General features: G+C 47.0%; 3 protein-coding genes and 2 long non-coding RNA genes across 7 annotated transcripts; 2 read left to right on the plus strand and 3 right to left on the minus strand.

The window, feature by feature from the left end:
* Positions 1-3876: 3876 nt before the first annotated feature.
* Positions 3877-42216, minus strand: Gad1 (glutamate decarboxylase 1). Of its 2 annotated transcripts, none has more exons than XM_021639257.2 (17): positions 42026-42216; positions 40248-40390; positions 37099-37161; positions 31989-32147; positions 30578-30820; positions 25655-25745; positions 19033-19145; positions 17495-17610; positions 17331-17410; positions 17043-17097; positions 15125-15241; positions 13877-13941; positions 11431-11509; positions 10202-10351; positions 7767-7874; positions 5952-6041; positions 3877-5295 (listed from the first exon to the last, which is right to left on the minus strand). In XM_021639257.2, the coding sequence occupies exons 2-17, from the start codon at positions 40324-40326 to the stop codon at positions 5122-5124; spliced, it is 1782 nt and encodes a 593-aa protein (XP_021494932.1). In that variant the 5' UTR covers positions 40327-40390; positions 42026-42216; the 3' UTR covers positions 3877-5121. The 2 variants fall into 2 exon arrangements, with proteins under 2 accessions (XP_021494932.1, XP_021494933.1); XM_021639258.2 differs by lacking the exon at positions 42026-42216 and adding an exon at positions 40973-41108.
* A 43-nt stretch (positions 42217-42259) lies between these two features.
* LOC132655947 (uncharacterized) lies at positions 42260-42995 on the plus strand. Its single transcript, XR_009593923.1, has 2 exons — positions 42260-42439; positions 42551-42995. It is a non-coding gene; the product is annotated as an uncharacterized LOC132655947 (long non-coding RNA).
* Positions 42996-56945: 13950 nt separating this feature from the next.
* On the minus strand, positions 56946-89468 carry Erich2 (glutamate rich 2). The gene is made up of 12 exons (XM_060390536.1): positions 88964-89468; positions 88812-88857; positions 83349-83384; positions 82289-82319; positions 81323-81371; positions 80540-80576; positions 77834-77920; positions 68743-68888; positions 66182-66360; positions 63618-63675; positions 58066-58137; positions 56946-57138 (listed from the first exon to the last, which is right to left on the minus strand). Exons 1-12 carry the CDS (start codon positions 89466-89468, stop codon positions 57014-57016), a joined length of 1371 nt encoding a protein of 456 aa, XP_060246519.1. The 3' UTR covers positions 56946-57013.
* Positions 89469-90687: 1219 nt separating this feature from the next.
* Positions 90688-99130, plus strand: LOC132656073 (uncharacterized). The gene is made up of 3 exons (XR_009594020.1): positions 90688-90869; positions 93576-93783; positions 98935-99130. It is a non-coding gene; the product is annotated as an uncharacterized LOC132656073 (long non-coding RNA).
* A 19136-nt stretch (positions 99131-118266) lies between these two features.
* Positions 118267-121638, minus strand: Sp5 (Sp5 transcription factor). Of its 2 annotated transcripts, none has more exons than XM_021639222.2 (2): positions 120701-121638; positions 118267-119971 (listed from the first exon to the last, which is right to left on the minus strand). In XM_021639222.2, exons 1-2 carry the CDS (start codon positions 120749-120751, stop codon positions 118823-118825), a joined length of 1200 nt encoding a protein of 399 aa, XP_021494897.1. In that variant the 5' UTR covers positions 120752-121638; the 3' UTR covers positions 118267-118822. The 2 variants fall into 2 exon arrangements, with proteins under 2 accessions (XP_021494897.1, XP_060246465.1); XM_060390482.1 differs by having other exon boundaries at positions 120175-121638.
* Between the last annotated feature and the right edge of the window lie 20731 nt (positions 121639-142369).

Consider the following 142369-nt stretch of genomic DNA (forward strand, 5'->3'; position numbering starts at 1 on the left):
GGCTGCGCAGTGAGGCATGCTGGACCCGTCATGTCAGCTTCACCAGTGAAGTTCAAGTGCAGCATGACCCAGCCATTTCCTTTCTAGATTAATCTAAGCAAACAAACAAACAAAAAACACCTTTGTACATGTGCTTCAGGAGGCAAGAATACTCAGAGCAACATCCGCACAAAGGCAAAAAACAAAACTGGGGAAACTCATGGTATTTATTTCCAAAAGCATGCTCAAGCCAACCGACCTATAGACTATGGTGCAAATAGCAGTGGGGTCATGAAAATGAGTTATCAGGGCCAGAAAGATGGCTCAGTAGTTGAGTACTTGCTGCTCTTTCAGAGGACCTGGGTTTGATTCACAGCACCCACGGGACCACTCCCAACCATGTGTACCTCCAGTCCCGATCTGGCTTCTGAGGGCACCAAGTCTATGCTGCACATGGTTCACAGACGTGCATGCCGGCAAAACACCCGTACACATAAATGAAAAAAAAATACAGTTAGTTAGCAGGAGCTGGAGAGATGGCTGGAGAGATGTGCTCAAGAGCACATAGGACTGCTGCAGGAAACCCGAGTTCTGTTCCCAGCATCCACATTGGGTGCCCACGACCACCTGTGACTCCAGCTCAAGCAATCCGACAGCTTTGGCCTCCCCTGACACCTGCAGACACAAGTACGGATAAATAAAAAGAGTAAAGCAAAGCTTAAAAGAGTTACACCGGTAAACCACAAACACAGGAGGCCTCCACAGAAAGCTGCATTTGCACAGCCATGAGCCAAGCAGGAGCCCAAACCGATTCCCTAGAGATTTTGTTTAATTAGTTCAACAGATCCTTATAAAGTTAAAAGTGTGCGCTCACCATATGATCTGGGAATCCTACACCTACGTAGGTAGCTGCTTACCCAGATGAAGCGAAATCTGTGTTCCCACCAACATTAGGCCTCAACTTCCTTTCCAACCTCCCGACCCTAGGTTGGTGAGGAGAGAAGGTGAGCGGGGAGAGAGGGCCCCTTTACTTTTCCTGGCTGTTTAGGGTCAGAGGGTCTTCCAGGGCTCTGCCAAACTTCATCGACAGCAGGCGCAGCAAGCAGTCTCCTCCAAGCCACTGCTCCCTAAAGCATTTCTGTCTGTCTGTCTGTCTGTCTGCCTGCTTGTTCCAAACTGCCACACTGTCTCGGGTCTCTGGTCTCTCTAAACTGCCACATGCCACATGCCAATACCAAATGCCAGCCACACCATTCAAATTTATATCCCTCGGTCCTAAACCATGGCCCTCTTAGTGCCATGAATGGCAGAACTGTTCCCAGCTGGCAAAAGACACACCCTGCACGAGACCATTAACAGGTGTGGATGAGCTATAGCCCAATTAAGATCCCACACTTGGGATCAAAACAAAAGCATATTTACACAACGGGACCGAATTTACAAAGAACCCAAAACTTCCACCACACTGATGTTTATGATAATTTAATTGCCCCAAACTGGAAACGGAGAGGTGAGAAACATTTACGCAGACAAAGTTGGGTGGGTCTCAAAGGCTGTAGGTAGAGCAAGAGGAGCACACTTGCAGGCTACATGCAGGAGCACACTTGCTGTGCTCCATGAATGCGGACTGGAAAGACAGAACTAAAGGGCCAGCAAATGCTCAGGCCAAGGGCACAAAGGGAACTTTCTGGGGTAGATTCTGATCATTCCATCACTGATGTGACAAGATGGGTTTGTCAAAATTCATAGACGATCATACAGTACACTCTAAAGAATGAATTTACCTTAATTTTAACATGTCCTTTAATTCTACCCCTAAAATGTCCCATTAAACAAACAAACAAACAAACAAACAAAATGCCCTTTGTGTCCAGGAGACCTAATGTTAGATGTCACTTTAACAGCTTGGTAAAATTATGCCCTTGGAAGCTGGAGAGATGACTCATTGGTTAAGGGTGAATACTGGTGTCTATCGTGTTTTCCCTTCAGAATGAGAATTAAGCCTCTTTCCTAGGGTCCTCCTTGTTGTTTAGCTTCTTTAGATCTGTAGATTTTAGTATGTTTATCCTACGTTATTTGGCTAATATCCACTTATAAGTGAACATATACCATGCGTGTCTTTCTGCTTCTCAGTTAGAAGAGAGGGAACAGGACGGTGGCCTACCACAGGTGTCCTCTAAGAGAGTCCATCCAGCAGGGGGTTAAAGCAGATGTAGAGACTTACAGCCAAACTCTGGATAGTGCACAGGGAGTCTTAGGGAGGAAGGGGGAGATAGAAGGACCTGGAGGAAACAGGAGCCCCATAAGGAGACCAACAAAGCCAAAAAAAAAGCTGGGCCCAGCGGTGACTGCAGAGACTGATGCATCAACCAAGGACCATGCATAGTGAGGACTTATAAACCCCTGCTCAGATGTAGCCCATAGACAGCTCAGTTTCCATGTGGGCCCCTTAGTAAGGGGAGAAGAGACAGTCTCTGACAGGAACTCAGTTGCCTGCTCCTTGATCACTTCTCCCTGGTGGGGCCACCTAGACAGCCCACAGAGGTCCTGATGGGACCTGATAAGCTAGGGTCAGACAGTAGGGGAGAAACACCTCCCCTATCAGTGGAGTATTCGAGGGGAGGTGGGGAAGAGGAAGGGAGGGTGGGACTGGGAGGTGATGAGGGAGGGGACTACAGCTGGGATACAAAGTGAATAAATTGTAAAAATAAATAAATAAATAAAAATGATGATAATAATAAAGAAAAAAGAGTAAATACTGTTTTTTATACTACTTGAGTTTTCAACATTCACACGGTGGGGCTGGGAGTCTTACAGTTATCTGCAACCTCAGTTCTAGAGCATTCTATGCCTTTGACTTCCTTTAGCACTTACTCTCTCATGTGTACAAACTTACACACACACACCCCTACACATGATTTAAAATTATTTAAAATCTTTTAAGAATTATTCCTTTGTTATTTTATCTATTTCTTCCCAGAGACCCAACCTCTTTGAGAAAATACAGCTAGAAAAATGAGCTGAAAGAGGTTCTCAAGAGAACACACCACCAGCCTCCATCACCTTTCTGCTGGGAGCTGGAAGCCTGAAATGATGGCAGGAGGAGGCAGCAGAGAGGAGTAACGCTGCATAAGACCTGGAAGACACTCTTATTTCCTGGAGCTGGACTGCTGAGTGCCACTACAAGGCACTTCTTATACCTGGGAAGCCAGAAAAGCTATGGGGAAGGCCTGAACTCAAATATAGATGCGGGAGAGAAAAATCACAGTAAGGATTCGAAAGAATAGCAAAAAAAAAAAATGAAGTATCTTTCTGGTCACTCCTTATGGCCCAGTTTGTTTGCTCGATCTCAGTGCTATGTCCCCTGTAGGTGCCGTTGACAAAGCCTTGTAGTCTGATGAATAAGGCACTGTTCAGAGCTTAACAGAGTAGTGCAGAGATCGGTCCTCTGTCCTGATGCCCCAGCACCTCAGCATCTTACTTAAGGGAATAAATTGGGACCATTGTACAAGCACTCCTAACAAGGAGCTGTGATTGTGTGACTGGCAGATGATCTCAGGTCCAAAGCAGGAGTCTGTCTGCCACACTCACCACTTCAGCCTTGGAGCCACAACTGTCCCTGAGGTGGAGGATGGAGGTATTTAGTTACTGATGAGGCATGCAACTCCAAGATGCAGCCAGGAAGGTGAGAAACAGGGCTTGCTTTTGTGTGTGTGTGGGGGGGCACAAAGAGGAACCCGCAACAGTTGGGTAAGGCTCAACTTTACCAGCAGACGGAGCATCACCTAAAACCAGCCAGCTGGGAAATGGATGGGTCATGGATGAGCCCAAGTAAAGGTTCCTGGAACTCTACGTATAAAACACAGACTAGAAGAAAAAAAGAAAAAGAGGTTCAAGTTCTTCACAGAGAATATTTTTTATTTTATTTAATATTTTCTTGCATACTCTAGAATGCACAGTGTGGGTTTCAGTTCTTCAAAAACACTTGTGGGACTGGTCAGTGTGTCGGAGGTCTTCGGAAACGTTGCCTTAGGTTTCAGCAAAGCGAGTCACAGAGATTGGTCATGTACTACTACAAAATTATGGGAGATCTAGTTATTATTCAACGGTCACTAGAAAAGCATAGAGAACACCTGACGTACAGCCAGACAGGCGAAGAGAGGAGGCTACGAAGCAGGATTTCCATGTACATGGCTCTATGTACAGGGTCAGGATTCTTTTCCAGACAGTACACGTATGTTTAAACCATATGTTAAGGGCACTCTAATAGAAATGCGATTCTCACTACTTTTCATCTTTTCTCTTTGGCTCACAAATGCACGAAAATACCATAAACAGTATTCAGAACTTACTTCATTGATATATAAATATGATACATTACAAATGGGAAGAAAATACAAGATGCCTCTTTAACATAGTATATATATATGTATTATAACATGAATATAATAAGCAGATATTTCACTGACGTACAATTAAATCATCATATGTACCTCCCCCTGCCCAAAGACAGACGACGCTAATTAATATACACAGTCTACACAAATTAATCTCTAAAGACACAGCAACAGCACAATAGTGACAAAGACTGTGCTACTGTTTCCCCTAGCGGGGTGCTAAGAGGGAGGGGGTGACGCCCATCATCTGCTGGTGGTTTCTGTCATCCTTCATGCCTTCAGGTGGGAACGGCTCTGGCAGGGAGGTAAGCTCCCACCAGCACCATTTCCCTGGGTCCCTAGGACACGGCAGTGAGGGCGTCATCTGCCCCGTGGCTGCTGGCGAGCTGTTTAGCCTCTCAGGAACTGCTGGAGGTGAGGCTGGTTCTCTGGGGACAGGCGACATGCTGTGGTCTAGGACTAAGCCACACTCGCTATACATACATGTATATACATGTACATAGAGAGAGGTATATATATATATATCTGTACATATATACTGTGTTTCTAATGTGCAATTTTTTTAAAAGAACATTATTTCCTGCTAACTCTAACGAACAAGCTTACGTGAGGTTGTGACAAATATTCTTCAAGAGGTTACAATTCCCTTCAATGAGATGGCCTAGGCGTGCCAGCTACCGACAGAGCTGTGTTCCAGGGTACCGGACAGGAAAGAGGTTGGTGATTCTGTTTCTCCAAGCGGGGATTACAGATCCTGGCCCAGCCTTTCTATCTCCTCGATAAGGAAATCGATGTCAGACTGGGTGGCGGCTGGATTGGAGATGACCATCCGGAAGAAGTTGGCCTTGTCGCCTTGAGGCTGGTAGCCAACCATGGTTGTGCCCGACTCCATCATCAGGGCTTTGATCTTGGGAGCCACCTAGAGATGGAGAACGTAAAGCCAAGCTCAGCACCAAGGCTGAAATGCTCTCTCTCCTTTAAACAGTTCAACACAATTTGCCCTTGACTATTTGTCAAAAACAACCAAAACCGTTTTGGCACCACGTGTTTTTCATAGCTAATATCTAAATTCACCCAATCACGAGTTTCTTTAGAAAGCACTGGGCAAGGTTCACTATAAGTTACATGACTGTGTATAGCCTAGAGTCCAGGAGACTGCCCGGCACACAGACCGAGTTTATCAAATATCCGTTCAATGGTGGCACGCCTACAGTGTTACAGAAACATGACAACAGCTATGAATGCATAAACTAGATGTGAAAATCAACAGGGAAGATGAGTCAGCGCTCACATAGGCTTGGACTTAGTAAGATATCACGGACAGAGGAGAATGTGGGATGTCCCAACAGAGCCTGCTTAATGAAGAGCTCCAGTCCAAGTGGGATGCCATCTTTTAGAGGTTCCCGTTTTATCTGAACCATAGCCAGGGGCAACACAGACCCCAGAAGTATAAATTAAGATGGCTTCCTAACAGCCCATTTCCCACAAGCCCACCCTGACACTTTGGGGCTTTTTATCCTTCCCCTTCCAGAATGGCAGCGGGGCCCTTGAGACAGACCTTGCGGCTCTGCTTACCCTGTGTAGCTTTTCCCGTCGCTCAGGGCTATCTGGAACCCCTCGGAGACTTTGTGGAATATACCAGAAACAGACGTTTGTGTGCTCAGGCTGCAGAAATTTCAAGAGACAACCAAACAAACAAAAACAAGACGATTAGAGCTTGACGGAGGGCCAGAGAGGTGTTTTTGGAGGACGTTTTGTTGTTTTCTCGGTCCAAAAGGAAGAGGTCTGAACGGTGCCTCTAAAGCAATGTGGCACATGAACACCCCAGGCAGGAAGCACTGCTTCCCCAGTCTTGCCTGTCAGGAGCACTGACTCCCCAAGCTCCAGAGAACTTTCTAGATCCCCAAACCTACCGCCTTTGGGCCTTGAAATGCTAAAAACAATGGCATGTGAGTCATTCAGAAAAGGCTGTTGCTTTGCGGTTGCTGGGCTCTCGCAGACGGAAGCTCATTTTGTGGACACGGTGTGTTGGTGGGTGAGAGAGGTTTGCGGTTTTCCTCCGCTGTGGCTAGCACTGTGCCTGCATCTAAGCCGTGGTTCTCAGCCTTCCTAACCCTGCGGCCCTTTTACAGTTCCCCATGTGGTAGTGACTCCCCCACCACCACCAAATTTATTTTGTTTCTACTTCATAACTGTAATGAATCGTCACGTAAATATCTGTGCTTTCTGGTGGTGTCAGGCAACACTTGTGAAAGGGTTGTTTGCTTCCCACAGGGGGTCACAACCCGAGGGTTGGGAATCTCTGTCCTAGGTGGCTGGAGACATCATAGTTGTCAGTTCAGTCTCCATGGAAACCGGTGTAAAAGAAAGCGTCACAGAGGAGGTGGGCACTCACTCGGTGACTCTCGGGTGGTATCTTGTGAAGGGTACTGCCTGGTAAATAGACACATACCAGCTAAGGGTGGAGCTTGCTTACAGGGGCCTATGAACAGGCTGCCTTACAAACAGGCTTTTTTTCTTTTTTAACTGAGACTGGCAGCAATTCCGTATTTCTTAATTCAACTGTGAACTCGACCAGGGCAAACACACTATTTGTTTTGGCCAATAATACATACCCCAGTGTCTGGCATATGGCTGCCACTCAGGAAACACTGGGCTGACAGGTCCTTTGCTGTGTGAAATGGGGGAAGCGTGTGAGCCTAGGTAGAGGCAGTTACCTGGCTGTCTTCATAATTAACCCATGCAGGGCAAACCCTCACTTAGAGCCAGTCTTGGAAGATGAGGATCTGGCTGAGCTCTAAGCCTCTTGAGCCTGGGAGATATTTCTCATGGATAGAGTCCAACTCAAGATAGAGCCAAGGACAATGAAGGGTTAGGACCTGCCACCGGAAGCACTCCAGGCCCAAGGGCTGGCTAAGGGCTAGATAGTCGAGGGTTCAGAGCCTTTAACTGTGCGCTGCTACGTCATAGAGGTTTCTATGATGGAGTGTGGGGGGGTTGCAAGAGATTCTTGTTTATAGACGGGCTTAATCTTAGCCCAAATCAAATGTATAATGAATCTGGGGCTTGCTGGCAGCGCTGGCCTGTACTTCTTTGTGTAAAAATAAACAAGAGTGCCCATCTCATTAGTGTGTGAACCTACTTTAGTCTTTAATAAACGGCAAAACTGTCTACCAGAGAACTGCTTTAGAATGACCATCTTTGCTCTTCATCCCCAATATGTCCATTTCATGTATAATATACAAATACCTTGGATGAAGGGGGCCGTGAGTGGGAAAAGTTTAAGTCCTGTTTTGGATGAGGTGAGGAGACATCGGTCATCTCAAGCCCCAGGAACTTCCCTCATGGTTTTTCTGGAAACACCATTTGTCCAGTCCACGGACAACCTACCTCACCATCGAAAACCATCTCAAATTCTTCTCTGGTTTTAATCTTGGCATAGAGGTATTCAGCCAGCTCCAGGCATTTGTTGATCTGGTTTTCAAATCCCACAGTGCCCTGTTCCAAAGAAGAAAATTGTGTTGGTTGATATCAAGTTGCATTTCCCTGTGACGGTCATTTGGGAAGGCTACTCTGGCCTTGTGTATGGGCCACATAAAGAAGTGTAGTCTTGGAGGTGGCTAGGAAGGACCAGCTAACCAAATGTGCACAGTTTCTTCAAAGGCCTGAATACTGGGCTGAGGCTAGTCTCTCTCTTTCTGAGTGTGTGTGTGACGGTCAGAGGACAACTAGTGGGAGTCAGGTTTTTCTTTTCACCATGTGGGTTCTAGGACTCAAACTCCACCTGCTGAGTCACCTTGCTGGCTCTATTAAGAAACTTCTAGAACAATTAAACATACCTGTTGATGGGATTAACAGGTAACGACTTTGAGCTTATTTCACATTTCATTTTTCTAGCAGTTTCATACTGGTCCACACTAGGTAAAGGGACTACTGACTAGTTCTCCGTCACCAATACTTTAAAAGATGCTATCATAGAATGCATCTTCCCCGGTCACATATCCTGGCCAAACCTGCCCAGTCCTCCCCAGCAGTTCACCTTCCACAGGACGGTGCTGCTCCCGTCCAGCAACAGGCCAGCAGGCAGGGGTAGAAGCCTTAGTGCTCAGCGCATGCCCAGAGACTGCACTAGCTCTAACTGTAGACAAACTGGCTGAGCACAGTTTTGAGAGCCAGCATGGCAGATTAGCAGAGCTGCAATCAGGTTGCTGATTGGGTTGTTGTTAATGAGCACAGATGCATGGGTTGGCCTGTGGATGGCTCATGACCCCAGGCAGGATCAGGAGCTGGCAACGCAGGAGCTTCTATAAGTGCTGGCCCTGGGGGAACTCTCCCTGGCAAAGGATTTCCACCCCCAGGGTCTTCCCTTCACAGCCCAGGGGTTCAGCCTCCTGGGGACAGTTCGAGAGGCCATTGTCAGACAAAATAAAGACGTAATTATGGAGACTGTCCATATGGTAATTACAGCAGTGCAAAATGATGGGGCTCTTTCTCCGATTGCGGCGAAGGCATTTATATGCCCAAAATGCCTGCAATTTCTTTGTGGGAGAAATCAAATCCAGACTCTCCAGTAAGGCAAGATGACTGGAGTCTTCTTGAGGGAAGCTGAATCATCTGCCAGCTTTCCCCATAGAAGAAATAGATACCAGGCTAGATATTGCTGGAGAGCCTTATTGTTCAGAGGAAAGTTAGTCCAAATCTTTACTGTGAAAATTATTAAAACGAACAAACAGTTAGTAAACAGAAACAGCAGGTGGGATTGCAAGGCTGTGAAATCCAAGTTGCCTTTAACATGGCTGTGTAGAGCTACTGAAGAAACACTCATGGGTAATCTCCCGTTCATATAGTGGAAATTCCACTAGCTTTATCATAGATACAGAAATGCAACCCAAGAGGACGACGCATGCAAAGCACAGTGTACTTCAGTCCCGTGTCGAGTTCTAATCCCTGCACCACCACACACACACAACGTTCCACAAACACACACAGAGAAAATATCATATATACATATACACAGCATCTCACACACACACACACACACACACACACACACACACACACACCACTACACACACCCATTTACACAGGGACCACACACAATGCACACACTATGGGACGGCCATTATTTAAACAGAACTTTAAACTTCAGTGTTTGTGTATATGTATACACATATGTACGCATACATAATCTACACGTATACATGTATTTTCCATGATGAGACGTCCCATAAAGGAATTCCGTATTCCTCTAGACTAGCATAGTAGTTTTATATCTTTTTCCACATCTGCACAAAACAATTTTAGAGTTCTTGAGAATTACTGCGAAGGACAGCAAGATGGCTCAGTGGGTGAAATGCTTGCTGCTTCGCCTTGTAGTCCGAGTTTGACCTGGGAACCCATGTGCTGGCACGAGGGAACTAACTTCTTCAAGTTTTCCTTTGACTTCCACATGCACACTGTGGCCCACACACACACACACACACACACACTCATAAACACACACATACACAAAAGAGATTGAAACTTTTTTTTTTTTTAATTTAAGAGCTAGTATGGAAGTCCTTATCTTGGCAAAATTTTTAGTAAAAAGAGAATTATAAGAACAAGAAATTTCCACGGTGATTCAAACTAGGGAAAATGAGCTGAAGAAGAAAGAATCGACGGATCCAGGGAGGAAGTTAGTCCATCCACAAAGAAAATACAGTTATCTCCATTATCTAGATACAGCTCCATGCTCAGTGACTTGTCTGCGACACATCGCCGCCTCTCCTTCACCTGTGCTAACCGGCGGGCGGTCCCTGCTTCTGCATTTCCCCCTTTCATACCTTTGCTTTCCACATCAGCCAGAACTTGAAGATGTCCACGTGGCGGCCACACTGGATCGCCTTGTCCCCGGTGTCATAGGAGACGTCATACTGCTTGTCAGGCTGGAAGAGGTAGCCTGCACACATCTGGTTGCATCCTTGGAGTATGCCCTGTCAGGGAGATCCAGATGCGAGCGACCGCACTCACCAGTCAGAGATGCGGACGGGCGCAAAGGACGGACTGGGGGCCCACGCCTCCTTCCTGCTGAGACCTTCCAGAGGTTCGGATGTCCCTTAAAGCTGCTCTTGGCAAAACCCCTGCCTGCCTGCCCCAAACCCCTGCCTTGCCTTCTGTCACTTGGGTTAGAAAATGTTCTCCCGTGTCGGATGCCTGCAATGAGGGCCTCGCTCTTCCTCGAAGGGACGTTTGGGCAGGGTTTGGAGTCAAAGCCTCAATGGGTGGGGAGGCTCGGGCTGTGAAGAACTTCCTGTCCCCCAGATGCCACCCCTGCACCCCAAGTCTTCCAGTCTGTGCGAGACCTCCTCTGACTCTGACGGAAGCAGTGGAGCCAGTGTGGGTTCTGACTCCCACGAGAGGAAGGCTGTATCGGGTCTCTCCTGCAGCGTCAATGGACCGCGTGTGTGAAGGGAAAAGAAATCTGTCTCCAACCTACTCACAGAAGCTTTTTTTAAATGACATTTTATTTTGCGTGTGCACGTGTGTGTGTTAGTTACTGCGTGCACTCATGTGTTCCATGGCATATATGTGGGGAGCAAAAGACTCTTGAGAGAGTTGGTTTTCTCCTTCTGCCATGTGGATCCCAGGGATAAACATCAGAGCCCATGCTTGGCAGCAAGCGCCTTTACTCACTGAGTTATCTTGTTGGCCCTCACAGAAGTGTCTGGCTAACGGTCCCTGCTGCCCTAAGCTGGCATCTGTACTTATAACCCCTCTAACTTTTCTTCAGCTCTTGAGACTACAAATATCTGAAAAGGACTCAAAGTATGCTGCAGTGAGCACACTTTGTTCTTACTGATTCATGGCTCAGCGCAGTCACTTCCAGGTCTGCGCAGCCATGAAGAAATGCTCAAAGAATTTCACTTAAGGGCCTATCACTGATAGGGTCCCAGGCACTGAACGAAGATGGAGCAAGGGGCAAGAGCCAAGAGGAAAACCAGTGTGAGCAGGGACAGTAGGGAAGGGCAGTCCGCGGGCTCACCCCAGGGCTACAAAACCAGGGAGTACGAACCTTTTCCTTGACCAGAATGGCTGAGCACTGAAGCAGCACACCCATCATTTTGTGAGGGTTCCAGGTGACTGAATTGGCCCTGGAAGACACATAGGAACCTCTGAGAAGATGGGTGGGAGGGAGAGAAGAGCCCGTCCTCTTGAGGAAGACCTCGCCCCACTCCACCAAAGTCATAGCTGCTTTCCTTGCCCAGTCTCCTAAATTGACCCCCAAAAGGAAATGCACGCTCCAGGCAGTCTCTCAAGGCACCGTGCTGCAGAATCGTACATAACTGCTGTTAACAATGGCTGCTGCTTAGTACGTATCCCACTGTTCTCAGAGCGTTAGGTGTATACGACCCGGAAGCAGAACTATGGGCTCAGGCTTTGCAGTTGGCCAAATCTGCATCTCAGTCCTGGCATTTTCTAGCTTGTGTACACTACAGAGCTCATTTGTGCTTCAGAGTTCATATCTATCTTATCAGAATAGAATAAAAGACAAAAACAAGTTCACAGGACATGTAGTCATAGGGCCTGTTATATGTAATTCTCACAACAGCACGAGGATGTAGGTATTCCTATTATTTCTGGTGTAAATGGAGAAACTGATGCCCAGCTAGGTTAGCCACACTATCCAAAGTCCCACAGCTGCGAGATGCCGGATCCAAGGTCTGAGTGCAGGATTCTCTTTACAGAGCCGGCCCTCCTAACCCGCACGCCAGACTGCCTCATTCTCAGCTATGCCCTCAGACTTCTTCCTGCCTCTCTGCTTTGATTTAAAGAAGGGCTAGTGAAGAGAGGCCTGCCTGCTGATGGCACGCCCAAATGCAGCCATCAGCTGCACTGCCATAGACTCTGACTCCCTAGCAGCAGTGATTGAGAAATGAGCATGATTTTTGCCAGTCTGAGCTGCCAGGCTCACTCAACAAGCCTGGTCTCCTAGCAACTGCATCACTCTGTCAGACACAATTAGATGACTAAGGAGCACACGAGCTAGGACATTACAGAAACAACTGAGTGTAACATATAATGATTCAAACTTGGGAAATTTCCCTCAGTGGGTTATGGACCCTTTTTTGATGGCCTGGGCTACATCTGGGCTCTGCATTCTAATGCCCGAGAAGGGTGTTTCCTCTGACATAACAACTGCCTCGAAATTACAGTCTGTGCTCTTCCAGCATTAAACTCTTGCTGTGGGTTTTTAGCTTCTTAGGTTTTGTGTGTGTGTGTGTTGTGTGTGTGTGTGTGTGTGTGTGTGTGTGTACCAAGTTTCAAGAAGTGGGCAGAGCTTAAAGAATGTTTCCCCTACACCCACAAAAAAGAACCTCATGAAAAAGACCTGAGAGGAATTCCAGGAAGGTTAACCAAGTGCTGACATCATAGAAAAGATGTCAATCCACTCAGAAGGCGTGAACTTAACCCATCTTGTCATTGATTATCTTTTTTAGGTGTATAGATTTCATTATGTTTATCATATCAAGTCATTAAAAATTATAGTTAGATCTCATACAATGTCTTTAAACATGGTTTTCTGAATGTCGTGAGGCATGAAGTAAATAAAAATGAGTCTGTGCTCCTGCAAGTGGAGGAAAATGGGGCACAATGTGGAAATGGCTCCTTTCAGAAAACATGCATGCTTTAATGTTAACAAAAGAGCAAGCCTAGTGTCAATTCTTTCACCTGTTCCTAGACCCAAGGATGGAAAATAAAAATGGTCTGAGTAATCTAAACTGGAGCTGGGCTGGCTCATCTCTATTTAGCATATTTCCCTCCAAATCACAGGCTTTTCTATTTCATCTTGAACAAGCTAATCTCATGTTTGATGATGGCTTTCAAGACAGAGAGGAGGAGGCAGACACAGTAGTGGCTACAGAATCCAGAGTCACTGTTAATGTTCTGATGAGCTCCCCCCGGCCCAGTTTTCTTACTGGCCTGCTCTTCACCTCTTCCACCTTGCTTCACGCCCACTGTCCTCAACACTGCCAAGAGTCGTCTCCTAGGGCCTTTGTTTTGATCGTGACCTCCACCTGGAATATTCTTTTCTGCACCTTTGCTTCCTGTTTCTCTTTTGTCCTTGCTACTGAGGTAAGTCAGGGGGACTGTATTAGTCATCAGGTACCTTACTGAGGAAGAAGGGCTGAATCAATGACCTCCCTGTCCCTCTCACTGTTCTTTCCTATTTCCTAGGCACCTGCAGTTGTGAACTCACTGAGGACTCATTTGACTAGGAAATAAACCATGTAGTAAACACTAAAAGAACAAAACAAAGCAAAACAAACAAACAAACAAACAAACAAACAAACAAACAAACCAGGAAAGCTAAAGTTCGCCTAGTTGTATTGCAGTCCAAGACTGAAAATTGAAACTTGGGAGTTAAGGCTGACATCAGGGCTGGAGGAGGAAGGACCAAGCTGTGTATTGTAGTATCTGACGCAGGAGGTGAAGGAGGGCTGCCAAGCCCAGCGTACCTTTCTATGCCGCTGAGTTTGTGGCGGTGCTTCCGGGACATGAGCAGCCCACCACCCCAGGCAGCCTGCAACGACAGAAGAGAGACAAGAGGGGCCGAGATGCTGAAAAGCCTAAGACCGAGATGGGTGTGGCTTTAAATAAATAAATCCACACCGACAGTTTTAGTAGCAGAGGCTGTGTGGACCAAGAAGAGTCAAAGGCCCAAAGTGCTGTGAGGGGCCAGAAATTCTATTCTCTGGACCAACACAATTGTTTGCATGGCCCCAGGAGCCACTGTTTAGAAGGCAGGCACAACTACCCGTTTCTTCCAAACAAGTCCTGGTAAACTCATTAGGCACCAGCCCCTGTTGGGCTTGGAGACCCCGGGAAGGTCCAGTCATAGGAGACACGGCTGTGGGAACCATGACACAGGTTTTACTGGAGAGCCTGGCGTGGCGTGCAACACAGCACAGCCTTTGTTAGCCAGTTAGTCAACAGGGAGGCAGATTTTCCTATTATTTATAAGAAATTACATCCAAGCCGGGAACAGTGGTGCACGCCAGTAATCCCAGCACTCAGGGAGGCAGAGGCAGGCGCATCTCTGTGAGTTCGAGGCCAGCCTGGTCTACAGAGTGAGTTCCAGGACAGCCGGGGCTACACAGAGTAACAATGTTTTGAGAAAAAAAAAACAACAAAAAAACAAAAAACAAAAAAACAAAAAACAAAAAGAAAGAAAATTACATCCAGTAAGAGAGAGAACAAAGGCTCCAATCACCTACGTGGGAGCTCATATTTGCTGTGCTGGGAAGCTTTGGGACTGCTTTCATAGCTGCCCATGTCTGCTGTGTACTTCCTGTATTTCCTGCATGCAGCAAAAGGCATTTTTCTTAGATATGTTACAAGGGGGGGGGACGCAGGCAGGTGGCTAGTGTTTGCACTCAGGGCCACTTTCTGCAGGTTAGGTCATCTTTCTCTCTCTCTCTGAAATCAGCTCTATTTTACTTTGCATCCATTCACCCAAATAAAGCAACTACTCCTCATAGCAGATTCTAGGAGAAGCCACAGAACAAAACTACTGGCCAGTAAGGGCCCGGGATAAATCCCAGAGGGTGGCCAGGTTCTGTGGCAGATACTCTTCACAGATGGTTGGCTGAAGAGTAGGGCAGAGCAGGAGCAAATGCATGGAGGAAGGGCCAGAGAGGGAGTTCAGAGCAGCTGGAGGCAAAGCTTAAAGCAGTGCAGGGCTGTGACCGAATGAGGACACTTACATCGACATGCAGCCAGAGGTTGTATTTCTCACATATGTCTGCAATCTCCTGTATCGGATCAAAAGCTCCATAAACAGTTGTGCCTGCAGTTGCGTTGACGTAGAGAGGAACATAGCCCTATGAGGTGAAAGAGATGGCTGATTAGTGCTTTACACTTTTTTTATATATGTGTTTGTTTGTTTGTTCATTTGGGTGTGTGTGGGTGTGTTTTGGTGCCCTCAGGGCACAGAAGACAATCTCAGGTGGCCCAGGGCTGGAGTTACAGGTGTTATAAACCTGTGTCTGACTCAGGGGAAGAGTGGTATGGCCTCTTAACTGCTGAGCCACCTCCCCAGTTCCCTTGTTTGTGCTCTTTAACCTTTGCCCATCTGCTCATTTCCATGGGAAAGAGAAGGCAACAATATTCACTTCTAACAGGGAGCCAAACTGCTGTGGGTCAGAGGCCACAGCTAGAAATACTCTTTGTTGTTTGTTCTTTCATTCATCCAACAGGGAGGTTGTGTTGTTTCTTCTGAGTGACCTTTACTTGCTAGATCTTTTGGTGTTGGGAACAAGTAGATACAGAGTTCTAAACATGATGGATTTAAAATTAACTAATAAAAATGTATATAAAATGTATCATAGTGGTATGTTATATGACAAAAAACAAAGGGAAAATTAATAAGTATCTGGAGTGATGGGCAGGCTTTCACCCAAACATCTGGACGCTGACCTCTGTGGGAGCCATGTTGTTCTAAGTGATTTGATAACATAATTAAATTCAAACTTTGTTTGATTTAAAAAAAAAAAAAGAGGTGGATTCAAGCACTGGACATTAACTCAGTTGGCAAGGCACTGGCCTTGAAAACTTGAGGACCTGAGTTCAAGCCTCAGAGCTCATACTTAAAAAGCTAAGCGCGTTGGTGCATGCTTGTAATCTCAGAACCGGGTAAGTGGAGACAGGCAGATCCCTGAGGCTTGCTGATTGGCCAACCCAACCTACCCTGTGAGTCTCAGGCCAGGGAAAGACCTTGTCTCAAACAAATGATGCAGTACCTAGGGCTCACGGCCCCTGGTTTCCATACACATATGCGCGCACACACACACACACACACACACACACACAAACACACGCACGCACGCGCGCACCCACATAATAACAGAAGGCCTATAAGTATGAGTGCTGAAACACCGATTCATGGTGATCGTGAAGATATTGACATGGAAAAAAGGAAGGCAAAAAAAAAAAAGAGTGAAAAGAGCTAGGAGAAGCTGGGGAGATCAGGGAGTTTCGGAGAGTTTGGGGGGGTCAGCCCTTGGCCAGTAAACCTCCATCCCTTCCTCTGTTGAGGCCCCAGAAAACAGTGGCAAGCAGAAAGGAAAGTCACCAAACGCCAGCGTGAGGGTCACTGTCCTGGACGCTACATGGCAGGGCTTTGCAGGTGCAACTGCTCTGGGGAATTGCTTTGTCTAGTAGAGTTTGCTGGGCTGGCTTTGCCAAGCACCATGAACCATCTGCTGGGCACAGAAGCGCTTCGCCAATCAGAGTCCCAAGATAACATGGTACTTATTAAAATGAGACTATATCTAATAAGAAACAGACAAAAAGTTCAATTTGGCTGATTTTTTTTTTTCTGAATCCCCGGTAGTTGACTTATTGAAGAACATCAAAGTAATGACATCATTTTTCAGACCACACACACACACACACACACACACACACACACACACACATACAATGTATGTATGTCTTGTAGACTCAGCTTTGAAGCCAAATCTTTTTTATAAGTTGGAAATAAATGAATATCTGAGATAGGAATCTTAGAAATATAATAAAATTATCCTATTATGAAAATTTTTCATTGCAGAGGTCAGAAACAAATCATTTTTTTAAAAAACGATATTCACTGGTGTTTCACTTATACCAAATCATACACACCTTTTGCTTTGCTTCAATAATTTTTGCCTCTAAATCAGCCGGAATTATCTTCCCCCTGTAATTATTATGAAAAGAGAGAAATTAAAATAAAGAATCAACAAGATTACACAAGGAAAAAAACTCCTTTTTCATCAGCAGCAAAAAAGTAATTTTTAATTGGATATTTTCAACAGACCATTAGCAGCTTGGCACACTGTACTGAGCCAGTCCTTAAGCACAATGAAACAAATTTAACAGATGAGCACATTTAATACATCAAGAACCTAACGCTCCCTTCACCCTGCCTACCTTTCATTGCACTTTATCAGGATCACGTTGTCGGTTCCAAAGCCAAGCGCAGCCCCTGCTTTCTTTATGGAATAGTGACTCTACAAGGAATGGAGGCCTGAGGTTAGAAGTTACATCGTCCCTTGGGAAACACCACACTCCGAAAGCCAGAGTCCCCCACTCACATGTTCCGAGGTGAAGAGAACCAGTTTGGGCACGGCCGCCATGCCCTTGGTCTTAACTTCCGGGAAGTATTTGTAGCGAGCCGCCATGATGCTGTACATGTTGGATATGGCTCCTCCTGTCAACATGCAGACACAGCAAAAGGTTGTTGTTGGGGGCGGGGGCTCTGTCGAACTCTTGATGCAAAGTTTGAGCTGATATTTCAAGACGTCAGGAAGGGAAAGGGCAGCATCCCAAAAGCTTCTCTGCTCTCCTTACTCCTAAGGACTTCCCTCTGGACCCTTTGCCCTGAGGCTTGAGGTGGTTGCTTATTTCCAAAGCTATGCAGCCCATTTTGCTGGAGATGATTCAATGCCTACCCAAAACCTATAGAACCAAAGAGGCTGTGGTAGCGGCTGCAAAAACATGGTAAGTCACCGCCTCCCAGCTTCTGTCTCGTGTGTAATCTGCCTACTGAACAAAGCTGAATAAGCTCGCCGAGTTCAGAAAGACAGAGAAAGAGAATAATGGAGCTTGCAGAAAGAAAGAGTCCATCTCTTGGCTACCAGCTTGGATACTCTCTTCAGAGAATAGCCCAGCTGAGTTTGGGAGTCTAGGAGAGGTCTAAGCTTGTTTAAACAGACACCAAACTCACCCATGTCCCTCTAAATAAAGATACAAAAAGAAAGGAGGTAACTAAGTCTAGCCAACATAAACTAGTCACTTTTGCCTGAGAATGAAATAGACAAATCTGTGGTCTGCTTGAACTGCCTGGACAAGTGTATTCTTTTTTTTTTTTTTTTTTTTTTTTTTTTTTATCAGTTACATTTTATTAACTCTGTATCCCAGCCGTGTCCCGATCCCTCATTCCCTCCCAGTTCCTCCCTCCCTCCCTCATCTCCACTGTGCCCCTTTCCAAGTCCACTGATAGGGGGAACCTCCTCCCCATTCATCTGATCCTGTTTTATCAGGTATCTTCAGGACTGGCTCCAAAGCCCTCCTCTGTGGCCTAACAGGACTGCTCCTCCCTTCGGGGGTGGGGAGACCAAAGAGCCAGTCATTGAGTTCCTGTTAGAAATAGTCCCTGTTCCCCTGACAAGTGTATTCTTACTTCTTCTTTTCCCCTGAATGCAATCACACTGCTTCCAGCACCAGCTATAACTGCTTCTTACCCCAAGAACAGCAGTCTTTACTCTAAAGATTTTTATAGTATCTACTTTGAGTTAGAGACTAAAGTTGATACAATATTTGGGCTGAAGTCAGTTAATTGATGGTCCGAGTCACTGATCCCTCATGCTAAGAGTCACAGCAGCTCTTAGCATGACCCAGACACAGCCATGGTTAGTTAGTTCATAGGGTGGTAGCATTCTTGGCAGCCTTCCTCCTGACAAAGACGGGGAGGCAGAGGTGAAGGTCAGCGACCATAACATAAGCATATATGCAAATGTTGTAATGACACCGACTAATTTCTCTAATTGACATTTGTTAGTCCTCTTAATAAAGAACAGCAGGATCTACATGGGCCGTGTTGAGGGCAATCAGTTACAGGTAAGAAACCCACCGGGAGAAAATATCCCATCGCCATCTTTACTTGACCATCCAACGATCTCCCTCATCTTCTTCAGTGTTATCTGTTCCATGAGAACAAACACGGGTGCAATTTCATACGTGAACCTGGAGCGGCGACGAAAGGAAGAAGGAACGGAAAGAAATAAGCCTTTATTCGACGAACACAGTTCAGCAGTTGTAGCTGGGCACCAAAAACGGACACTCAAAATCCCTAAAACGATTTGTTTCCTGAAACTACGTGTCCGCCAGTCCTGAGGTGTGAAAAAGCAGCCTGGGCCACCAAGAGAGGTGGTGGAAAGTCTGCTGTGAGCTATTTCACCAGCAAAAGAGGGCCTCGCCTGTCTCAGGTCTGGTTCACCCAGAGGCAAGGACTCACCACGACAATTTGTAGTGCAAATGCTGATTTGAATAACTGCATTTTAGCTCCTACTTACAATTTTTTTTTTTTTTTTTAAGAAGGGCTGTCAGTTTCACGCTTACAGGCAGGGCTAAAGTCTATCTTTCAGAAACAATGTAACCATCCGAAAGCTGACTGCGAACATAGTTGGGAATATTGACCGTGTTTTAGAGATCTTAATGTAATCGTCTGCGTGTTCTTTCTTCTAATAATCCCTAAGGAATACTATGTATCTATGACTCTCTGGAGTCAATATCTGTCAAAAATAATTAGAAGTGATGATTTTCTAATTACAAATTATAACTAAGAAGAGGACAGTCAACTTGCATGCATGAGCATCAGCTATCCTGGCAGGTCTCATGTGTCTCCCAACAGACAGATGCAAATGAAGCAAGCCATGTTCTTTCTAAAAGAAGTTCAAAGCGGCATCACTGTACGGTAGGACAGTCACTGCAGTGAGATCGGATACTAAGCAGGGTCCAAGAGAAGTCAAGAAAGACCATCCACTGAGTCCCAAGACAGAATCTGTTTACTAAACTCTGAGGCTCTTTTTCTTGTTTTGCCTTAAATTTCTTAAGCTTTAGTGTCTGTAGGCTGAGCCAAGACCATCCTAGCTGAAAAAGAGATGCCTAGATGGACCCAGCCAAGTGATACAGAAGGCATTGTCATCATTTCGGGGTTTGGGGTTGAATGCCAATGCCAAAGACTAATGAGAATCTTGCTTAATGATTTAGAAAAGCTATTTGCAAGAATGAGATAACCATTGCTTTACGTAAAAACACAGGTGATGCCAACACGCTTTAATCAGGAAGGGGAAAAAAAGCAGTCACATTAATCATGTGGCAATACAAGCAGACGAAGAAGACCCAAGAGGATCCTGAGGATACATCTGGTGGGAGGAGAAGAAGGATTTTTTTTTTTTTTTTCAAAAGGAACATGTCCATTCCTTGGAGGTCCCCTGAGATTTTGGAAGGAAGACCCTTGGAAGACTTGTGTTCAGTTACCATCACCTCTGGAGGTCACACTCATGCTTTGGCTGTGCTCTGAGCCCCATCACCGTAGCAACCAACACTCCCTCATGTCTGATGGCCTGATAAAGGAAGAAGAAGAGAAGGGTTCCTGGTTTAGCCTGAGACGCTGAGTGTAGCAAGAGGCAAGCTCACGGGTTGCATCTCCACATTACTGAGCAAATGTATTATCTACAGTTCCACAGCAGTTCCACAGTTGCAAATGTTGGGATGGCCAAAATGTTCACGTGGTGAAGAGGTCCTAGTGGTAGTTTGTGTGCCTGGATCTCACAATATCAAATAACAATAAGAAATCTCTGTAGGTCAAGGAAAGGAACAGTGGAAACACACACCACAATACCAAAACTACCCAAAGGGACTGGATGAAAGCCGAGTTAGAGGCAAATCAGTATTAGAAGCTCAGGTAGGAACTATATGAGTGTGTGAAACAAAAAAACCACAGCTTGATGTGTGTTGCAGGATAGGATCAGCTTAGCCCTCACATTCCACGTATCAGTCTTCCTTGGTAAGGACCAGGAACTTGGCCCTTCCCTTCATGGCAAGAGTCTAGAGCTCCATCAGGAGTCTAACTGGTCTCATGTGTTTCTGAGTCCTTATCTATGTTAGGTATGTGGTTCCCAAGCTTCCTTTCAGTTCTGTTCACCAGACACAGAGAGGCTGTTCTGTGCCTCACAGCCCCTATTTTCGGAGGAGACAGATGTGATGATTCAGTTCCCAAGCTTGAGATGGAAGCTACTAGGGTAAATCCAGCATTTGCTCCTGGACCTAGGTGCACCTTGTTTGAGGGTCTCTGCCTTTCACTGAGGGACCAGTTTTCTCACAGCTGCTACTATACTGACTCTCAAACTTAGTCATTACATCCTTCCCCTCCTAGCAGCTGGGAGAAACCTTTTGGAAGAGAAGAGCTGTGTGTGCCTAGGACAAGTACACATTTGCAAAAGTTTCTCTGGATGCTTACTGGTCATGGCTGTTGATTCATAATCTGACAAATGGGCCAATGAGAAGTTTTGTTGAAGACACCTCTGACTCTGCCTATCCATTTTGGGTCATATTTCTGATTATAGTGAGAGGGGTTTTCCCATAGCTGTATCTTTATGAAAGGCTTTGAAGCTTACCCTAGATCAGTAGCTCTTGACTTAATTGGATCACAGAGCCCTTTAGGAATCCTAGGAAGACTATAGCCCCCTATCTCCAGGTAAAAGGCATGGATATGCACATTATTTTGTGTGCAATTGTAAGAAACTCCTCCTTTTACAACCCGGACCGCAGGTTAGGAACCCCTTCCTTAAATGACAGGTAAAAGATGGAGGCAAGAGATCAAAGGTCAATGCAGATCCAGGAGAAACTGATGGGGTGCTGAAGTCAAAGTTCATGGTTACATTTCAGGATCCGAGATCGGGAAAGTAGCACCGCCAAAGGTCTTGGGCTACAGCGTAAAAACGCGGTTTGGAAGTAAGGATTTAAAAGAGCAGGATGGGGGGAAGCTGAGGGAGGACCCTGAATGGGGAGATAGGTCGGCCCCTTGACAGTCCACCTCTCCTTGTCGGTGAGATGTACTCAGAGTTAAAGTAAACGACTGTCAAGACGCTGTTGCTGTGATAGTGTTGCCTGCCAGTCATTAACCGTATTGGCTGTCTTTTCCTTCACTACAGTCTTTTCAGAGTGACAGATTTCTCTTTTGCTTCCTTACACGTAGTCAGGGGGCTGGCTATGGCCGAACAATCATTATGGAAAGTGTCTTGTGTGGCTTCTGAGGTTCCTTAGCAGTAATGCTACGTTCCTGCTTGCCCTGATTCCTTCCCTCCCTTTTTTTCTCAGCCCCTCACCAATCATACCCTCTTGTTTCCCTGAGTTTTGAAACAGAAAGTAAGGGCTTGGACCCCAGCAGTCAGCACTGTAGCTGAGAGCTTCGTGGTCTAATATGAACCAGAAAGGCACAAAGAAACCTGTGAGTTTTGCTATCTTTGAGGCTGAGGACTTTAATGAAAGACTCTTGCACGATGGCTGCTGTCATAGTCCTTTTAGACTTCACCTTGCTACAGATGTGGCAGGTGACATAAGAAAGATACTGAAGGGAAACTTGGGGAGATGTTCTTCTGTCCAGAGATGGCAAGAGTTAGAAGCACGAGCCAGAAGGCTCTGTGTGCCTACCTATCCTGGGGGTATGGGTGTCTTAGGATGTAGCCATTGCTAGATCTTCAGAACCTCTCAGTAGGGATGACATCATTGCTCCTGCTTTTCCTGAGGAAGCTCAGAGGAACACTGAGATGTGTCAGATCTCAGTTGTTAGTTTCAGGGTCAGAAAAATGGGATCTCCAGGACAAATGAGGACTGATCGTGGAGGGTTCTGCTCCAACAGCTTGCCCTTCCACGTATGATGACTGAAAACTCCACAGGAAATTTCTCCAGTGTGATTTCCATAAAAATAAAGCAATGGATGCATGAGACCCACAAGCTCACGGCGAAGGGGTGAGGCAGATCTTGCTGTTGAAATCACGCATTACATCAGGCGCTGTTGCTCACACAGCCTGCACAGTTGTTCTGGGTGGACTCGCTTTAGAAGAGGACAGGGGTACATGCCCACAACAGCTACATAGCGACAGAGGTTTTGTTGTGGCCTGCTCATTCCTTCCCTGGGGGAGCAGCTCCCAGAACTGCACGCACAAGCTGATATAAAAGCATGGACACGGACGTTCTTTCTCTGCTAGCCAGTCAGAGGCCCTGCTTTGCCACCTGAACGAAGATATTGGATCATTCTTTGAAAGGACTTTTCAGAAGATGGTAGTTACACTCTTTCACTAGTACTACCCAAACTCAATGGATGTGCGGTCTGGGGAGGGGGAGAGCAAATCAGTAGTTAAATCATGACTGGCCAGAATAAGACTGGCCAGTCCTTGCCAGTCCTGCCCAGGCTCACTTGGAATGGTGTTCCTAGCTGAAGAAGGAACTGTCACAAGGGAGCAAATGCTACCCGAGCACCTGCGACGCTGTCACATGCCATGATTTTCAAGGGCTCCTGGCTGAGGAGGCTGCCTAGAGAACAGTTATCACTTCCCCACACAACGCCTGTCTCCAGAGCTGACAGGAACTCTCTCACTATTTTAAATAACCTTCTCTATCGATCTGTTGGGATCGAATCATATTTTACAAATACCTCCTGTTCAGCGGAGAGGCAATTGCTATGTGTCATTTAGCTAGCTTGGCCTTGACCTCAGATGGCTGGGACATATTTTAGTGCCTCGTAGCTCAGCTGAGCTAAAGGAAGTGCAAAGGATTTTGTTTTTATTAATATAGACCAAAAGGGGGAAAAATCTATGAGAGTTTGCTGGTTCAAGAAAAGCTTCCCCCACCACTCCCTGACACAGGGTTTCTCTGTATAGCCTTGGCTGCTCTGGACTTGCTTTGTAGACCATGTTGTCCTCGAACTTACAGAGAACCACCTGCCTCTCTGCCTTCCCGAGTGCTGGGATTACTGCACCCAGCTAAGAAAAGCTTTTAGGAGAAGACCTAGTCATAAATGGCTAAAAGGGGTGGACTCTTTACTCACCTTGATATTGGCTATACACATTAGAAACTACAGCCGGAGGCCTGCAGAACACATATTTAAAGACGCTCAGTGAATGCGGTACCTATGTAACTATGGGCATGGGGGGGGTAGTTCAGGGAAGATCAAACCTGTGGCCTTAAAGATGCTCGCTGAGTGATCTCTCACTGAGTCATATCCCCAGCCCAGTTTCACACACACACACACACACACACACACACACACACACACCCCTTACTCTGCTTTTCCCACTTCCTAAATTGCTGGGTTAAAACAAAGACTGCATTTTCTAGTTTAAGTTGTCTGAACTTCCAAATGTAGTTTTATTATTTTGGGTCACAGTGTTAGGCAGCCTTGGGGTACACATGAGCCATTTTTAGCTTAAAGATGCCCTCTTGGCCTTGTGGCTGGCCACGGCTCCCCTGAACTTGAACAACCAGCTCCCTGTCTGCTCTCACATAGCCCTTTTCACAATCCCACTCATTCACCTAAGTTTTTTCATAATCTACTTTGCCACAGACTTGAAGAGTGAGTGGGGGCCTGAATGCATGTTTAGCACGCTGTAGGCCTGGGTTTGGTCACTGGTGTGACAGAATAATTAACAAATGACAAATAACTAGCTTCTCAACATTGCAGCAGTGACAGATACCCCTGTGGTTCCTATGCAGTTATTATTAAATTATTGTAATAAATTTGCTTCATGAATTTCCTTCAGATACTTTAATTGAATGCTATACCATTGCCTGAATGTATTGATGGTGGTACAACACTGTAATTAATGTTGAGGGAAAGGATGATCATCCTTAAGCTATGATGACACTCCATATCTTGTGATATATTCTGATCCCCAGAAATAACATATACACATACAGAAATATCTGGGGAGATTGCTAAGACTATACAGGTTGTACTTACACCTTGAAAATCTTAGAATAAGTTTTTTACAAATTTAAAAGAGTTCAGAAATAAATTAAAGTATTGTCTACATAAGTAAGTTGAGGTTTTCAAAGTGTAACTCAGTTATTTTGACATGAATTCATGCTATATCGGCAGTAGGTGGAATGTTGTTATAGAATTTTTAGTTAATCAATAAGTTGAACAAACTGATTTGTGGCTAATAATAAGTTGACTAGGGAGGAAATTCTACCTAGGTAAGTACCGATGTGCTTGGATGGGAAAGGAAACCAAAATCACAGCTGAAAGAACAACCTTTTAAGATGGACATTCAGGTCAGGAGCACTGGAGCATGCCTGCAATCCCAGTACTCGGGAGGCAGAGGCAGGCAGATCTCTGTGAGTTTGAGGCTAGTCTGGTCTACAGAGTGAGTTCCAGGACAGCCAAGGCTGCACAGAGAAACCCTGTCTCAAAAACGCCAAAAACCCAAACCCAACAAACAAAAAATGTACCCTCAGAGAAAGAAAAAATCTGTTACACAATTTCACGCAGAAATTTCAAAGCTAGTTACCATTTTTCATGAGCATGCTCTTATTACATTATTCAAGAATAGTTTCTCACCTTGGGGCCACTGTAAAAGATTTTGTGAGAAAAACGAACTATGGGAGAACAGAACCATTAGAGTTGAACTTTTTAACAACAAGTCATATACATCATGTATGCTTCCAGGAAAAGAATCCACGAGACTTACATATTGGTGTTGGCGGTTGATGTCAGCCATTCGCCGGCTAAACCAATGATGTCCAAACCAGTAGAAAGCTGGTTGAAGAATCGAGGGTGACCTAGAGAGCAAACAGGGAAGCAGTAAGGCAAAGCCAGACTTTTTAAGCTCTCTTCAAAGCAAAAGAGCTGCCGTCCATGGATGCGATTTCCATCCTGTGGTCTGACAGAGTTCTCCAAGGGTTCTGGAGAAGGATGACGAGGGAGACCAACAACAGCACCAATGATGCCCTCAGATGTCTGTGTTTCTAAGGCAGCATGCATTTAAATTAAAAAGTTGAAAATTGGGGCTGGAACAATGGCTCAGTGGTTAAGAACACTGGTTGTTCTTCCAGAGGTCATGGGTTCCATCTTTAGCACCCACGTGGTGGCTTAAAACCATCTGTAACTTTATCCCAGGTGATCTGACGCCCTCTTCTGGCTTCTGTGAATACTGCATGTTTGTGGTACACAGGTGTATGCAAGCGTACCATACGCAGGCAAAACATCCATCCATATAAATTAATAAAATAAAAAACATACACGCAAATATTGAGAATCATGAACTGAAGCATGATGTACAATATCTTATTTGTCGACTTTCAGCTGAGCTCGTCTGTCACACTTATTTATCTTCAGTTATGAGACATTTACCAGTGTGGTAAATGTTTGTGTTCTTGGCACTTGTTGGGGGCAGAGGCAGAGGACTGTGAGTTCAAGGCCAGCCTAGATTACAGAGTAAGACCCCTTCTTAACTCCCTACTGACGGATGTGGTAGTTCCTTTTTTTTTTTTTTTTTAAATTTCCATTGCATCTTTTAGTTCAATATCCCAGAGATTTTTAGTACCAAGTTTAGGGGCTGGAGAAATGATTCAGTGGCTAAAAGTACTGTCTGCTCTTCCAAAGGACCCGGGTTCAATTCTCAGCACCCACATAGCAGCTCACAACGCACATGAAATAAAATTTTTAAAAAATATTTTCAAGAAAAGGGCCAACTTGAGATTGGATAATGAAGAAGAGGCTGTAGACCTCAGAGTTTTGTGGCTCAAACCCAGCCTGGGGGAAGTTTCCAGTCAGACCTGACACAGAGACCAACCATCACTCTCTGGAGCTGAGCTGACCCGCATCTCCTCTAGGAGGAGGCAGATTGGTCTTCACTCAGTTACTGAGCACAGAAACATGTATATTCTGTGACTCAGAAGTTCCGTGCAGCCTGCGGTGTGCTAACTTAGGGCTTTTGCCAAGTTTTTGCTAACTTGATGTTCACCAAAGACTCAACTCCCCATCAGCAGGCTTGGCTCAGCTGTCATGAGGGAATCACCACGACAGATTATCTAGGGAATGTGTGACACATAGAGGATGGTGTTGTGGAGATTTGCTGACCGCTATGTTTCCGGTAAAAACCGCCTTCGTCTGTGAATAACTGTCAGAGCTAGTGTTTGAATGGCCCTCATCTAATTCAGGCAACACTAATTGGACTTGGTAGATTATTTAAAAAAAATTAAAAAGACAACATGAAGATAAGAGGGAGGGGGTGTTAGGGGAGCCACAGAGAGTGGGAGGGGGAGTTAGGGTGTATGTAATCAAGGTACATTGCATACAGGTATGGATTGTCAAATGATAAAAGTCGAAAGAAATACTTCCATTGAAATCGATTCAAGTATATCACCGTGCCCATTTGCCAACTTTAAAAACCAGTTCTTTCATTCTGGGCTGGTGCTGGGTTGTAAATAAGCTCAATCACACTTTACCTGATACTGCGGGAAAGCCACCACAGCGTGGCAGGATGCATGAACACAGACCGAGACTGACAGAAAGTGAAGCGTCTGGCCGCTGAGGTAAAGCACAGAATCCCCAAAGGCCGTTTATCGGATGGCTGCAGCATCTGCCTCCAGGAGCCTCTAACAGAGCTCCCGCTGAGCAGCAACCTCGTTTAGATGTCAGTTTTCTCTTCCCTCCCTTCCCATATTTTGCTCTCTCTTATACTTTTTTCCTAGATAGGTCTTATTGTGTAGCCCAGACTATCCTCAAACTGGGGGTCTTCTTGACGTCACCTTCTAAGTACTGGCTTTCTCAGCAGGCTCCACCAGGTCCAAACCCAGATTTGGATTTTCATCGTGACAGACAGGACACTGAGCAATGCACAGTTTTATGTCAAGTAGGGAGAGAAAGCTGTTTCAAAGTAAGTTTTTCCAACACGCAAACTGCAAGGAAGAAAGAGATGAAGGAAGAAGTCTATTGAATAAGAAGTGTGTAAGCCAGCCGTGATGTGCAGGAACTTACCTGGGCCCTGATTCAAGAGAACTGAAACAACATGCTACAAAAGCACTTATATATTCACACAGCAATCGAATATTTCATAGTACTAAGAAATATTTTTTGAAGCTAGAACACTGACATGATTTTTTTTTTTTTTTAAGTGCATGATGGTGCAGCTATGTGTTGATGCAATAATATTCTGTTTGGGACTTGCTCCCATACCATGCAGAGAAGGGGTCAGGGTGAAATGACATCAGCAGGAGTTGGCCAGAGTTACAGCTGGGTGCTGGGTGCATGGGGTTCATTATACAATCCTACTTTGGTATAAATTCAAAATTTCCATAATGAGAAGTTAAAAAAAAAGGAACAAGCGCAGCAATCCGTTGAGTGGCTGCTCTGATTGAAGGCTGCCTGGCCTCTGCGACAGCTTCACAGAAAATCGGTACATGCTGGGCCCTTTGTTAACTCATAGGGCAATTCCAAATGCCACCGTATCTCTTCCTGGGCTGTACCTGGAACATTATGTTTTCGTTATTAAAACTCAATTCATTACTTTGGCTGTTGACGCACGATGGATGGGTGTCAGGTTTAGTCTACCGTCTGAATGGATTCTCCAAATTACAGGCCAGCAACCAGGAGCTGGCTTTTGACACGGCGGCAATGGGTGTCCTTCAGCCAGGGCTGACGCTGTGAAGGGCAGCAGGAAGTTCCACACGGTGTGGGAGACTCTGTGCTCTGTAAATGCAGATGTCTGCCCTGGAAGCTGCTGAGCTGACCGGAAGTGTATGGCCTCAGACTACGCATCTCAGTGGCCTCACACGAGAAACTAATGATATGCTTTCTCCGACCACAGGCATGAGATGCTATCATGGCAAAATTATGTGTTTTGTTTGAGAGACATTTTGTGCTTTAGCGGATGGGTGATGGGTAGGTAGATAGATAGATAGATAGATAGATAGATAGATAGATAGATAGACAGATAGAGCTCCTAACGCAGAGAGAGTGTATAGAACAAAGTGATGAAACCCAAAACATTGGCCAAAGCAAGTCAAGCTGAAACACAGGGAATTCACTTCCCTTTTCAGCCGACCCAACAACACTGCTTCTTCTCGTCAGGAATGGGTTAGCCATCAGACCGATCAGGTCGTAGTGGAGCTGAGCTGATGAGTGCTTTCTTTCACAAACAACATAGGCTTTGTGCTCATGAGTGAGTCTGCTCTATCCAGTGATTTTAAAAATGAAACTATACTGGGGCCAGTGGTGCTGGCTGACCTCAACGGCTACTTGGAATCCCTTACTTAAAAGCTTCTTTGGTTAACCTCATTAGGTCATTAGAGCAGTCTGCTTCTGACAGCCACAACCTTGCTTTGATGCCACCAGTCTCCCTCATCTTCATCTTCAGTCTCTTCTCTAGGGGTTTAGATGGTGATGGGAAATGAAGATAGACAGAGAAAGAACAATGACATGCCGTTCCTTGCCCTGGAGCTTCCCACCTGTGATGGCAACTGTGCCAAGGACCCCCAATCCCCAAAGACCTGTCGGCCTAAAGGCCCAGTAAAGCCAGGCTGGGAGGGGAAGAGAGGAACCAGGCAAAGAAACTGTTCTTTATTTTGGAGCTAAGAAATAGCTCAGACGGAAGTTTAAAACATTGTTGAACTTGGGGCGATTGAAGAGTAGCCACTTGAGCCAGGATTGCTGATTAGAGTGGACTTGAGGACGAGGGGAAGAGAGGCCAGTCTCCAAGGGGGAACTAGGTCTTGGTGACTCATTTGGAATACAATATAAGAGGAGAGAGATGAGAGGGACACACACACACACACACACACACACACACACGGGGGGGGGGAAGACTGAGTCTTTGGTGTATTCTTCAAAAAGATGAACTCAGGTCTCACTCTCTTGTTCCTGTGACTGTGACTCTCCCTGGCAATAGGGTCTTTGCAAATAAAAACAAGTTTGCCAAGGTCATTCTGGATCAGGGGTAGTCCTTAATCCAAAGGAGGGGGGTGTCCTTTCGTGAAGAGAAAGTGTGGACAAACATTTACAGGGAAGAGGGAAAGGCTGAGGCTCTATTGAATATCTACAAGCTAAGGAGTGCCAAGAAAAGTGCCCACGAGCATAAGAAACCACACAGCAAGGCTTGGTCTTCTCCAAGAGCCTTCAAAGAAATCATGGCCAGGTTGACACCTTGATTTTGAAGGCTCAGCCTCTCAAGCTGTGAAAGAATAAATCCCCATTTATTCTTTCACAGGCTTGTAAGGCTTGTAGTAACAAGCCTTAGAAGAGGATTCCAGAAGACAGGGAAATAGGCCAGTTCCTCAGTGCAAGTGACAGGTGAAGGAGGTAGGATTCTCCAGAATGAAAAGGAACGAGACAGACCCAAGAAAAGTCAAAGAGATGGGTCACTCTGCTCTGTTCAGGTTACGAACAGCTAAAGCAAAACTGAACGATGAAACTATCACCATCTATCTGTACCTTTTTTAGTTTTAAAAGAAACGATGAGTTTTTGCCAGGTCTGCTCCTGACATCGTGGCCCAGGTGACCTCGTGGTCACTGAGCAGCTGGTATCCTCGCTCACCAGGATGGGGTCTCTTCAGTATGAGGTGCTTATGCTCCCAACCAGCTAGGTAGAATGAAGGGTCAACCGGTCTCTTACCTGTCCGGACCCCATACTTCAGGGTGTCTCTACAGTCAACCAGGATCTGCTCTAGAGACTCGGGGTGGTCCGACAGCTCCAGGTTAAAGCCCTCCATGCCTTCCAGTAACTGGTGTGGGTGGTGGAAGTCCAGCACCTTGGTGGAGCGATCAAACGTCTTGCGGACATAGTTGAGAAGTATGTCCACCACCTCCAGCAGGAACTGCACAGTTTGCTCCTCTCCGTTCTTAGCTGGGAGCAGATCTAAGCAGAGAGGGGAAGCCAAAGAGTGATTACCAATCTCCCTCTTTCCTGGGTTTCCTGGGTCGGCCTCCGGAACGGCTCAGTGCTTTCCAGAACGTGGCTCTGCACTGGGATTTGGACTGTCAGCCCTGGAAGGGTGCATGCTCGCCCACGGACATTTGATGCACCCCTTGGGCTTCACACACTTCCTGGTAGTCAGGCCTGCTCATATAAGGGAGGAGTGGAACGCTGGGAGAAACCTGGAGCAGCTGACCCTGGCAGCTGTCCATTTGCTGAATGGACACCTGGGAGGAACACGATGTGAAGCACGGCCTCCCGGGGACCAGGTGTCCCTGTGCATCTGGCGGCATGGTGTTTATGATTTGCTTGATCTGTGGGTGGCACAGGGTGGGGCTGCTGTGGGTATAGGCTCCAGAAGGTGACAGAGGGGACCCCTATCTTCCTATTGACTTCATCCTTGGGGGCCTACATTATTTTTAGGTGTATGGAGGTGACTTGGGCTCTAGGCTCTGTAGAGAAGAATTAGAAAAGGGGGTGAGCAGGAAGTAGAAGAGATGTCGGGAGCCCTTGAGCGAAGTTTCCGGGATAATACAAGAGTAGGCTGTGTGGCCATCTACAGCATGACTGTTTGTGGCAGTTTAATGCAACTGTGGTTTTCTGAGAGCTACGGGGAAAGGACCTGTGAGCCACTCAGGAGAGCCTAGGAAAGCACCTCCTAGGGTCTGCACTGCAGAGCTAGCAGGAACTAGCGGAGGATCTTCAAAGGGCAATGAGTCTCCCATCTTTAGCCACCAGTCCCAGACATACAGCTTCTCAGTGAGCGGGCTGGGGGTTTGTGGGTGGTAATCTTGGAGGATAAATGCTAATAAGAGAAACATTCAATTTTTCTGATCATGAGATTCCTTTAGATGCTGAGATTCCGTGAGTCCCTGTTTGTCTCTGAGCGTGTCTTCATTTGCAGACATCCCTGCCCCGAATCTACCTTCTGAAACAACAGGGACCTGAGCAGGAGGGAAGGTGGGAGTCTGTTCCATGCAAACATCAGAAAAGCAGTTTCATGAGCGTTTGCAAATAGTAACGGCATCTCTTGGAGAAAAGTAACATTTCAGGAGGGAAAAAAAAATCAAGACCAACGGGCTGGGCTGGGTGGGACCAGGGGAGGGACCACCTTGAGCAAAGAGGTTGGAGAAGTCGGTCTCTGTGCGCCTGAAGCGGGCGCTGGAGTCGCTGTTTTCACAGGACAGCAGGTTCTTGGAGGACTGCCTCTCCCTGAAGGCGCTCACTAGACGGCTCTTCTCTTCCAGGCTGTTGGTCCTTTGCAAGAAGCCTAGAGTGAAAGAAGCTGGGTCAGACAATCTGGGAACTACTCAGCCACCAGGCCAGCTGCCCCACCCGGCTGACCCTCCGAGCAGGGCTCTCACTTCTGCTGAGAAGAGAAGCCACTGAGAGTCTGTGCTTTATATGCGGTGACTCTGAACTGCTTGCCTTGGGGGGGTGGGGGAGACTGTGTCAAGCGTCGTCAGTGGCACCGGCCCAGTCATGCAAGAGAGGAGAGCAGCAAGTGAGCTCCGTCTCCTCTCTGAACGTGACAGCAAAGTCAGAATTAAGTTGACTGGACAGCTTCCACTCCAGTAAGCCGCTCCAGGATGGGGTTTGGAAGGAAGGGACCCAGAGCGGATGCTGCCAGCACTGGGTTGGTGTGCTGTTGAAGCAGAGGGATGAGGACAGAAGAGGGAGGAGGGTGAAAACCAACAGAAGGGAAAAGGGAGAGGACAGTGGCGGTAGGGGGGGGGGAAGAGGACAGCCAAAGGGAAGGGAAGACAGCAGAGAGAAGGGAGTGAAGACAACAGAAGGAGCCGGATGAGGCAGTAGGAGGATGAGCGCAGCAGAGGGAGGGAAGATACAGTCCTGAAAGTTAAGGAATGTGTCTTTTTCTGGCACCAGGTAAAAACATCACAGCTATAATATTGTTTGGCTCAAATATGCAGCGCAGCTTTTCCTGAGCTGTCCTTCTCCACCGATAAAAGCATTGGAGAAAAAGACAAGAAAGCCTCCACATCTCCTGGCTTTGACATGGACTCAGCTCTAAGCACTCAAGGAGCCCTTGCAGAAGAGCTGTTTGTTATTCACTTAGAATGAGACAGACGAGGTGAGACCAATCTCCCATCATCCAGAAGCTTGTCTGGCAGCTGGCCACCTCCCGTTACAGCTCTTCAAGAAGCACACTGAAATGAACTCTAAGCTCAGGGCTTCACTGCCCTCATCAGCTACCCCCTAGAAGGAGGAGAAATCTCTTTTACCCATGCTGTACAGTGCAAACACCCCTAGTGGCACTCCAGGAAATAGGGTTCAACTCAATTTGGAGCATGCTCCCTTTCCCTGATCCTGTACCCCACTTTTTCCTCAGCATTACCTTCTCCAACAGCCTCACTTCTAGGCCCAAAGGCAGCCTAGTAAAGAGAGGAGAACACAATTTTTCTTGGTGACCCCAAAGCTGTCTTTGTAGAAACCAAGATCCTTGAGACATCACAGTGATCTGAAGTCCCGAGCCGGGAGGCAGCACTCATTTGCTAGAGGAATATAGTGTCCTGGCCCGTGGTACTGTTCTCTTTGTTCAGAACAATGGATAGAGTATGTCTGCCTGAAGAAACCAAATCCATGCTACCCAATGAAGGGTGGCCCTGTCCATCTGAGGCCTCCCCTGGCACCTCTACCATTTGCCCAGGCTTCTGGCTCATTCCTGAGAAATTCCTCATCTTCCCACGTTTGCACCCCCTTTGGAAGCCAGAGGCCTAGGAGGACCTCGGATTCGGCTTTAGATATGCTCGGCCCAGATGGTTTTCACACAGGCTCATCCAGAGGTGTCTTGATGAGATAGGGAGACACTGCTTTAGATCTGCATCCCAGTTGGGGCCACCTTTTCTGTAACACAGGATCCCAGTTTTATTTTTCATGGAGCACATTCACACTGCGTTGCAAATTGTGTTTAAAGCGCTGGGATAATCATGTTAACCTTCCCCCTCAAAGCTGGGGATTACTGAAGTGAATGTTTCCTATACAGTGTTGTTTCTTTCACTTTACTCCGGGAAATGTTGTTGTTGTTGTCTTTTAATATTGAGATCCTTTAAAATGATCCAAGCTCCTCTTGGCTCAGAGAGGCCCTGCAAGGAGCTATTTGCTTCTCCAAGAATGATGAGGTGGAGGATGCTAGGTGAAAGCTTTAACAAGAGTCTGACTAGCAAGAGGTCCTGGCTAGGGGGTACCTGAAACTTCTCTGTATTCTTTCTTGCTCTGCTCCCCAGCCACCAGCATTTAGCACTGGCCTGTGAGTAACTGTCCCAGGAGAGAGAGAGCTTGAAGCTGTGTGGGTTCGAGTCATAGTCGGCCAGGGACCCACCTCAAAGGAAGATGATCAGCATCCTCGGAGGACTTCCCCTCCGGACTGGTGGGTGTTCCTCATTCTCATTCCCCAACTCAAAGGCAGGGGCCCCACTGAGCTGTGTGGAACCAGGAAGCACCTTGACTCCAGACAGTTGGCAAGTAAAGCTCCAAGCTAGGTGTGGCATAAAGACACATGGTCACTGGGCACAGGGATGCTGAAGCCTGGCACCAAAGCCAGTCTGGGAAAGGGGCGACCTTTTCCTTTTTATGGGCATACAGCATATTAACTGATAGCCTACAACAAGAAACCAGAGATACGGCGCGCCTGAGGTATCACTGTCTTGAAATTAGGCGATTGATTAGAAACTTAGACGTATGTGTGGGGGGCCTATATGAGCAGCGAGTGCTGGGCCTCTACGGAGGTAAATGATGGAGGACCAAGGACACGCTGGGGAGCTGGCAGAGCCCAGCGCTTCCACATGCTTGCCACTTCTATCTAGGTCATGCCCCCACGCCTACAGCCACTCTCCAGATCTTGGCAGAACCCTGGGTTTCTTCCATCCGATTGCTCTCCCAGGGGACTCTGCCTCTAGAGCTCAGAGTATAATAGGGCTACCCATGGCCATCCTTGCAGCTTCACTCCCCGGGGTTAGAAGAAGCCGGGTAGGGGGATGGCTGAGAGCTGAGTCAAAGCAAGACACGCAGATGCTTAGGGGATGGTCCAGGGTGATAAATTCCAAGGTAGAAAGATTCTATTGGGTCCTTGGCTGTCAAGCCAACCTTGTTAGGTTGTTAGGTCAAGAAGGTGAAAACCATTTTAGGGAAGGGTAATTTTCCAACAGTACTGAGCCTTCCTGTCACTCAGGTTGTGACTTCCTTCCTTCCTTCCTTTCTCTTTCTTTCTTTCTTTCTTTCTTTCTTTCTTTCTTTCTTTCTTTCTTTCTTTCTTTCTTTCTTTCTTTCTTTCTGTGTGTAAACAGGGAGGAATCTCTTTAACAGCCCCCACTCCCACACCAATGCCTTATGGCAGTGGTTGTCAGAGGAAGTGGAAAATGTAATGACAATTTAGAGCCCCAACTCTGGTCTCAACGAAGCCCTAACTTTATCCTGGCCCCTTTCCCTTTCAGGATATCAGGTCTTGTCTCCAAAAAGAGCATCTGAACATTCTCTTCTGAGGACCAGTAGTAGCAAGACCAGCAGGAGGCAGGATGAGGACCGTGCCTTCACACCCTCACTCCCCAAGGGAGCCCCTGAGAAAAGTGGCCTTCATCTGGAACCTGTCCCTGTCCTCAGCATCCCTTGGCCCAGGCAGACCCCAGGGTCCTTCCATTCTGCTTGATACCGGGTTGCAGGGCTGCAGGACAATGACAGCAGCAGAAGGCCAGAGCCACCGGCGGCGGCAAAAGGGACCAGGCAGGAAACGGACCATTAAGCCAGGAATGGCTGGGTGGGAGTGGGAAGAGGCTATTAATAGAACAAAGCTCGGAGCTGTCAAAGGGACCAGCATAGAGACTGCTTCCGGTGTTGCCCACCAGTTTTGAGCTCTGGGGGGTTGGGTCGTATGGCCACAGGGCTAACCTTTTCCTGAAAATGCGCTAAGTCTCGCTAGGTCTTCGCCACCGTAAAGGCTGGGTTCCCGGATCCGGAGCCCCAGAGAGGCAAGGAGGACGCTTGCGCGGCCAAACACTATTTCCCAAGCCCCTCAATCACCGCTCTCCCCACTGATTCCCACAGCCCAGGGACCAGGGGGATGGGGGGAGATGGGAGGTGGGTGGGAAGGTCAGGCGTCAGCAGCACCCATTTTCCTCGGGCCCCCTGCGCCTCCCCGGGCTGGGGCGGGCTCTGAGCCCCGCGCCCGCCCCGCTCGGCCGCTATCTCGCGCGCAGCAGCTGACGGATGACTCTTTAATAAGACCCTCGTTAATCTTCCCCCCTCCTCTCCGCCCCCTGCCCGGGGACACCCGTATTTTCTGGCCCGATAAGGCTAGAGAATTTTAGACAGTGAAATGTAGTCAGGAAGGCCAACTCCTCATTGTTCAGCCGGAGCCACTCAGCTGTGTCCCTTCGAACAAATCTCCCCCCTTTTTTTCCTTCTTTAAAAAAAATTTTGCATCCCTTGGGCGTTTTCATTTCAGCCCCTCCCTCTCGTTCGTTCCTTTTCCCCTCTTGCTCTCGGATCTGTTTTCCTTCTCTGCTGGCAAATCGAGCTGGACAACACCCCCCCCCAACACTCTCTCCCCCCCCCCCGACCCCCTCTCAGCTCCCCTCCCGCACCCTCACCCCCCTTTCCCTTCTTTCCGCTGCCGTCCAAGACCTGCCGGGCAAAGCATCTTAGCCCGCCTGCCTGCACCTCCCGGCCACCCAGGGCTTCAGGCAACCCTTTTTCCTTCGTGCCCTCCCTCAAAGCCCCCAAGAACGAAATCTCAATCGCGGTGACAATTAGGTGCAAACGCCTCAGGCTGCGGAAGCCACTTTCAATCGGGGGATGGGGAGTGGGGTGGGTGACCACAAAGGGTTGGTCACGGCCTTGATGGGTTATCGCGCCTTTGCTCTGCTCGCGGGGAAAACCAAACTGGGTCGCTATTTCGATGAGATTTGACAGATCCGGGGGCTGGAACGCGCTAGTCCGAGCAGCCCGGCGCCAACGAGGTCGCCCTGGCTGCCGCTTGGGGGTGCTGTAGCCCGGCTTCCGAGGCCATGCTGGGAGAACGCGTCCCCGCACCCAGGAGAGGACCCCGTAGGGCCGAGGCCTCCGGGGGACCTCCTCCGCTGGGCGCTGCGACCAGAAAGTAGCCCGAACACCAGACCCACGGGGCAGGGTGGCCCTCCGGATGCCGGACGCGCCTCCAAACCCACTGGCACGTTTGCCGTTCCGCCCCCGAGGGCCCGTCCACTCACCGCAGATCTTCAGGCCCAGTTTTCGGGTGCATCCGTGGGCTACGCCACACCAAGTGTCATACGCTAGGAGCAGAGAGACGGGGGGAGGGCGTTAGTGAGGGTTCAGACCACCGGGGAACCGACCAGGGGACAAAGGTTCCCGCGAGGGCGGTGGGGGTCCTCCCCGGGAGGGCCTCGCGAAGAGCTCTGCCGGGGAAGGAGCGGGGGGGGGGGGGGGGCGACCTGCATCTTGAGTCCCGAGAGTCTTCCCGTCTGAGGTTGACTTCGGGTACTGAACTCACAGACGCGGACCCCGCTCCCAGGCGGTCTCCGCCGGGGCAAAGGCTAAGCCCAGGCACAAAGATCTAGCAGGCCTTGGCGCCCAAACGCCAGGCCCAGGCCCCAGGCCTCGGCCAGGCGCTCAGATAGGGAACATAGAAGCACCTGGGACCCAAACGTCTCATCATTTCTTGGCGGGTCTCCAGCCGAGTGGCAGCTTAAAATAAACTGGCATGAAATGGGGTCGCGGAAGAGTTCAGGAATTAATTGGGTGAAAAATAGTATTTGACTAGATGATCGGACTCGCATGGCTGCCCCGGTCGTGCTGGGGAGGAGAGGAGACAATGGTGCGCCAGCCGCCCTGTCCCCAGCCCACCCTCCCCGCCCCACCCCCTCGGCAGCCGCCTCCTAATTAACCCTTCCTTCCGACCCCTCAAGTCTGAAGCAGGCCGATGCAGGCACCTTTCCTCCGGGTCTGAACCACCCGCGCCAGGACTTTGCCCTTTTTATTTTTATTATTATTATTTTTAAACCAGGCTGTTCTCAGGGCGCTCTGGTCCACCGCTCTTCCGCGTTAACCCCCAGCAGAGACCGCAAAGAGGCGGCCTACTTGCGGTCCCCAGGAGCCTTCCTCTAGACTCGTGGGGTGGGCCCGGGGAGAAATCCCCTCCGCATCCCTTCAAGCGAGGCGCCTCCCATCCCCCACCCAGCCCGGCCCGCTCCTCGGGCGGTGCGCTGAGCCCAGTTCCAACCATTAAACCCCGGGCTCAACAGAGCCCCAGAAGGGAGAAGAAACGGCCTGACGTCGTGAGATGGGATGGGATTCCACTAACAGACAGTGGTTAGGGTGCGACAGCGGCACCCTAACCACAGTGCCCGAAGCCTAAAGCTCGGCCTCCACCCCGTGTCTGGGCTTTCTCTTTAAACACCATTTCAGCTCATCCCCGAAAGGACCCGCGAACCACCACGCAGGAGCGCAGCTCCAAGACTCAGGTGACAGGAGCATTCCGGCTCAGAGAGGCTAGAGTTTCCCCCAAGGTCACTTGGCCCGAGGCTGGCCGTTCAGAAACACCCCGGCGCCCGCGCCCCCAAGCGAGGAGGAGGAGAGATGGGGCGAGGGCCCCTTTGTGGTGGGTGGGTGGGTGGAGTTGAGAACACCTTTTCCGACAGCCCGCGGGGGTGGGGGTGGGGTGCTGGCTTACGGTGTGTAGGTGTGCACGGGAGCAGGCAGGAGGCCTTCCCGGAGACCCTGAAGGGGCCGGGACCCCCAGCAGGCTGGGCGGGCGGGGGTGTGTCCTCCGGGAAGGGTGGAAAGTGGACAGCAAGGGACCCGTTCTCCCGGGCTCTCCAGGGAAGGGTAGGTGCTCCCGTGGGGGGCGGGGGCAGGGTGGGGTCCTTAGCTCTCGGGCCTCCCTTTTAGGTGGTTTCCACGCCAGGGTGGACTCAGACCGTAGCCTCGGCCTCGGCGGAGGCTGGAGGGTGAGGACTGGGGTGATCTGGCAGGATGTGGGGGTGCCTGTGGGGGTGGGGTGGGGGGTGGCCCCCAACCTTGCAGGAGAGGGGCCAACGGAGTGTGTTGGAGGATAAAGACTGGAGTGAGATGGGGGGGGGGAAGAAATCTACCCAGGTCGGATCTACAGACAAAAGGGGCCCAGGCCTCGAGCGCTGCCGGGCCAGCTCCCACCGCAGGCCCCGCCGCCAGGACCTGGCCTGGCTCACGTGCCGCCGGCAGCTCGGACGACTCTCCCGAGCCCGGCTTTGTTGTGCGGATAATTGTCGCCTGCCTGCGTGCTGGAAGAGGGGGCCTGCTAAGGGGACTGCGAGGTAGCCCGAGGACTTAGGGCCCCCCGCCTCGGAGTCTGCACCAAGAAACCGAAGGAGGGCTTTCCTGCCGGGTCCCTGGCCCTGGCGTTGATGGAAACAATCGTTTTCACGGGATTACAGTTAGTGCCATAAACACGCAGCCCTAGGCGCACTGGACCACGCTGATCTCCGCCAGCTCCTCCTCTGGAGAGATGCTGGGGCTGGAGCTGTCTGGAGCCCATAGATTTTGGGGGGGAGAGGGGTGGGGAAAGACTTCACCCCAACATGAAAAAAAAAAAAAGGACAAACAAATCCCTTGTCTCCAGCCCTCTGGGTCGGGTTGGAGAGCCGGTCTCTCCAACACTTGTCACCTGCTGACAGGTCCTCGGCCGGGAAGAGGCAGAGGGCCGCTTCCGCCTCACGCCTGGCGAGCCGTTTCTCCCCCTAGCTAGTCCCGCACCTCTTGCCACCTCCCGCGCCCCTTTTTGTCTCTAAGATGTAATTAATTGAATCTCAAGCAGTTTCGTGCACCTCTCACGCCCCTGGCTTCGCCCTCGCTCGTCAATAGCTAGACGCGAATTTGGAGCAATTAGGGACCCGGAGTTTTCTAAAAGCTGCAATTAACGTCGAAATTTCCCCTGATTATGGACTGGGTAGAAAGCGCCTGGGGGCGGGGGAGGGGAGGGAGGGGAGGTCAGGCCTGAGCTCAAACCCAGAGCTGGAAAACTGTTCCCGCGGGGACTCCGGGCTCCTCACACCGCCCCCCTGCTCTGACCCCTGTTGTCCCGTCAGACAAAACCACAACAACAACACAGCGCCCCGCGCGCCTCCACCAGCCGCCGGAGCCCCAGGGATCGGTCTGGCGGGGCCCCGGCGAGGCGCCCTCTCTTCGCTGTCCCGGAGGGCAACCTGGAGTCCCTGGCAGCCAAATGACCTCTAAGCAGGAACCCGGGCTGGGGCCCCGCTGCTTTCCCAGCCTCCATCACCTCCGCGCTCTCCCCCGGCGCTGCGAGCGCGCAGCGTCCCGCAGTCCCAGCGCCCCCACCCCCGCTGCAGTCCACTGAATAGGGAACTAGGGCAGGACCTACTTGTGGGGCGCAGGTTGGTACTATTAGGATCGGCTCCCGCGTTCGAGGAGGCTGCGGACGAAGGGGCGGAGGAAGCCATCAGCCCGGCGCTCCTGGGGTCGCTCCAGTTCAGGGGTCCTCTGCGGCTTGGGCGCAGGCACAGGCTGCAAACAGAAGGGAGAGCTGTGCCAGGGGGGTTCCTGGGTCCTGCGAGCCGGGGCGCAGAGGTCTGGGAGACGGAAGGGAGACCAAGGGCAGCGAGCTGGGTCCTGGTTGCGCGGTCGGTGGGAGGGGGTGGGGAGGCGCTCGCCAGCTCGGGGACCAGGGCGCAGCCACGGTAGCCCCGGGCGCCTCTCAAGTCAGAAGGCGCAACGGGGCTCCCCGAGGGAGGCTGAGAGCTGAGGGGCGCCGGAGGCGCGTGCAGGGCGCGAGGGGTGGGGCGAGGACAGGGCTGGGAGCACTAGGGAGCACTCCTCAGGCGAATTCCAGCCGAGCCGAGACAAGCCCCATTGGGCTCCCGGCAGCCTGGCGGACGGGCAGAGTGGGGGAGGGCGCGCGGGGCGGGCACGTCTGGTTCGGTGTCTGGTTCCCGTTGTTGTGTCTGGCTATTTCCTTGGAAAGAAGGTGGCTCGGAGCGCCGAGGACAGGGACTTTGGTGAGGCAAGGTGAGAGAAAAAAGAGGTTCTTTTTTTTTTTTTTTTTTTTTTTGTATTGTCACCCAGGACTTGATGCTAAGAACCAGTCACCTTGCACTCCTGACAGCCAAAGGGCAGCGTGCAGGAGCCTTGCCGATCTGTTTCTTGTCCCACTAGCTAGCTCAAAACCAGGGCCACGCTCCGTCCTAGATTCGCTGTTTCTCCTCTGCCTCGTCCCCAGAGTTCGTCTGTCTCACTGAGGCAGAGAAGGTGGCGGAGGGTAGAAAGGAGGACGTTACCCGGGTGGCGAACTTGCGCCCAGGGCGCAAGAGACCTCGGGTAGAGGAGTGTGCGGCACCCCTATTTGGTGTTCGCTCGAGGACAGAGAGAGGGAGAGAAGAGAGAGCGCAACAAGGAAGAGGAGGGAGAGAAAGAGATGGAGAAAGAATAAGAGAGGGAGAGAGAGAGCAACAAGGGAGAGGAGGGAGAGAAAGAGGTGGAGAAAGAATGAGAGAGGGAGAGAGAGCAACAAGGAAGAGGAGGGAGAGAAAGAGATGGAGAAAGAATAAGAGAGGGAGAGGGAGAGAGAGGGAGAGAGAGAGGGAGGGAGAGAGAGAGAGAGAGAGAGAGAGAGAGAGAGAAAGAGAGAGAGAGAGGAGGGAGGAGAGCCCTAATCCGGGTAAATCTAAGACCCCGCAGAGCGCAGCCCACCAGCCGCCTCTTGCGCGCGGTCCCCCGGCGTGGGCATCTGTCCCCGCGCGCGCCCTCGCCGCTCGGCGGTGGAAGGCGGGTGCCGGGGAAGTAACAGGTTAGCGCTCCTCGCACCTTCGGCTCCCCAGGCGCGTTTCCGAGAGCCCCGAGCTCCGGTCCCCGAGGCGCGAGGGAAAGAACGGCTCTGGTGTCCCTCCGGCCCCCGCGCGTCCTCGGGAACGAAACCGAGCGGGGTGGCGAGAGCGAGGAGGGCCTCGGGGGCGCCGGGGCGGGGGCGCCGAAGGGCAGCGGCAAGCGGAGCGGCGGGACGCGCCGGGCCGTGCGAGGGGGGGCGACGGGCGCGCGCGCGGGGCCAGGGCGCAGGGCCCGAGCGGCCGCGGGCTGGAGGGACCCGGCTGGGGAAGCGAGGCTGGGCGCCGGCGGGCAGCTCCGAGCCGCTCGGCGTTTACCCACCTCGGCTGAGCGATCCGGGGCTGGACCCGCCCGCGCTTCCTCCTCGAGGCGTCCCCCGGCTCAGCTGGGCTCGGCTCCGGGCGGACGTGCCGGGCCGTCACCCCCGGCTGCTTGCTCGCCTGCGCGATCCCCGGTCCGGCACGCGCGAGCCTAGAGGAGGGAGAGAGAGAGAGAGAGAGAGAGAGAGAGAGAGAGAGAGAGAGAGAGAGATCCGGAGAGGCGGCCGCTGGGCTGGGGGGGGGGGGAGGCGGGGGCGGGGCGGGGAGGCGGGGACCCGCTCGGCGGGGGAGTCACGAGGCCGGCGCTCGCGGGGGCAGCTCGCCCGCCCGGCGGCGGGGCCCCTGTGCAGGTGTCTGACCGCCGCTGGAGCTCTACGGGGCGATTAGAAATCCAGCTCACGGGGTTTGCGATCGGGTGTGTGTGTGTGTGTGTGTGTGTGTGTGTGTGTACAAGTCCTCTGAGCAATCCAGGATGCACTCAGCGCGCTCTGTTTTTTTGTTTTGTTTTGTTTTGTTTTTGAGACAGGCAATGTTGGGAGAGATGATGTTGGGAAAAAGCTAATTCCTAGCGGAGAATCCTGCCTCGGCGGGCGCTTCTTCTTTCTCCCCTCCTTCGCCCTGCTTGCCGTCCCTTGGAGAAGCCTAGAACAGCTGCCTTGCCTTCGTCAGTTTCCTGTGTCTGCCCAGGACTGGGGATTCCATAAGGTTTTCTCTGGGTGGTGTCCTTGGGGTCGCTCTGCTGAGCTAGCTTGGCTGTGGAGGCAGAGCAGACAGATGAGGGGCCCACCCAGGCCCGGGAGTTTCCTCGCTCGGGTTTCTTCGTCTAGTTAGAGGCATCTCCCAACTATCTCCTTGGAACCCAGCTGCCTGCTACCACCAGAGGGAACGGGTCCAACGGCCCTTCCTCTGAGCCCCTCCCCCTGCCTTGAGATGGGGGAAAAAATAAAAAAATAAAAGATCTTGGTGATTGATCACGTCTGAAGGTTAATAACACGCACCAGTGCCGCTGCGCGCGCCCGGGGAACCAGAGCGTGGAGGGGGCGCAGGGATGGCAGGATGGCAGGGTGGCGCTCCCTGGCTCGGGCCGCTCTCTTCACTCCTGTTCAATTTCACGACGTCTGGAGGTTCTCTCCTGGCAGCGTTGAAGCACCCTCACCTAGCGGGCTCCAGTCCCCCGCCCTGAGAAGGCGGCACCGGGAGATTTCCCACCAGAGGGCGCCAAACGCCCGGAGACCCCGCGCTGGCTGCCTGCTCCCCGGCGCGCCCCAGACAACACCTGGAGGCGCCCGCCCGCCGGGGTCTGGAGCCCCCCTCCCGGCTCTCCTCTCCCTCTCCCTCCGTCTTTCGCTCTTGGGGGGTGGGGGTGGGGAGCTAAGCAGACTCGAGGTTTGGGTCCGGCGGGGCGACCGCTTTCCTTGTTTCCTGGTGTTTTCCCTCCCATTGCGGTGGAGCGGGCAGGGTTTATTTATGCGCGCGTCCGGGAACTCGATGGCTCATCCTAGGCCCGTCCCTTTTTGTGTGTGTGACTCTTACCGATCTTCATCACCACGCAACGGAAACGTTAAAAAAAATATCATTCGAATCACCAAAATTTTCGTGAGGGAGCTCGGAGATTCAGGGCTGGGAAGATACGATCTGATCAGCAAAAGGGATTGAAATCACAGCGTTTCTCCCCTGCTGCCAAAGACAACGCCGCTGCCTTCTCTCTGCCTCACCAAAAAAAGCCCTCGCCAAAGACAAAAAGAACCCGAGGGGTGGACTCAGCCGGAACCGAAGTTCCGCGCGCTGCAGAGCCTGGTTAGGTAAGGGAGAGGTGTGGCGGGGAGGAGGGTCCACGGAGGAACGGTCCCCTCAAACCGAGCCCCTCGTGGCTTTTGAGAACATCGTGAAACTGTCCACGACGACGTGAACTCCCGAGTTTCTTCCACGCCCCTTCCCGTGGCCTCCTTAAAAGATGTAGCGACCTCAGCCAGGAAGCACTGTGCCACTGCTTCATCACCCAAGACACAGGGGCCCGAGGGGAGAAAGAAAGAAAGAAAAATCCTCTGGATGCTGAGTAGCCACGGTTCTGCCCAGGTGCCGGCCTCCCTCGGCTGCCTTCGCTTCCCCCGTGACAGTAGATGAAGAAATGTTCAACCATGTTTGTCCCCGACCACGGAATTCAAAGCGCTTACTCCTAGGGTTTTAACACACACACACAAAACAGAAACAAAACCAAAACGTGTTGGGGAAAAGAATATTCTACAACAGGAGATATGGCAGAATAAACCAGGCCGGGTCCCTTTTTTGAGGCGTGTCTCCCCTCTCTCTTCTTCTCTTCTTCTCCCTCTCCCTCCTATGATGGGGAGGAAAAGAAGGAAGGCTTCTGTCTGTCCTCAATTTAAAAGCGTACGAATAGTCGTAACCAACTGAACGAATGCTAGTGACCCTTTGGTTTATTGTGTCTCTTTGCACTCGTGAGGATGGAATGTCTGCGAGCCAGGGAGGAAGGTGGACCGAGGAGCTCGTGACTGAGTTAATCTCCGATGATCTGCTACTCCAACCCAAGACTCTTGGGCTCAGCGGGGTATGCAACACCGAGGGCCTGGAGAGGCGCTCAGTTCCGGTACATCGAGTTTAGCGGCTGGGAGCAGGCTTCAGCACCGAGGACAGCGCCCGCCGTCCTGGGCTTTGAGCGCATCCCTGGCGGGGGCCTGGCCAGCCCCTCCCCCGCTCCGGGCTGCTCCCCACCTTCTCCTCCCGGGGCCGTAACTGCTTGTTTATTTTGCCTGGTGGGGATTGTGGGGCGGAACGTTTCGCCCACTCCTTTCCTCCTCTCCGAAGAATTTGGACGGATGGTAGCTGCCCTGGTCGTTTGCCTATTCACAAACAGTATCTGGAACCTACGTTTTCATTTGTGGTTTTCACTCTTTTTTTTAATCTTCGTGCTCTCAGGAGGGCGATGTTTAGGGGAATGGGGGTGGGAAAAAAAAAAAAAGACATCTTCTCCAGGGACTCGAACCGGTGGTGAGAGGTGGCCCGGAAGGGTGTGGTGTCCGGCCAGCTGTGTCGTCCGTGTTTTGATCTAAGGATCTGAGCTTTGAAGAAATGGGAAAACAGCCCTCCAAGGCACAAAGGGGCCGGAGGATTACCCTGGACTGAGTTCTTTCTTCCTCATCCAGGCGTTAGGGTTGGCCGGCGGCTGCTCACCTTATTCTGAGCACGAAGTTCGCTAGGTCAACAGTGATCGCCGCTCACAGTGCCCTTTCCTCGGGACATTTCAAGATACTCAGAACGTGTTTGGGGCCCTGGCTTTTTCAAAACAGAGAAAGACAGAAAAAATCTGGAGGGAGGAGCGTTAGGAGTAGAAGAGGCGCCCAACCTGCTTCCGGGGCTTTTCCCCCACTTTTGCTTAAAATATTTTCTGTCAAGGTGAGTAGATTAAAAAAAAAAAAGTCAACTGATTTTGACGCACTCCGTCTTGTTAGTTTCCAGGAACAGTAATTTTAGAGTAGTGATTTTTAGTTCATTTTTAGCTAGGTCATAAAGGTCTATTTAAAGTATTTCTTTCTAAGAATAAGAGAGGAGAAGGAAAAATTGACAGTGCTGGCGTTTAAACGTGCCTCCCAAAAGGAGGGCCGGGGAAACGGCTTTGAGTCAGACCCCAGGTTCCTTCGCTGTGTGTCTGCTCTTTAAAGATAGATTCCCCGTGTCTTTCTGGACTTTATTTGGAGGGCCCTAATACACGCCCCATGCTAACAGAGCTGCCCTGGTTCCTAGAAAACTGGAAAGTGTTAAAAGAAAGGGTAGCGGGGTCGGGTGGGGTGGGGGAGACCACGGGAAAGGATACGGAAATGCCAGTGAGAGCTGGATTCTTCAGATGTCATCTGGCCGTTCCCCTTTGATAGTCCGAAGCTGAATACACTGTAGCATAAATCGAGCAAGCAAGCGGTACTGGGAGGAGTGGGGGGGTTGCACTTACATTTGTGTACATCTAGGAACGCCCACCCCGAGCCCGATCACAGTGACCAGCAGGGGGCGACAGATTACAGTTCCTGAGAACAACAGCTTCAAACGCAGCTGGTCTTCAAGGAAGCCTGCCAGGGTTTCCATTTCCCGTGAATCCCTGCCTTTTTTCAAAAACCAAAACAGAACCTTTTTAAATGCTGAGAAATGCCCCAGATGTTACCTAAAACATCCGGGGTCGTGAGTCCCTTTGATAAAAGAGGACAGGCAGCGTGGCGCCTTTTTCCTGTCTCCCAAACGTGTCCTTTCGGAGTGCATTGATTGTAAGCTAGAAACAGCGTCACTGTAGAGCAGATAGCACAGAAATCACAGACCTGAATACAGATGCGACACAGGATTTTTACTGTAAACTGAGTTAGTGGAAAAAGAAAATCAAGAGACTGAGTAATAATTCATCCATTTCTTTTTCTGTTTAAAATACTAGGTGAGTGGTCTCTATTCACAGACTTAGTCTGCCTGGGACTGTGCGTGAGAAGGTTCTGGAATATTCTGACTTGGTCATGCAGAATCTAGTTACTTAAACTTGTGGGGTCAGGCCTGGCTCCTTCCCAGGCATTGGCCTGGGGGAATCGAAACCTTAATGGGAGGACTCACTCGGACTCCTGACGTTGTATGTCCTTATGTGAAGGGCTTGTATTTAACAGCTCACTGGGCTCACAGAAATAAATCCTCCTGTAGCTTCCCCGACATTGTAAGGGGGCAGACCTAAGTCCTGTTTTCTTTGACCACGTGAGCTAGTGAGCTAGGGACCTTTTAGTTGCATTTAAACTGAAAATTTGAAGAGCTCTTACATGAGACATGTTTCGTTTAATGTCAGGGCTAAATGAAACATGTGACAGACATGTTTCAACTCTGCAGCCAGTTACCAAGCCCCAGAGTGGGAGGATGGGTTTCAAAGTTCCTCACCCCTCTACCCTCCCTTTGCTGTCTGGTTTGGCCACTTGATTTGCTTCAGACATTGTTATGCAACTGACCTCCAGACTCATGAGTTTTGGGGTGGCGTGCTATGCAATCAGTAGTGTGATTACAGCTGAGAGCAGGTTAAGGGGGAGCCAAGGTGAAATTTGGGAAATTTTGACAAGGGTTGATATGGGAAGAGGGCTCCATCCTCCCCGAGGGTGTTGGGGAGAGGTTAATCGTTTTTTGAAGTCTCTTGAAGACAGTGTTAATTTCATGGCAGATCTTTGTCGACACATCTTAATGGTTTTGCATTTAAAAATGACTAAAGCTAGGATGCCCGGGTCCCAGTCCCGGGTATAGGACAGCCCTATACCCAAGCACATATAGGCAGCACTAGGGATCTAAGAGAGTCCAGGAAGCTGGAAGGACAAGTGGTGTTGGCGGTCAGAGGAAGAGAAGGGGAAGGTGCATTTAATCAAAATGTATTATGTTCATGTATGAAATTCTGAAACTGGAAATTACAAAATCAGCACAGTGGCTGAAGCTGCTAGGCAAGAGCAGTCAGGCTGCCTATCAAGGGTGGTGGGTCCCTTCTCCCTCCATTAGGGGGTAGCTGGACCAGAAGCAGGGTCCAAGGAGGCTGGATGGAGCCCTCCGTAGACTCCGCAGATCCCAAGTCCAGCGGGGCTGTGAAGGATTTGTTTGCCGCTGCTGTTGGAGAACAGGACAACAGCAATCCTCATCTCCACCCACAACCCCACCCCGCTTCAGTGTTCTTCACTCTAGGGGGAGGAGTCAAGGGGGAGGGGGAGGAGTCTCCCAACCATCATGGTGAAAGCCCCCAGCAACTCACACCTCTTCAGCCTGAGCAGAAAAACTGATGCCTCCCGGTCCCCTCCTCCCCCCCGCCCGCCTTCCTTCCCCAACCCCCTGCCCCACCCCCCGCATAAGGGCGCTTGGATTTTCAGACCTGGAAAAGACCAAAGACTTCACGGAAGCTGCTGAACTTTGGGAGTCTTTGCCTCAGGTGCAGCAGCTTCAGGTTCCTTGAATGCCACCACAACCATTTCTGGGGATGCTCAGGCCGTTCCACCCACAGCGGCAATGGCCAGTCATCGGCAAGGTCTTCATTCTAGTCAGGCAGGAACGCCTCATTCACCCATGACACCTGAAGCGGGTGGGCGTGGAATTGCTGCTCCAGACTGTGTGGCTAAGCAGAATGACTGTGGTTGATAGAAGTTATATAAGCAGCCCGAATCTCCTTCTTCTCTGGGCAGGTGAAGGTCGGAGGGCGTCATCCCGGCCTCAGTCCAGTGCATCGCTTGCCTTGTAGCCTAGGTCCCAATAACTCCTCTTTAGTGTTTTCACTGCCTGTGTCTTTATCTCAGGTGGGTAACTGGTAACTGGGGGAATGAATGGAGACCGTCTTAGACGCCCCTCCCCCAGCACAGCTCCAGGCACTGTTGAGTAGATGGGAATTAAAGCCCCAGAGAATAGTCTACAGCAGAGACCCAGAGACCGTGGGGAGGGATGGGACTGGGGACTCAGAACAGCGGAGTTCCAGAAGGCTGGCTGTGAGGAGGAATAGCAGTAAGGGCTAAGGGTCCTAACACCCTCAGCTGAGAGATGTCATGGCAGCTGCTGGGTGCTGGGCCATCGCCACTTACAGCCCAGGCTGAGGAGCTCTGGATCACAGCTCTAGACCTGAGAGAGCTGCTCTTCCTTTGGAGCTTCCATCGAAACAGAGCAAGAGATCCCTCAGCTGGTAGGAGGGCCCCGGGATTGCTTCCTGTTGGCCTAAACAGGGAGTGTTTAGAGGAGGAGGGTGGTTGGAGGCTTATTGTTTCTGTCTCTTTGCTCCTTTGTCTCTCTTTCTGTCAGTGTGACGAAGAGAAAGGTCAGTCCTTATATTACAGGTGGTAAGTCTCACGGGGATTGTGTGTTCACTTGGTTTTCGTAGGAGTTATGTTTATGGGTATGGATGTTTTTACTGCATGTCTGTTATGTGTGCCGCATGCACGACTGGCGCCCCCAGGGGTCAGCAGAGGACACTTGATCCCGCTGAACTGGAGCTCCAGGCAGATGGAAGCCACCACGTGGGTGCTGAGGATTGACCCCAGGCCTGCATTGGAGCAGCCGGTGATCCCAACTGTGGAGCGACTCTCCAGCCCCATTTGTGCATGTGCTTTACGGATTCTCATTTAATTACCATACCATAGTCTGCTTTATCCAGGAGGCAGCTGAGTATATTTACTTGTATACGTGTATGCGTGTGCACATACCTATGGATGCACACATGTTACAGTACAAAGGTCAGATGACAGAGGACAGCTTTTTTTTTTTTCTTTGAGTCAGGGCCTCTCTACAGTCCTGGCTATCCTCAAATTCTCTATGTAGACCAGGCTGGCCCTTAAATTCAGAGATTCTCCTGCCTGTCTCCTGGGTGCTAGAATTAAAGGGGTGAGCTACCAGTCCTGGCCAAGAGATCACCTTTTGAAAGTTGGTTCTCTCCGTCATCCCTTGTGGGTCCCGTAAATTGAACCCAGGTCTTCAGCCTTGGGGTAGCTTACCTCCTAAGCCATTGTAAATCCTAAAAGTTAACCTGTAACTCCCACCCATGCCCAAGGACCAAGTAACTTCCGGGAATTCTGGGAGTTGTAGTTACAGTTCTATCTGCCCAAGGACCAGGTCACTTCCTGGCATGCTGGGAGTTGTAGTTCTTGGAAAATAAAGCCACCTGGGAAAATATGGTGGTCATGTGAATTTGTCCTTAAAAACCTCCGCAAAACATGTCCTGGGGCCACGATCAAAGCCATCCTGTCCAGTATTTAATTAAAGCTTGCTTCAAATTTGGCTCTAAATGGTGGAGTTGGTTTTTCTCTGTCGAATCTCAGGACTAGCACCATCTTGCTAGCCCTTGACTTTGAATCTTGGTTTTATGTCGCAGCTGTCACTCATTTGCTCTAAGTTCTCTCAGCAGTAAAATGGAGACTGAGCATAGCTGTGCGGGCTTTGCTCAGCTGAAGTCGGCGCGCCCATTCTGTCGGTTCAGCCAAGCCTGGTTGGGTAGCATTCCATCAGGCTGATCGCTGCTCCTCCATCTTGGTTCAACAATGGGGTTGACACCCTTGGCCCCCCACCCCACCCCGCCCCATAAACTGAATTTACTAGCTGTGCTGGTCAGCCTTTCATTTGGTTGCCCTCCTTTCAGCAGAACTGTTGACCATTCAGGGATGAATGGGCTCCTCTTCTGAGTGACATAAAGGTTGTCTGACTCACAGAGATTTGAGTCCTGGAGAAGACGACATTGTGATGGGGGAAGTCAGACTCACCTGGGAGCTGAAGGAAGCTGCTATGCTGAGATGGCGCTGTGTGCGGTTCCTACCCTCATCTTGGTGATCTCCTGTAGTCACTCACGTGATTGTAAAGGTTATTCCTATCTATGAGCATTCTTATCATCAACATTACAGGGTTTTATAGTACGTGGAGCTCTCCGCTTAAAGAGTTTTAATAATAGTACGCTAAAGTGTCCCAAATTAAACTCTCAGTCCCCCCCCAGATGTATTCCTACTACTACCTTTTCTGCCTCAGCGAATGACAAGCAGAGACATCTCCATCCTTCAGATGGCTTAAGCAAACATCCTGGAGTTATCCTTAGCTCCGCCCTTTCAGTCTGGATAAATCTTGGTCTGCTTTCAGTCCTCATCCACTTCTGTTTCTGCTCCCACTGCTCCCATTCTCCTTCCCATGGTGTACAACCCTAGGCTCCATGCTGGATTTCCCCTCCACGAAGCTTTCTGGAGTCCTGACCTGCACTGTTACACTCAAAGCCCTCTTAGGGTCCAACCCTTATCGTAAGCCCAGGTCTCTGCAGTGTTCCTGTTGTGAGGTATCCGCTAGGAAAGACCACTCGGACATGGGGTCAAGCCAACAAAAAGTCTTTCTCAGCTGGCCAGCCTTCTACATGTGGGCATTCAGGACCCCAGTACAGTTCTGAGTGTTTCTCAGGATGATCTTTTAAGCACAGAAACCCCACCCTGGGGTTGACCCACCTCAGTTAGCAAGAACACTCGGCCAGAAGCAGAACTACAAAGGTCAAAAAGCAAGATTAGGACATGCAGGTACTTTCCCATAACTATGGACTTTGAGGGATTAGGTCTGTTTTCCTTTTCGGCTGGTTGTGCTACCTACTCACTGGGTTCCCTAAGCCTGAATAGTCCGGCAGTCATGGCGTCAGCCTGCTAAGGCATCAGGATTCTGGGCAATGCTGGTTCATTACCACTCTTTCCAGCCATACTGCTCTCTTTGCTGTTTTCTTGACTATTCTAGGGATCCTCAGTTGTGGGTTATTGATATTATCGATTTTCTTTTAGTTAAATGATGGTTATTCCTAAACCAGGTGTATACCCAAATCACCACACAGAGACTAGGATTTATTTAATTAACCTAGACCACAATGCTGGGCAGGAGTTACTCCATCCTAAACCTCCAAGTCCACATAGTTTCCTCCCATTCAGATTTCCCACATTATACTTGCTTATAGTCATATCTAGGTCCAGTTCATCTCTCCTCATGTTTCCAAGTCCTCTCCTGCCGACCTCTCCTCTTCGACCCTCCTACTCTCTTCTTTCTCCTCCCCTCTGGACCAGGATGTCCCACCCTACTCTCTCCCTTGCTCAGCATTGGCTGGTTGTTTAATTGACAATAATTAGTGGCATGTTTACACAAACTTGAGACAGGTGATGCTTAGAATAAGCATCACAATGCAATGTCCGGATTGAAATCAGATAGTGGGGTAGAGAAATCAGCATTTGAATGAACAAGGGTAAATTGTGTACATTCCATAAGAACATTATACCAACAATCCTCCCATCTCTGGGCTTTTCAGCGGCCTGCAGAGATCTTTCCCTGGGTGTGCTCAAGGCTCTTTCCTCCACATTCTAGTCTTTGACCTAATGTTTTTTTCTTGGTGAGACCATCTCTCACCCTTCTATTTAACACTGTGATTCTCTAGGACACTTCTTTTCCCCAACACTGTTTACCACTTATTTACCTTAGTATTCATTCTTTCCACTAAGATAAGCTCTGGGGCTGGAGAGATGGCTCAATTGATAAAGTATCTGCTTTGATATCATAAGGACCTGAATTCAAATCCCCAAACTCCACATAAAAAGCTATGGTGGAGTGCACCTGAAAATCCACTGCTGATTTTGGAGCCTTGATGTCCAGCAAGTCACCAAGCCAGCCAGTCTAATCAGCTGACCACCACTGGGGTCAGTGAGAGGTCCTGTCTCGAAGAACAAGGTGGAAAGCAGTAGGGGAAGCCACCCAGTGTCAACCTCTGGCCCACACACGCAGGCACTGCACCACACACGTGTACACACACACACGTGTACACACACACACACACACACACACACACACACACACACACACAAAAGGTCTGTGAAACCAAGTTATCATTCATACCATTGTGTCCCACCTCAGGATGCTTCTTAATCACTGTAACCACCCAGTTCATGCTTTGTTGGTTTTATTTTGAACGGCTGAATAGACGCATTCCTAAATCTCCCAGTGGGCATCGGGATTTTGATCAGGGAGGCAAGGCACCTGACCTACAGAGTGAATATGGCTGGTCCGTCTTGGGCCAGTTTGGGTTTTTTTTTTGTTCTTCTGCATTCAGATGAGAAGGCAGAGGAAGGGAGAACAAAGGGCAAAATACCTACTCCCACCCCTAGACCAAAGCCTCCTTGAAGAATGTAAGTAACATGGAGGATTGCAACAACTCTTTATTAATTTCTATTAATTTCATCTAGTGATTTTTTTTTTTTAAATTTGGTTTTTCAAGACAGGGTTTTTCTGTGTAGTCTTGGCTGTCCTGAACTTGCCCTGTAGACCAGGCTGGCCTCGAACTAGATCTGTCTGCCTCTGCCTCCGGAGTGCTGCGATCAAGGCGTGCAACCTCCATGACCAGCTGTGACATTTGATTTTAATGTTTCTTTTCTTTCAATGGCAGGTTTTGGGTAAAAAGAAAGTATTTTGGGGATGATGAAGTTGGCTGATTTATTCTGTCCCACCTTTGGTTAAATCCTCCCAAGCCAGGCTTGGTGGTGCATGTCTTTAATTCCAGCACTTGGGAAGGCAGAGGCAGGTGGCTCTCTGAGTTTGAGGCCAGCCTGGTCTACAAAGCAAGTCCAGGACAGCTAAGGCTACACAGAGAAACCCTGTGTCAAACAAAACAGAACAATTCTCCTGACATCAGTAGGAAGAAAGTGATTTTGGTACATCTCATGATGGGCAGGGCTTTGAGCCTACTGTGAAGGGATAAACAAGTTATGATGAAATGTATCACTGTCACGGAATGTTAATTGCCAAGGGATGGTTCCTGCCAGAGGGAAGACACGGGAGATCATGACACCCAGAATCAACTAAGCAGAGCTCATGGGGGCTTAAACAGACCGAAGCAGCAATCTCGGAGCTTGGCTAGGTCCTCTGCATATATGTTATAGTAGTTGGCTTGAGGTTTTGGGGGCAACTCCAAAGTGGGATTGGGGGCACTTAAAGTATTTTTGTTACAAAGATGCACTTAGGGATCTGAGGCCTTAAAAGACCCAAAGCCTCATTACAAAGCAGCTGAAATGTTGAGAGGGGACAAGGAGCTCATTAAAGTTAACAATTGAAATATCTAATGGAACTGCTTGGGGTGGCACAGGCCTGTGAATCCAGTACTCAGGAGGTAAAGGGGAAGACTGATGTAAATTCAAGATGAGCCTGGGCTACAGACGGAAACCCTGCCTCAAAAACCCAACACATACGTGCAAATGTTCACACAGCTGACTTTTGTGATGTGTAATGTTTGTGTGGTGTGTCTGTGTGTGATGTGTATGCATGTGTGTATTTGCAGAGGTCTTTCACTTCCTGGGCTGTGTTAATTTCTAAGCATGTTATGTATTTTTTTGACAGGGTCATATGTAGTCGAGGCTGTCCTCAGATTCCTCATTCCCCTACCTTCACCTCCTGAGTACTTTTGGTGTGCACCATAATGCCAGCTGGTACCCGGTGGGCTTAAAATTTTTTTTTTGTTTATTCTTCTCTCATACAATATATCCCGAGTGCAGCTGCCCCTCCCTCCATTGCTCTCAGTTCCCCACAACTCCATTCTCCCCTGAGATCCATCCCCCAACTCCCTCCATCTTTCTCCAGAAAAGAGCAGGCCTCCCCAGGGACTGCAACTGAACATGGCACAAGAATTACAGTAAGACCAGGCACAAACCGAGCATCAAGTTTGGGTGAGGCAACCGAGTAGGTGGGAAAGGGTCCTTAGAGCAGGAAAGAGTCAGAAATGCCCCCAATCCCACTTTGGAGTTGCCCCCAAAACCTCAAGCCAACTACCATAACATATATGCAGAGGACCTAGCCAAGCTCCGAGATTGCTGCTTCGGTCTGTTTAAGCCCCCATGAGCTCTGCTTAGTTGATTCTGGGTGTCATGATCTCCCGTGTCTTCCCTCTGGCCCCTACAATTCCTCTTCACCCTCCTGAGGGGTTCCCTGAGCTCCAACAGGAGGGACCCAATGGAGACCTCCAACCTGGGCTCTCTTTCGGCCTAGTGTTTGGCTGTGAGTCTCAGCATTCTTTCCCGACAGCTGATAAGGCACAGGTCTATGAATATAGAGCAGGACATCATTAGAAATCTTTTTTTTTTGGCCAGTGTTTGGCTCTAACCTAGGTCTCTGGGGCTATCCAGCCTCCAGTTCCTGGTCATTGGGCAGTGATGGACATGGGCCCCCTCTCATGGTGTGGGCCTCAAATTAACTGTCCATACAATGCCTACAATACATACTTGTGGTTGGCCACTCCCAAAAGTTCTGCCAATGCCCCAGCACATTTTGCAGGCAAGACAGATTGTAGGCTGAGGGTTTTGTGGCTGGGTTGGTATCCCAGTCCCACCACTGGAAGCCTTGTCTGGTTACAGAAGACGGCCAGTTCAGACTCTGTATCCTCCATTACAAGGATTTATTTTATAAACATTTTGCCTGATTATATGTATCTGCCGATGTCAAATCCTGTCTTATTTTGGGTCACTATTGTGATGAAACACCATGACCAAAAAAAACGACATGAGGATGAAAGGACTGATTTTGTTCATATGTCAATATCAGTTCATAAGTGAAGGAAGTCAGCTGGAGGCAGGAGCTGGCACAGAGGCCACGGAGGAGCGCTGTTTATTGCCTTGTGGCTTGCTCAGCCTGCAGTACCAGGACCATAAGACCAGGATTATCTCCACCCACAATAGACTAGGCCTCCTGATACAACTGAGAGTACTCATTTCCTTTGGAATAAATCTACTACTCAGATGGCGGGATGCATAGCCTTCACTGGAGAACGACATTCAGTGAAAAAGAAGACAATTGCAATGGGGACAGATGGTTGCAAATGCATTCAGGACAGTGTGGCTAGAGTGTGCCCTGACTTCCTCTGGCCGGCCTACCCAAAACAGTCATCAGATCCCAGACTTACTAAAAGCTTAGCCATTTGCTCCCCAAAATTAGGCATCTTAAAGTCCAAGGATTCTAAAACAGCAAGGAGGCAAAGGGCAATGGGGTTGGAAACGCTTGCCCAGCATGTACACGGGCCTGGGGTTCACAACCAGAACAGCATAAAACTGAACATGGGGATGCATGCCTGTCATTCCAGCGGCTGGGGAGAGCAGACCTTCAAGGTCATGTTCTGCTACATAGTGTGTGCTTTGAGGCTAGCCTGGGCTACAAGAAATCTTGCCTTAAAAAAAATGTATTTAAGGTTATTATTTAAAGGTGTTGTGTGTCTTTCCCTCTTATTCATTTTGTAGGTTTGCCGACGGAGCTAATGACGTTTGATTCTCTACTTTTCACACTTTACTCTTTCAGTGAGAGTCTTTCCCGAGCTCACTGTCTCCTTCTGTGTGAGGCCTTCCCTTCAAGCACCTTTCGGTAATGAGCTTCAGCGTGAACCGAGCGAGTCCACAGCCTGGTGAAGTGGCGTGGTGCGTAAAGGCACTTACTGTCTAGCCTGGAACTCTTGTGGAGGGAGAGAACGGATTCCTGTGAGTCATCCTCTGACCTCCACATGAACACTGTGGTGAAACATGGGCACAGGTGCGTGCACACACACACAGGTACAAATAAATAAATGTCAAAAAAAAAAACCCCACAAAAAAACCCTTAGTCTTCAGTAACAGTTTTAGAGTATTTTGTGCACTATGCTGTATTTTGCATATACCATGACACTGTGGTATATTAAAAAAAATAAAAACTCTCGCCCTCCATTCAGATTGGCCTATTTATAAAGAAATTATTTAGGGGTTATTTTAAATTTTACCTTAATTATCTCACAGCCAATTTAAAAGTGGCAGAAATTTATCAAAGAACATTGAATCTCGGGGTTGGAGAGATGGCTCAGTGGTTAAGAGCACCGGTTACCACCCTAGTTCCTACCACACACTCAGGGGTTCACAACCACCTGAAACTCAAGTTCCAGGGAACTCATTGTCCCCTCTGGCCTCCAGAGGACGGACAGACGCACACACACACACACCTTTATTTTCCAGTTACTTACCAGTTGCTGGGGATACAATCGGGGAGGTTACTCCCTCGGCCAAGGAGGAGCTGCTGAGCACCGCAGACACATGCCACGTGAATTACTGTTATTTCTCTTTTAAGGCTTGAGGTCATTGAAAGGAAGTTGAAGGCACAGATGTTGAGCCATCTGTCACGGTGCCAAATCCAGATGCTACAAAGAGGTGACTCACCCTGGAGGAACTATTTACCCTCGCCGCGCCACACTTTTGTCGCCTGTAAAATGGGGACAGTAACACGCTTGCTACTTAGGGTGAATAAAGCTTGTGAGCGGTTGCTGTGGCCTCGGCACACTCCACCTCCTCCCTGTGTCCCTCTCTGTGTGTCCTGCCTCGAGCACGGGTGAGGAGCTCCAACTAAGAACGCGGAGCACTGAGAAAGCATGGACACGCGAGGCACTGTCTCTCTTCTTTATATTTGCATTTGCATGGCATACACTCTTGAAAATAATTCTCCACAGCGGCGGCCGTTAGGACCCATCTTCACACTCGTCGGAGCTGTCGTCACTCGCATCCTCACTGCTCTCTGCCTCGCTCTCGCTGCTCGTGTCCTCCTCACTGTCCTCTTCATCGTCCTCGCTCTTCTGAGCTTTCTCTGCCACAGAAAGGAGAGCGGCGCTAGTGAAGCCCCCCAGGGTCCCTGCGCTGAAAATACTTATATGCTTGACTCCTACTTTACACCATGAAATGGGTATTTTGAGGAGCGAGACACTGAGCTGAACTTGGTGTAGAATCAAAACAGAGCAAGAAGGTCAAACGTATTTCTGTTGCCTATCGGGCAGACGTCTGTGCACTCAAGGTTCACTTACACACAGGTGTCTAAAAAGAACTTCTGCTATTGGCAATGACACTAGGCATGACAGTCCCTGTGGGATCCCTGAATTCCAGAAGCTGAGGCAGGAGGCTCACGACCGCAGGGCCTTGATGCTCTGTCTCAGAAACCAACCAACCAACCAAACTTTTTAAAAGGGAAAAGAACTCCTCAATTAGAGTAAGGGAAACTGACTTAGGGTGATTTAGGGGGTCCTGGCATCACCGGAAATTGTGAAGCACGTAATACCAGAACACACGGGTGTGGTTACACAGGCTGCCTTGTTTGGGCAGCTCCATGCCACGCAGCGAACAGGGCAGTAATCTTTCCTACTCATAAGACAAGCTTTGATTTTACTACGCTATTCAAAACATCCATTTAGGCCAGTGGTTCTCAACTCCCCTTTGAGAGTCAAAAGCTTTTCAAATGGTCACCTAAGACCATCAGAAAACACAGATATTTTACACTCTGATGCCTAACAGTGGCAAAATTATAGTTATGAAGTAGCAACAAAAATAATTTTATGGTCAGGGGTTACTATAACACGAGTAACCATATTAAAGCATTAGGAAGGTTGAGAACCATGAGTTAGACATTCCTTAACATTTCCTGAACCCGTATTTTCACAATCTCTCATAACATTTTCTTTTTAAACACCGTCTACAGTTCTATGAGAAAAAAATAAAAAAGAATTGCAAAATTTAAAATTACCCTTCAGCAATATTTCTTCAATAAGTGAGAAAAATTCCTTGGCCACGGGATTTTCTGGTTCATAGATAAGGACTGAAAATGCACAACAGAATATACATTTAATATCCAGAGGGTTTCAGCAAACAGCCCCTTAGAGTGACAAAGATTGAAGCTGCCACTCAGAGCAGGCGAAAGCACAAAGCAATTACATCACATCTGAGCACAAAGAAAAGGCTCCACTGATAATTGGTGTTTTCTGTGAGAAATGATGTTCCCTGTATTTCCTCCCTCCCGTCCAAAGAGAACACAATCTCCTCAAATCAGCTTCCTTCCCAGGCCGGCGATGGAAGCACTTTGAGAAGCAAACTCTCACAAATGCATAAGTGGCTTGTGTGAAAGAGGTCCACCAACCCCCTCCCAGTCTCCTCCACCCAGTGCCACATGACAGTGGCTACAAAGAGGCCCCCCTCTATCCCTAAAGAGTACAGATTTCTTCCTGAAGCAGCTCTTCCATGGCGGAAGTGCCAATGTTTCAAATAGGGAAATTTGACATTTCTCTCTGTTCTGACAAAACTTTAGTCTGTACCCCAGCCCCAGCCCCAGCCACTACCTCTTCATTACCCCCCCCCCCCCGTTTTTGAAACCTTCCCTTTGGCTGATCCTTGCTGTAATCGTTACATCCTATCTTCTGCGGGGCTTGCTGAGAGGCTACAAATATCCTAGAGGCCAGAATTTCAGAGTCACCCTTTTTTTTTTTTTCTTCCAAAACTCTGGTAGCTCACCCTCTACTTCCTTCCCACCGGCCTTGAAGAGTATTCCTGATTCCTTCCCAACACCCACTTCACGCTCGTGCGGTATCTTGGGGGGCCCCGCGGGGCCTGTGTGTGAGGGGCAATTGTGATGGTGCGAGGCTCCACTGACTGAGGAAATGGTCCCCTGGCCTTCGCCTGGCTTCACCTCGCCAGTGCTATTTCTGAACCACTCAGCTGTGACTAACGCCTACCCTCAGGCTGAGTTGGACTGTGTACCAGCTCGTGGCTCCCTAAGGACCTCAGGTGTCTTCTGAGCCAGTTTTGCAGAACTACTTCTTTCTGTGTTTTAAGTTAGGCTAAAACACGCTTATCATCAGTCTAAAGATTCCTGTGAGGCAAAGCCTCTTTGTAGAGCACTTTCTCTGATTTGTTCCTTTTCGTACCCATTTCTTAGTGCGGGGTTTGAGAAAGCAGCTCAGATGCAGTTAAGGAGGGAGTTTACATGGCGGAGTAACCAGAGGATTTACTGAACCATTTAAATATTCAGAACATGGTTCCCCCCCCCCCCCTTTTTTTTTAATGGGCTCTTTTTGGTGGAATCCGCTAACGATTCTTAGGACAGTTTAGGAAATTTCTTTCCAGATTAGGATTACCTCACCGGATCAGATATGAGATTAGCTATTCCTGTGGTTCAGCCTGGCCGCTGTGCCTGTCAGTTTTCCCAGTGAAAGGATGGGAATAGCTCTAAGGCTTAGCCGGCACTGTTTTAATCTGGTGTTTTTTCTGGACTTACTCTGAGGGTGACTAAGGGGTCAACCCTAGTGACGAGGTGAGGGAAATTGCTAACATTTTGTTTTAAAGGTTGTTTATTAACGTGGGCCTCCCTAAGGGAAGCAGAGCGTAGCCTGGGCACCCAGGAAAGAAAGAGCCCCTACAGGAACGCTTTTGGGTCCTGTTCCAGTATTTCCAGCCTGCACCTCAGTTTCAGTCTCCTTATTCTGCCCAACACACTGATTCCTTCATGATAGTGGCTCAGTGCTTGGCACACGGTAGAACAACTAATAAGTATTAGTTGTTATTATTATTATTTTAAAAGAATGGCCAGGGTGGCGGCCCACACCTTGAATCCCAGCTCTCGGGAGGCAGAGGCAGGCAAATCTCTGTGAGGTGGAGGCCAGCCTGCTCTACAGAGTGAGTTCCAGGACAGCCAGGGCTACACAGAGAAACCCTGTCTCAATAAAACTGAAAAAGAAAAAAAGGGGGAATGGGGAAGAGCGAGCGAGCGAAAGAGAGGATTTGGGATTAGAGAATGGTCTCTAATGTTCAGTGGGGTTTTCTTCTGGTTGCAGCCCGGCTGGTAAAGCAGCGTAGTGAGCGCTGACTCGGTTTCTCAGCCGGACTCTGCTGTGTCCCCTAATCACATAGGAGCCCTCGAATATAAACAGATGGACAGGAAACATGCCCTTTCAGGCACAGACACACGTTCTACAGGCTAGAAGACGGAAATGCAAGCAGGGTGAACGGGTAACCCAGCGTGGGAAAACAAGCTATGTTTAAAGGGCACCCACATGGGCCCTCTTTCCCTGCTCTCTTTCCCTCATAATGTTGGGGGCGGAATATGTGATCAAGGTGTAAGTCTTGGAAGAAAGAGGGGGGCATTTCCTGAGGCTATAACTCCATGAGGCAATAAAACTTTTCAGCCCCACTGACCTAGCGTTTAGTGATGTCCACAGGGCACAGCAGGCCAAAGCGCAGCACGCACTGCACGGCTGCTGGTCAGAACTGCCTGGTGGATGTGAGACCAGTGCTGAGTCTGCAGGCCTCTGCTGGGCTTTCTGAAAAGATTGGTGGCTACAGAATATATGTAATGTGTGCGTGTGTGTGTGTGTGTGTGTGTGTATTTATATATGTGGGTGTCCGTATATATGTGTATGTATGTATGTATCTATGTACTTATGTATGTATGTATGTATGTATGTATAAATTTCCCCAAGTTGGGCTCCATAAGAAATCCACAGAGTTGAGAGTGAACAGAATAGACCACCCACTCTTCTATTCTCCCCTTTGGGGAGAAGGAGAGCACTGGAGCAAAAAGGCTTGGAGTCCCACCCTCCTGTGTCTACCTCCTTCTGCTTCTTTCTTTACAAAATCTGAGAGCTGAGGATCTGGGGTGAGGCTCGCTAAGCCGTGGGGAGAAATAGCATGTACAAGGCTGACTCCAAGCATGCTGTTTAAAAGATGGACATCGGAAGAGGGAGAAAACAGGGAACAGGCCAGGAGCCTACCACAGAGGGCCCCTGAAAGACTCTACCCTGCAGGGTATCAAAGCAGATGCTGAGACTCAAAGCCAAACTGCAGAGAGCAGGGAATCTTATAAAAGAAGGGGGAGATAGAAGGACCTGGAGGGGACAGGAGCTCCACAAGGAGAGCAACAGAACCAAAAATGTGGACACAGGGGTCTTTTCTGAGGCTGATACTCCAACCAAGGACCATACATGGAGATAACCTAGAACCACTGCTCAGATGTAGCCCATGGAAGCTCAGTCTCCAAGTGGGTTCCCTGTAAGGGGAACAGGGACTGTCTCTGACATGAACTCAGTGGCTGGCTCTTTGATCACCCCCTCTCCCCCTAAGGGGAGCAGCCTTGCCAGGCCACAGAGGAGGACAATGCAGCCAGTCCTGATGAGACCTAATAGGGTAGGGTCAGATAGAAGGGGAGGAGGTCCTCCAGGGACTAGGGAAATAGCATGGGAGGAAAAACAGGAGAAAGGGTGGAAGTGGGAGAGGACGAGGGAGGGGGCTGCAGCTGGGATACAAAGTGAATAAACTGTAATAAATTAAATAAATAAATAAATTTAAAAAAAAAAGACTGGACAGATTGGGCAGTCTATTCTCTGAAGATTCCTTCTGATTGGAAATTACTTGTGGGGCACCAAATATTTTACTTGAAAGACTCAAAGGTACTTATAAAAGGATTAGAAAGACAAACTACCTCTAATGTAAACAAGGAAGTGCTAAGAGGTTCTAGAAACCCATTTCAAGCAGGAAGAAAGAGGTGCTGTGCCACAGTGGGGACACTGAGCCCTGGGCTGTGTATTCTCTTCCCTGAAGTCCAGCGCACTCACCATTTTGGGTCTTGTTACCAGTGAAAAATAAAGCTGTCATTTTTCTCTTTTAAAATAACCTTGACGGGCATATTAGAAGCTAAGGTGGGGCCAGCCTTATCTACATGGCCAGCCTGGTCTATATAGTGAGTTTCTAGACAGGCAGGACTACATAGAGAGGTCATGTCTCAGAAGACAAGAGAAGGGGAGCCAACGGTTGAGTGGTTGGGAATACAGCTGAGAGCTGGGAACGTTCAAAATCATTAAAGAAATGTTCCAAAACTGGAAAACAGAATCTCTGACTGTCACTCCCCGGCAGTTTTAGCAACAGACTGGACACGGGGAAGGAGGGTGCATAACCTCAAAAACAGATCATAGGAAATGCCCCAAACAAAGCACGGAACTAAAATGGAAGGAGTTGTTTTTATTTTCTGTGCGCTGGTGTCTTGCCTGCATGTATGTCTGTGAAGGTATAAGACCCCCTGGAGCTGGAGTTACAGACAGTTGTGAGCTGCCATGTGGGTGCTGGGAACTGAACCTAGGTCCTCAGAAAGAGTAGCTAGTGCTCTTAACCACTGGGCCATCTCTCCAACCTCCACAACTAAAATTTAAAACTCAGAGCTGAGTGAAAGATACATATTAGGCACTATTTTAAAAGTTTTTGTTTTTGTTTTTGTCTGTAACTGTGACCCAGGAAAAGGATAGTGATTACGGCATGAGTTGTATGTGAAAAGGTAATGAAAAACGTGACTTTGATGAAAGTATCAAGTGCAGATTTAACAAAGTCAGCAAACGGCCGTTACTTAAACCCAAAGAAAGCCACAACCATTTTGAGTAATTCCCACCACCAAACAGCAGATAAAAAAATAAGGTAGGCCCTATTTTTCTTCTGATCAAAAGCTTCCGGTGTTTTCCACCTACCACAAGTGCAAAACAAGGTCCCTTAGCTGGGGAAAGGTTTATGCAGCCCACTGGGCCCTGGGCCCGTGTCCCTTCCCTCACCTTAGAGCCCAGCATCTGCGTCTTGCCCAGTCTGCTCTGCGCTGGTTTCTGGTGCTGCCTTCAGGCCCCTCCCTTCCCAGCACACCTGTAGTTTATCCTGCTCTGTACCGTACTCCCCCAGATACCCACAGACTGGCTTCCTACCTTTCAGTTCTGCCCTCAAGCTCTGAGCGAAGGCTTCCAGGCCATCCTATGGAAAGTGACCTTCTAGTGCCCTCTCTTCCTCTTGCTTATTTTCCTCTTGGGCCTACCGTTCAGTCACATACCGTGTACTTACCAGTTTATTGTCTGTCCAACACTAGACCTCTCTGTGGGATTGGTTTTGGCTGACTGCTCATTATCCAGGGTCTCACACAGTGCCTGGCACACAGGCAGGGTTGAACATTTGTGGAATGAACACATGTTCAGTTAGCGTAGACTCCCGTGGCATCTGACTCTTCTCTGACACTGGCAGCATAAAGCGACTCACTGCCTCCTACGTTAGGAAGGTTCTGTTTTCCAGGATAGCAGTCAGTCTGTCTACACTGATCTTCTACACAGAGAGGTACTCTAGGAGTCCCAGTGAGCTGACATATTAACAACTCGTTCATTCTTAAGGATCCCAGAGACAAGAGTAGAGAATTCACTAGACTGGGACAGTCAAGCCACCTTCGTATTATGAGAGCTGTTCCAGAAACAAAGGAATGGCTAGAGAAGGTACATGTTTTGTACTTACTCATTTGACATAATTTTTGTGCTAGCTGGTAGTCTCGGCCCATTTCTGCTCTCAGGAACTGGAAAACAAATTCTTCAGATAAGTGGTTTCAAGAGAGAATTGAAATAAACTCCTTAAAAACATTGATTAATGACTAATTATTCTGCCTTTTGTTGCTGGTGGTCTTTTTTTTTTCCTTCATGGCAGGGTTTCTCTGTGCCTTGCCTGTTCTGGAACTCTGCAGACTAGGCCGGCCTTGAACGCACACTCCTGAGTGTTGGGATTAAAGGTGTGCACCAGCACTTATCCTGCTTTAACATTTATACATTTCTCCAGAGTGAGACTGTATTCAGTCAACTAATCATTCTCGTATATGCAGGCCTTGTGTATGTAGGTTCCTGCAGAGGTCAGAAGAAGGCATCCAATTCCCGGAGGCTGGAGTTACAGGAAGCTATGAGCTGCGTGGCATGGGCACTAGGAACCGAACTCTGGTCCTCTGGAAGAGCAGGAAATGCTCTTAACCCTGAGCCATCTCTCCAGCCTAAGTTCATTATCTGAAGATGTCTGACGGAGAAAGCCTGGCCTTGCTGTCTGGCCACAAGGTCTATACATTACTCAGCAGCCTGAGAATGAAGAGGCTGATTCAACTGGCATCACATTGGTCTCATCGTTTACATATTTGCTTGCTTCAGGGTCAGTTCTCCTCTGCCAACGGAGCCCACACTGACATGACAGTAACTGGTTTAAAACAAATTGTGGGGCCTGGAGAGGTGGCTCCAGCAGTTAAGCGCACGTGTTGCTCTTGAGAAGACCCAGGTTCTCTTCCTACCATCCAGATGGTGGTCCAGGACCATCTGTAACTCCAGTTCCTGGGGAGCCGATGCCCTTTTCTGACCTGAGGACATTTGCATGTGTGTGGGTCACATGAACACATGAAAGCACACACAAACACAAACAATAAGCAAACCTTAAAGAAGCAGACACAAGAACATCGTTCTGATGCTATGTAACTCAGCGTGTACCAGCACTGCTGATGGTTTATTGCTTTTGCTGGTTAAAAAAAAACAGTACACGTTTGCAATATAGTAATTTTATAAGCTAAATAAATACATTCTATCCCTACCTGAAAATGCTTCTAATTTTATCATCTAAAGATGTAATTATTTTCTTAACATTTTCATATCTATCCTTGCAAGTATTTTATTTTATTTTATGTGCACGAGTGTTTTGCCTGCATATATATGTGTGTGCCACATGTGTGCCTGCTGCCCATGGAGGTCAGGAGAAGGCATCACCCTAGAACTGGGGTTACAGATGGATGTGAGCAGCCCTGTGGGTGCTGGAAATCAAAGCCAAGTCCTCTCCAAGAGCAGCCAATGCTTCTAGCCAATTAATCAACAACTTCTTTCAGATAGTTTGAAAATAAGCACATATAATAACACTGATGTGCACATGCATTAAGATTATTCAGAAGCTTAAAAAAAACTGTGATCACTTTCTCCCTGTGGAACTAAACAGTCTTTCTTTGCTGGGAGTTGGGAGCAGGGGCTGACTCAGAGGCCTCGCGCGCCCTGAGCATGCGTTCTACCATCGAGCTGGCATCCCCAGAACCGAGCCGTCTCTTCAAGTTTTTACTTAGTTAGGGTATACTTTTGCTAGAACCATGTTGAATTGTTAGCTCTTTATATTGCTTCCAATAAAACTAAACACCCTACTGTTTGAGGTCGGTCCTTGTTTATGTGAGAAGGCCTTTTGAACCACGTACAAGGACAGAGATCTAGTCTACCAGAGCCACGTCCCCTGAGGAACAAAAACCTCCTCTCTCTTACTCCCAGACATGGGACAAAGAACCATTTACCAATTTAAGAAGAAGTTCTTGGGACCTGGAGAGATGGCTCAGTGGTTAAGAAGTAGTTCTTTTAACATTTTTCTCAGTTCACACACACACACCAGCTAGTGATTTGGCTCAGCCTGTAAGGGTGCTTGTTGCCAAGGTTGATGAAACTACTGGGCCTAGGATTTTCTACTTTCATTTTAATTATGATACACATTGGCTTATCTGAACATTTTCAAATATCCAGCGCTTGATCTAGTAACTTGTTTCTTTTAATCCAAATTTTAACTTGCTTCTTTAGTTCTCTTTTTGTTTGGAATTTTCCAGTTTTTGATGTTCATATTTAGGGAGTACTTTTAATAGCCACTGAAATATTTATATGTAAGTTCTCAGGGGCTGGGCAGAGGGCTCAGTGGCTAAGAGTGCTGGCTTCCCAGTCGTAAGGACCAGAGTTATGATCCAGGCACTTGCAAAACAAGCCATGAGTTCTGTCCATACCTGAAACCCCAGCTCTGGGTGTGAGCAAAGTGAGATGGAGGCAGGAACTCTGGGGCTTGAGGGCTTGCAGCTAAAGCCAAGAAAACTCAAGCCCCAGGTTTAGGGAAAAGATTGTCTCAAAAAAATTGGCTAATTTTAAAATAATTAATATATACTTATTCATTTTATCTACATAATAGGATGGTATCCTGTTTAATTATTTCAGTATTTGTGTATGCCTTAAATTATAATAATACAAATGCAAAAAACTTACTTCAGCCATTAACTCCAATGGGGCACGAGTCTCCTTTCTAACAGGGGCCCCATCATCGTCATCATTGGAATCATCCTCTCCATCACCATCTGTCGACTCTGACAGCTTCTCGAGGTCCTCAAGGCAATACTCACTATTTTTCTGCTGCTTTACAAGGACCAAATCCTTGCCTGCTTCACCTTAAACAGAACACACACAGCCAATAAATCATGGAAAGTTGAGATGTTAAATTAAACCAGGTACTATTAGCACCCATGAAACTGATCTATTAATAAAAACAATCAGCACACAAAAATCATTACTCCTTCCATCCTTATGCATATTGGTTCATTTACCTCTAACAATATTCCAATGGGACGGCTGTCTCATCCATCTATCTATCTATCTATCTATCTATCTATCTATCTATCTATCTATCTATCTATCTGTCGGTCTGTTTGTCTATTTATTATGTATTGGTCCTTCAAGACAGGTTTCTTTTTTAAAATACTCTAATGTAATTTAATTTTATGGTCTGCATTCATCTCTGTGTAAGGGTGTCGGATCCCCTGGAACTGTAGTTACAGACAGTTGTGAACTGCTGGCTGGGTGGGTGCTGGAAATGAACCAGAGGCCTCTGAAGAACAGCCAGTGCTTCTAAACTGCTAAGTGTCTATCTCTCTAGCTGGGCAGTTTCTATTCCCATCTACTGATGAAGAAAACTGGGGACAAAGAGGTGAAGCAACCCCAGATTCAAGTTGATAAGGCAACCCACTTGTTCTGGGAGTCAGTTTGGGTAGAGTTGAAACTTTTAATGGCATTCTATACTATTCTTTCCTAAAATACATTAAAATGTACTATTGGGGCAGCTTGAAATACTGTTTACTTGCTTTCTTCTAATGTGCTCTCTCGGAAGCACTGTGGGGTGAGCCTTTGGCTTTGTGGAGTCTTTCATGCTTTCAGACTGAACTCATTAGGGAGACCCAGCCCCTTCTCAGGGGATTCTGAGGGTCTACAAAGTTTCTTCTTTGATGGGGTCATGGCCATACTCTAAAGGTAAAAACACATATACAGAAGAGAAAACGAAGACATTCATGAGAGAGCACCAGAGAAGACAGGCTGGGAAAAAAACAGAGCAGGAAAAAAAGATAAAAGATAAAAGCGATTCCAAGCCAAACGTGCCAGCCTGAAAAAACGACGCTGGATCTTCAGGACCCATTTACCTGCTTTTGTCTTATCCAGAGTCTCCATGGAGCCACACCCTCAGACCCTCCAGAGGGCACCTGGTCTTTGCACCTCACCATACTGATGTCATCAGAGCAAGGTCATAATAGGCGATTAAGAACATCCTGCGACATCACAAGGATGGTCTCAACTCACAGACACTTGGTGTTGTGAGGCTGTTTCCTAATGTCTGGATCCAAAGTATTCTTCTCTCTTGGGTGCTGTTTATTTCACTGTAGCCCCTCTCACAGCCTCAGAACAACCTTCAAGTTGGTGTTTTATATCGCTGTTTGAAAGTTTCATGTTTTAAAAGTGACTGATAAAAGCTGCATGTATTCAGGCAAGTGTGGTGGTGGTGCACACCTTTAATCCTAGCCCGCCTGGAGGCAGAGGCAGGCAGATTTATGAGTTTAAGGCCAGCCTGGTCTACAGAGTGAGTTCCATGACAACCAGGGCTACACAGAAAAACCCTGTCTTGAAAAAAAAAAAAAAAGCGTGCATGCACAGAGTACCATGTAATGCTTTGATGCATGCATACATTTTGTAATGTTTAAATCAGGTTTAACATATCTCGTCAAATGTGTCACTTCCTTATGGAGAAAACAAACTCCAGCAGTCTAATTTTTTGGAACAGCAGATTTTCCTTGTCTACTCATCCTACTGTTTAGCAACACATCAGCCTTCTAACTCTTATCTCTAACTTGGAATGAACTGTGTTTTTGTTTGTTTTTGCTCAGTTCTCCTTTCTCCCTTCTTTGCCCAGTCTCTGATTACTTCTTCTCCAGTCCTAACTATGGCCCCATTGATGAGAGACCTTTTGCTGAGAGCTCTTTGGCATTGACTCTCTCTGCCTGCAGGCCTTGTTTCATTTAATACAAAGATCTCCAGTTCCATCTGTGTTGTAAATGACAGGAATTTGGTTATTATTAGCATCCAAACAGTGTTCCTTTTTGTAAGTAAACCATATCTTCTGTATCTATTCTACTGACAAACACTTTTTTTTAAAGAACTGGCCAAATCTCTAAAATGGGAACTTCCCAAGAGAAAGGACAGTGCCTGCTTTGACAACTGTATCCAGTTTTTAAATTGGTACCTGGCACTCTGGCTTGTTAAGTTTTCACAGTATTTTAATCCATTTGAGGATTTAACACCCTCCAGTGATCATCTTATATAACGGATATCCACAGATGTCTTTTCTGGCTGTATATTGCATAACCCAGGATATGAGTTTGAAAGTACTGCTTCCTTTGACCTGCCTAGAGCTACAGTGTTGTCAACTCAAGTCCAAAGGTCATGGACAGTGGGCTAAAACAGAAGGCACAATTACTCAGTTGAGCAAGACAAAAGCTCGCTGTTACCTGTACTTTCTTTCAGGAAGGAAGATGACCACAGGTCAAGGTGCTGATTGAAGTGATCTTTACTTTCAATACTCCTGGAAGATGGTCTGGTTTTGCTATTTTTAAAAGAGACTTTATTTTCATTCTTCTTTGAAGAGGCTTCTTTTCTAACCGTTAAAGGAGACAGTGAGATAGCTCATCAGTCACAGCGCACTTCAACATTTTATAAAGGTTCATGGAACACACACATGCACACTAACGTTTCAAAGAAAATTACAATATGCCTAACAAATAGACTTAAATACTTGGAATGTTGGCTCGTCTTTGGAAAAGCATAATTTTTATTGCTCGCGAAAAACTATTCCCGCACGACATTTATTATTGCGTAACAATTCGTAGACTCTTCTCAGAGTTCCAACACAGAGCATGTAAGAGAATCACTTACAAAAATGCTTTTGGCTCCTGGTGAGATGGTGACGTAAAACCATTTAAGGAAATCGGCCTTCAATGGCTTTTGGAGTTTGTAAATAGATGCGTGCACTCGTCAAGCGCGAGCTCTGCAGTTAGGTTCCAGCACTAATATTAACCCCACGGTTACAAAACAGCCTCTTTTTACATTTCAAAGCTCATGCCAATAAACAGCCCATGCGGACAAGGCATTCCACATACAGCACTCCATCCACAGAGAAGCACGTCTATGTTGTGAAAAAAACAATCCAAATCCCTTTTCAGGGTTGTTAAGAATCAGTGTCAGACAGGTGGTGGCAGCGCAGGCCTTGAATCCTGGTACCTGGGCAGCAGAGGCAGGAGGAGCTCTGAGTTTTGTTTCGTTTTCTCCAGAGCTGAGGACGGACCCAGGGCCTTGCACTTGCTAGGCCAGCACTTTACCACTGAGCTAAATCCCTAACCCCAGGATCTCTGAGTTTGAGGCCAGCTGGTCTACAAAGCAAGTTCCAGGACAGCCAAGGCTACACAGAAAAAGCCTGTCTCAAAAAAAAAAAAAAAAAAAAAAACAAAAAAACAAAAAACAAAACAAAACAAAAAAAAACAAGAATAAGAAAAAAAATATTTCAGTGTGTCTCTTTTGCAAACTTCAAAAAGCAAAAATTCAACTTCTAGTTTACATGGAAAAATACAGAGATAAAATTATGGTGGCTTTGCCCCTTCAAAGAAGACAGACATCTAAAAAACCATAGTATTGTTAGCTATCTTGAGTTCTGCTTTTTTCCTCTTTCTTTTGCATGTGTTAATATGTGTGGGCGTGTGTCATGGCATGTGTGTGAAGGTCAGAGGACAATAATTGTAGATGCTGGCTCTCTCTTTCCAACAGATAGGTCCTGGGGATCAAACTTAAGAAATCAGGCTGGGTGGCAAGCTCCTTCTACCTTCTGCTCTCTCTTGCTAGCCCCTGGGTTTTGACTTTACAAATAGGTTGGCCAGCTTACTTTATTCTTAGTAGAGGCAAGAATGGAGCTTTAATTTCTCTAGGATATTTGACTAAGTTATCCCATTCTTAGCTGTTTACCCAGAAAAGTCTAAGCCAACATACCCCAATAAACAAACCTGACACCCATATTTATTATTATTATTGTACTATTTACCATAGCCAGGAAATTGAACCACTCTAATATTCATCAGTGGATATGTGATGGTTTCCCCCATAGGCTCTTATGTTTGAATGTTTGGGTCCCAGTTTGAGAAGGATTAGGACGTGTGGCTTATTGGAGCAGGTGTGGCCTTGTTGGGGAAAGTGAATAACAGGAGGTGGGTTTTGAGGTTTCAAAAGCCTATGCCAGACCCAGCCTTACTCTCTCTGCTTGCAACTTGTGGATCAGATGTGAGCTCCCAGCTACTGCTCCAGTGTCATTCTGTCCTTCCTGCTGCCATACTCATCATGATGGCCATGGACTCACCCTCTGAAACCGTAAGCAAGCCCCCAATTAAACCTAAATTGCCTTGGTCATGGTGTTTCATCGCAGCAATAGTCAACCTAACTAAGACAGGAGGAATATATAAAGAAAATATATGGTGCATACACACAATGAAATATCACACACCATCAAGCCAGACATTTGGGAGGCAGAGGCAAGCTATTCTTTGAGTTGAAGGCCAGCCTGCTCTATATAGTGAGTTCTAGGACAGCCAGGGCTACACAGGAATACCCTGTCTCAAAGTCTACCCTCCCCCCAGGAGAGTTATGCATCATTAGAGAAAAATGAAATCAGAACATTTCCAGGAGAGTGGATGCACTGGAAAGTACTGTGTAAAGAGAAAAAAAGCCAGAGTCAGAAAGAAAGACCATGTTTTTTCTCAGGTGCAGAACCCAACTTTAAAATTACATTTATATGTGTGTTTATACATGTGTTTATAGATTATGAAACTAGAAGAGGAAGAAAGCAATCTCAAGAACAGTAGGAAACGGGTAATAGACTGTGGAAAAGAAGAGTAGAAAGGGAGGCTAACTGGAAGAAAGAAAAGGAACACATTGCAGGGGGTGAGGGGTGCAGTGGGGGAGGGGAATAACTGAGAACACAGAAAGATACCTGTGTGAAGATGCCATGATGAAACCTCATACTCTGTACACCTAAAAACTCCTTTTAAAAGAGAGATAAAAATGACAGCAGGGCCAAACCAACACACCCACTTCTCTGGATATAAAGAAGGCCCAGGAAGACGATTTAAGTTCTGCATCTGACCCTTTCATCTTCTCCCCTCCCTTTTTATTATTATCATTTATTACAATATATTCAATTTGTATCTCGGCTGTGCTCCCATCTCCTCCCAATACCACCTTCCCTCCCTCTTCTCCCCCTTTGCTCCTCCTCTAGTGTACTGACTGGGGTAGTCCTCCTCCCCTTCCCTCTGACCCTAGCCTATCAGGTCTCATCAGGACTGGCTGCACTGTCTTCCTCTAGAGGTGAGGCTGCCCCCTTCACCTCCCTTTCATCATCTAATTGTGTCAGAACACCCACAAGAAGCTTGGCATGGAGAGCTCACTGAAGTCCTCAGTGTCCTGGGATGGCAGGACTGTTGTTAGGCTGCCATACAACCCATCCCTGAGTGCTGGGATTACAGGAATGCGCCATGTGCCCAGCTGACATTATTGTTTTATATACCACCAAAGAAACAAAGACATTGTTAAAGCTGGCATCAACTGAAATCAGTATGAGACAGTATCTCTGCCTAAGACTGTGGGCAAGAGGATGCCAGCAGATCCCGTAACATAGCCCTGAGAAGGGGAGCTAGCCAGCACAGATCTGAGGATCTGAGTAATTTGAAAGCGTCCTGATTAATCAATCCTAAGCACACAGAGGCAGGTGACAAGTTCACTGTGCTGTAGATGTATGGAATGCTACTGTTGCAAGCAGCAACCATAAACACCCATGACCAAAACCTACCTGAGCACTGACCCAGTCACGGTTTGAACAGTAAAGCACAAAGTCCTTTTCCTCTCATGTCCTGCAGAGTCTACAGTGCAGACGCTCAAGGAATCAGAGGCCAGAAATCTAATCTTTTCTCCAACTAAAAACTACTAACTTCAGCAGAGTGTGGCAGCACACGCCTTTGACCTCAGCACTCAGGAGACAGAGACAGGTGGATCTCTATGAGTTAGAGGGTAGCTTGGTCTACACAGTGAGTTCCAAGCCAACCTGAGCTACCCAGTGAGACTGTCTCAAAACAAACAAACAAACAAACAAACAACAAAAACAAGCCCCCTCCCTCCCCCCCACCCCCATCCCCACCCCCCATCAGTAAATGTTCTTGTGGAATGTATACAATTTAGCCTTATTCATTCAAATGCTGATTTCTCTCCCCCACTCTCTGGTTTCAATCCCACACTGCATTGTCACCTGTCTCAAATTTGTGTAAACATGCCACCATTTGTTCTCTGTATTTTCAATAAAACAACCAGCCAGTGCTGAGCAAGGGAGAGAATAGGGTGGGACATCCTGTTCCAGAGGGGAGGAGAAGGAAGAGAGTGAGAGGATTGGCAGAAAGCAGGGATTGGCAGGAGAGGATTTTGAACCATGAGGAGAGATGAACCAGTCCTAAGATATGACTAAAAGCAAGTATAATGTGGGAAATCTGAATGGGAGGAAACTATGTGGACTTGGAGGTTTAGGATGGAATAACTATTGCCCAGCACTGTGCTCTAGGCTAATTAAATAAATCCTAGTCTTTGTGTGGTGATTTGGTTATTCAGCTGGTTTAGGAATAACCAGTGCTTAACTAAAAGATAAATCAATAATAAATATTAATAACCCACAACAAATGGCACCCAACTAATAAGTATCCACATCCTTTAAATCATACATTAACATAATTTGGTGGGAGAAATAAGCTCCCAGTGATACAACCCAAACTTAAAACCTAAAAACTCCCAGGTCAATTACTAACTCTTTATGAGAGATTCTTAAACAGGCCCAGGAGCAAAAGACAGCCTCCTGTGGGCAGACCTGAGACTTAACATAACAAAACTGGCTGCCTACAGTCTAACAGGAGGGGTACACAAACATGGCTTCCTTATACTGTGGCTGTCTCAGCTCAGCTCAGCTCAGCTCAGGGCAACAACAGCAGCCATGGCTGGAAAGAAAGGAACTGGAGGCAGACAGACCTCTAGACAGAGTTTGGCCTAAAACTGCATCTAAAATAAAAAATGCCATGGCAGAGGGTGTTTTAATGCCTTTTGGCTTTGTTTTGGTTGCCATAGTCATGGATCTGGTTGCAATATGTTTAATGGTGATGGCTCCTCTCCATGGCTTCTCCAAGAAAATTCAAGGAGAAAATGAGGGGAAAGCCAAGGAATGGAATACTAAGTTACAGACAATAGAAAAGGCCCTCTTCCTAATAAAAATTAGGTTAATAGCAGCTAAAATTCAAAGCTCTCTGACTGCAAGATACTGCTCTTTCTGGTAAGGGTCTGCAGATTCACTGCAACAACAACTAAATTCCAAAAAATAACCAACTGGGCTTTGCTTGTTACAGCCTAAATTGGCACAACTGACCCAAAACTTAAAGTTTTCTTATCTCTTTGCTTGATTTTCATTTAAAGGCTTTGAGTTACAATGATATGGATTTGAGGAAAAAATATTTGAACAAGTTGGTGAAGGCACATGCCTTTAATCCCAACACAAAGTAAAAAGAAACAGCCAGATCTCTGAGTTCAGATCAGCCTAATTTACATAATAAAAGCCAGGGTGGCAACTCCTGCTATTTAGCCACTTGCGGAGAATAGTCTAAGATTCAAAATAACAAAATTTTCCTTAAGGTTACTATGTAAGTTCTTTTTTTTCTTAATAAGAGCTGTTATGTCCTTACTGACCTAAAGGTTAGATTCACATCAATTTTAGGTTTATTTAAGGAGAGATGATGTCACACTGTTCTAAAAAGGCCAGCCAATCTCAAAAACTGGTACTTCCACAGAAACGGTACAGAAGGGCATTTTGGCTTAAGAAATATGTTCTGTTGGTCAATGTAAGGACTCAAAATTAGGCGGGGAGACAAACATGCAAACTGCATGCCTCCCACATGAAAAAACTTTTAAATGCTGACTAGATAAAGGTGTCACACTGCTCTGGAAGCAGGCTTATCCTTTCAAATGTGAGGGGGGCGGCAGGGAGGATGTGGGTCATGCCTGATGCAGAAAAGATACAGGGGGCTTACAGGTGGCAAAGCACAGTCCAGCCTATTTAAGTCCTAGAAACTCAAATATTACAATTCATATGTTTAAAAGGCTGAACCATCCACCCCATGTCATAAAAGGGGCAAGCCAAAAAATAGCCACAACCAATATAAAAATCAAGTTACAAGATGCCGAGGGTATGTTTAAATGCTAAAGGTAAAAGGGAGTTTATATAAAGTTTAGCTATAAAGGCATAACTGTCCATTAGGAATAGAAAAAGGGATAAGACAAAAATAGCTACAACATATATAAAAACCTACGCCAAAACCTCTAAACAGGTACAAGATGCCTAGGGTATGCTTAAACCCTAAATTAAAAAGGAATTTATATAAAGTTTACTTAAAACATGCCTTTTCTTAGTGCTCAAGGCAACCAGTTTGTCTCTCTAAAGGGAGGCCTTCTCTCGGGAGATAGGTAGCAGCTTGGTCTAATACAACAAGGGCCCAAGAGCTCAAAAAAGATATTTTGATTTATCCAACCTTGTTTTGATTTCAACATGATAATGATTATATGTTCAATAATAATGGTAACTTATATTGCTGATCCCTTCACATGCGAACAACTCTGAAACTGAGACATAAAAAAAAAATGTCTCTAGCCAGAACTCCAACAATACATGGCCAATAAATCATTGGCTATAATATCCTCAAAATTTATTATGCCATTTTTTTAATTGGCATAGATAAAATTGGTTTACAGTTCAGTTTCATCATGAACATCTCATATAATTTTAGAACTATATAATACTTGTGAGAAATTCTATGTTTGCAAAACAGAAGGTCTGGACACTGGAGATGCTGGGTCAAAACTGACAGAAATGCTCCTTCCAGCATGCTGAGACACTGGCGTATATGTCCCAGCATCTTGCATGTTCTAGCATTCTGCTTGTTCCTGCCTCAACTGCTTCAATTGCTGTTTCTCATCAAAGTCTGATCCCAAGAGAGCTTTAAAGAAAGCTACTTATCTCGATTGGTCCAGCATTTTAGACTGTCCCAAACAGGACTTCTATTAAGCCTGATTTCTCAACATTCAAAGACTGGACCACGAATGTTAATGTTTGCTTAATTAACCATTTTCCCCAATTTCCTTTGGGCTCCCTAACAGGATTTCCGTGTGCCCAAAATGTCAGCTAGAAGAAATTCATGAGAATGTCCAATTTCCTTTAAGGGAGGGTCGGGTAGGTTTTTGGTTGTTTTCTGTGGCTATGAATGTTTATTGTCATTGGGTTATAAATTATTAACATTCTTATTCAGAGAGAAAACACGGTTAGACTCAGGGATTTCTCTTTTCCTTTCTCTTTTCTCTATTTTTCTTTCTTAGATAAGGAGAAAAGGGGTTGAAAAGAAAGGGGAATACAGGATTATCTTATAGGAATAATAAGACAAAAGGTAGATTATTGAATCTATTCAACTTAAGGTTTAATTTGTTATTTTCAAATAAGGTTAATTTTAACTCTGGTATAGGATTTTGCATATTGATGCAAAAATAAGTCTATTTTTAATACATTGGTAAATTTTAGTATATTGATACAAATTCAAGGGTACTTTCAATACTTTTAAACTGTTATTACCAACTGTTTAGGTAATGCAAGTTAATTGCTAGTTATTCAACTCATAGTCATGTCACAGACTAGTCTAATTTATCACAGGAGTATACATACTAGGTTTAACAGATAGATATGAGTTTGTAGACAGGTCGATTACATAAAGACAGGTAAGTCTTCAAAAACTTCAGAGACCTACAGAATATGGCATTTTAAAATGTCTTTATTATTTTAAAGATTCTTTGACAATGAGACAGGTCATCTCCTGGCAGCACCCCACCTACGTCAAAGATGATGATGAGCATCGAAGAACCTCCATATGGAGATGGCTTCAAATGTGGCAAACGAGCCACCCAGACAAAAAAATGCCCTCGTTTCATGACAGACAGAATTCTACCAAAAATGGGCAAGCTTAAATACAGGACAAGTTGACTGCTGAACTCTGCCAAGACAGGGTAAGCAAGTCCTAAATAGTTCCTGCTTCATATGTATGTCAAATATTCTGAGCCAGAATAGAGAGTTTATAGAGAGTTATGGGTGACTGTTCAAGCAGCAAACTGTCTCTGTCAATTTTTTATTTTTTTGGAAGCTGCTAACATGCACTTTACTCAAGTAACTAATTCTATTCCTTCTCAAGTCTCTGGTGGGGTTGAACACCAAACAGTTACAGTTCCACAGTTAAGCCTAAGTTGTTTAGAATTTAAGAAAAAGTTATAAAAAGGTAATACCAATAGGATAAAAGTTAATTTAGGTACAGAACTCTAAACTTGTCAAGATAGAATAGATAATCAAATACTTTCTCCTAAGTTGCCAAATACACATGGACTGGACATTGCACATGTAAATTTTATCTAAGAGTTTTCATAACTTTTATAATAATTATTGTATTGGAAAAAAAAGGAGCCTTTTATTATACTTAAAGGGGTAAATGTTGGTAAATGTTCTTGTGGAATGTTTACAATTTACCCTTGTTCATTCAAATGCTGATTTCTCTACCCCACTATCTGGTTTTAATCCAGACATTGCTTTGTGATGCTTATTCTAAGCATCACCTGTCTCAAGTTTGTGTAAACATGCCACCATTTATTCTCTGTACTTTCAATAAAACCACCAGCCAATGCTGTGCAAAGGAGAGAATAGGGTGGGACATCCTGGTCCGGAAGGTAGGAGAAGAAAGTGAGTGGGAGGAGTCAAAGAGCAGGGATAGAAGACTTGGAACCATGAGCAGAGATGAACCGGACCTAAGACATGACTAAAAGCAAGTATAATGGGTGAAATCTGAATGGGAGGAAACTATGTGGGCCTGGAGGTTTAGGACGGAATAACTATTGCCCAGTTAATTAATTGTTAATTAAATAAATCCTAGTCTCTGCGTGGTGATTTGGGTATTCAGCTGGTTTAGGAATAGCCACTGCTTAACTAGAAGATAAATCAATAATAAATATTAATAACCCACAACCCCCAAAATCCTATTGACTTCCTTTTGAGAAGATAATGATATCCACAATAATAAAGATTCTAACTAGTTAATAAACCATTAAAAGTTTCATTGCTTTCACAACAGTGACAACAGAGGAAAGATTTCAAATTCTACTGTATAAACTAACATCCTTTAGATATGGAAGGTATTTAATTAAGTAGTTTTAAAAGTTACAAAGTTCCTCAGGTTAGATAGTCCAGGAGAACATGGTATGCTGGAGAAGAGATATCCTAAATTTCAGCATTTTCTTTACTTTTTAAGGTCTATATTTCGGCATATTTAGAAAATGTCCTCCAACGGTTATTAGAATTAATAGCATTTTCAGAGAACTTACAATTTAAATTTTGCCTTAAATGATTTACATTAGTCAAGCATGGGCCAAAACCTAAAACCACTTAAATCTTACTTTGCTGAGAATGTATTAGCTGCACCCGGAGAGATCTGTGCACAAAGCTTGCTTGCCAGTCTTGGTCTGAGTCCAAAGCAGCATTTGCTTAAAAGTGTAGAAATGAGAAAACAGCTTAGTATTCATTTTAGCATTCATTTGTAGCACACACACCCTTATATAACAATCCGACACCCCCCCCCCAAGGATACAGTTTCTTTAGCTTTGCTCAAAGAATGGTGGATTTGCTTTAGCCACGTCCCCTGGGACAGGTGCGAACACCCAGAACAAGGGAAAGAAGAGAGACTGAAAACGAGTGGTCTTTAACCTAGCACAGGTGCAGGGGTGGGAGGATGGGAGGAGGGGAGTTGTATTTAATCAAACCGGACCTCCTGGTCAGCGGGTGAAGCCAACAATGGGATGAAAGTGGATGGGAAGCTCCACTGAGAATTCACTGACTTTGCAGGAGTTAATCCTCCTTTGAGCTATGGTCCCCACAGTTTTCCATTTTGACTTGTCTTCAACCTCATTTACCTTCAACCTTGGATAAGGGGTGGTCACAGCCACAGATCTGTGGGGCTCACTAGCTGTATCTACCAGCCTTTGCACTTGTCCCTGCTAGGAAACCCCGGTGCTCAAATGCAATCGGAGCGCACAGGCATGACTTGCCCCTCTGCTTTTCTGACTGGGTCCAGGCTCCTCGATCCCCTGGGCTGTGGCTCACCTCTGCTCCAGTCCCACCCCTGCTCAGCACCATCTATGAGCACTGGCTAAGAGAATTACAGCGCCGAGGACTGTCTCCAGCCACACCAACCCCGAGGCACACAATCTCAATTTGACAGGGTCTAGATCACGTTACAGATTCGAGTTACCAATGGTGAAAGAGCTATTAAATATGAGCAGCACCATTACATGGATGGACCTCAGGGCTTAATAAAAACAAGAAAGCAAGCTGAGCACTGAATTCATCTCCTGACTGCATGAAGTGTGTCCAGCAATCACACTCCTCCCATCATGCCTCCTTCCCAGCCACGATGCATCGATAGTCTAACTATGATACAGAATAAACCCTTCTCACTTACATTGCTTTTGACAGGTATTTGTCAGCAATAAGAGAAGCAACCGATACAGCAGGGCTCATGGACACCAGTCACTTATTTCCTATTAACTTCCATTACTACTGAACCTTGATTGGATCTCATGCTTTTTGATTGTGCTTTCAACTATGTGATAACAGGATATACAGCAGTATTGTATATGTAGATGGACACACTTTATACAGATTTTTTTTCTGGTGGACTATAATTTGAAAAAATTATAATCATAATTATTTAAAATAATAATTTATTTTAATAAATAAGACCTCTGATATTGGTCTATTACACGTTACTTTCTTTCTGATGCAAAACATACAGGGTGGTAAGATGGCAGAGTCCGTAAAGGCACTTTGTGCCAAGCCTGATGGAACTGAGTTCGAGTTCCAGGCCATACATGACAGAAGGAAAGAATCAATTACTAGAACTGTCTCCTGACCTTCACATATGTGGTCCATGCCAGTCCCTACATAAATACATCAGTTTCTGAGACAAGGAGTCTCTGTGCAGCCCTGGCTGTCCCTGCACTTGCTCTGTAGAGCAGGCGGGTCTTGAACCCAGAGATCCAACTGCCTCTGCCTCTGAAGTGCTGGGATTAAAGGTGTGAATCACCACTGCCCCTGTACAAGTTTTTTTTTTTTTTAATTTTTAAGCTATTACTAAGTATGACAATTAACATATATGTTGCATAGAGTGGAATTTTTCTCAGCCAATAGTATTCAAAATGAACCAGGACATCAGGCATGATAGACAATGTGCCTGCAGCTCCCAAGAGCTGCAATCACATATATTATATATATCTCTGGATATTGTTTCAGTCCTTTGACCCTGTGAGTCTTGGGAACTGAACTGAGGTGGCCAGGCCTGGCACTGGCACCTTTTACTTTTTTTCATTTGTCTCTATATGTCTGTGCACCATGTGTGTGAAGCATTAAAAAAGGCCAGAAGAGGGCATTGGATCCCCTGAGTTACAGGTGGTTGTGAGGCACCCTGGGAATGCTGGGTATCAAAAATAGGCTCTCAGGAAGAGGTTCTTAACTGCTGAGCCATCTCTCCAGCCCTAGAAATTTGTTTTAAGGTCAATATTCAAACTGCAATTCTTCATCAAATAAATAGTATATTTTCCCCCAAAAGGTATAGATAATTGTTATCATGAAGTATTTTAATCAAGTATCCGAACTGGCTCTGTCACTGGAGCTAATACCTCACAGTCAGCAATTCAGTTGATCTACACTGTGTTTTCAAATACCAGTCTCTTCAGCTATTCACGGTGATTTCTTTTTCTTTATGTAGAACTAATGTTGCATGTTAAATGAGCAGAGAATACTAACTTTAAAGTAAGTATTCACTTATAGCGATGTTCTAAAGAAGGAAGCAGGATCAAAGGAAAACAGGAAAGAGTAGTGGAAATTAAACAAAAGACAGAGTAGCCAGAACACACTCTGTTTAAGCATTAGAGGGAGAGGTGAGTATCACCTATTTTTCACAGTTTAATTTCCATTTAAAATATCCCTCTATTCAAGTAGCAACTGCAGCCACTCAAGGCTGCCTTTGCAGGCTTAATTAGGTGACAAATGGTTTGCATTATCTACTTCTAATTACTTAAAAGGTAAGGCCAAGGACATTTTCTTACCGTGACACTTCTTTATTTGTGTCAATCATCACTTTTTCTGAAAGAGAAGAAAAAAATATTAAGTATTTTTTCAACAGTGTTACCCTAACATAAAATTTTAATTGTGAAATAGTTAAGGCTTTTTTTTTTTTTAAAAGATAGGTAACACCAAATTTCACTGTTAAGTTACATAACCACATCCAACCATTCCAATATTCTTCTTAATATTCAGAACAAGATCATGGTCAATGAGACACATAGCCAAACTTTGGGCAGAGTGCAGGGAATCTTATGAAAGAAGGGGGAGATAGAAAGACCTGGAAGGGTCTGGAGCTCCACAAGGAGAACAACAGAACCAAAAAAATCTAGGCCCAGGGATCTTTTCTGAGACTGATAATTCCGACTAAGGACCATTCATGGAGATAACCTAGAACCCCTGCACAGATGTAGCCCATGGCAGCTCGTATCCAAATGGGCTCCCTAGTGAGGGGAACAGGGGCTATCTCTGATATGAACTCAGTGGCTGGCTCTTTAATCACCTCCCCTCTGAGATGGGTGCAGCCTTATCAGGCCACAGAAGAAGATTATGAAAGACAGTCCTGGGAGACTTGATAGGCTAGGGTCAGATGGAAGGTGAGGAGGACCTCCCTTATCAGTGGACTGGGGAAGGGGCATGGGAGGAGGGCAGGATTGGTAGGGGTCAAGGGTGGGGGCTACAGCTGGGATACAAAGTAAATAAATTGTAATAAAAATTGCATTAAAAAAGATCATGGTCAAATACATTCTAAGTAATAAATCATTTACCTTTTGAATCATACACTAGCAATCTTCCATTCTGTCTGCTTTTTGGTACCTAAAATAGAAAGCAGGAATAAAAATTATAATTATTTTGCTTTGAATATTTGGAAAAACATATTAAAAGCCTTTATGTAAATATTTCTATAGTGTCATACATACTAAAGCCAATTATTTTTAAACCTTATAAGTTGATGGTAAAGTTGACCTAAAGCATTCTTTTGTTTTTTCTTTTCTCTTTCTTTTTCGGTTTTTGGAGACAGGGCTTCTGTGTAGCCTTGGCTGTCCTCCTGGACTTGTTTTGTAGATCAGGCTGGCCTCCAACTCACAGAGATCCAACTGTCTCTACCTCCCCTATTCCTCAGATTAGAGGTGTGGGCCACCACACCCAGCTAACCCAAAGCATTTTTAAAACAAAGCAATAAACAAGAACAAAACCTCCAGCAATATGCATTTTATTTACCTACTTTTTCTTGAAACAAGTCATATTTGTGCATTCATGGCTGGCCTTAGTATATAACCATGGAGGACCCTGAACTTTTGTTTGAGACAGGGTTTCTCTGTGTAGCCTTGGCTGTCCAGGAACTCACATGGTAGACCAGGCTGGCCTAGAAATCACAGAGCCGCCTGCCTCTGCCTCCCAACTGTGTGGGATCAAAAGCGTGGGCCATCCCTGCCCAGTGAGCGTCTTATCTTTTTGCTTTCCCTTCCGAGGTGTTAGGACTGAGGTGGAGAAATGGCTTAGCCATTAAAAGGGTTGTTCTGCCTCACAAGCAAAAAAAAACCAAGGACAAGAAAGACAGGCTTGTGCAACCACGCCTGGACAGCTTCCTTTCCAACTGTCTCTCTCACACAGACTCAATCTTGAGAGTTCATGCCCATTCATGGAGGCTGGGATTTGCAAGCAGTGCTCCCCGAAGGCATGCTAGGCAAGCACCAGAGCACGGAGCTACACGCCCACCCTGCATTCTTTACCTTTGCAACATCTTTCTTATCTAGGTAGTTTCTGAAAAAACAAAGAAACAAGATATTTACTCTGTAAATTTCTGAACACTTGTATAAATGTCAATACAAACGAAACAAGCATAGAATTGTCAGCAGGCTGTTAAGCATGGATTGAGAAATGAAGTTATAAAAGTCTACAGTGGTGGTTCTCAACCTGTGGGTTGTGACCCCTTTTGAGGAGTCAGCCGACCTTTTCACAGGGGTCCCAGAAGAGCATGGGGGGGGAGATATTTACATTACAATTCAAAACAGTAACAAACTTACAGTTATAAAGTAGCAATGAAAATAATTTTGTGATTGGATCATCATGACATGAGGAACTGTATTAAAGGGTTTCAGCACTAGGAAGGTTAAGAACCACCAGCCTAGAGAAATCAACTTTCCTCTTATCTCACACGCTGGAGTCATGGAAACTGTGCTGTGGGAATGATTCTGCCTGGGACAGTGGTGTGCTGAGTGGGCCCCTAGTTCTGTCACCTTCCTTGTTCATTCTCTTGTGGTCTAGACTGAAGATACTGCCAAAAGCAGGCCGAGACACTTTCCCGCTGAGCTGACTCGGGAAATCGTAACTTCATTTATACTTCTCTCCCTAACCTCAACAAACTAAACACAAGAAATAAATCTCCGCTGCTGTCCAGTTTGCTGGTGCCATAAAAGGCACATTTTAGAGTAGATGTGAGCCAGAGAAAAGGAAGGCTTCCACATTTAGGATATGGAATTTTATTAAAGCATTATTTAAATATATACATGTACAAACTGATTTTTCATTTTTATCCAATAATACGTTTAATTCTAGCATATGGTGACAATTTACTTGTCCCTCTCCGTTGGCTCCACATCCCATGGTAGACTTTTGTTTGTTTCTAAGACAGGGTCTTACTTTGTAGCTCTGACTGGCAGAGAATTCACTACACAGAGCAAGCTGGTCTTGAACTTACAGAGATCCACCTGCCTCTGCTCTGGAGTTACAGATGTGTGCCATCATGCCTGGGCCTCAAACCAGGCTTTTGAAATGGTTATCATTACATACCTGGGAATTTCGGGAATACAAAACTCAGGACCAAGACTGCGGACAACAAAGCAAAGTGTCATTAGCTGGTGTGGCTTCCTTCGCAGATGTCTCTCTCACACAGACTCCCATTCTTGAACAAAGCCTGTTTAACCTTTCACCCCGGGCTTTGCCTTCTGGAAACTCTGACCAAGACAGACAAATAAATAGGTTATTAACTTGATTCTCTGTTGTGGAGTTGATTGAGTGCTACAACATACCAGAAAAGCAAGGCCTCTTCTGAGGGAAGCCAGTTATGAAGACAGAAGTAGGATAAAGGAAAGATTTCCCTCAGATTCTCTAGGCTAGGCTGAGACCATGCAGCGGTGAGCAAAGCAGGCTGCACAGGTTTCTACAGGCCTGTGCACAGCCGCTGGGGAGACCGTTCACTTCTCTCCAGCTTCAGAGCTGCACGGACGGTCCCCTTACTGGGACTGCACTGTAGGGTATACCATTCTCTCCCCCACTTCAGTGATGAAAGGAAAGTCAGGACAGCCAGAGCTCAGATCCTGATGGAGATCCGGACACTCCTCAGCCCAGCTTCATCATTCCCGAGGAGATGTGCCCTCTCATCCTAACTGAATGCCTCAGGTGTCAGCAATACTCAGGAGCCTGGGCTCTTGGTAAGAGCCTAGATTCAAAGCTGGTTCTGCCACTGCTCAGGTGAGCCCGGCAAAATGACTTCATTTCTTTAAGCTTCAGCTCTTCCACCTGAAAAATGGGGCTTGTCAATGGGGCTGAACTTCTCTGGACAACTGAAGAGGTTCAGTGGGGTAAACTAGATTAGGGGTCTAGCACGGAGCCTGGCACACAGGAGGGATGCTGTTACGGGGGAAAATTCCTCACGCTTTATCTAAAAGAAAAGCTGGGGACATGTCCTTCGGGCTAAGATTGTTTTGGGAAGCAAAATACAAGCTGTGATTGACACAAGCACACTGTCTTTGAAGACATAATTAACTTACAAAGCCACCCCAGCTCTGAAGTACTGGCACACGTTAATAAAGACCACTGGCCCACGAAGAATGCTGTAATGCTCAACATGGAAGGTCCGAGTGCCCCCTGCATACTGGGATGTGGCTTGACTCTGTCTGTCAACAGCCCCTTCGGCAGTGGGAATAATTACGACAGCCTCCAATTCATGAGTAACATTCAACACCTATTTAAAATAAAAATTTGGGCTGGGGTCGTAGTTTAGGAGAAGAGCATATTGTGTCGCTGGTATGTGTGAGGTGCTGAGTTTCACCCCCAGCCCCAAAACAGAAGAGCAAACCCTCAGTGAGCACCTGCCATGCCTCACCCAAGCCTGTGCTAAGCCCTGGAGACGCAGGGACGGAGACTTCCTGTTTTTGAGGAAGAAGCTCAGCATCTCAAGGAAGAAACAGGTTCTCCCTTCCTGCCCAAGGCTTCTGAGGGGCGACAGTGTAACTTTCTGTACTGTCCAAAATGAGATGATAGTGACTACCAGGGCCAGCCAAACTCTTTTTGACACGTGGACAAGAGGCGATGCCCAAGAAGAGTACACAGGCACTGGAGGCAGAAGTGGAAAGGCTGAAGAGAAAACCCACCAACCGAGCTGTTCCTCAACAACCCTCCAGTGCCACTGTCCAGACCCAGCACCTAGGATCTTTGTTTCTTACATTTCTTCTTTAGCTGTTTTTTCTATAAGAATCCATAAACAACGTACTATAACGCCCCTGTCCTCAGATTTCGGGGCAGACCTAGCTGCCCGACTACAAAGGTAGTGGTGCTGTTCCCCAGCAGACCCACACTGCGCCAGTTTTATGTCAACGTCACAGGAGCTAGGGTCAGCTGAGAAGAGGGAACCCCAATTGAGAAAATGCCTCCTTAAGATGGGCTGTGGGCAAGCCTGTAGGGCATTTTCTTAATTAGTGATTGATGGAGAGGACCCATCGTGGGTAGTGCCATCTCTGGGCTGTGGTCCTGGGTTCTGTAAGAAAGCGGGCTGAGAAAGCCTGGAGGATGAGGAGCAAGCCAGCAGCCAGTGACCCTCTACATCAGCTCCTGTCTCCAGGTTCCTGTTCCCAGGTTCCTGTCCCATTTGAGTTTGGGCCCTGACTTCCCTCAGTGATGGACAGTTATGTGGAAGTGTAAGCAAAATAAACCCTTTCCTCCCCAGGTTTCTTTGGTCATGGTGTTTCACCACAGCCATCCTAACCCTAACTAGGACACTATGGTAACTCATAAGTTCACAGCGACAGGCCCAGTGGCACACCTGTGAACCAAGCTTGGCTTGTCACAAACTTCCCCTGAGGTTTTCCAACCAGGACTGTCATAATGCTGGGATAATGTGAGTCTAGAATTCCAGGTTGAGAAATGAGGAGTGAGGGAAGAGAGGCTGGAGGAGAGGGAAGGAGAGGGAGAAAGAGAGGGAGGGAGGGAGAGAAAGAAAGAACACAAATACAAGAGGCGCACACAGGCCTCTGAGTTCCTGTTTCCACTCAACCTCTGTCCCTACCATGGGCTGAACATCTAGTTCCTCATTTTTCCCGAAACTAGATGGAGTTGTGTACTATGGCTCTTCCTGCTGTCAAAGCTGGTGCCACAGATGAAGAGCTTTGATAACAGGATTGGCATAGCCTCTGTGCACGTCAAGTGAGAAGTGCTAAATCCACCTGCAAAGCTGAATCAAGAACCCCGACCACAAGCCTGTAACATTGTAAGATCCTGTCTTTCCCCACATAATGCCACTGAGTCAAGCTTCACTATGAAGGTGACCTCTAACCAAGTAGAGGCCACAGTCAGGGAGCAATGGTGATTGCCCATTTCAGTGTTAGAGACTGTGGGCAGAGGGAGTTGAAATGTTGGTGGCAACAAAGTGTAAATGCCATTAATTGCCACATGCTCTAACTATTGGGCAATGAAAACCAAATGCCAAAAAAAGTGCTGGCCAGCAGCCCACAGACTGTGGCGATTCGTTGCCTACATTCGTAAACAGACGTGTATCCTTGGGCTTCTCTTGTTCACACGGAACAAGAGAAGCCCAAGGATAGAAAGAATCTGGTTCAAAACATCCAGGAAGCAGATGGGGGGAAGCATCAATGCACACACCCACCATGGAGGCCTGGCTAGAGAATTCAGGATTGACCGAAACCACAGAGAAAGGAAACCTGGTTCTTAGCCCAGCACAGTGGCAAAATACATGCGGCAGCAGGACTGCAGGTTCCAAACCAGCCTGGGCTACATGACCAAGTTCAAGGCTAGTCTGGACACCTCTGCGTCTGTTTCGAACAAAAACAGCTGGTGGTAGGTATTTTGCTTAGCATATGCAAGATCCCGTGTTCCGTCTTCAGTATGAGAGAGGGGGAGAGACAGTGAGTGAGCGAGAGAAATTGTTTCTTAGTTATAAGTGTGTATCCCACATCACAGTAAAGGCATCAGGTCATCAGGTATTGACTGGACTCCACCCCAGTGCCACCAAACATCAAGTAAATGAGCTCCCTTGCGTGGCTGGGTATGGTGGTGTCTGCCAACAATACCAGTGGTCACTGCCAAGGCCAGTGTGGACTAAATACTAACGTCTCAAAAAAGAGAGAGAAAAGAGAAAGAAAGAAGGGATAAAAGGAAAAAAAATGGAGGTCTAGAGGTCTTCTATGAAGCCAAATACAAGCTCCTCATAGTTTCATTTACGTCTTCAGCCTTTGTCTTCTTACTAGGTGGAGTTCTGTGAGAAAAGGAACTCCGTGTTATTCGCCGGTTTCCAGGGCCTTGTGTCCTCCATACCGCATGAACTGATGCTCAGTAAGCACTTGTTGAATGAGTAGAACCGGAAAGAAACAGAGAGCACAGCATACAAACTAGTAGAGTTGAGCTGTTGAACGCGGCAGCAGCTCGCCATGGGCAGGAGCTGAGGCGCGTGAAACTGGGGCTGAGACCAGCGGTAAACACCTCAGATTCAGGAGACTGAGTCCTCAAAATGGAGGTGAGATATCTCATATCCACGCTCCTCTAGGCACATGTCACTAGCCAGAAGCCAGTGGGGGCCGCTCAGGTTCCACGTGGACTGCGAGGTCCAAACAGACCTTTATCAAATGAGTTGCTAACCCTCAAGAGTCAGATTCCCAAATATTTTTATTTTAGGTTTCTCTTATAATAATGGAAGGCATAACATTCTTTTCTTTGTTGTATTTATGCAACTATCTTGCCCTTTTATTCTATTTGTTTTTATAAACAACCTTGTGTTCTGGATGGCAGAGAATGTAGGAATAGAACCCACAGGTACGTGTTCTGTCCTGGCAACTGTGGTGAAGAGGAGGTTAGTGGGGGAACCCAGGCACATTTTGCTGTACAGCCTCAAACATACATAAAATGATCACCTATCATCACTTATACACAAACTGTGTATTTCCTCCTTAACAGGCAGCAACTTGCTGGAGGCAGCCTATGTTCAAATCTCAACAGGTCTTGTAATTTTTAGTCAATTCCATAACCTCCTGTACTTCAGCTCTTTTAAGCATAAAATGAGGATAAAAGGCAATCAAGTACTCCACGGCTCCTGTACAGGTAAACATGCATAACAATAGAACTTGGCTGGACACAGAGGTAACCACCTCAGCTCCCCCTATTGCCATCATTACCCACCGCCTGGCCTGGCAAGGACAATCCTGAGCTCACTCAGAAAAGAAACCAGTTCTACTTGAACCCCGAGGCTGCTTGCACACGGAAGCAGTGAGTACGGCTAAGGTACACAGCTTCACTGCTGGAACTCTGGAGAGGGTGCAGTGGGAACCCTAAGAGAGTGTTGGGGTTTAACTCTAGAAGCTCAACAGTTAGAGATCATTTCTGCTAAGGTTGTTTTCTGGAGATTAAAACCAACATATATTATACATACATACGTATGTATGTATAATATATATTGTCAATTACATGTGTATGTATATGTATTATATATAATATAACATATATATTATATTATATATATAGTTAAGGATTTGGGAGCCATTGACTTTGGATTTTAGGAGAATGAAACAAAGCATTTAAAGTGTCTCTCTCAGACCTCCTTTTAAAAACCAAGTTTCTTGGGACAAAAACAAACAGCTTCCGCAAGTCACCTAGCTTCCGGTGTCGCTGGGCTACGCTTCATTTAAATACTATTGGGGTGTGGCGCAGGGTAGTTCAAGGAGTCAGAAGTCACAATCTTAATTTTTGGACATTCCGGATTGTGTTTAGTGAAAATCCTTCTGGGTGATCCAGGAGGGCCAAAGCTCACATCACTATAGCCAAACAGGCTAGAGGCAGGGTTCAAGCCACGGTGTGCTCATCCCTAGTAACCGTTACGTTGTTTGCAAATATAAGTAAAAGAATCGCGGGGGAGGACCCGGGGAGCCCTGGAATGGAACGCGACTGGGATGTTCGGTTTCGTTTTGGCGGCAGGGGGAGATACGCACACGCACGCAGACCTCCCCTCCTCTCAGAAGCGCATCCTACCTTTTCGGGCAGTGCCTCGGCAGCCGTGGGACTCCACAGCCCCAACCTGGAGTAGTAGAGAAGTTTTCAGAGTTAGGCGCCGTCCGAGGTGACGACCGGGTCCCTCGTGGGAGCGCGGGGAAGTCACTCGCAGTCACCGCGGCGCTGCTTACCCGCTGGCGGCCCTGCGAAGGAGATCCCGCGAAGGGAAGACCAGGGGAGCCAGGCCCGCTCGCCACCTGCGTTGGGTTCCGAGCCGCGAGCCTGGGACGCAGCGTCGCCATGGTGACAGGAGGGGCTGCTGCCGGAGCCCCGGGAGCCGCGGGAGCCACCTAGCAACGGGGACGCCACCCGCACCGCCGAGGACGCCGCGCGCAGCGACGGGGAGGCGGTGCGCAGCGACGGGGAGGCCGCGCGCAGCGGCGGGGCGAGCGGGGCGGAGCGCGGCGGGCCCCGGGCGGGACGCAGGGTGCGCGGCGGGCCCGGGGCGTGGGCGTGGGAGGCTGCTGGAACTACGCGGAGGGCAGGGCTGGCGGTGCGGGTGGCCCAGCGCCCCGAGGGTCTGGGGGTCACGCTGTGGGGCAAGTTGGGGGCGCTCACCCTGGGGCACACTTGAGCATGTACCCTAGTTACTTTGAGAAAGGCCCGAGACAGGGGGGCTGGAAGGTCGGTGTCCATACCCGATCCTTACTCTACGTGGCGGAAAGAAAGGGGAGAGATGGCCTCATTGGGGGTTACAATTTGTGGACGCCTTGAGTTGGGAGGGATGGTTGCCTCTGGATATAGATGAACAAAAATCCCCTGCACCTGAGAGCGCCCCGAAAAGATTATGGGTTTCCTGGGGGTCTCGACATCAGTTCTTCTAGAGATCCGGTTCAGGTGTTTAGAACCGCCTTTCCTACTCAGCCCGGGCCAAGTCTGGGCTCCCGTTCGCGCCCGGGCTGCTACTGAAGCACCCCAGCCAGGCTTATGCTTCACTGCTTTGGTCACAATAGAAGGTGGGAGGACTCTGTTAGAAAATTTCAACTGTCTCTAGGGCTTATCTTCTAGGGCCCGGGGGCGGGGGAACCTCTCTCCGTGGGCACGCAGAACTTGTTGCTGGGCAACGAGCTTTGAAGGGAGACTGTTGGAATCAAATCTGGATTCGAATTTCCAGATATAGGATGGATATATGATCCATCTTATAGTGGCAGGATGCAAGAAATATATTCACTATCTTAAGCGCCCTCTGGGGACATGCACTTTACCTCATATTGAAAATATGTAAGTTTTAATGTATAGAAAATGCTTTAATTATGGCATTAATTAAAAAAAATAGAACCAGGTGAAGTCCATTTTCAGAGTATTACAGCGTTTCAGTTATTTTTAAATTCTCTGATCCATCCATCCAGGTACTCTCTATATGTCATTGAGTCATGGATGATAGAAAAGTATCAAAGGAAAAAAGCTAGAATTGAAGCTTAAGGAACTCAACGAAATCACTGACAAATAGATGCCTTGTTTGATGAGACCTATATATAGCAAGCCACTGACTTCCGTCATTGCAAGGCTTGAGACAGGTGTCCTGAGTTTTACCCAAGAGCTTTCTCAGTAAAGGCAAAAAGAAAGTGTATTTTTTCTTTCTTTCTTAAAATTTGTTTATTTAATGTATAGAGTTGCTCTATCTGCATGTACACCTGCAGGCCAGAAGAGGGCATCAGATCTCAAAATAGAAGGTTATGAGCTAAGGTGTGGTTGCTGGGAATTGAACTTAGGACCTCTGGAAGAGCAGACAGTGTTCTTAACCACTGACCCATCTCTCCAGCCCCCAAAACTGTATTTCTTAATCACATTTTAAAACATTAGTTTTGTTACATTTGCTTGGTTGGTATTTATAGTCAGTGGTGGCTTTGCTGCGTATCCTACATTGTATGGAAGTGTACGACAGTATCAAGCTGACCGGATTAAGCTGTCTCTTTCTACCCCCTACACCCCCGGTTTATACAGTGCAAGGTTTTCAAGGTGGGTCAATTGTTCCTGCATCTCAGAACAGGGAGAGAGAAACTACTTCCAGACTGGCACCTGACCAGTAACTCCCAGGTAATAGCATCCATTCTGCTGTATTATGCATCTAAATGAAACAGCCGACTTTCAGGGTAACGGGAAGGCTAACCTTCATTCCAGTGGAGTGCCTGGCCAATGCCTCTTCACCCCCACAATGGGTGTCTTACTTCACTTTGGTGAAGAAGCGTTGCATTTTGTCTTCACTTTCATAACGTGAGAAATATTTTACCCACCTCTAGAACCTTTATGCAAAACTTGCTATTGATATAATGCTCGAGTATAAAGCAAAGTTTAGCTCTGGCTTGTGCATGCGGACCCTGAAAATGTTTAAAGTATCTGCCTGGAGAGCGGTTGTTTTTGGCTTATTTGGTTTTTGTTTTTATTTTTTGGGACAGGGTTTCTCTGCATAGCCCTGGCTGTCTTGGACTTGCTTTGTAGACCAGGATGGCCTCGAACTCACAGTGATCTGCCTGCCTCTGCCTCCCTGAGTGCTGAGATGACAGGCGTGCGCCACCATGCTCAGACATTTCCATGATTTAATGGATCATTCTTTTATTATTATTACAGATCTGAATGTTAGCAGAGCAGGTAGAAAAAAAATGTTTCAGTAACATTTAGTGTTTTCTGAGTTTAAAACTAATATAAGGATTGAGATGTAGGTTAGGACTTGCCTAGCACATTGCAGCCCTGGGCTTAAAGCCGAGCATTGAAAACAGAACAAACAAGATCCTTCCCAAGCAGAAAACCTGGGTACCAATACACTCTCATGATGGACAATTTACAACAGGCCAAAACCCACAACTATAAAAATTTAAACTACCAGCGGTGTGCTGGTGCCTGCCTGTCATCCCAGCACTCGGGAAGGCAGAGGAAGGTGTATCTCTGTGAGTTCCAGGCCAGCCTGGTCTACAAAGTAAGTCAGTGACAGCCAAGGCTACACAGAGAAACCCTGTCTTGAAAAGCCATAACGGATAGATAAATAGATAGATAGATAGATAGATATTAAATAAAATAAATTTTAAACTACCCAGAAGTTTACTGCGCAGTAGTAACCCCTGTCATTAATGCTAATTTTTACTTCCAGCCCTCTTTTGTGACATATAGTTACTAATAGTTGAATTTGATGGTCTATGTTGTTATCCTTTTTTGTTTAACATTTTTCTCTGGAATGTTTTCCCAATGTCCTTAGTCTACAAAATATTTTAATGACACATATAGGATCTATGCTATAACTTATTTATAATTTGTTCAGCAAGTCCCTGATTTGGAAATTTATAACCTTTCTCCTGCTAATTCATTGTTTTTTAAAATCTTTGTTGGAAGCTGTCTGTGAACGAGGCTGTATGCTGGGCATGGGAGTGCTAAAGAGTGATGGTAAAAAATAAGGTTTTCAGGAGTAGGAGGTAGGCAGATCTCTGTGAGTTCGAGGACAGGCAAAGCTACACAGAAAAACCCAGTCTCAAGAAAAAGTGGGGGGGGGGAGACAACAAAGAAATAAGGTTTTGATGACCATCTTTGTAAATAAATCTTTGATGACATCTTTCATTCACAGACCAAATTCCTAGGTCTATAAAAACATAACTTCAAAAGGCATTCTTTGAGCTTCAAAGGCAGACTTAAACTAGAATTCTGAACTGTAAAATATTAACGTTTTGGAAAAGTACCAACAACAGGCTTAATATTTATTTTTTGCAAAGTGTGAACTAGCAAAAGATGCTTTCTTGCTAGTTGCTGGGAAACACCGAGGGTGTTTGAAGTGTATTGACTTTGGCTTCTAGCTCTAATTCTTTCCAGGATTTGCTGGTTTGCTCAATAGTTGTGAGATTGTTTGAAGTCTATGCAAATTACCCTACTTCCTCTTCTCACAGTTAAAATGCTAAGGATGGTGTTTAATTTCCAGCTTCCTCCTTGTAAACACAGGGCTGTTGTGCATTTCTTTCATTTATCTTCTCATGTAAAACACTTTGTATCTTTACCCTAACCTTGAGGCATATCTCTTCTAAACAAAATCATCACAGACACACTCCTGTATGGCACTAGACTTAACACATCCTGTGGCTAGTTTCAGGTAATGCAAATTGATTTAGAGAGTTTCATCACACAGAGTAAGACCGTAACCACCACTGACAACACGCTTGCCTGTACCTGTGCAGCATCTTGTTCTCTCGGGCAACTAAAAGTTAACATATTGGGTCAAACCTCATGCAGTTGTCATTTGCAGATAAGAACTGGTTAAACCGTGTCAACTTCATGCGGTTGTATATACTTGTACTTTGCAAATTCTTTTCTATTTTTCACCTTTCCTCAGATGCTGAACTTCTTGCTTCTCCTGCTAAGGATAGCCTTTGTTACTGCACAAGACTGTTTGCCTTGGCTTTCACATGGGGTTGAATCTAGTCGGGAGGATGCCCATGAAATGTTTATTTATTATTTTGGAGTCAGTAGAGGGAGCCTGGAGCCAAAAGATTATTATTGCAGACATACAATCGTGATTATCTTCCAGTTTCTGTCGTGTGGATGAATTTAGACACTGGTGCGTGAGTAAAACAGCAATGATTTTAAAGTCGATTAGCTTGAGTAATCTCTTCTTAAGAGACCAGAAAGAGACTGGCTGCCTCTAAAGCGTTAGCAGTGAGACCATGCTGAATCCCGTTGTTTTGTTTCGTTTTTGACTCTTCTCAGTAATTCCAGCGCTAACACACTGCTGAGGTCTGTTGTGTTCAACACTTTCTCCTTTTTCAGAGCACAATGTTGGGTACCGTTCCGTTTCTGTGGACATACTGTCACTCGGTCAGAACGTTAAAACCTGCCACCACTTCCAACTCTGTGTCTGGATGCTGGTGTCACAGCTGCACTGCACTGCGGTGTAGTCAATTGTGTCCCCCCACCCTCCCCGACACGCAGGGGAGCTCTGTCATCCCACAGAGCGCTCACAGCACCCGGAACACAGGTCAGTAGCACACCTAGGGATTGTCTTTGATGTTAAAGATGCCTCCTGGCCACACCGCACCTCGATGGATGGCACTTGTGCATATCTTTTCCTTGCTGGAGACTTTTCCTCAGCCGAGGCAGTGGCTGCTCCTCACGCGTGACGTGGCTTCGTCCTTTACCCTTCTAGGAAGACAGCCCCCCTGTGCTACTTGATAGTTCTGTTTTTAAAAATCACATTTCTTTATTTACTATGTGCGTGTCTACGCGAGGGGGAGCGAGTGTGCTACGGTGTACGTGTGGGGGTTGTGTCATAATTGGTTATTTACTTCCGTGTAGTTTCCAGGGATTGGGCTCAGGCTGTTAAGCTTGGCCAAGCTTTACCCACTGAGCTCTCTCTCTGAACATTTAATTTGTATTTCTGTTTAATAGTGCCCTAGGCTGGGCGGTGGCCCACACCTTTTAATCCCAGCACCCAGGAGGCAAAGGCATTCGGATCCCTGAGTTTGAAGCTAGCCTGGTCTATAGTTTGAGTTCCAGGACAGCCAGGGCTACACAGAGAAACCCTGTCTTGGGGGGAAAAATAGTTCTCTAGAGCGTATTATAAACAGCACCTTTCCTGCAGTCACCTTTTAAGCCATCCTGTCTGAACAGCATTTTCCCAGCTGGTTCCCTGAGGAGATTCACGTCTCACACATTTTCAGCCCTCTAATCCGTCAATATGGTCACCTTTCCTCTGAGGATCCCCCACCCTACCCCAGGACTCCATAGTTCACCTCATTACGTGTCACCTATCATCACCACCACTGCCTGCCATTTCTCTTCATCTCCCTTACCTTTCTGCACAGGTAAGGAACTCACCGGGAGTTAGGATGACCCTTCCTCCAGAGTGTGTCAGGAGCTAGCGTCTGTGTGGGAGTGGCTCTATTTTCCTTCTTGTTCAGCTCCTCCCCATGGCACTCCCCTGCTCCACACTGCTCCTGTTCAGCTCTCAGCTGCACTCCCTCCCTCACATGCCAGTGTTTCTCTCAAAGGATACGCCTTTCAAGAAGAAAACAGATTCATGTAGGAGGGCTATCAAGCCTCCACATCTGTATGGATTCTCCCCCCCACCCCCCTCACCTGACAGTGGTGCTCACAGTGCGAATGTCCTTTTCTCACTATCGAGAGAGGTGACCATCTCCAACCGCAGAAGTGGCCCTAGGGTTAAACACCTCCTGGGAGGGCAGAAACATGCTTCCTTTTCAGGATTCATCAAGACAATATGAACAGTCACACTTCTTGTCCCTTTCTCTGCCGGTACACTTCCCTTAAAGTGACACCAGATCACAGTGAGGTGTTCAGTCCTCATACATGGGAGAATGGGAAGACAGGAGAGATGCCAATTTTTGTTGAAAGATCTGGTTTCCTCTATATCCATTTTTTTTTTTTTTTAAGAACTCAACATTCTTCTTGGAGAGTCCAGGAGAACAAATAGGAGATTAATTAGGGCATATGGATGAGAGCACTGATGGGCATGATAGTGAATATTGGTGACAAAAATGGCTTTTTGGATGTTCTTAGACAGCAGGTGTTTCTAGCTGTTCTCAGGACTCTTCCTTAAAGCTATGTCCATGTCTAGAAAGAAACAAACACTGGGCAGCAAGTCAGTATAAATTAATAGCACTGATAAAAAAAATTGTTTATATCTATTGTATTTAATGTTTTTGCCTTTGTTTGTATCTGTGTGTGCACTGTGTGTGTGCCTGGTGCCCACAGAGACCAGAAGAGGCCAGATGCCCTAGGGCTGGAGTTTAGAGTGGTCACATCACGTGGGTGCTGGGAATCAAACCTAGGTCCTCTGGAAGAACAGCCAGGGCTCTTAACTACTGAGCCATCTCTCTAGCCCATGACACTGATTTGCTAAGGTACTTGGAATTTCCAGGATTGCTTGTTTTTATAAGTTACTGCAAAAGCGTGTGATCTCTTTCGGGCTAGACATATGTTATTAGCTAATGGAATCAGTACCTGTCTTATTAACATAATGATTTGTGTATTTCAGCAAGTCAACCCTGGTTTTAGAAAATGTAAATATTGTCTATTTCCTATTAAGAAGTGGCTTCTAGCTTCAAAGTAATGTTTTCAATGGGCTATAAACTATTCTCTTCGACTTCTCCCTTTCTACACTCCTTTTCTCAATGTTACACATCAAAATATTGTGTGTCAACCAGTAGTTGAGTGTGAAAAGGTAGTATAGCCTTCCCCATGCTAGAATGTTCAGACTTCAGTGAGCCTTCTTTAGGACCCAGCTGCATAACAGAAGTTATGCATGTCACTTTTTCAATTTTTGATTTTTTGAGATAAGGTCTCTCCTAGAACTTGATATGTAGACCAGGATCTTTGCAAACTCACAGAGATCAAACTGTCTCTGCCTCCTGAGTGCTGAGATTAAAGGTATGTGCCACCACAACCAGGTTCGTGAGACATTGAAAACAGGGTCCTAACGGATGAAAGGCATCTTCCAGTGGGCTGGCGGGTTTCCAAGGAAATCAGGATATGAACAGACAGAAGCAGTCCACAACGAGGCTCCAGAGGGATTAATTACCAAGATTTCCAAGGAATTGCATCCAGAAACTCAGGGAACGTACCCTAGTTAGAGATGAGTAACTGATCTCAGAAAATGTTGTCATTTTCCTACATGGTCTTTTTGCCTCAATTGAGCTCAGAAACAAAATCTCCAAGAATCAAAACGAGCACAGTTCTCTCTGTCTATGGTAGCTGAATATTAAGCTCATTGCTGTTCACAGTTCATCTTCCCATCACAAAGTTAGACTTTGCAGAGAGCAACAGTAAATGGAGCAGCGAGATCACTTTTAAAGGAAGTTCAGTGTGGGGCACAGGAGGCTTCCCAGGACTGCTGATTTAAATGGGGAGGAATCTACTTGATGCTGTACTCTGCAGAGAAAAAGAAAACAATGCTATGAAGGAGAAGCACAGGAGCTGAGCTTTTAAAGCCAGGCGAGATTGTTTATCCAAGCATAAAGAAGTTGACAAGTATCATGCTCAGCTGGGGACCTCAAACTATGAATAACCTGATGAGACTCTGACCTAGGGTCTGATAGTAGGGGAGGACAACCTCCCCTATTAATGGACTAAGGGAGGGGCATAGAGGGAGAAGAAGGACGAAGGGTGAGACTGGGAGGAGACAAGGGAGGGGGCTACAGCCAGGATATAAACAGAATAAATTGTAATAAATAAAAATTAAAAAAAACACACAAATGAACCGTTCATTCTAAAGCTAGGACTATAGTTTGGGCTTTGTTTCTGTTTTTTGACTGTTCTTTTTAATTTTTCATATTTTAGGCAGAGAAATGATTTAACTAAACACACAGATGGAAAACACAATTGCAGAGTTACCTAAGGTCAAGGGCTGGTTTGTCGGAACTATAAGTCTTAGCCACTTAAAGAGAAAGAAAGGTTGTTAGGGACTGTTGGTTCTTTCAGAACTCAATTATTAGTTTACTCTTTTTTTAAAAAAAAAAACTTTGACATTAAAAATTTTGCATCTGTCCTAATCATTCTGAACTGCTACAGACAGAAACTTCCCCCGAGTTCTGAAGGGTGAGTGGGGGCACCTTTTCGGGTGGCAGTCCAGATGGAGGTCCAAGCAAAAGGTTTCTTTGGCCTCACTGCTCCCATGTCTTGCTGAGGAGCGCATTTACCCTGCCGCTACTGTGGTCCCTGCCCACTACATTACGTCACGGATATCAGAACTCAGATGCTTCTGCATTCAGCCTCCTGCCCTGAAGAGCTACCAGGCTCTCTGCCAATCCATTGTGCAGACAGGTGCTGGTGCGGGCCAGCTCAGACGTGCAGTCAATATAACATCCTGTTTGACATGCACTCTTCCTATTGGGTTGTGCCTCTGGAGGGCCCTAACTGCAGGCTCTCACCTGAGGAGACTAAGCTCACTCATGAAGGCTCATGATCTGATCCTGTGCCCAAATGCCCTGCTTGCTACTTCCATGGTGGGCATCACAGTTGCAGCTTGTGTCACAAACATTTTGTCCATAAAAACATACATGGCCCAAGTGTTTGTGAATCTCTGGGTTAAACATGACAAATTCCAACAGTCGACATAGCAGTTAAAAATTATGTAAACTTTATGTTTTAAAATGGAAATTAGAGCACTATTGTTGAAAGGCTCCAAAACTTATACCATGAAACAATGCTGTATCAATAGTGTAGTATTTCTAAAAGGAAACAATTATTTTATTTTTATTTATAATATTAATTTTTGTTAAACCAGATCTTTCATTTCCTAATAGCCTGTCTTTCTAAGTCAGCCAGGCTAGCTTCAAACTCACTATGTAGCTCTGGTTAGCTTCAAACTCGCAGTTCTCTTGTCTCGACTTTGCAAGTGCTGGGATTAAAGCATGCAACACCAGATCTTGCATGCCTGCAGAATGCAAAATGAGGACTACACACACACTACTCTAACTGGAATGAGATCTTTGTTTTATGGTCCCATATCAGAAGACCACAGCCTGGCAGCCTGGGCAATTTATACAGACATTAAGGAAAATTCTTGCTGAAGGGCAAGAACACAAGAGAGGGACAAGGCAAGGGCCAAACTCACTTTTGTAACAAAACTTCTTTGACAAGAACAAGCTTGCCTCTGTTATGACATTAATTTTTGTTAAACCAGATCTTTCATTTCCTAATAGCCTCTCTTTCTAAGTCAGCCAGGCTAGCTTCAAACTCACTATGTAGCTCTGGTTAGCTTCAAACTCCCAATTCTCTTGTCTCGACTTCGCAAGTGCTGGGATTAAAGCATGCAGCACCAGATCCTGCGTGCCTGCTGAAGTCTAAGTTACCTGGTGACTTTCTGGGAGTCTTACCTCTTACTCGGTGGCTTTGCGGAATCAGTTTTTTATCTTGAAGTTTGGGGGACACACCAAACTGTAATATAACCCTGTTTAGCATTGTCTAGTTTCTAGGACAGATCTATAGGGAGTGAAGAAACAAAATGCTTTTATGCATGAATGTGCTAAATGTTGAGAGGGATTCTTTATGAGGGGTGAGGATAAAGTAGCTTTTTTCTTATGGCTCCAATGTTTATTTGAATTTTATGATAATCATTCTGGTGGATCACTGTTAGTGTTTACAGCATTTTTTTTTTCTGTGCTTTCAGAAGTATCCATGGGGCTGGAGAGATGGCTCAGTGGTGAAGAGCACTTGGCTTCTCTTTCAGAGGACCTGAGTTCAATTCCCAGCAACCACATGGTGACTCACAACCATCTGTGATGCCCTCTTCTGGCGTGCAGGTTTACATTCAGGCAGAGCAATGTATATGTAAAAATAAATAAATCTTTAAAATAAAAAAGGACAAGGACAGTTAAAAAAAAAGTATCCATGTGATGTGGTTTCATCAAAAGCTTGTGGGTGGAAATGACATATCTCTATTTAGAGACAGTTATGTATGAGACAAGGTGGGGTGGTTGGATACCATTTCTTTCTTTCTTTCTTTCTTTCTTTCTTTCTTTCTTTCTTTCTTTCTTTCTTTCTTTCTTTCTTTCTTTCTTTTTTTCTTTTTGAGTCTGACTACCAGCAATACCCTAAGAATAGGAATAGGAATGACAGTTTGTCAGTGTGATCTTGCAGGACACAAACGGATGATTTCCAAGTTGTCATTTTGTATTTTCAGTTCCAAGATAATTTTCAGTAATTATCTTGTTTCTTTGTGTATTCTTTCCTGCCTTTCCGTTTTGTGCAATGGTTAAGCTTGTGTCTATCTCTCCTTCACTGCTGATTTCCTAGCGCCTAACTTAATGGCTGACTCAGGAGAAGAGCCCTAATGTGTGGTCTGAATAAAGAACTGAATGAAGTCTCCCAGGCACCTCAGCATGAGCAAAGCTTGCAGCAATGCTGAGTTTTGCTCAGCCTTGTCCTAAGAGGAAGTGCCTTGGAGAAGGGAGCTGAGAACCCAATTTAGGGACACAGCCAGCCTAAGAGTTAAGAGGAGGTAACAGGGCTGTCAAACCAGCCTGCCTGAAGGGTATAATTTACAGCTGCCCCAGGAGACTCAACAGGGGCCCTGCTAACAGCTGCCCTAGAGACGCCATGGGATCCACCAGTTAAGGTGTTTAGTTACTCTAAAGGACACCACATAACAGTGGCTTAACAGGATGGTCTAGCTCTCATTTTAAAAAGTTTAGCTGAGGCTCGGGATCTTGCAGAGCGCTTGCCTCCTGAGAACGAAACTTCCTGGAAACAAGTCTACAGCTGATGGGCTGATAAGAACTTCCATGACATGAACAGATCGGAAGTCCAGAGTCAAAGTATCTTTGGGGATCGTTATTCCCCTTAAGAGGCATCTCATGCCATCCTCTGTACGTGACCTGACATCTTTGGTGACCCTTAGGTAAATCCTTGGGATGTATGAACAGACCCCAAGTTTCTACCCATCACAGATAAAATGCTGTCAGCGTCTAAGCCCTGTATCAGAGTCCTTCCAACCCTGTTGCAGCTGTTCACCGTCTGATGCACCCACCAGTGTATCTGAAAAGTGAATTATATAATGACTTTTCTTTTCCTTTATTCTTTCTTTCTTTCCTTTCTTCTTTTTTTGTCTCTCTCTCTTTTTTTTTTTTTTTTTTTTTTGGAGCTAGGCTGTCCTAGAACTTACTCTGTACACTAGGCTGGCCTTAAGCTCAGAGATCCACTTACTTTTGCCTCCCGAGTGCTGGAATTAAAGGTGTGCACCACCAATGCCCAGCTTCTTTGTTCTGTTTCTATAAAATGTTCATGAAATTGCTACCTTATTGGAACACGGTGTTGGGGGAATCCCCAGTCTGTGTTCTTAGGCCATGATCACTCATTTGGCTCCAGAATAAACCATCTTGTTTGGTCTTTTCGGGGAGAACTTTTTCTTTCATCCACACTACCATACATGAGGGCCTGGGTTTGATCCAGCATTGGAAAAAGAAACGTCTAGCCAACTGCAGCCTAGAAATGGTGGGTGCCCTGTTACTACCTGCTACAGCACTCCTGGCTGGCTTACCCACTCTGTCCCAAACTTCTCTAAGCACAGGGTCTGTCCTTCTCTTAGCTGCCCTACCCTATATAATCCAGAAGTTTTGGCTATGCCATTGTCTTGGCCTAGGCTGCCCCTCTTGGTCAGCGGCTTCTCTCCCCTTTCCCTTCCCCCATCTCCTCACGTAGCTCAGGGTCATGTCCACTCTGGACTCGCCCCAGATGTTTCTGCTACTGGCTAGGCTCCCTTTCATCTACAATAACTTTCTCCTCCACTATACCTAGGAGCAACCATGTCCTTTCCCTGTTGTGGATATAAACATGGTTCTGTTTTGGTCCCAGGTGTGGGCCAGACAGTCCACAGCAGCAGACAAGTTGCTTCGTGCGGGCTCTGAGAGGGGAGAGGGGCTCTTTGCTGGCTGCAGATAATTTAAATCTGAGGACTCTGGGCAGAGAATAAAGGCCAGAGCCCAGAGAGTGTTGAGATCCGAGAAAGGACAATACTGCTTCTGCTTCCCCCTTGCTGCTCCTAGTTGCTGTTGTGAAACAAGAGGTTGGAGATCTCCTGAAATGAAGATTGGACTGGCTCCAAGGAACCTGAAGACCCTAACTAGCAGGAAGCCACTAAGAAAAAACTATGCCTTCTCTCCCACTAACCCTCTCTGTCTCCTACCTTGTGCTGGGTGTTGGAAGGGATTGGGGTGGACTAGGGAGAAAAAGATAAAAGAAACATAAATAAAAGAGTTTTAAAAAACTAACATCAACATTTCCCTTTTTATTGTTTTGTTTCATTCATCTAATACCAAAGCCCAGGTCCGGCCTGCTGGCCATTGTCAGTCAGTCTACGCTTTATCTCCTTACATCCATGTTACAGGCCTGGAAAGCTCGCTTTCTTTTTCCATGGTTTCTGAGAGTTTGAACGTAGGTCCTCAGACCTGCACCAGTGCTCTTAACCACTGATCCACCTCCCCAGGCCACTCCACACATTTTTATTGAAGCAAGCAAATAATTTTCAAAAGGAGCTGAGGCTGCTAGAGACAATTGTAAATGTTTATGCTGCATATTCCGTCAAGACTCTGTACTGTTTGAAAACCCTCGGATCCGGGGGTTGGAGAGATGGCTCAGCAGGGAAGAACACTGACTGCTTGCTCTTCAGGAGGACCTGGGTTCAATTCCTAGCACCTACACGGCAGCTCCCAACTGTCTGTAACGCCTGTTCCAGGGCACCCGACCCCCTCATATAGATATACAGTAAGTCAGACACCAATGTACCTAAAACTTAAAAAAGGAAGAAAACCATTGGAAACATTTGATTCCATGTTTAACCTCCTAAATAGGAAACGGAAGGCAACCTGGTTGTAAAGCATCATGGGCCGTATGACCAGCGGGAATGCGGGGGCGGAAGTACCTCCTGGAGCACGGGCTTGCAGACTGAAGGCTGATGGGTGCCTCTGCTTCCCTGATAAGTACTGGGTGCTTCATATCCACAATCAAGGGTTTCAGTTTGGTGGACTGTGACATCACTTCACTCATAAATCCTGATAACGTCTTGATTTGACTAGTCAGAAAGATTTAGTTCTAGAACACGTGTATTTAATCAACTTTTCTGACTCCTGTGGAGGATTTATTGGATTCGGGTTGAGCACTCAGCCACAGAAGTGGCCATTTGCTGTCTTTACTCTTACATTTATGACACAGAAAGGCTCATGACAGCATTTGACAATGGTATGCTGGTGGGAGAAACTTCTGGCATTTTCTTCTTCTTCAGCAGCCTGGAATGTTTTCTCTTGGCTCTCAGTTCATCAGTGTGGGCTTTTATTTTTTTGTACTTTTACATGTATGAGTATTTGCCTCATGCATGTTTGTGTGCACACCACGTGCATGCCTGGTGCCCACAGAGGCCGAGAGAGGGTGTCAAAGTCCTTGGAACTGGAGTCACAGGCAATTTCGAGCCGCTGTCTAGGTGGCCGGAATGGGATCCAGGTCCTCTATTAACACTATGAACTGATGAACCATCTCTCCAGGCACCAGTTGTGGACTTTAAGAAGAACAAGATTCCATAATAGATGATTCACGGAGTATCTGCCTTTCTGAGCACAGGCTCAGGAACTCCCTCACCTAGAACACTGCCCCTCCTTAAGTGTTAAAGTGTCTCTTCCCAGCTGCCGTGTTTGAGTCACTGGGGTGATGGTTATGATAAAGCTAGCTCTGGCCTCACCCCTGAACTTAAGGAGTAGCTGTAGGGATATAACTCAAGATTCTACACTTAAATAAGTCTGGCTGACAATTTTCCTTCACATAAAAAGTCAAGGTCGCTGTTTCCAGCCCCTTGGCAGCGACAGGTCAAACTTCTGATGAGAGTTCTCCTGGTCTCTATCTCCTTTGACCCTGGCTCATTCCCTACCCGCCCCCCCCCCCCCGCCCCACCCGACTGCTAAGTTTCTATTAGGATGCTTGCTCTCAGGGAGCTGCAGATTGTGTGGCTGGTCTAGCATGCTGTTTTCTGCTCTGTTTAGTGGTTCTCAAGATCTCCAATGCCACATGTTAGAGTTTATGTAGTCATATAGACTGTTCTCTTGCTCTCTCAGGATTTTGGGGACTATGTGTGTGTGTGAAAGAGAGAGAAAGACAGCAAGGGACAGAGACAGAAAGCATTCTTCCGCCATTTACTGAGGAACCTCTAGTCAGCCTGGCATGGTGGCACACACATGTAATCCCACGTGGAGAGACAGAGGCAGGTGGATCTCTGAATTCAAGTTCATCCTGGTCTACAAAGTAAGTCCAGGACAGCCAAGGCTACACAGAGAAATTGGGGATGGGGGCAAAAAAAAAAAAAAAAAAAGAAGAACCTCTAGTCAATGGTGATTGAGTAATTTAGCCTAAGGGCAGAAACCTGACCCTGGTAATCCCCTGAGGCTTTCTGTTATTTCCAAGATGAGAAGAAATAAGCTCTCTCTCAAAGAAGTTTTTACTTAACTGTTCATTGATCTAGAAAACAGGCAAAAAAAAAAAAAAAGATTTATGGAAAAGAGGCTAATGACACCAGATGAAGGGAAGTGTCTAGATTCTGTTGAGCAAGCGAGAGACTCCGGGTGGAGCTGCTCTTTACATGCCAGCGTGGTTCCGCAGCATGGGACATGCGTGTGAATTCCACTCCTCGCGGTGCAGCTAAGGCGTGCCCTGTGATTCTTAGCTATTAATTGTCCAGTGACACTGAGTTAGATAAATTGGTTTCCTTTAAAGAAAACAGATGCTGCCATGAAGCCATCATTCCGCTTTATGAAGAAAGTGCCACCGACATGTCAAATACTTTATACACTTAAAATGACTTTGTATACTTAAAAAGAAGGGAAAGAAGGAACAACACGAGCCACAGAATACGTGCTTTGGAACTCAAAAATATAACCTTGATTGGCATTAAAGAGTATAAAAGGACCGTCTACGTAATGACATGTGCTCAGAGGAATCATTTTTTAATTAAGACTATTATTGCTGTCTTCTCATTGGCAGCCAATCCCAATTGTTCTAGTTGAGGGGACATTTCAGCCAAGGGGATTCTCCATTTTCCATTCCCAAAGTACCTTGTGAGAAATGTGTTAGTCTGGTCTCTGGTTCCTTTTCAAGGACTTTCTTTCTAATACCGGTTGAAATAAGCAATTTCCAAAGCTTAAGTGAATTAGCATGCTTGGAAGATTTATTAAGACAGAGGCTGTCAGGCCCCTGGATTTCTGATAGAAGTCTTGGGGATTGAACCTAAGGATTTGCCTTTCATCCTCTTTCTCCTCTTTGAGGAGAGATCTCATGTAGCCCAGGCTATCCTAAAAACTCACTAGATAGCAGAGGATGACTTTGGACTTCTGATTCTTTCACCTTTACCTGCCAAGTGCTGAGATTACAGGCATGTTCCAAGGTGCCTGGTGCTATGTGGGCCCCGGAGAGGGAACAGAACCCAGAGCCCTGTGCTTGCTGGCCATGCAACCCCAGTCCCTGGATTTGCATTTCTAACATGTGACCCCACTGATGCTCTTGCTGCTGGCTTGGGAAGTAGTCTGTCTTCAATGGTCATCTCTGGATAGTAGTTGATTTCTTTTCTGAGTCCTGAAGGTATAGCGATGCTTGTGGAGTTTTCTTCCAGACAGAATTCCTGCTTGTAGACCAAAGCTGCATTTAGCAGGTCCTGTATTCTGTTCATCTGGGCATGTGTTCTTCTCTCTTTTGGAGTTCTTAAGGGATTTCGTTCACCTTGAGCCTTCCTGCACCTTCCACGCTCACTGCAGACACTATCTCATTGTTTGCTAAACTGAAGATGTTACGTCGTTATTTGCTAAATTAAATTTAACTAGGTTTGTATGTTTTGAGTTTGCTTTAGGCTTGGTTTCCTAAATCTAAAAATTAAAGGCTACAAATACAGAATTAAATTAAGCATACAGCTCACATATTGTTAATTGAACATACCGGCTTGCCTGACTTTGAGGGTTTGGGAAAGGAGGGTTTCCTTAACCAAGAGCCAGAGCTCTCAAATCTAATTATAGCCACTTATGTTTTATTGAGACATTTATTGAGACAGAGTTCTGTATTTTTTATGGGCTACATTATGGTAATCTGATACATGATTACAGTGGGTAATAATCAAACCAGGGTGACGAACATTTCCTTAAACATTAATCATTTTTATGTGCAGAAAATTTTGTCACTTTGTAATGTACCATAATTTTTTTAACCAATACTTATGCCACATGCTATAAACAAACAAACAAACACAAACATAACAAAACAACAAAAATTAACTCTTCCTCCCTGTTTCAGCATTCCTTAAAGAATTTCTTCCTAACTCTTTACCCTTTTCATCCTAGCCTGTAGGGACTACCATTTCTTTTTTCTACGAGATTTCCTAGTTACTATGAATGGATGAGAGGGAGTGATACTTGTCTGTGTCTGTCTTATTTCACTCAGCACAGTGACCTCCAATTCCATCCGTGTTGCTGCAAGTGGCAGGATTTCATTCTCTTTATGGCTGACTAACCGTCCACCGTGTGTGCCCATCACATTTTCTCTAACCCTTAGGTGACTGCTGGGCATCTAGGTTGATCTGTGTTTTAGCTTCTCTGAATGGTGCTGCTGTGAAGCAGACTTCCAAGGTGTCTCCTTGGTGTAAGTTCACTTCCTTTGGATAGGTACTTATGATGGAATTGCTATGTTGGGGGGTGGTCCTCCCTCCCTCCTTCCTTCCCTCCCTCCCGCCCTTCCTGTCTCCCTCCCTCCTGCCATTTCTCCTTTCCTCCCTCCTTCCCTCCTTTCCTCCCTTCTTCCCTCCTTTCCTCCCTCCTTCTCTCCTTTTCTTCCTTCCTTCTTTCATTTTCTTTTTAGAAATATCCACACTGTATACATGGTCTCTATACTAATTCACATTCCTCCCAACAGTGAGTTTCCAGTTCTCCACATATTTGCCAGTACTTGTTGCCTTTTGTCTTTTTGATAATAGCCATTTTGACTAAGGAGAGGGTGTGGGTAAGGGTGGGGGGGATGTAGTCAATATCCCATTGTGGTTTTGATTTGTATTTCCTCACCAATTAGTGACATCAGGCTTTTATTCCTCCGTGTGCCTGTCCGCCTGTTGTGTCTTCTTGTGAGACGTGTCGACTTCTTTAGTTCATTTCTAAAAATTTGTTTCTTGGGTGCTCAGCTTTTCGAGTTCCTTAATACAGTCTAGGCATTAATCTTCTGTCAAATGACAAGTTTGAAATTTTTTTCCCCCCGAGACAGGGTTTCTCTGTGTAGCCTTGGCTGTCCTGGACTTTGTGGACCAGGCTGGCCTTGAACTCACAGAAATCTGCCTGCCTCTGCCTCCCTGATTATAGGCATGTGCCAGTGCACCGGACGAAAATATTTCTTCTCAAACTGTAGCTTGTCTCTTTTAAAAGATATATTTATTGACTTTACATGTATGCTTTGCTTGAATGTATGTCTGTGCACAAGTTGTGTACCTGGTACCCAGCAAGAGTACCCTCTAGGACTGGAACTAAAGATGTTTGTGAGCCACCGTGTGGTGTGTGTGTGCTGGGAATCAAACCAGTATCCTCTGGAAGAGACCGTTGAGCTCTTAACCGTCTTTCCAGCCTGCTGTAGCTTATCTCTTAATTCCATTATTTCCTTCGCTCTGCACAAGCTTGGTTTGATATAATCCTTTTTGTCTATTTTCACTTTTGTAAAAAGTCTGTGCCTTTTGGGGTCCGGGTTTAAAAAAAAGTCTGTCATTGTCTGACACCAGTGCCTTGAAGCACGTTCCCCCATGTTTCCTGTAGTGATTTCCTAGTTTGAAGCGTCACGTTTATTTTGAGCTGACTTTGCGTGAGTGGAGAGAAAGAGGCACTGTCACTTTTCTGCATGTTTGGTTCAGTCTGCCAGATCTCTTGCCCCTGGATGCTTTAGCTCTGGGGATGTGTTTGGTGTGAGTGGTTCCGGTGTTGCAGGGCATGGATGGAATGAACTGTCCCCAGGCCATAGGAGGGAGAGTCTCATTGAGAGAAGGGTTGTGGTATAGGTCTCTACAGTGCTGGAGCTGAAAACCCGAGTAGGAGACCATCCTTTAGTTCCCCAGGGCAAGCTTGTGTGATGCCAGCAGCTGCAGTCTGAAGCCCGCTCATTGGGAAGGAAAGAGATTGTCCCTAATTCTGCCCTGTGAGTGCTGGAGGTGCTGAGGCTAGGCCTGCTGGCAGCTGCCCCCTTGGAGAGAGATGGCATTAACAGGATCTTTTCCAGTTCCCAGGGCACTGCACGGGTAATGCCAGCACGTTGCATCAGTAGCTACGGCGTATGGGCTGAGAAGGAACCCTCCTTTCTTTGCTACCTGGGAAGTACAGACAGACGTGGTAGGATTGCCAGGCACAGTCCCAGCTCCCAGCGGATGGGTGTGGTGGGGCCGTGATGTTGTGATGTAACTGTGTTGTGGGTGGGATGATACCTTCTCCAGTGTCTGTGACACAGGCAAGGGGAGGGTTTGGCTTGAAGCTGTGACTTTGAAATGGACTTCCACCCACTGTCCTTTTCTGACAGGGTGAGGTCATCTATCTAGAAAGTCAGGCTTGAAGTTCTAATTTGCTCTATTAATTTCTTTGGGATGTAAAATTGCCTGGAGTGCTGGCTCAGCCGTTAAGAGCACATGCTATCTTTGTCAGGCTCCAAGTTCAGTTCCCAGTGCCTACGGGGGCGGGGCGGGGCACTCCAACTGCTTGTAACTCCAGGGGATCCCACACCTCTGGCCTCCCAAGGCACTCGCTTGCACACACCTCCACAGAGATATAGACACACACATAGAATTTAAAACTAAGGTAGAATCACGCTTGACTTGCAGACTGCTTCCTCGTTATGTGGTCTGGGGTGCTCGGCACTGTGCTTGGATTTAATGTAATAAAAAAAAAATTAGGGTCTGCTTGCGTTTTCCTAGTCTGTGTTGTGATAACGGTTAGAAGCTAAAATATTTAGTGGCTGTAGCAACATTCCTATTAGAAATTTATTTCAATGAGGGTCTTTTGTGATCAGAGAAAGAGAGAGAGCGAGTGAGAGAGAGAAAGACAGAGAGAGAGAGAGGAAGGCTCCTCTGGTTCCCTCTGGGCGCCCCCTGTGACTAAAGTCTTGATGGAGAACATCAAAGAAGGCAGTTCCTCAAGATGTGAGGGAACCAGCCATGAACATATTCTGCTCCTGGGGAGGAAGGTCTCTAACAGCTCACCTGGGAGATTCTCATTGCCAATGGCCACCCCACACCTGAGCCACCCCCTCACCTGCTCTGTCATACACCTGAGCTGCCCCACACCCCACACGTGTGTTACCTCACATCTGAGCTGCCCCACACCCCACACCTGAGCTATCTACACTCCCTGGATTTAGGGGTTTTTCCAAGTCATATGAAAGGGTTTACCTGTCCTGCTAACAACTCTTAGTGAAGGAATCACCTTAACAGCATATGACCGACCTTAGGCATTTTCTTACCTACCTGTGACAGAGAACAACGTGGAGCAGTCGATTCTTTCTTTCTAAGGTGTGGGTCCTCTCCGTCCGCATGAGGGTTCCTCCAGGCTTAGCAGAAAATGCCTTTTCCTGCTGACCCAGCTTCAACAGGTCCTAAAAGACAAGTGCTGTAACAGACAACTTAGGCGTGATCCAATTGGCTGAAATTAGAAACAGCTGTACATTGTTTTCTCAAAAAAAAAAAAAACAAACAAAAAACAAAAAAAAAAACTCATACACAAAACAACAAAGATTTCCTGAAATTTTAACCTGTTCTTAGGAAAGGTGTGAAGAAGGTCCTGACTTTAATGTTGTTAGTCGGGTTTGCGTTTTGAAATTTGTGTATAAGCGTTTTGCGTGAGCATGTGTCTGTGTGCTGTGTGCGTGCTGGTGCCCTTGGAGACAGAAGGGGCCACTGGATCTCCTGGAACTGGACTTCCAGCTGGTTGTTAGCCACCATGTGGGTGCTGGAGAACAAACCAGGGTCTTCTGGAAGAGCCATCTCTCCCCCATGACTGTTATTTTAAAACACAGAGGCAGGAAGATTGCTGTGAGTTTGAGGTCAGCCTGGTCTACTAAGCAAGTCTAGGACAGACACGGTTACACAGAGAAACCCTGTCTTGAAAAAACAAACAAAACAAACAAACAAACAAAAAAAAAACACAACCAAAAAAACGAAACCAAAACAAAAAACAAACGAACAAAAATACTGTATGCAGTCAGCATAACTAATTTCTTTCACCAGTGGGTAGGATCGGTTTTGCTTTGTTTCCAATCCATTTGTCAGGAAACCTATGGACACTTTGTGACAAAGCTAAACCCAGTCTGGATAGCAAGATGGCTCAGCAGGTAAAGGACTGACAACAACTTGAGCGCTACCCTGGGAACCACATGGTGTAAGGAAAGGATGACTCCCACATGGTGGAAGGAAAGGATGACTCTCACATGAGGGCGGTGGCCATCTACTTCACCACCTACTTCTGCCATCTAACACGTAAATCAGTTTAAAGCTCAATTAACAAGTAAGCCAGTTTTTACTATTGTTGGTAAAGATGGGTGGGATTTAGGGAATTCTGTTTCTTGGTTTGAAACTTACGAAAAGTGGATTTGTTCTGCTTCTATTAGTTCTGTTTTATAGTTACCATTTAAAACTTTGGACCTGTTGCCTATCAAATTGTGTACAATTCCTAAGGACAGGAAATAAATGATGGTGACCAGAACTTCAAGACAATGGCCTTCCTCTACAGAAAATATAAAATTAAACAATAGACACCAGGTGCTGGGTGGTGGTGATGCATGCCTTTAATCCCAGCGCTTGGGAGGCAGAGGCAGGGGGATCTCTGAATTCAAGGACAGCCTGGTCTACAGAGCAATTTCTCGGACATCCAGGGCTATGTAAAGAAACCAAACACAGAAAAACTAACCAACCAACCAAAACAAAACAAAACCCCAAACAAAAACAAAGAAATAATAGACTCCAGGTGGCTTATGCTTGAGGCCCCTCCTTCTAAGCTCTGTGTTGACCGTATGTGGCTGAGGGGATCTGGTGCTATATTGGTTATCTTTCTGTTAGTGTGACAAAATACTACAACTAGGGCAATTTAAGTTAGAGACAGGTTACTGTGGCTTTCAGCTCACTCACACACACACACTTTCTCTCCGTCTCTGTCTTTTCTGTCTCTGTCTCTCTCTGTCCTCCCTTTTCCTTTCTCTACCCCTCCATCCTCCTCTCTTCATTTCTTCATTCTCTTTATTCTTCATCTCTTCATATCTCTCTTCAGCACTGGGTATTAGACTCAGGCCTTGTGTATACCAGACAGATGGTCTCCCACTGAGCCACATCTTGGTGTCTTCTTAAATATTCTTGTCAATTGTTAATTCACCTTCAGTTACTTTCCAGGAAAAACAAGAACAAGGTGGGTCACATTCTTGCAGTCCCGTTTGCTGGAGGGTTTTAACCCTCACCTATTGCTCGAAGCCAAACAAAAGGCAAAAATGGGGTCCAATAAGGAGTTAACACAATGCCCCAAATGAAGAGGCCTGCAGGGCCACAGAGAACTTCAAGACCATGTATCCCAGGAAAACAGAATTGTCCTAGACTTTTTACTTGCCTCACAAGGGCAAGTCTGTGCTATAGAAAAGACAATTGCTTGCATGATATACCTCAACAATTATGCAGAATATATCTTTTAGTTTGTTTGTTTGATTTCAAGACAGGATTTCTCTGTGTATCCTTGGCTATCCTGGACTTGCTTTGTAGACCAGGCTGACCTTGAACTCACAGTGATCCACCTGCCTCTTCCTCCCTGAGTGCTGGAATTACAGGCGTGCCCCACCATATCCAGCTCATACTATATCTTCTAATCTTGGTTAGAAGTTGCCAAGATTTTTTAAAACTTATTTTATGTGTATGTGTGTTTTGCCTGTATGTATGTACTTATACCACATGAGAGCCTGGTGCCCATGGAGGTCAGGGGAAGGCTTTGGAAATGTTGGAACTGGAGTTAGAGGCAATTGTGAGATGCCATGTGAGTGCTAGGACTTGAACCCAGGTCGCCTGGAAAAGGGGGGCAGTACTGTCCACTGGGCAGTATCTCCAGCCCCTAGACGCTGTTAAGATTTTTTAAACTTTGTATTGATTCTTTGTGAACTTCACATAATGCATCCCAATCCCATCTATCCCCTTATCCTCCATATCTGCCCTCCACCCTGGCAACCTCCTCTTCCAAAAGGAAAAAAAAAAAATCATCATCATCAACTCTCACAGTAGAAGCTGTGGTGTGTCACAGTATGTCACATAGTATACCCTTTTGCCCAAGCATCTTTACTTGCAAATGACTCCTTCCTTGGTCTGGTTAGAGGCCTCTGGCTTCTGCTCCATTATCTATACTAGATGCTCTCCAGGACTCTTCACCAATATCCTCTTGTAGCCCTGTGTCCTGGAGATGTGCAGTGTTGGTTCTGCAGGACCTTCGAGCACTCCCCGCAGCTCACAGATAAGGTAGATATTAGGGTGGGCCAACTCAAAGCCCTGGATCTGGACCTGGGTGGTAGCTGAGTTGGTCAGCCTGCCAGCATTCCTGCATTCATGACATTGGGGCTGGCTCTCCTGAGCCCATGTCATCATGGCCAGCTCTCCTGCCTGCCACAGGAGGCAATAGGGTGGGGTGCGGGGGTCTGTTCTGCACCCAGGCCACCACATGGCCGATGAGGAGCAAGGCAAGCTCTCCTGATCTCATGACCAGCTCACTGGCAACCCTGGCCACCAGGGCCATATCTAATACGCTGCCAGGGCAAGGTGCAGCCCGGCTCTCCCTAAAAACGCAGCCAGTGAGGGGCAGGGCCACCTCTGCACAGCCCTGGGACATCAACATGGCCTCGGACGGCAGGCATCTCAGACCGGAGATGTCTCCATGGCCTTTGGTGGTAACATGGACCCTGGACATTGACATAGAGCTGCTGCAGGACCATAGACCCAGACAAGGTCCTTGGCTGCAGCACAGGCCTGGGCCTCACCTTGGCCTCTGGTGGCAGGGCAGGCTACTCACAGCAGGCTGCTCCTCGCTGCCCTGGGTCTTTGGTTCCACCTCTTCATGGTGCACACATTCTGCCTCTTTCTCTCCCATCTCTCTACCACTTCATCCACCCCAGTGTCACCTGGGCTTCTGGCCATACTCTGCCTGGCCCACGCTGTAAGGCAGTGGGTTGGTGGGTCTAGTTGTTAAGGTTTTAAAGTAAGAAAAGTCAGCCACAGGCCTATCCCCCGGCCCCTCGGACGGGCTCCTCTTCCCATTTTTAATATCTTCAGTTCCTGCCCACGTGCCATGCCTGCCTGCAGGCTGCTATGTTCTGTCATGATGATCACGGACTCTAATCCTCTGAAAATGTAAGATCCAAATAAAATCGTTCATCCATAAGTTGCCTTGGTCATAGTGTCTTCACAGCGAGAGAAAGTTACTGAGACAGATGCCGAAACTTTTCCTTTCTCTCCTGTGAAGTTTTCCCTCCGCAGGCCTTGATGAGGTACAGCGGCTAGCTGCAAGCACTACCATGTTTGGAAGTACGGCTAAGTTCTGCCATCAGTTCTTCGAGGCTCACTCATTATTCTAAGGCATCTTTATCTCCTTTTGGTGCTTTTAACTACGAAGACAACTCCCTTTCGTTGGTTTGCTTTTTTAGTGAGACTTCTGAAAATCAGATGCCAGGGAGCCAGGGTCTACCACAGTGCCCTGTTTAAAGCTGTAAGATGCATCTGAGAATTTTCATTCACAGAGTTTAGTTTTGAAGCAGCCCAGCTTTGGGAGGAGCCAGATCATCAAGTGTGAATGTTCTCAGTAAAGCCCTGCATCTGATTCACACTCACCTTTCAGTTGGAAAACAAGACAAAACAAAACAAAACAACAACAACAACAACAACAAAAAACTCAGAAATTTTGGGGTAAGGGAAAAGCTTTTCTCCCCAGGGTTTTCTGTCTGAAAAGGTTTTGATATTTCACCCCAGCTCTCTGACCAAGGATATATAAGCCCCTTTATATATCTGCCTGTATAGTTAAGAGTTCTGTTGGTTTCTATATTATAGAGAGCCAAGTCAAATAGCAGAATAGTGGATCTACTTTTAAGAGAGAGATACATTACAGAAAGATTTTTTAGTTCTTTCTACCAACTCTCACCCCCAAGACAAGGTTTCTCTGTGTAGCCTTGGCTGTCCTAGACTCACTTTGTAGACCAGGCTGGCCTCGAACTCACAGAGATCCGCCTGTCTTTGCCTCCCCGAGTGCTGAGATTACAGGTGTGTCACCCACGCCTGGCTTTTACACAAAAGTTTTATGCCAGAGATGGACTTGGATATATATTATCCGTTTGATTCCAATTGTCTGTTTCCCTTTCCCCACTTCTCGATCTGCCTCAGAGAGAGGCAAGGGGCCACGGCAACCCCCCAGGTTCTAGTTAAGGGCGGTTCAGGACATGCACAGGCTTGCTCTTGGTAAGTCTGAGCTGTGACGGAAGAGGTGCTCTGTCCATGTGTCCCTCACAGTCACTCTGAACCTCCAGCCCAGACTCATACAGCTTGTTTCTGCAACGGCTTTCTTGTCAGCTGTATGAAGTAGTATAAGAGATGGCATGGACTCCAGCAAGAAAGAAAGTGGAAAAGTCAGCCAGGCTTCAGCTGGGCATGCTGGCGCACACCTGTGATCCCAGCACCCCAGAGGCAGAGGCAGGTGGATCTCTGTGAGTTCAAGGCCAGCTTGGTCTACAACTTGAGTCTAGGACAGACAAGGATACACAGAGAAACCCTGTCTAAAAATACCAACCAACCAAACAAACAACACTCCCCCCCAAAAACAAAACAAAATAAAAAACAAAAACCCCAGGCAGAGGGTTGAATGCTCAAGCCTGGGACTGGGGAATACAGATCAGTGGTAGAGCAATTCCTTAACTGAATACTGGGTTCAATTTCCAGTATTGCAAATACAAACAAAATACAGCTTAGAATAATTATAGTTTAGGATCCAGTTGGGTTCTGCACTCTAGGGAGCTAAGTTGAATAGTGGGCGTACTTTTAAGAAAGAGACACATTACATAAAAATTTCATGACATGGATGCATAGACATTTGTCTCCTTCAGGACACAGAATAAAATAAACACAGAGAACATAATAAAATTCACACGAATAAGAGAAATAAGCCTTCTCAGTATCTTCTGTAGATTTTTAGGATGCTATTTCCAAATGCTTTCAAAATGAGGACACATTTCCCAGGCTTAGGCATAAATGAGGAGGTAGGCCCGATGCTTAGGGAACTGGATGAAACAAGAGCTGAAGGCTATATGTTTTGCATTTGAGCTTCAGATAGCGCTGACCACGTCAGAACTAGTTTAACTAGTTTAACCACTGCATGGGTTTACCTCACACTTCAATAACTCAGATGCCATGGAGACTCCTCATTAGACCTTATACAGTTCTAGTGTACTCTCTATGGAAGAGGTGTGACTAGTGAGTAGCTTTACTATAAAACAAACTTAAAATCTCCACTTTCAAAGGGCTGAATCAACTTTCTGGAAGACGGAAGCTGTAGATTTCCCATGTTGTATCAAACTAAGAACTAGATATGATTTTTCCCGTTTTGACTTTTGTATTACATAGAAAACTACTGAAGTCCACATGCGTGGACCAAATTATGGATTAAATATCAACCATCCCATTGAGAATTGTTTTAGAGACTTGCTAAGAAACAGGCAGAGAAGTGCACAGTCCAGGAAGAGAATGAAAATGCCGTGGTAGCAGTGAGACAAACAAGAACGCAGTAGCAGTCTGAAGCTATTGGATTGCATCTTCGTTGAACTAATATCGATTACTCAGGCAGTCACGGACACTATACATGTGACTGCACAGAGTCCCTAAGTTAAATTGAAATGCTTCTGTATCTAATAACACCAGATTATTTGAGAACAACTGACATCAAGAGCTTTATGGAAAAAAAATGGAGACTCTTACTAATACCAGAGAAAACTTAAATTACCTATGTAGAATGTTACATGAATCGGATTATGCCTATAATGTGGCTTGTCACTGTGGCGTATTAACCTAAATACTTGTCATCGTAAACCTAAATACATCTATCTATTTTCCCTACTTTATCAAACTACGGTAGCACGCATTGCTGTTTTTGGAGGGGGTATGGTCTTGCTCGGTAGTTGGGATGGCCTCAAACTCACTAGGTAACCCATCCCAGCCTCGACCTCTGGTCAATCTTCCTCTCCTTCTTACTGGATTCAAGGTGCGTGGCATCCACATGTCAAAGGTGTCCCAGGCCTCACCTTTTAAAAGTCCTCCGTCTACCATGCAGACGGGAGGAAAGACTGGGGCCAGGAGTAAACTATTGATGTTGGTAACACTTGTTTTTTTTTTTAATTTTCCTTTGGCAAATTTATCCATTAAAAACAAGTGATCAGCTATTTTCCTCAGTGTTCTTTGGAGAAAAGCATGAAACTATTATTATTAAATTCAGAATTCAGTTTCTGTTTCTAAGTTCTTGACCCAAATGGCTCATTTATTGAGTGTAAACTTTAAAATGTCAACAATTTGGAATTAATATATTTTCTAATATATTCTCATTCTGCCCAACCAATTTCTTAAAAAAAAAATCTAGTCTAGTGTCATGAGATAATCATTAATATATCCATTTAAATAATTGTGTGCTGAAGTCTTAAATAAAACCTTGATAAAAGTTGTCAGATTAAACTCGCTTTTTGGTGTTGGCAAACTCCAATTCAAAATAACATGTAGTTCACATTTAGTAATAATTTACTTCTAAGCTTTTCATTTTAATTCCATTAAATTTTCTGCTATAAAGTAATATTTTTAGTTTGTGCCAAGTCACACATATTATTTTTGCATAATGGTCTCCCTAAATAACTTTTAATGCCCTTAAACAGTACTCTGGCTGCAGACTTATAAAACAAAACATTTAATAATTTAAATTTCCACAACTTGTCTACTTGAATGCATTTCTACATTATATTAGCTTAATTTTTTTTTTCAGTATAAACTTGGAATGCCTTCCTGTACTTGGATATTATTATCACTGTGGCTTCTGGATGGCTCCTTCAATAATGGCATTAATTTTTTTCTGAAGTAATTGAATGAGCTACAGTGATGCAGAATCCAACAATGATCATGTGTCCAGTTAAGCTAAAGGCTGCCTTTGAATCTTACAGGCTCAATTAAATACAGTCCCAAGAAAGTTAATTTTGCCATTGCATGGCTTTGTTCTGTTTTTAAAGTTACACATACCTTATTTTGGTAAATGCGTATATTTGATCTAGTTTTTCTCTTAGTATTTGATCTAGTTTTTCTCTTAGCTACAAAGTTTTGCAGATACTACCTTCATGATCCCTGTTTAAATTTTGGTTGCTTTTTGTTCCCCATGAAGGTCTATTTTCTCCTCATGTCTTTGAATGTTAAAGGTTTGTACCTGCCAGTAATCACAGGTGTGTTTAAAAAGAGAAAAGTGGCATTTTTGAATCTTTGGGTAAAAAGCATTAAAGCTGCTCTTCCCACAGAAATAACCTCTTCAGATTTCCTGAGTCCAAAGTCCCCATCACTTGCCAAGAAACCCAGAGTCTGAAGTTGAACCCAGGCCATGGCTCAGGAGTGACGGAAAACTTCATGCAACTTTTCTGCTTATCCATCTAACATGTATTAGGTCTAAATCAAGAGGGTATTGCTGATTAATTACAATAAAGAGTGCACGTTTGGCTGTGTTCTGTCTAGCAATGCTATAACAATTGCGTGCAAACCAGCCACACCCTTGGGCCTTCAGCTCAGTCTTCTGAGGTTAAGAACCAGGATGCCTGGCATTTAAGCTTATTAGATAGTTCAAAAAGTCTAAAAAGGGCAAGTCGCTACATAGGTTTGCTATCTTGTCTCGCATTACACGATAAAACTATTTCCTACTGTTATAAAAAGTTATCCTTATTTCAGTTATGCTGATGTTCGTGTTTTAGTTATGTAACTTTAAAGAGCAACCCGCAAATAGCTTTTGAATTTTTTTCTCTTTAGTTTGGATTCCAAGCAAAAATTAATGGCAAGCTGGTAGGCTGTAAAATATAAGCACCTATATACAACTCTATCACAAAAAGATCACTCGCTGAATTTTGACATTGACTTCACTTAATAGTAACAGAATTTAAATCCCATTTCGAGTTTCGCTGATTCTAAATGAAAGAGTTTAATTGCTTGTTTAAGTTTTGGGTGTGAAAATTCAAATCTTACAATACAAATCAGTTAAGACACCTAAAAGGGGGGGGGGGGCTTAAAACTTTAAAAAAGTCAGATAACGGTGAGACACCTAGATATTAAAAAGCGCCATTCCTACATTTCTAGGCTATGAGCAAGCATCTCTGCTTCTTCCCTGAGAAAATCTGTCTAGCCGGATGATTAAAAAGCAAATCCTTGTAGGAGAATTAAAACTTCCTGGCCCACCTGGATCCCTTTCTAGCTGATCTGTGTGAAACCAGACTTGTAAACCAGGCTGGAACACTGCAAGAGTGAGTTACCTTTTAAGTGTTATTCTGGCATAGACCAATCCACACAAGAGCCGCCAATTTCTCCATCTAACAATAAAAAAATCTCACCAGGGAGAAGGCCCTGAGAAAACTTAGCTCCTTCGACGGGTCCCCAGAGTATCAGCAATCGTCAAACAGCAGGGAATTCACCTCATTTTTCCTGCAGCAGATTATCAAACTCACGAAGCAAACAACGCATCAACGCCTTGACTCCTGCAGAACCTGAACTGGGAATGGCAAACCTTCCTTGCCCTAGGCTCCTTACCAGAACCCTGACCACCCTTCGCCTGCTCAGGCGTCCAGTACACGCCTGCCCCAAACTTTAGAAACCAGAGACGCCTGTGACACAGGCAGCACAACAGGAACCATCAGATCCCTGGTGAAACCTGACCTCTCAGCGAGGACTCCAGGAAAAAGAAAAGATCAGAGACCAGCTCTGCGGGGGGTCTTCCCCAGGAGGCCCTGGAATGACCGTGTTTATTTTCACGCTGCAACTGCTGATCGCTTTACAGAAACATACCATGCTGTAGCTCTGTGTGGAGCTGGGAACAACAGAAACATTTATTAATGTTATAATTATAATATTACTCTTTAACAAAGCTATTATTAAATAACCTGTACAGAGTCCGAACCGGACCTAGCGGGGGGAAAACTCAAGCCCTGTTTTAAATCTCCCGAAGTCCTTCCGTTTTCCTGCAGCAGCGACTCCTACAAGCGAGGACAGCCCCGGGGGCAGAATCCGGACCGTAGCTCTCCCAGACAGGCGATGGCTGATGGCTCAGACTCTGGAACCGTCCTGGGGTAAGCCAGGTCCCAGCCCGGCACAGCCCTTGGCTCTAGAGCCCTGCTGCAGGGCCTCCCCTCGGGAGGAGGACGATCAAAAGTTCCTTTTTAAAGTTTCCTCCCTGCCAGCCGCCTCGACGGCCAAGTTCCCGGGCCTGCCAGCGAAGGTGCTGAGACCCCGGGCTGCGCGCTCAGAGGTCCCGCGGGTTCTCCCGCTTCACCCCGGCCTCGGCGACCTTGAGCTTCTTGTTTTGGTGCGTCTTCACGTGCTTGGCGAGGTGGTCGCTGCGCATGAAGCGCTTGCCGCACTCGGGGCAGGCGAAGCGCTTCTCGCCGGTGTGAGTCCGCAGGTGCCGCTGCAGCTCGTCGGAGCGCGTGAAGCTCTTGCCGCAGAAGAGCCAGCTGCACACGAACGGCCGCTCGCCCGTGTGCCAGCGCAGGTGCGCCTTCAGGTGCGACGTCTTGCCGTAGACCTTGCCGCAGCCCGGCACGTGGCACACGTGTTGCTTCTTCTTGCCCGGCTCCGCCTCGGGGGCGCCGCCAGCCGCCTGGCAGTTGGGGCAGCGGCAGCGGCGGCACCTCCTGGCCGTGGCCGCCAGGGGGGCCTTGGTCTGCAGCAGCGCGGCGATCTGGCTCTGGTACTGGGCGAAGTCCGACGGGCCCAACACCAGGCCCCGTTGCAGGGCGGCAGCGGCCGCGGCGGCGGCGGCGGCAGAGGCTGGGAAGCGGGGGGCGTGGGGGGCCCCGGCGCAGGCGCTGGATAGGCTGGTCCCTGCCACCCCGGAGCCCCCGGGCCCCGTGCCCGACTGCGGGATGCTCCACCAGGGGAGGTCATCGGGGGCCGGGGCGGGGGACAGCTGTCGGCAGGTGGGGGGCGGCGGCGGAGGCGGCGGCGGGGGCAGCAGGTTGGAGTAGCCCGGGGGCAGCGCGGCCTGCGCGGCGTAGGGCACGTAGGCGGGCGCGCAGCTGGCGGGCAGGGTCGCCATGCTGGAGGGCAGCATCTTGACGGGCGAGAACTCGTAGGGGTAGGACGGGTCCGCGGGGGGCGTGAGCGGGAGCTCGTGGGCCGCCCCAAAGGACGGCTGCAGGTGCGTCTTCTGCGGCGTCAGCCCCAGGCTGGGGTGCGGGGGCGGCAGGGGGCCTGGCGAGTGCGCGGGCATGTCGGCGGTCCACGGGTGGAAGAGCCTGGAGGGTGAGCCCAGCGCGGGGTCGTAGGGCACCTGCAGGAAGTCGGGGGCCGCCGCCGCCGCGCCGGGCTGGCCGATCCGGCTACAGGTGGCGGCCAGCAGCGCCAGGGGCGAGTGCTTGCCCAGGTCCGGGGAGGCGCAGGGGGTGCGGTCCTGCATGGGCGGCGGCGAGGGAGGGCGGAAGAGACAAAAGGTTAGCGTTCCAAGCGGCGACTCCGGGCAGGCCCGCCACCCCCACTCTTATACCCCCGCCCCTCCTCCGCCGGGCCGTCCCTCCCCACTCCCCCAGACCTCACAGCACCCCACGCGCGCACCCAGAGGTCCCGGGGAAACTTTCAGCGCCCGAGCTGCGCTACCTGAACCCCCGGTGCGCGGTGGCTCCCCGCTAAACTATTTGGTTCAAAGAGATGCCATCCAGCCTTCGAGGGAGGCGCGAAGGAGGAGGCAGAGACACGGGACCGGTCAGGAAGGGCCCAGAAACACCCACAGCCGGGCTGTGTGGTTGTCCGCGCTAGCATTTCACAAGCTCTTTTCCTAGTGGCCACCGCGTTCCTCCTTGGTGCGTCCTGGCCTAGGCTAACCTCAGCAGGAGGGCCCAGCAAGGTGAACTGGGTTTTCTGCCTCCCTGACATCCACCTACCCCCAAATCCGTGCATTCCTCCCCAAAGGCCACACACACACACACACACACACACACACACACACACACAGGTTAGGTGTCAAGTTGGCGTGGGCGCCCCAGGTCCTTCTCCAGTTGCATACTCAAGCTGGAGCGTCCCTTTTGGAGATTTTGGGGTGCTCAGAGTGCCCGCGCAGACCCCCTCCCAACACCCCACGCCGTTTCCACCTGCTCCCGCCCGCTCCGCTCTGGCCCTGCCTGACCTGGAGGAAGGCCTGCAGAGAGTCGTTCCGGAGGACCGCCACGGCGGCCATGGCTACTGCGTGGAGGCCGCTGGCCGTGGAGCGGGACGCGGCCGCCGAGGCATGGACACCCGCGGGCGAGGACGAGCGGCCGCCCAGCGTGCCTCCGAGCCCTCCCCGCCCGCGCCCGGCTCGCTCGCCCCGCGCGCGGTCTGAGCGCTTCAGGATCACCTCCAAGAATTTGATAAGGGCTTTGCTGGGCCGCCAGCCAGTCAGAGGGAAGATTTATGGCTTTGAAGTTTGCCGCTACCCAATCATCAAAGAATAGCGGCTCTTTCAGAAGCGAAAGCAAATCCTTTGAATCCACAAAGCTCCTATGGTGTGTTTGTTGGTCTGGATAAAAGAACTGATTATTAGGGGGGATGGGAAGGGAGGAGATAAAGGCGGGACAATTAATGAAGTAATCACTATGTGGGAAATGTATATACACAAATAATTGGATTTTCCTGATCAAAGGGGGCCTTGCCGCCTGGAGACTCGCGCTTGGGTTGCTCGGGACACTCGATCCCCCACCCCCACTTGCAATTAAAGATTTGCACCAAGACAGCGCGCAAAGTGACAAAGTGTCTTTGTTATCTCTAGGAAAAATCTGCCTTCAGCTTTCGAGCTGAAGGTACTTCGAGACCGGGCTGAGGGAAACTTCCCGGGACTCGCTCCCCACGCTCACGTCGCGGACCAGAGCGAACTCCGGAGGCAGGGCGTGGGACTGACCGAACCCGGTCGCCCGCCTGTCCCACCCCCCCCCCCCCCCGCCCGCCCGCAGGGGCGCAGGCAGCGCCGTGACCCTGGGGCGGGACTGGGCGGCCTCTCGGGGCGGCGGTGGGTGGCGCACACGCTCCAGGCCCGCCCGCTCGACAAACCGCAGAACGCTCTGGAGGCTCCCAACGGTGACCTGGAAGTTTTCCTCCGGCTACAACTTTTGCAGAGTGAATCTAAGAAAAGCCAGCACCGCGCCTGCTGCTTCCTCCCACAACTGTGTGTGTGTGCGTGAGTGCGTGCGTGTGTGTGTGTGTTTATTGAACTGCACTTTCCAGACAAACAGTTCTGTGTGTCCAGCAGGACCGGGCAAGCGTCCCACTGGTTGGGCTCCACCGAGACTTGCCAGCGATGCTGTGACCTCTCTTAGTACCATCAAGTGCGCGATGTCACTAAGCTGGTCAGGCTTGGGAGCCTCTCTGCAGTCCCCTTTCCCCCGACCCCACCTCACCCACCCAAACCCCGTGGCGTATGAAATCACTGGGAGGAGGTCCCCGCTGAGGAGAGAAAAGTCAGAGCTAACTCTAGTTCCTGTCATCCACCGGAGGGCTTTGTCGCAGGCACTGAAGTCCTCTGCAGGGTGTTTCCAGCGGAGTCAGTCGGCCTTCTGCCCGCCCTCCGCCCCGGACCCTCCCTAGTAGTTCCGGGAGCCGAAAGTGACAGGCTAGAGGCTGTCGGGGTGACGTGGGGCCTCCACCGCTTGGGGGGCCCCGGAGTCCAGTCAGCGACCCGGCAGCGGTAGCTCAGGTGACTGCTCAGTGGCCCGCCCGCGGTTGACTTGGCCTGATCCTTCTCCGGCCTCTCTGCTCCCCGGGTGTTCCGTCTCCGAGGCCACCATCCTCTCTGGAAGCCCCGGACCAGCTCAGCTCGCGCCTGGGGTTTACGCACCGTCCAGGGAGCCGGACTGATGTTCCAGGACCCCGTGGCCAGAGGTTAGCGGAACTCCTCCAGCTTCGGGCTCTGCACTGCGTCTATCTGTGTCCTTCGCAAGCCCATCAAAAGCCCTGACACTGCCACTAAGGAGGCCCACATTCCCCCCTCGCTCCGGACGCGCCTTCGAAATGGAGATGGCTAGCAGGCCTCACACACCAAGTCCTGGTATCTCCTCCCCCCGCTTCCAACGAGGTGTCACCGTGGACCAGTGAACAACCACCTTACGGCTCAACCCACGCGACCTCATTCTTCCTGAACACCAGTTTGGGGTGCTGCGGAAGCGGGATGGGAGATGACCCAGTGGTTAGCTCCGAGGCCCGGCCGACCTGCTCCTTCTCATGTCCCGTAGCAAGGACCCAGCCCCGGAGAAACCTGGGACCAGAAGGAGACGTTTCTCACCGTGCGCGCGTCTCAGGCCGGGGAGCTCCGCCACGGGCAACTTGGAAGTCGCTCTGATTTCTCTCCCTTTTTGAGCCTTTCCCAGCCCGTCCCGCGGAAGAGCAAGCTGGAGGCGTCCTCTTTGGCCAAACCTGTTAGCCAGAAGAGTCAGCTTACATCTCCATAGATGCAGGAGTTTAACTTTTTCCGCCCAAACGGTCTCTTTGGGCAATTAAGCCGCCACAGGCGCCAAGCTGGGCTGTTGAGACGCTCCAACTTTGAAGCCAGGTCTCAACCCCCCCACACCCCAACCCCCACCTCCCGCCGTGCGGCTGAGAACCCTGGGAAGTATGCCTCTGCTTGCAGATCTGTAAAATGTGCCGCCTCTGTAGAGTGATTGTGGGCTCCAAAGCGCGCAGAGCCTACCAGGGCTGCGCTAGGAGCGCCGCAGTCGCCTCACTCCCGAATTCCTTGAAAACAGTTCCAGCCCTCCCAGGCCCAGCCAAGAGTTTGGAGAGGGGCTTCGAAGAACTGCGCTCCAGCTCCCCTCCCTGTGCATGGAGCCCCAGAAAGAAAGAAGGAAAGAAAAAAAAATCTTCCTAATGAAGTAGTGTTTTGAGCGTCCATTAAAAATGCAGCGCAAGGGAGATCAAAGCACAACATTTATTTTAGAAATTTGTTGCAATCACCATGAGATACAGGTATCAAGGCCAAATGTCAGTTCCGTTACACAAAGCCCCCCGCGCGCGCGCGGGGCAAGAGCGCGTGGCTGCTGCGCCATAATGTAAGGAGACTTCAAAGACCCGGCGCGCAGCAAAAGTGCGCAGCCGGGAGGGAGGGAGGGAGCGAGCCCGGGAGGGCCAGCGCGCCCCAAACGGCTCGGGGGCCGCGGGGCGGGGGTCAGTTCAAAGAGGACCCCGCGGGGGCGAGTTCACAGGAGGGAAGGTTTAATGGGCCTCCCTTTGTTGACGAGCGTGTTTGTGCTGCGCGGACCCGGGAACTCCTACGCGGTCCTCGCGCGGGGGGGGGGGGGGGGAGCGGCGAGGTGGGAGCAAACTTTCACCGCGGCGGGGGGGGGGGGGCGGGGAGGTGGAATACGGTCTCTCCGGGCGGGCGGCCGGCGGGGCCGAGCGGTAATCCGAACCGCTCCCAGAGCAGCAGGGGTCCGGGCCTGGGAAATTTGCAGCTCCGGGCCTCCGCGGGCGGGCGGGCGGGCAGGGGCGGGATGCTGAACCCTCTCCAGCGCACACGCGAAGGGGCGGGCCTCCTCCCGCCTTGCCTCAACAACCCGGGGTGTGGCTGTGTCAGGCCTGACCCGATACTTTCCCGGAGCGTTTTCTTCCAGCCAACTTCAGCGTAAACCCACCAGATACCCCTCCCTGTATTTTCCCCTACTTTATTAAAAGAGAATTTTCATAAAACGTATTTTGATGATGCTTTTACTCCTCCCACATTTTCCCCTCATATCCCCCACTTCCCTACACACCCAACTTTGTTCTTTTTCTTCCCCCTTTCAAATTAAGGGGAAAAAAAAATTCGGTACAACAACGGGGTCATCTCAACACATTCTTATCTCGCTGGATTTTTCTAGCTCTCTGGTTTTTTCCAGGTGGGTCTGGCTCTATGCCTTCCCGAGGCTCAGCCTTCCTGTTGCCTGAATCTGCCTGGTTGGAAAGGACCTGGGAAGAAAGGGGGATGGATTTGCCTGTGCTAATGGACAGTGTGCCTCGGGAGATGCCTGCGAATTGTCCCAGTCATTACAACCAAGCATTTTCTGAGCGGGCCCCTCAGCGGCCTTTTGAAGTCACGCTGCCGCGGAGGGCTGCTATTGTTCTCAGATCTCCGCACGGCCGAGGCCGAGATCAAACTTTGCTTCTTCAGTTGAAACATTTTCTTTAAAAAAAAAAAAAAAAAAAAAAACGTGGTTGCGGTGGGGAAGTGCTGCCGTCGGATACTCTTGAGGATTTGGAGCGGCCTCACGACGGCAGACCCAACCACACGTGCCCTAAAACCTGCCCTTCAGGCTCAGCGTGGTGGGTTCAGGGGCAAGCAGCTCTCACGCTGGGGAGTCTGGCTTGGGGACCAAGCTTTCGCTTGAGATTCTCCCTTTCCTGGGAATGTTTCCTCGGCTGAGGACGTGGACTTCAAGCTTCCAAATGGAGTCAGCATGCAATAGGCAGAAAACTGGGATCTCCTCGAATTCCGTGTGCAGCATTTGTGTGGCCTGTCATTCAGAGCGCCATGAGTTCCAGAGATGTCGGTGTTGTTTGGGAGGCGAGCTGCAATTGTGACACCTGTATAGTGATTGCCTGATGCAGCAGAGCACACAAAGGCACGAGGAGCCCAGAGGAGAAGATGAGGGAGGCCTTTGATTTGCTGGAGGGTAGGGGAACCTTAAGCTTCTTCAATTCCCAAGCCAGGAAAATGCCACGTGGTAGCCCAGGTGTATGTGTCTGTAAAACAGACACACAAAACGCTTACAATAAATCATGAAGTTATTTTAAAATAATTTCCATTTATTCTTAGCATTTATCAAGGATGAAGTCAGATTTGCATACTAGTGAGGTAGCTGTGCTTGGAGTTTGTGGGTTTTTGCAGACAGGGTCTTACTCTGTGGCCTATGTAGCTGGCCTGGAACTCACAGAAGTCCCCCTGCCTCTGTCTCCTGAGTGCTGGGATTAAAATTGTGCACCCATTGTGCCTACTTTTGCTTTTTATTTTTACATAAGGAGTTGAAACTTTGTTGTCTATTTGATACTACCCTGGAAGGGCAGAGAGCAACCTCAGTATTTTTCAGAGTTGAACGATATTTTGATTATGTAGCTGCCAACACTGAAATGGTTACTTCAAATAAATATATAATGTAAAATGGAAGAAATGTGTTAGGGCTATTTTACATCGTAGCTCATCACATACAACAGTTTCCAATCTGACTTATGTTTCAGGCAGTATTCTTTGGTATCGTGAGGTGTGACATGTTCAGCTCAAAGTGTGCATGTTGTGTGTTCTGAACCAAGGCTGCAGTTGCAAGCACAGAGGAGCACAGATCCCCAATCTGCCAGGAACCCCCCTCCCCCAGGCTCAACGTACATTTGATTTCCAAAGTAGTTTTGGATCGATGCGCTTCAAAATCTTTTTACTGTTGCCAGTTTTGTTTGCAACCCCCACATCCAGTTATGTGACCCCAACATAAAGTCTCAAGAGTTTAAGAAACCGGGGTATCGACTAGGTGGGGACAGATTAGAGAAGTTAGGAACAGCCCTTTGTCCTGGCATGTAGGCTAGGAATTTATGCTGGGCTCTTACGCAGCTCTATGTCTGAAAGCTTCCTCTCTCCGGGGTTGCCTGGCTAGGTAGAGTGCCTGGGAAGGTAGGTGCAGATGCCGTCAGCTGGTTAGTTGGTTTTGCATGGTGTGACTGTTAGTTAGGGCAGAGATGAGGAAGGTTTGATGAGGAACTGGTGAAAGTAGGACAGCATTTTTAAGAGAAAACCCCCAAATTTGGCAACGAGTTAGAATAAGGAAACAAAATAAAACAAAACAACAACCAAGAGACATAAAAGAGTCCTATTTTGAACCAATGGTTGTAGGACAATTGGCCATCCAAATGGAGAGGACATTGGGGTAAATGAATAAGGAAAATGTGATAGACACGTAGCATGAACGAGAATGAGATCCTGTCGTTTTGAGTCACATGAGTGAGTTTGCAAAACATCATGCTAAACGAACGAGACAATTTAGGCAGATACATCACGTTCTCATATGTGGAATTTAGAAGTTGATCTCAGACATGTACAGAAAGAATAGTGGCTGCATGAGGCAAGGCCTGGGGAGGGGAAGGAACAAATGGGTTCTGGTGTTCTAGGGCATAGTGGGGTGACCGTAATTAACATTAATTTAATATGTAGTTCAAAATAGCTGCAAGGGAAGACTTTGGACATTTATAATACAAATAGTGTTTGAGTCTAAACATATGCAAATTATCTATATATGTAGTCATCATATACTGTATGTATGTTAAAATATTACACTGTAATCCATCCATCCATATATAATGATTACTAAAAATTTGGAAAAACTATTATTTAAAAGCTAAAAGGTCATCTTTCTTTATGACATATACAGAACTATCTCAAAATTTATCATAGCCTTAAGTGTAAAAGTTAGGTTCTGAAATTCTTCTAATTAATTTTAGGTACATTGGTGTTTTGACTGCATGTATGTCTGCGTGAGGGTGTTGGATTCCCTGGAACAGGAACTGCAGACAGTGTGAGCTGCCACGTGGGTGCTGAGAATTGAACCCAGGTCCTCTGGAAGAGCAGCCAGTGCCTTTAACAGCTGAGCCATCTCTCCATGTCAAATTCTAAATAAGATAAAATAAAATAGATCTTATAGAAGAGCACAGAGTTACATTTTCTTCACTGAGGTTAGGCAGAGATAGCTTAGATATCATAAGGACATGTGACAAAAGAAATTGAATTTCATCTCAGTATAAAATTTCTGTGTTTCAAAGGATAATATTAAGAAAGTAGATGAGAGCATTTGCTGCTTTTGCAGAGGACCTGGGTTTAGTTCCCAGTACCCATGTGGTAGCTTGAAACCATCTGTAAATCCAGGTTCTGGGGCTCTGACATCATATTCTAGACTTCAAAGGCGCTACATATATGTGGTATGCACACATACATGCAAGCAAGTCACTCATACACATAAATAAAAATGAGTTCTAAAAAAAAAAAATCCCAGAAGAAAACGGAAGAGTCAACCCACACACCAGGAGAGGATTGCTTGCAGGTTCTATATCTAATAAGAAATCTGAAGTGACTGTGTGAGGAATGTTTGCAACTCAAAAATAGAGCTGGTGAGATTGCTCGTAGGTGAGGGCATCTGTGCAATCCTGATGACCTCCACTAGGGCATCACGGCCCATCTCTAGCCATCCCTAAAAGGCACAAAAGAAACCCCTTCACATTTACCAAGTTGCAACAAAGACAACAGAAACCGTTACATAAGAGCTGGACTCCTCATTCAATACTGTGTGTGCGTGGGGGGGGGGGGACGGTCCAGCCCCTTCAGAAGGTAATTCCGCAATTCCTCAAAGAGTAAGTGTGGCGTTATAATTGTGTTCCTACGGATAGCAGAGAGACCTGAAAGCATGCATTTGCCTAAGAACTTGTCTGTGGATGTTCACAGAAGCACATTCATAGTGCCCCACGTGATGAGATGTGATCTATTTATGCAATGGAGTACCCAGAAAGAGGAGTGATGTACACAGCATAGGTGAACCTCGGAAATGTTAGGCTGAGTGAGGAACCCCTTTGAAGGTCACACAGTGTTACATAAAATCCCTAGAATAGAAAACACACACACACAGAGACACATGAATGGTCACTAGGAACTGGGCACAGGAGGATTAAGGGATTATTGATACAGCCTTTGTGGTGGGGAAGAAAATGTTCTCAAGTTCATTGTATGGGTAATCACACAAGTCCGTGAGTATGCTGAGGAACACCAAAATGGAACATATTATGGCTTGAATCTTAACTGTCTTCTGAAAGCTCCCAATGAAGGCTTAGTCCTACCGGTGGGCCTTAGGGTTCAGAGATGGGGCCCTTTAGGAAGTGACTGAACCATGAGGGCTTTAACTCCAATGCATCACCCCATTCAACTGATTGGTTCAGAAACCTGAACTTAGAAACTTTTCTTTGGTCTGTTGGCACCTTCTCTATCCAGAATGAATAGATTTTTTAAAAAACATCTCCCCAGGAAAAGCTATGTAACATATACTTTTAATAAAGTTTTTGGAGGAGGGTGTATGCATGTGTGTGTGTGTGTGTGTGTGTGTGTGTAGTATGTATTCATGTGTGTAGACACCTGTGTGTAGAAGTCAGAGGTTAATTTTCTTTTTAAAAATCACTCTCAACCTTACTGTCCGAGACAGGGCCTCTCACTGGGCGTGGAGCTCATTGATTTGGATACACTGGTTAGCCAGGGAGCCTTTGGGCTCTTCCTGTCCCTGCCCCTAATGCTGGGATTATAGACACACCACCATCCCTTGCTTGTCTCTGTATGGGTGCTGGGGCTCTGAGACAGCCAGAGGGGGCTCTGTCACACTGTCTTCAAGGCCAAATATTATGTCAATTGCTCAATGAGGTTATTTTTAAAACTCAAAAAGGCACTGAAGTTTTAGCCTGTCAACAGTAAGAATAACTCAGCTGCTGGCGAAGGTGGGAGAATAAGGAAAAGGGAGAGTTTGGAGTTAAGAACCAAAACATGCATTTTGGGCTCTGGGGTCTAAGAAAGCTGGCAAGCAGAGAGTAAGTGGTGTGCATGCTTGCATGCCTGTGTGTGTGTGTGTGTGTGTGTGTGTGTGTGTGTGTGTTCGTGTTCGCGCACGCTACACAGGGACTTGTGAACTTTCACTGAGTTGAAATGGCAGAATAATCAAGCTCACAGAAGTGAGTGGAGATCACACAGGTAGAAAAACGACAACAAAAACAAAAAGACCATTAAGCAGCCTTAGGAAAAAGGTATTGAGGCAAGAGGAACAGAGTGAAGATGAGAGAAGGAAAAAGACCACAGGGCGTGCCAGGGACTGGGGACGGGCAGAAGACTGTGAGGAACACAAACCCTGGGGAGATGTGCAGAGCATCCAATGGCAGGAAGAGAGAGATGGCAGGAGAAATGGGAATGATAGGAGGGGGGAGGGGGATTAATCCATGAAGCACTTGTAAGCGTGAGGCTCTGAGTTCAAACCTTAGAGCCCAGAAGACCAGACACGCCTTTAACCCCAGCACCGGCAGGAGATCTCTGTGATGTGAGGCCATCTCGGTATATAAAGCCAGTTCCAGGACAGCCAGAGGGGGCTCTGTCACATTAGAGAAACACTGTCTTCAAGGCCAAAAAATAAAAAAAAATAATAATAATAAAAACCTGGGTGTGGTAGATATAATCCTAGCCCAATGTGGTAGAGGCAGCAAGAGGTCATGGCAGGCACCTGAGGAAGTTCAACCATGGCTGGAACACCACCATAGCCTCTAGGCACCGAAAGCCAGCCTTCCCTGGCTACTCTGCAAGAAAGTCCCAGTGGGCACAGTCACAGTGCCAGATGTGGGTAGGATCCAGGAGCAAAAACGAGTGTTTTTCCCTCGGGAAGTTTGTAATCTAGTGCTGAGCAGAAGGGAGGTTGGAGGAAGCCACAGTCCATCCTAGGATCACAGAACAAGAAACTAAAGGCAGGAAGGAGCCTGGCAATTTATCTCTAATGAGTAGGTGGGAGCCCAAAGAAGTGACATTGCAGAGAACATTGGGAGGACTGTACCATACTTTTCTAATGCTGAAGAAGGACACCAACAAGTTCTTTAGGAAGGAAAGATGTTCAGTGTCCTCGTCCTCATTTGTAGGGGCATTTGTTCGCTGAAAAGAGATGAAAGTGTCAAGGCTTTCTTTGAAGCTAAGCAAGGGCTTTGCACATAAAAAGTTCTTGAAATTTTACCTGGTCATAGTAATAAAATAAAAACATGCATTAATATGCAGGAAAATGACTTTGGATAAGTCTAATGAAAATATAATGGGGAAAAAATGTTCTTTTGTGTCACGAGCAAAGCCAGGGCCCTCCATTCTCAGTCCTCCGAGGCCAGGGCTGCTGGATGGAGGGCTTGTTCTGGCTGACACGGGAAGGAGCAAGCTGCCACGCCAGATTGTGGTTTTCTGTGGCCTGTGGTATCATCGGCAGGGCAAGCACAATTGCAGCCTGACTGTGTGCACACGCCCTGCGGCTGCTTGAGGATTTCCGTGGCGTTGAAGCTGTAGAACAACGGAGCAGCTTCAGGTCACAGCTGTGCAGAACTTTACCAAATCCTTTGGCCAGGCTGTTGTGTGGATGGGGAAGTTGCAATGGGGTGGGGGAGGGTAGAGGAATCTGTCCAAGTCCAGCACCAACTTGTTCTTGACTTAGGGTTTGGGTCATGTGACTCCAGGGGTAGGGGCAACGTTTTACTCACCTCAGTAGAGTGCCTCTTGGGTGAAGGTAAAATTTTACTATAAGAAAAATGATAACGTGTTATATAGACCTGTGGTAGCATTTTCTATGTGAACTTCAGGACACTTCATGGTAAAAATGCCACTAAGAACTGTTTGGAATAGATTTCTACCTCAGACATTCTAGTTTGGAACCATAATGTTTTTAAATTTTTTCTATTCTCTCTCTCCCTCTCTGTCTTTCTCTCTCTGGAGAGTCAAATCAACAGGAGTTCGTACATAGCATTAGCCACAGTATTGGCCTTGCAATCTTCAAGATGCCAGTTTTAAGGATGTAGGGAGGTATCGGTCTGCTATTTTAAAGGTCCAGCTAGGGACAGACTAATACAAATATCAGGCCTCTGTTTCCATTCAAAAGGTGAGCTCAGTCAGCTGTGGTGGGTGTATGCCTGTAATTCCAGCATTCAGAAGGCTGAGGCAGGAGGATCGTGAGTTTGAGGCTCAAGGCTGCTCTAGGCCACATAGTGAGACCTTGTCTCAGTTTTTAAAAAAGTGTGAATTAATATTGGTCTCTTTTTCCTATATATTGGCAAGAGTTTTACCCATAGTCCTTTTGGTCTTGAGGTAGCAATGTCTTTTCAGTTTGCGTTCCAATAACATGCTAGTTTTGGCCTGGATCTACTCTTTTTGCCTTGCGCCTTCCTTGGTGAAGAACTCATATTTAGCACCTCCCGTCTAGGGCATCGTAATCCATTTTCAGGTCACCTGATCTCTTTCCCATCGCCTAGCCTGCTCGTGGCTGCCCTCTGAAATCTTGTTCATTTATCGTTATCCTTAAGGTTCTTCTGGGTGGCTGCTACAAGAGGCACCCAGACCTACACCAGGATCTCTCACCCCTGTGGTTCTACCCTCCCATTAGAGACCAGCTGCGATGAATAGCGTCTATTCCATTCGTTTAAATAAAAAGAACCTTATTAGCAACCATTAAATATCTTCCAATAATGACTGGAAGGCCGAAGATCCAGAGTCTCAGTTGACAAGGAACTGCTGCCAGGCCAGTCTCAGGAGCTGTAGAGTTGAAAAGCTGCCTCTGGAAAGCCACAGCCACAGCTGCCCAACGTCAGAATCACGCCACCTCTGTTATGATCTGATCATATCTTTTCACGGCTATAGAAACAGGACTGGGATGTAGACTTCTGTCACAGTCGTCACAGAGAGAACAGAGGTACTGCCGCTACGAGCGGAAAAGACAGGCCCACGGTTCCCACTTCTGCCGTCCAGGTTTGGCATGCTGCTCCTGACTGGGGCAATGTAACTGGCCCGGGAAACTACAGCTGCAAGAGAGTCCTGGAAATACAGTTTCCTAGTTCCCTAGAAAAGAGAGACATTCCAGAAACAGGTTGGAGTATAGCCACTAACTAAACCATTCCAGATATCTGATGTATTCACCTACTGTGCCAATAGTCCTGGCCTCTAGTCTGAGGGCATCACTTCTCTAAGGAACTGTGCAAGTACCGACTGCTTTTCCTTCTCATTGCAAACATGAAGCATGACTCAGCCACTCTAGTCCTTGCCTCAGAATTTACTGAGTTTCTGCCATGTATGTTTCCTTAAACCATCTCCCTCTTGAAGAGCTCAGAAATATGTCTTCAACTTTAACTCACAGCAACAGCCCTGAATTACTGGATATCCTGATTATGACATCAAGTCTGTCCTGTCACATCTTTAAAATGAATATGCATCACTTTCCAAACCAACTTTCTCCCTAAGATTTCTGCCCAGTTTTCCCCTCACCAGGGCTTTCTCCCTCATTCCCCACTTCCATCACCTCTGGTTTACTTCCATGAAATTGCTGCTCCTTTCTTTTTCCATTTCCATTTTCTTGGTTGGAGCCTTCATTGTCTTCTTCATTTCATGGTTTCATGGCAGACAGCATTTTTTCATGGAATACCAACAGTATATCTCATTCCATAACTTGCCTGTCCTTAGAGTCTCATCTGTAACCAACAGAATGCAGCAAAGATGACTGAAGACTAGGTCTGTTGGGTTAACTGGCTTCCACCTGCTCGCCCAAACCCTGCCTCGCTCGTCCAGATGCCCTCCCTCCCTTGCTCTGTCCCCACTTGGAATCCACCTGTGGCTGCTTCCGAGGGTACTCACCACACCCCTTTCGTTTCAAGCAGAGTGGACTTCCACTCAACCACGTCAGCACGGCCAGTCTCCACAGACTTTCTCTGACACTGCTTTAAACTGTGCATCCTCCAAGACTGTGTTAGCCAACATGATAGCCACTGTCCAAGCAGCGCAGTAGCCACTTCCCATCTACACATGGCTGTTTTAATTCTTCACAATGAATTCTAGTTGCTGAATCTCACTAGCCATGTTTCAGGGCTCAGTGGCTACAGCCCCCAAGACAGTACTGTCTTTAGCTTTCTCTTCTCCAACTAACCTCACTTTCTGTGAAGTGAAGCCTTAGCATGGAACGGGCCAGAATGACGCACGGGAGATCACAGGATCCAGTGACATATTCTGGCTTTCCCAACTGTTAGTGTAGCACTTGTACATGGTAGATGGCTTCGGGAAGCAGTGGCCAATATCACTGTATTAAATGATCACTTCGGATTTTTCCCCACTAAAATATTCATCAACACATGCCCTCCCTGGATAGTTGTTTCTCCGCTGACAACTGCTCTGTCTGTGTATGTGTGTGTGTGAGAGAGAGAGACAGACAGAGAGAGAGAACACGTTATGAAGTTAGCCACCTAAATTTCTTCTTAAGCAGTAAAGTGCTCTTGTTTGGCCCATGAATAAACAGAGGCTTCAAAAAGCCTCATAACAGACTTAACCTTTGCGGACATTTACACCTGATACACCGTCATGCTGATGATGATTACTGTTGTCATTTCCCTTTGCTCTTGAGAACGGGGAGGGACTGCATCATGCCTGAGACATTCTGTGGTTAATATGTACTTACGTAAACATTCTGTCTTAAATATAAAGCTCGGACTCTGGGCCGAGCCCTCTTCAGGAACACCATAACTTTATTCTTGTTTGACAGTGAAGAGGGGGAAATTATTTCTGGGATAGATACTGTCAATTGGGATAGTTTCCCTGAGTTTTTTTAACTTAATGGACTTTGAATAACTTTAGGCCACATTCCCAACTTTACTGTCCACACCCCGTCCCCTTTTTATAGCTGAAGATTGAACCTAGACCCTGAGCTACATTCATAGCCTAGTTGTCTCTTGAAAATAGTTACTACTATTTATAAAAATAATTTTTGGCTGGGTATGGTGGCACATGCCATTAATCCCAGAACTGGCAGGCAGAGGCAAGTGAATCTCTGTGAGTTCGAGGCCATCCTGGTCTACAGAGTGAGCTCCAGGACAGCCAAGGCTACACAGAGAAACTCTGTCTCGGAAAAAAAATCAAAACAAAACAAAAAAACTTTAAAAAAAAATTTTTTTTAAGATTTACTTATTTTATGTGTGTGTTTTGCCTGCATGTATGTATGTGTACCACGTGTGTGCCTGCAGAGGTAGAAGAGGGCATCAGAACCCCTAGAACTGTAGTTATGGATGATTCTAAGACAGCATATGGATGCTGGGGATAGACCCAGGGTCCTCTGCCAGGGTGACATGTGCTCTTAACCACTGGGCCAGCTCTTTGTCCCCTAAAAATAAATGTTTTTACTAGTGTGTGAGGAACTGAGTCTTGTGGAAATTTTCAAACAAATTTGGAGGACGGTTATTTCAGCCACAGTGGCAACCTCCGTTACTCCTTTAGGTGGGGTGAGTTTTTAAGAGGCAGAAAGCTTCCATGTCTTTGACATTTTAATGCCCACAGATCTCAGCACTGTTATGAAATGGCTCAGACACATGTGTTTAGGGCTGAGACAAAGCAAACGTTTAGGCTGGGGTATCTCAGTGAAACTCACAGAGCTCTGTCACCTTGCTGCTTCGGGAGGTGGTGGTGAGGGCATTACAGTTGGTTGCCATCTTCACTTCCAAAGAGCCTTTGCCAAGTGCTCTTGTTGTATGTTGTGATTAATATTTACTACTGAAATATCTTCTGAAGCTGCTGTTAATCCTAAACAGCTGTATACCCAAATCACCACACAGACACTGGGATTTATTTAATTAGCCTAGAACACAATGCTGGGCAATGGTTGTTCCATCCTAAACCTCCAAGCTCACGTAGTTTCTACCATTCAGATTTCCCACATTATACTTGCTTTTTGTGATACATTAGGTCCAGTCCATCTCTCCACATGGTTCCAAGACCTCTCCTCTAGCCTCTGTTCTCCCAGGTCCTCCTGCCCCTCTCCTCCCACTCTTTCCTGTCCTCTGGCTCCTCCCCTTTCCCGCCTACTCCTTACTCTCTATTGCTCAACATTGTGGCTGGTTGTTTTATTTTGGCATGTTTACACAAAGTTGAGACAGGTGATGCTTAGAGTAAGTATCACAATGCAATGTCCAGATTGAAACCAGAGAGTGTGGGAGAGAAATCAGCATTTGAATGAACAAGGGTAAGGTGTATACATTTCAAAAAACATTATACCAACATGCTTTGTACCCCCCCCAAGGCTTTCTGTTGAATTTGTCATAGTGACATCATCACTCTTTAACTCTAAGGACTTTAGAATACAACAGTGTAGATACAATATAAAATGAAGAAACATCTAAATACCTGAATTTTGCTTTCTACTTATCCGGTTGATAACTGGCAAGACTACATTGGTTTATTCTCTGTATAACTGATGGGTTAAGGCTGCTTTCTGAAAACAGGGTAACTATGGGGTTTCTTTAAGTGTGTGTGTGTGTGTATGTGTGTGTGTGGAGGGAGAACTGAGGATTGATCCTAAGCCTAGTTCATGCTACCTCAGCTCACGTTCCTTGTTGGAGGAAAGTTCAACCGTTTTCAAATGCTGACTTCAGTGTCTTGTCTTGAGATCTGGTTACTGCCCTGCCATGGATGTGGTTACAATGTTGAACTATCTCCTATAACCATGTGATGAGAAGTAATGTTTTCCAATTATCCCACTGGGTGCTTAGAAGACCTGTACCTGGGCAGGGCAGAAGGAGGTAGTAGGCTTGGCTAAGGATCACGGGAAAGAGGTATCAGAAGAGGAGGAGGAGGAAGAAGAAGGAAGAAGCATGTGTTAGCTTGGAGAGAAGCACATGGCAGGCATGGATGGAGGAAGCAGCCCAGATGAGAAGAATAAGCAGGTGTTCATGGAACTATGGATGGAAGTAGCCAGATAGAAATTATTAGAACAATTGGCCTGGGCTGGGGCTGGGAGGTAAAAGTAGTTTAGAGGGTTAATATCTGCCCTGCCCCAGGTAAGATAAGGCTAGTCTAAACTTTTTATCCGGTGTGTCTTTTACTGATTATAATAGCAGGTTAGATAATACCACCATAATTATAGGGTTAATAATAAACATTACTGGACCATACCTTTAAACCAACTGCAATGGATTTTCTAGTTCTGATTACAAAATAGAGAGTGATGCAGACCCCTGTGCAAGCGAAGTGGAGTGGCTGAGCAGCTCTGCGGAGGCTCTTCACCTCTCTGGGCCTTCACCTCTCTCTCTACCTGTTTATGTTTCACGCTCGAGACACTTCCCACTCCCACATGTTGCTTTTGGGGAGATATTTCTTTCCCCACTCTTTTTAGGCACAAGTGTACAATTAAATTTCCCATCTTAACTGTTCTAGTTTTTTGTTTTCGTCTTGTAAAATGGAAAGTTGTCTTCTCATTAAACATCTCCCATTTCTGTTCCTCCTCCCCCCCACCCCCCAGCCCTTGCCATCCACCATTCCCCTCTCTAGCTGTTTGGATTTAACAGTTTGGATCTATCCTATGAGAGAGGAATCATATGTTCTTGTCCTTTTGTGGCTGGCTCATTGCACTCAGGATGATGTCCTTGGGCTTCACCCATGTGATAGCATGGGTACTAGCTGCCTTCCTTTCAGAAGCTGGAGTAATGACCCTCGAACAAGAGAGAGCGGAAAGGGAAAAACAGGAAAAGAAACCCTCCTCTTGATGGCAGATCTAGCGTCATAAATTTAGAGGGTGAAACAGGCCTTGAAACCCAGTCCATTTTTAAATATGGAAGTGAGGGGCAGAAAAGATAAAAGTGCCATGCCAGGCTACCTCAAAGGTTAGGGGGGCTCTTGGGGACACCGGGACTCTGTGTATGGAGGGACTCTGTGTATGTGTTGGTCGCAAGGCAGGACTTCTTTAAGAATGGCCACTAGGTTTAAAGAGCACTGGCTAGAAGGAAAAACAGCCCTGATAAGTACCACATGTGCCTGGAGCTTAGGGTAAAGAGCCAGGGAAAGGGGCTAGGCATGGGGTACGTGGCACACTGAGAGGGGACCTGGAACACTGATACAGGGAAAGGAGCCTCGTGGAAACCCAAGGATGTGGAAAGCCCAGGCTCAGAAAAGTGCCAGTGAACAAGAACTGCAATACCCATGCCCTGCAGATTGTTTTTTAATGCCCTCCTCTCCCCTTGAGTGAAGTTTTTAGCGTGTGAAACTCCCCCTCAACTGTCCTCTCTCCTATCTACTGAAAGCAAGAGAAAGGCTGCAGGTAGGGCGGCCCCCAGTGGGAAAAGCCTGCCTGAAGTAACAGGGAGATTCCACTCTCTTCCCTTCAAGTGCAATCAACGCCCCTCATTTGGGGCAGGAAGTAAGCAGCAGCAGAAGTAGGCTGCTAGGATGGCTAAGGGGGGGCCATTCATCAAGGGGAGAAGGAAGGAGAAGCCTAGGGCTCCTTGATCTGCAGATGGTGTGGCCTGGGAACTCGGTGTTAGGTCTGTCTGTCTGCCTTAGCCAGAACCCTGTGCTGGTGAATCCAAAGATTCAAATAACTGATTCAAATAACTGATGATGATGTGACTCTTCCCAAGCCATCTAATCCCTGACACAAGGAAGCTTTGTCTCCGATGATTTGTCAGTGAGACCATCAGGCAACCCATTCCATAATTATATATGCATAGATATGTATGTTTTCCAGACTCCCAGAAAATAGCCCTCTATACCCATGGGAACTCTGATTCGATGCTCATTTATTCCGAGAGATTTTGTTTTCCCTGAGAAGCTAATTCTTCAAAGCTTTGCAGAGGGAGCAGAAGCCACCTTTGTGGTGGACACAATTTTCTTTCTCTCCCTTGCTCCAATTCCTGCCTGGCTATAAAGCTATCAGGCTCATTTCCATATCAAACAAAAAGAAGGCAGGAAAATACTCCCCTGATCGACATAAAAGGACACATTACTGGAGATTGTCTAAGAACTTGTTTTTATGGCCAAAATTAGCAAATTATTCACAGTAATAGGTGAGTCAGATGACAATGGTGTTTAAGAGAACAAAGCCACTCATCAGGGCTCCCGACCTCAAACCCGCCCCAAGGCAGGTCTCCAGCTGCTAGAACAGTTCTGAAGGGCCAGCCAAGAGGCTACTAAAAAAAAAAAAAAAAAAGACAGAAAGAACAACAGGCAGCCAGGAAGTCTGCTACAGCTACCGGAAAATGCATTCCAGGGCTTGCTTCCCAGCTTCCCAGCAGTTCTGTGGGTGGGTGGCCGCAGGACACACGTGGCTTCCATCTCACATAGCTTCTCCGGGAAGTGGGGAAACCTTCAGCCATTCAGCAGCCATTTCCTTCCTTTTGGGGTTTTGGAGACCCAGATAAAACCTGAGCCAGCTGCCGCGCATAAGCTGAGCAGCCTGCATTTAATCCACAGCAATTAACAACCCACTTGAAACATTAATATGCACTGGGGTGCAAGGTGTTAACACGGCTGGCACCCTTCTGGAGGAAGCCTGCCAGGATGGTTTGTCACAGGGTGAATCAGCCTTGGTCAGCTGGGACCTCGGACACCCTTTGTACTAAAGGATGAAACACATAGGCCATGAAATCGGCCCTGGAAACTGGGCCATTTGTAGGTCCTGGAGTATGCAAGTAGATGAACGCCTTGAATTCTAGAGGCAACAGTGGCAGGGTGTCCAAGCCGGTGAGCCACTCAAGACGTTTTCATGGTGCACCTTCTGCCTTAGGACACCTCTTCCCGTGAGCGGAGACTTGTCTGCTGTCCCGACCCAGTTCTCCAATCTTGGGCAGAAATGCACAGTCTGTGACATTTTGAGACTTTCCATTTCATTTAATGATTCTGAACACTAAGTTGTTGGCGTGTATCACTTCTTTCTTCCTTTTTTTTCTTTTTTAAAGTGTTGTCTAACACTCTACTGCGTGTAGCCATCATAGTTTATTCATTTACTCATCAAAGGTCATTTTGCTTGTAAAAGTCTGGGGCAATTACAGATAATTCTGCTGTAAACATCACATCCAAGTGTGGAAGCACTTGTGTTTTCGCTTCATTATCTCTCAGTGTCTTCTAGAATTCCAGTGAGACCTCTGGTCTTCAGGCTGGAAAGATGACTTGGCTGTTGAGCACACTTCTTGTTCTCGTAGAGGATCCAGCACCTACATGGTAGTTCACAACCATCCAACATTTCAGCTCTCCCCAGGCACCCGGCATGAGTGTGGCAGAGAAACACACATGCAAGCAAAGCACTTCTATGTATAAAATAAAATAATAAATATACTTTTTAAACTAAAAGAAGAAACATTGGACTTAAGAGAAAGTCAGAGGGCAGCTACTAAATATCTGAATATTTATGTAATCCTCTGTCACTGTGACTGCACTCTGGTTGTGGTCTTGGGGTTGAAGTGCTGGCTGCCACTTGATGGAAGAAGAGAACCGGATCCTACAAGTTCACTGATTTACAAACACACACACACACAAAATAAATACATGTAATTTAAAAACAACCCTATAGCTCCATAAAATAGTGTTGTGCTATTACACCGCAAATTCAATGTCAGTCCTTTAGACACATCAACACCCGGCTCCTCAATGACCATTGCAATGGCTACTGTGGCCAGGTGTGGTGGCACACACCTTTAATCCCAGCACTCAGAGGCAGAGGCAGGTGGAGCTCTGAGTTCAAGGCCAGCCTGTTCTGCAAAACGAGTGCTAGGACAGTCAAAGCTACACAGAGATATCCTGTCTCAGGGGGCCAGGGAAAAAAGGGACACTTTGGATATCACACAGCAACCTTAATGAACTCCACCTTGATGTCCTGCTGTATGCAGACTCTTTGTATGGGCTAAGGTCTGAGTCTGGGTGGTACGGCTTCCTGAGAATCTTCCCCTGGATTTTGCCCTTTCATGTATTGAGACTCTTTCTAGTTTTCCCTTTCTAAGTCCACTTTCTGGGGATCAGAATCTATGTTGGAGTGTGGTCTTCTCAGTGGCAGGGACTGTGGGTCTTGCTTTCCACATGTCTCTGGCACCTCACCTGGTGTTTGTTAGTAGGTCCCAGTAAATGCCTGAGTCAAGATGCCGTGAATGTGTGGTACAAAGGGTTTACCACTCAGCTAGTTCCCCTGGAACGGGCTAGGTCTGCTGTATGCAAGGTGACCTAGATCAAGGAAGCCTCTGCCCAAAGCAGAACCCTGTGTCAGACACTGATGGCAGTTTCAAGGCCATCGGCTTCACAGGGGTGAGCACTGGGAGGGAAACCCAGCAGGCAAGTGGCATAAGCTTCTAGCTATAAGAGAGGAAATGGTCAGAACTTAAAGTTAGAAGATAGTAGTGCTAGCTGCAAGTGATGCAGAAAGCCTACCAGACCTGAGGGTTGTTCACGATAAGATGTGGGAAACCATACCTGTGTTAGTGGCTGTCCTGCTACTGTAACACAACACCGGACACACACACACACACACACAGAGAAGACCCACAGGTGGAGAGGTTTATATTGAAAGGAACAGGCTAGCTTTACAGGTTTCCATTGTAAGGTAGATTAATATTTACTAATAACTATCTTTTAGTAATGCTTGCTGTTAAGCCTAACAGCTGTATAACCAAATCACACCCAGAGACTGGGTTTATTTAGTTAACCGAGAACACAATGCTGGGCAATAGTTACTCCATCCTAAACCTCCAAGCCCACATAGTTTCCTCCCATTCAGATTTCCCACATTATACCTGCTTTCAGTGATATCTTAGGTCCAGTCCATCTCTCCATGTCGCTCCAAGATCTCTCCTTCAGCTCTCTCTGCAAGCTCTCTCACACTTTTTCTCCTCTCGCACCTTCTCCTCCCACTCATTTCCTGCCCTCTGGCTCCTCCCCTCTTTCCTGACGTCTGGCTCCTGCCATTGTACAACACTGTGGCTAGTTTACACACAGTGGAGACAGGATGCTTCGACAGGATGCAATATCCGGATTGAAACCAGAGATCGTGGGGGTTGGGGGGAGAAATCAGCATTTGAACGAACAAGGGTAATGTGTATACATTTCAAAAGAACATTATACCAACAGGCTTCTTTATAAATTCTATACCCCGTGTTAAACTAAGTTCTTCCAGTACTTTTCCAGAAAGCAGGACAAAACAAAGAGTGGATGAATTGAGACAAGACCCATCCTGTTGCAAAGGAATGCCAAAGGTCTCCACCCTGTTGCAGAGGAATGAGATAGCGTTGCCTAGCAACTGGGGCGGGACTGACTGGACTTGGGTGCTTAAAATAAACCAATCATTTTAAAAGTCAACTACCCTACCCAATCCAGTATTGCCAAGCTTGCAACCCCCCTCCCCCACGTTTCCTCATGCCTTTTCCTTTAAAAACCCCAAGCCTGTCTCTCGGGGCTGTTCCTCAATAGTTTGGGGGGCAGCCACATAGCGCAATGCCTTGAATAAACCTCTTGCAATTGCATCAATCCGGTCTTCTGAGGTCCCTTCACCTGCCTTCCCGGAAATTAGGCTCCTGCTAGGCGTAACCATATTGGCTGTCAGCTCAGGAGATAAAGTCCATCATGTCAGGGCGGGCCAGGTGGCTGGAGACTCTAGAGTAGCTGTTTGTTGCATGACTCCCACTATCATGGGAGAGCTCGGCTGGAATCGGGGTGAGACTTTAGAACCTGGGACGGGACTTTCTCCAGCCACATGATAACTCCTGAAGGTTCTGCAAATATTCAAGATATCACCCGCAGCCGGGCACCAACTGTTCAAAGACACGAACTTGCTCAGGACTTCAGGCATCCATTCTGGGACCAGACTGAGTCCCAGGTCCTCCACTCACTACTCTGTGAGTGTTCGTGTCTTACCAGTCTGTGCTTCATTTCCTCATCCGTAAAATGTTGGGAAGAGTAGTGTTTACTCCCGGGGTAATGAGGAATAAAACAGTTCACAAACATAAGGGGATTAGAATCACAAACATAATGAATGTCCAGTGTTTAAACACAGAGACACACAGATAAATATGAGAGAGTTCTGTGAGATGCAGATAGTAGGAAAAAAATCATAGCCCTGCTGCCTAAATGCTTCAAGTAAGGCTCCTTGAAGATCCCGCCTGCTATTTTAAAACCCCACGCTCCGGTAAGTATGCAGAAACCGACAAAGCTGTAGCAGAACGCCATGGGATGCCTTGTCGCCAGGCCTCTCAGGAGAGAGCAGAAGTCACCACCATCTGATGTCTGCCTTGTGGCTGCATGAAAGGAAATTGGGGGGATAAGTCCAGTTCC

This window comes from Meriones unguiculatus, chromosome 8 (genome assembly GCF_030254825.1).
Source record: "Meriones unguiculatus strain TT.TT164.6M chromosome 8, Bangor_MerUng_6.1, whole genome shotgun sequence".
Classification (NCBI taxonomy): domain Eukaryota; kingdom Metazoa; phylum Chordata; class Mammalia; order Rodentia; family Muridae; genus Meriones; species Meriones unguiculatus.

Coding starts and splice junctions, on each gene's coding strand:
- Gad1 (XM_021639257.2), bottom strand. CDS start 40,326: ATGGCTTCCTCCGCCCCTTCGTCCGCAGCCTCCTCGAACGCGGGAGCC. Junction 19,146..25,654: donor TCAACCGCCAACACCAATAT/GTAAGTCTCGTG, acceptor TCGCCGCTCCAG/GTTCACGTATGAAATTGCAC. Junction 17,611..19,032: donor CGATGGGATATTTTCTCCCG/GTGGGTTTCTTA, acceptor GCATGTTGACAG/GAGGAGCCATATCCAACATG.
- Erich2 (XM_060390536.1), bottom strand. CDS start 89,468: ATGGACACCGACCTTCCAGCCCCCCTGTCTCGGGCCTTTCTCAAAGTA. Junction 83,385..88,811: donor CCGAGGCACTGCCCGAAAAG/GTAGGATGCGCT, acceptor TGTTGTCCGCAG/TCTTGGTCCTGAGTTTTGTA. Junction 80,577..81,322: donor GCTAGTGTATGATTCAAAAG/GTAAATGATTTA, acceptor CTTCTCTTTCAG/AAAAAGTGATGATTGACACA.
- Sp5 (XM_060390482.1), bottom strand. CDS start 120,474: ATGCACGGATTTGGGGGTAGGTGGATGTCAGGGAGGCAGAAAACCCAG. Junction 119,972..120,174: donor ACCGCGCACCGGGGGTTCAG/GTAGCGCAGCTC, acceptor CCGCCCATGCAG/GACCGCACCCCCTGCGCCTC.